The following is a 144,179-nucleotide window of genomic DNA, read 5'->3' as shown; positions in this document are numbered from 1 at the left end:
TTGGTTGAGGCTGGGTCCAGATCACAGGTGGTGGGACGCAAAAGTCGAGCAATTTCAGCAGTGTCCTTTACATCCACTGGGTCAAAGCTGGTCCATGAAGGCAGGTAGCTTATATTGGCAGGCTTTGTAGTTTGGCACTCCTTTGATGGCACTGTGGAGATTCCAGCCCGGATGGTGGATATTTTATCTGCAAAGAAGTTTGCAAACTCGTTGCATCTTGCCTGGGAGAGAGTCTCATCAGTCTGCAGGCATGCTGGCTTGCAAAGCATCTCCACTGTGCGGAAAAGCTGAGCTGGCCTATTGTTTGCTGCTGTGATCTCATTTGACAGGAACTGTGCCTTCTTACGAGTGATTGTCGATTGATATTCTTCGTTATGCTTTATTAGTTTTATTTTGTCATCCACTAGGTTAGTCTTCCTCCATTGTCTTTCCAGTCTACGCCCCCTTTTCTTGAGCTCACTAACACTGTTGTCGAACCATGGAGCTTGACGTTGTGGTTTACGAGGTCTTAAACGCACAGGGGCGATAACATCAATTGCAGCCATAACATCCCTATTATAATAACGGACTAGGGAACAGGGATCTTCACAGGCACCCAGTATAGCAGAGAGATCCAGATTTGCTGCAAGAGCCTGGGGAGTCATACCCCTCCTTGGACGATACCTGGTCAACTCCACGGGCAGAGATCTTATTTGAGGGGTTGCAACTGAGAACCAGAGGGAGTAGTGGTCTGACCAGATGACTGGGTTTATTTTTAGGTCAGTGACTTCTAATCCAATCTGAAAGACAAGGTCGAGAGTGTGACCACTTTTATGTGTGGCAGAGGGAACGACCTGTGTGAAGCCCAGACCATTCATTGTGCACAGGAGGTCTTGGCCAAGGCGTGAGAGCTCATCATCCACCCATGCATTGAAATCCCCGAGGATGAGCCATCTTTGATGTTCCAGAACCAGGCCAGCAACAGTGTCTGCAATTTCTTCTAGAAATATCTTTCCATCTCCAGGTGGCCGGTAAATGAGAAGTACTCTGAAACCTAATCCTGTCGAACTCCGGGCAGCAATGCACTCGAATGAGTGAGTAGTTTCAATAGGGTGGACCCTAAGTTTAAGTTCTTTTTTGAAGCAGATAGCCACCCCGCCACCCCTGCGGTCCAGTCTTGGGTTGTGGATGACAGAGTAGTTTGTTGGTACTGCAGCCTCCAATATAGGTGCTGCATTTTCATCTAGCCAGGTCTCTGTAATACAGGCTAGATCTGCAGATTCAATAAGGTCAGCAATTGTTGCAGTCTTGTTTCTTATAGATCTGGCATTACAAAGGACTGACCTGATTGGGCATACCAGAGGGTCTTCAGTTTTCTTTATGTTAAGTGCAGGAGCTCTGGGTATGGGGGTCACAAAGTGAGAGTAGACAGTTCTGTCCTTCCAAACACAGGGCCGTCTTTTGGGTATCACTTCTATTTGATTGTTCTTTGAGTATGAGGGTGAGCAGGTGGGCAAAGGACTTAGATGGTTACCGGGGGAAGTACATTTCCGGCCTGCTCGCTTCCCACGAATGCGCCAGTGTTTTCTTTTTAAAATACCAAGGGATTGGAGAATAGAAGCCTGTGATGGTGTGATAGGAACTGCAGAACGTGGTGGGCGGAGTGAAAGAATGAAGCTGGAGCAATACGTATACATTTGGTCATCAATGACAGATTACTATAAGATTGAGCTGCATATGATGATGAGAGAGGGAGAGAAAGCAGTGTTTTTTTTTTCCGTTTTTTTTTTTCCTTTTTGTGTTTTGTTTTCCCCCAATTCAGTATGTGATCCAAAATTATAATGGCATATGAACAAAGTTATTGCTATAACCTATTGGGTGTGTTTGAAGCAAGTAATAAATAAAATAACTGCTGATTTAGTCAATTATCCTAGGATAGGCAGTCTTTTGGAAGGTGTTAGAAGCCAATTCCTACTGTGTAGGTGTGAAAAGTCTCAGTGTGAGAGGCCTTTGAAGTAGATTTTTTTTTTTGTGGGGGTAGTAGTGATAACGTGTCCAGGGAATGGATCCTGATTTTAAACAGTGAGCCTTCAGCAATTCAGAGCCTGAATATACTGATATTAGTAGATTAATGCAATAAGTCAGTTATTTGTTGCTCAGAGAACAGAGGTGGATGATGTCTAAGTGAGGGGCTGGATGTAGCCAAAGATAGGTTGTAATCCACAGTACCTTATCTGGGTAATGTCCAATGCAGAGTACAGCAGCTGCTAAACTGAAGGATTTCTCAGTGGAGATATGCAGAGGATTCAGTCCAGGATTCAATCCAGTGTGTATCTCAGCGCAGGAATGCAATCCGTTGGTTTTGATGAAATGTCCGCGTAGAGTAGTACAAGTTAAAGGTAAGTCCATGGATATTTATGATGATTCATAGGTCAGTTGTGGTGAATTTAAGCTGTTTTATGGAGATGATCAGGAGCATACAAAAGGTGAGGCAGCCATCTTGGGCGCCAGTCAAATATGTATGACCTCCCTACAACGCCTGGGCATGCTCCTGATGAGGTGGCGGATGGTCTCCTGAGGGATCTCCTCCCTGACCTGGACTAAAGCATCCGCCAACTCCTGGACAGTCTGTGGTTGCTGGATGGAGCGAGACATGATGTCCCAGATGTGCTCAATTGGATTCAGGTCTGGGGAACGGACGGGCCAGTCCCTAGGATCAATTCCTTCGTCTTGCAGGAACTGCTGACACACTCCAGCCACATGAGGTCTAGCATTGTCTTGCATTAGGAGGAACCCAGGGCCAACCGCACCAGCATATGGTCTCACAAGGGGTCTGAGGATCTCATCTCGGTACCTAATGGCAGTCAGGCTACCTCTGGCGAGCACATGGAGGGCTGTGCGGCCCCCCAAAGAAATGCCACCCCACACCATTACTGACCCACTGCCAAACTGGTCATGCTGGAGGATGTTGCAGGCAGCAGAACGTTCTCCTTGGTGTCTCCAGACTCTGTCACGTCTGTCACATGTGCTCAGTGAGAACCTGCTTTCATCTGTGAAGAGCACAGGGCGCTAGTGGCAAATTTGCCAATCTTGGTGTTCTCTGGCAAATGCCAAACGTCCTGCACGGTGTTGGGCTGTAAGCACAACCCCCACCTGTGGACGTCGGGCCCTCATACCACCCTCATGGAGTCTGTTTCTGATCGTTTGAGTACACACATGCACATTTGTGGCTTGCTGGAGGTCATTTTGCAGGGCTCTGGCAGTGCTCCTCCTGTTCCTCCTTGTACAAAGGCGGAGGTAGCGGTTCTGCTGCTGGGTTGTTGCCCTCCTATGGCCTCCTCCACGTCTCCTGATGTACTGGCCTGTCTCCTGGTAGCGCCTCCATGCTCTGGACACTACGCTGACAGACACAGCAAACCTTGCCACAGCTCGCATTGATGTGCCATCCTGTATGAGCTGCACTACCTGAGCCACTTGTGTGAGTTGTAGGGAGGTCATACAGGCACGTGGAGGCCACACACACTACTTAGCCTCATTTTGACTTGTTTTAAGGACATTACATCAAAGTTGGATCAGCCTGTAGTGTGTTTTTCCACTTTAATTTTGAGTGTGACTCCAAATCCAGACCTCCATGGGTTAATAAATTTGATTTCCATTGATAATTTTTGTGTGATTTTGTTGTCAGCACATTCAACTATATAAAGAACAAAGTATTTAATAAGAATATTTCATTCATTCAGATCTAGGATGTGTTATTTTAGTGTTCCCTTTATTTTTTTGAGCAATATATATATATATATATATATATATATACATATACACACACAGAGAAAAAACCACAGCACTCACCACACCAGAAGCGGGGCACAGCTATGCACTTACCACTCACAGGGTGGGGTGCATGTAACACAGCACTCTCCACAACAAAAGCGGGGTACACAGCTGTACTTACCACTCACAGGGCGGGGTGCATGTAGCCCATGGCCACATCGCTCTAATAAATACAAACAAAGAACCCAGCACTCACCAAAGTAAACTCACTTATCCTCAACAATTCAATAAATAAATGATGGGGGTTTAGTTAGTGGATTGGCCAATGCACGGAAGCCTGCATACCGATTTTCAAGGTACCCCACCTTCATGCAGGTCCTACACTATCACAGAGTCTTAAAACCTGACTACTTCCCTGCTGATACACACATCATCTGCCTGCTAGATTTAATGTGTACCTGCCACACCTTTATGGCTTTTAAAGGTACAGTAGTCACCTTTTGCACTGGCTCAAAGATGATTGCTAAGGAACAGCTGAGACAGGTTCAGGATAATAAAGTCCACACAGGGGTGCATGAGAAAGCTAGTGGCCACGGTTAATAAGAGCTAACCATAGATTAACCCCATCGTATACACACAGAGAAAAAACCACAGCACTCACCACACCAGAAGCGGGGCACAGCTATGCACTTACCACTCACAGGGTGGGGTGCATAACACAGCACTCTCCACCACAAAATCGGGGTACACAGCTGTACTTACCACTCACAGGGCGGGGTGCATGTAGCCCATGACCACATCGCTCTAATAAATACAAACAAAGAACCCAGCACTCACCAAAGTAAACTCACTTATCCTCAACAATTCAATAAATAAATGATGGGGGTTTAGTTAGTGGATTGGCCAATGCACGGAAGCCTGCATACCGATTTTCAAGGTACCCCACCTTCATGCAGGTCCTACACTATCACAGAGTCTTAAAACCTGACTACTTCCCTGCTGATACACACATCATCTGCCTGCTAGATTTAATGTGTACCTGACACACCTTTATGGCTTTTAAAGGTACAGTAGTCACCTTTTGCACTGGCTCAAAGATGATTGCTAAGGAACAGCTGAGACAGGTTCAGGATAATAAAGTCCACACAGGGGTGCATGAGAAAGCTAGTGGCCACGGTTAATAAGAGCTAACCATAGATTAACCCCATCGTATACACACAGAGAAAAAACCACAGCACTCACCACACCAGAAGCGGGGCACAGCTATGCACTTACCACTCACAGGGTGGGGTGCATGTAACACAGCACTCTCCACCACAAAAGCGGGGTACACAGCTGTACTTACCACTCACAGGGCGGGGTGCATGTAGCCCATGACCACATCGCTCTAATAAATACAAACAAAGAACCCAGCACTCACCAAAGTAAACTCACTTATCCTCAACAATTCAATAAATAAATGATGGGGGTTTAGTTAGTGGATTGGCCAATGCACGGAAGCCTGCATACCGATTTTCAAGGTACCCCACCTTCATGCAGGTCCTACACTATCACAGAGTCTTAAAACCTGACACAGCAAACCTTGCCACAGCTCGCATTGATGTGCCATCCTGTATGAGCTGCACTACCTGAGCCACTTGTGTGGGTTGTAGGGAGGTCATACAGGCACGTGGAGGACACACATACTACTGAGCCTCATTTTGACTTGTTTTAAGGACATTACATCAAAGTTGGATCAGCCTGTAGTGTGTTTTTCCACTTTAATTTTGAGAGTGACTCCAAATCCAGACCTCCATGGGTTAATAAATTTGATTTCCATTGATAATTTTTGTGCGATTTTGTTGTCAGCACATTCAACTATGTAAAGAACAAAGTATTTAAGAAGAATATTTCATTTATTCAGATCTAGGATGTGTTATTTTAGTGTTCCCTTTATTTTTTTGAGCAGTGTATATATATATATATATATATATATATATATATATATATATATATACACACACACAGGTTTAGTATCCCATATCTAAATATTCCGAAATACGGACTTTTTTGAGTGAGAGTGAGCTAGTGAAACCTTTGTTTTTTGATGGCTCAATGTACACAAACTTTGTTTAATACAAAAATATTGTATTAAATGACCTTCAGGCTGTGTGTATAAGGTGTATATGAAACATAAATGAATTGTGTGAATGTAGACACACTTTGTTTAATGCACAGTTATAAAAAATATTGGCTAAAATTACCTTCAGGCTGTGTGTATAAGGTGTGTATGAAACATAGATGCATTCTGTGCTCAGATTTAGGTCCCATCACCATGACATCTCATTATGGTATGCAATTATTCCAAAATACGGAAAAATCCCATATCTAAAATACCTCTGGTCCCAAGCATTTTGGATAAGGGATACTCAACCTGTGTGTATATATATATATATATATATATGTACCCCCAAAAGTACACTGGCTGCAATAATTGCAAGTCAGACAAACAGTATGTATCTAAACTGTACGCGCACCCCTTCCTTCATGCTTCGCTTACCACTGAGCTCAGCAGCAGGAGCAGCACAGCGGAAAGCCTAGCACAGTAGTTCACTTCACCGACTGGAGAACAGGAGCCGGCCGGGTGCCTAACTCAATGAAGCCCTGCCCCCTTGCAGTGTGTCCTGCTCTGTAGAAAGGTGCAGAGCCAAATGCCGGGAGGGGTGGGGCTTAAATAGCGGGGCTGAGCTGGCGACTTCATTGCATGAAAAACAATGCTAGCTTGTGGGTAAGGGGATGGGCGGGGGGTGAGGGAGGGTTGATCAGTCCAGCGTCCTGCGGCTGCTGCCGGCATTATCTAAATGGAAGGATGTCTTGATGTTTCCCTGACAAGAGACATCCTTCTGTGTTTTTTGTTAAGTGGATCAGTGCCGCCCTCCAGTGGCTGCCGCTCTAGGCAGCTGCCTAAAGCTGCCTAGTGGTAGCGCCGGCCCTGGCCGCAGCTTGGGGTGAGAAACCGCTGCAACCCTTCCGCTGCTAAACTCTGCAATTAGTCAATTAAGGGGGTAGGCTCCCCTCACCACAGTGCCCCACAGGCCTTGTTAATTAAGGGGGTAGGATCCCCTCACTCTATAATGTGAATTTTGGCTCATACCATGTGCTGTTATGTGAATTTTGGCTCATACCGTGTGCTATAATGTGAATTTCGGCTCATACCATGTGGGGTAATGTGAATTTTCGTCTCATACCGTGTGGTGTAATGTAAATTTTGGCTCATACCATGTGGGGTAATATGAATTTTGGCTCATACCGTGTGCTATAATGTGAATTTCGGCTCATACCGTGTGCTATAATGTGAATTTCGGCTCATACTATGTGGGGTAATGTGAATTTCTGCTCATACTGTGTGCTATAATGTGAATTTCGGCTCATACCGTGTGGGGTAATGTGAATTTCGGCTCATACTGTGTGCTATAATGTGAATTTCGGCTCATACCGTGTGGGGTAATGTGAATTTCGGCTCATACCGTGTGCTATAATGTGAAAGGGGCACCAGTACTAGATAGTATAAGGGGTCCTACTACACTGAAGGATACGCCCCTGTTGAGTGACCATGCCCCTTTTCTGGAGCGCGCGCACCTTTGGCGCGCACGTAATTGCTATCTGCACTCTTTCATTCCCCCTTCAAAAATTAAACTTCAACCACTGCACCTACATCTATACATACACACCCTGACATCTTTATATACAGTGACACCGGTGGCGTCTGCACATACTTTCCTTTTGTATTTTTTTTGTATTTTTTTTTTAATTATTTTCTCTGACGTCCTAGTGGATGCTGGGGACTCCGAAAGGACCATGGGGAATAGCGGCTCCGCAGGAGACTGGGCACAAAAGTAAAAGCTTTAGGACTACCTGGTGTGCACTGGCTCCTCCCCCTATGACCCTCCTCCAAGCCTCAGTTAGATTTTTGTGCCCGAACGAGAAGGGTGCATACTAAGGGGCTCTCCTGAGCTGCTTAGAGTAAAAGTTTAAAGTAGGTTTTTTATTTTCAGTGAGACCTGCTGGCAACAGGCTCACTGCACCGAGGGACTAAGGGGAGAAGAAGCGAACTCACCTGCGTGCAGAGTGGATTGGGCTTCTTAGGCTACTGGACATTAGCTCCAGAGGGACGATCACAGGCCCAGCCATGGATGGGTCCCAGAGCCGCACCGCCGGCCCCCTTGCAGAGCCAGAAGACTGAAGAGGTCCGGAAAATCGGCGGCAGAAGACGTCCTGTCTTCAATAAGGTAGCGCACAGCACCGCAGCTGTGCGCCATTGCTCTCAGCACACTTCACACTCCGGTCACTGAGGGTGCTGGGCGCTGGGGGGGGGGCGCCCTGAGACGCAATAAAAACACCTTATTTGGCAAAAAATACATCACATATAGCTCCTGGGCTATATGGATGCATTTAACCCCTGCCAATTTTTCCTTAAAAAAGCGGGAGAAAGGCCGCCGAGAAGGGGGCGGAGCCTATCTCCTCAGCACACTGGCGCCATTTTTTCCTCACAGCTCCGTTGGAGGAAGGCTCCCTGACTCTCCCCTGCAGTCCTGCACTACAGAAACAGGGTAAAACAAGAGAGGGGGGGCACTAATTTGGCAGATAAATATATACAGCAGCTATATCAGGGAAAAACACTTATATAAGGTTATCCCTATATATATAGCGCTCTGGTGTGTGCTGGCAAACTCTCCCTCTGTCTCCCCAAAGGGCTAGTGGGGTCCTGTCCTCTATCAGAGCATTCCCTGTGTGTGTGCTGTGTGTCGGTACGTTGTGTCGACATGTATGAGGAGGAAAATGGTGTGGAGGCGGAGCAATTGCCTGTGTTAGTGATGTCACCCCCTAGGGAGTCGACACCTGACTGGATGGTCTTATGGAAAGAATTACGTGATAGTGTCAGCACTTTACAAAAGACTGTTGACGACATGAGACAGCCGGCAAATCAGTTAATACCTGTACAGGCGTCTCAAACACCGTCAGGGGCTCTAAAGCGCCCGTTACCTCAGATGGTCGACACAGAGACACGGACACTGACTCCAGTGTCGACGGTGAGGAAACAAACGTATTTTCCAGTAGGGCCACACGTTACATGATCACGGCAATGAAGGAGGTTTTGAACATTTCTGATACTACAAGTACCACAAAAAAGGGTATTATGTGGGGTGTGAAAAAACTACCTGTAGTTTTTCCTGAATCAGATGAATTAAATGAGGTGTGTGATGAAGCGTGGGTTTCCCCCGATAAAAAACTGCTAATTGCTAAAAAATTATTGGCATTATACCCTTTCCCGCCAGAGGTTAGGGCGCGTTGGGAAACACCCCCTAGGGTAGATAAGGCGCTCACACGCTTATCAAAACAAGTGGCGTTACCGTCTCCTGATACGGCCGCCCTCAAGGAACCAGCTGATAGGAAGCTGGAAAATATCCTAAAAAGTATATACACACATACTGGTATTATACTGCGACCAGCAATCGCCTCAGCCTGGATGTGCAGTGCTGGGGTGGCTTGGTCGGATTCCCTGACTGAAAATATTGATACCCTGGACAGGGACAATATATTATTGACTATAGAGCATTTAAAGGATGCATTTCTATATATGCGAGATGCACAGAGGGATATTTGCACTCTGGCATCAAGAGTAAGTGCGATGTCCATTTCTGCCAGAAGAGAGTTATGGACGTGACAGTGGTCAGGTGATGCGGATTCCAAACGGCATATGGAAGTATTGCCATATAAAGGGGAGGAGTTATTTGGGGTCGGTCTATCGGACCTGGTGGCCACGGCAACGGCTGGGAAATCCACCTTTTTACCCCAGGTCACCTCTCAGCAGAAAAAGATACCGTCTTTTCAGGCTCAGTCCTTTCGTCCCCATAAGGGCAAGCGGGCAAAAGGCCACTCATATCTGCCCCGGGGCAGAGGAAGGGGAAAAAGACTGCAGCAGACAGCCTCTTCCCATGAACAGAAGCCCTCCCCCGCTTCTGCCAAGTCCTCAGCATGACGCTGGGGCCTTACAAGCGGACTCAGGCACGGTGGGGGCCCGTCTCAAGAATTTCAGCGCGCAGTGGGCTCACTCGCAAGTGGACCCCTGGATCCTGCAGGTAGTATCTCAGGGGTACAAATTGGAATTCGAGACGTCTCCCCCTCGCCGGTTCCTGAAGTCTGCTTTACCAACGTCTCCCCCCGACAGGGAGGCGGTATTGGAAGCCGTTCACAAGCTGTATTCCCAGCAGGTGATAATCAAGGTACCCCTCCTACAACAGGGAAAGGGGTATTATTCCATGCTGTTTGTGGTACCGAAGCCGGACGGCTCGGTGAGACCTATTTTAAATCTGAAATCCTTGAACACTTACATAAAAAGGTTCAAGTTCAAGATGGAGTCACTCAGAGCAGTGATAGCGAACCTGGAAGAAGGGGACTATATGGTGTCTCTGGACATCAAGGATGCTTACCTCCATGTCCCAATTTGCCCTGCTCACCAAGGGTACCTCAGGTTTGTGGTACAGAACTGTCACTATCAGTTTCAGACGCTGCCGTTTGGATTGTCCACGGCACCCCGGGTCTTTACCAAGGTAATGGCCGAAATGATGATTCTTCTTCGAAGAAAAGGCGTCTTAATTATCCCTTACTTGGACGATCTCCTGATAAGGGCAAGGTCCAGAGAACAGTTAGAGGTCGGAGTAGCACTATCTCAAGTAGTACTACGACAGCACGGATGGATTCTAAATATTCCAAAATCGCAGCTGATTCCGACGACACGTCTGCTGTTCCTAGGGATGATTCTGGACACAGTACAGAAAAAGGTGTTTCTCCCGGAGGAGAAAGCTAGGGAGTTATCCAACCTAGTCAGGAACCTCCTAAGACCAGGCCAAGTGTCAGTGCATCAATGCACAAGGGTCCTGGGAAAGATGGTGGCTTCTTACGAAGCGATTCCATTCGGCAGATTCCACGCAAGAACTTTTCAGTGGGATCTGCTGGACAAATGGTCCGGATCGCATCTTCAAATGCATCAGCGGATAACCCTGTCTCCAAGGACAAGGGTGTCTCTCCTGTGGTGGTTACAGAGTGCTCATCTCCTAGAGGGCCGCAGATTCGGCATTCAGGATTGGGTCCTGGTGACCACGGATGCCAGCCTGAGAGGCTGGGGAGCAGTCACACAGGGAAGAAATTTCCAGGGCTTGTGGTCAAGCATGGAAACGTCACTTCACATAAATATCCTGGAACTAAGGGCCATTTACAATGCCCTAAGTCAGGCAAGGCCTCTACTTCAGGGTCAGCCGGTGTTGATCCAGTCGGACAACATCACGGCAGTCGCCCACGTAAACAGACAGGGCGGCACAAGAAGCAGGAGGGCAATGACGGAAGTTGCAAGGATTCTTCGCTGGGCGGAAAATCATGTGATAGCACTGTCAGCAGTGTTCATTCCGGGAGTGGACAACTGGGAAGCAGACTTCCTCAGCAGACACGATCTCCACCCGGGGGAGTGGGGACTTCACCCAGAAGTCTTCCACATGATTGTGAACCGTTGGGAAAACCAAAGGTGGACATGATGGCGTCCCGCCTCAACAAAAAACTGGACAGATATTGCGCCAGGTCAAGGGACCCTCAGGCAATAGCTGTGGACGCTCTGGTAACACCGTGGGTGTACCAGTCAGTGTATGTGTTCCCTCCTCTGCCTCTCATACCCAAGGTACTGAGAATCATAAGAAGGAGAGGAGTAAAGACTATACTCGTGGCTCCGGATTGGCCAAGAAGGACTTGGTACCCGGAACTTCAAGAGATGCTCACGGAAGACCCGTGGCCTCTACCTCTAAGAAAGGACCTGCTCCAGCAGGGACCATGTCTGTTCCAAGACTTACCGCGGCTGCGTTTGACGGCATGGCGGTTGAACGCCGGATCCTGAAGGAAAAAGGCATTCCGGATGAAGTCATCCCTACCCTGATCAAAGCCAGGAAGGATGTAACTGTGCAACATTATCACCGTATTTGGCGTAAATATGTTGCGTGGTGTGAGGCCAGGAAGGCCCCTACAGAGGAATTTCAACTGGGTCGTTTCCTGCATTTCCTGCAAGCAGGACTGTCTATGGGCCTAAAATTAGGGTCCATTAAGGTTCAAATTTCGGCCCTGTCAATATTCTTCCAAAAAGAACTAGCTTCAGTTCCTGAAGTTCAGACGTTTGTCAAGGGGGTACTGCATATACAGCCTCCTTTTGTGCCTCCAGTGGCACCTTGGGATCTCAATGTAGTTTTGGGATTCCTAAAATCACATTGGTTTGAACCACTCACCACTGTGGACTTAAAATATCTCACATGGAAAGTGGTAATGCTGTTAGCCCTGGCTTCAGCCAGGCGTGTATCAGAATTGGCGGCTTTATCCTATAAAAGCCCTTACCTAATTTTTCATACGGATAGGGCAGAATTGAGGACTCGTCCTTAATTTCTCCCTAAGGTGGTTTCAGCATTTCACTTAAACCAGCCTATTGTGGTGCCTGCGGCTACTAGGGACTTGGAGGATTCCAAGTTGCTGGACGTAGTCAGGGCCCTGAAAATATATGTTTCCAGGACGGCTGGAGTCAGAAAATCTGACTCACTGTTTATCCTGTATGCACCCAACAAGCTGGGTGCTCCTGCTTCTAAGCAGACGATTGCTCGTTGGATTTGTAGTACAATTCAGCTTGCACATTCTGTGGCAGGCCTGCCACAGCCAAAATCTGTAAAAGCCCATTCCACACGGAAAGTGGGCTCATCTTGGGCGGCTGCCCGAGGGGTCTCGGCTTTACAACTTTGCCGAGCAGCTACTTGGTCAGGGGCAAACACGTTTGCTAAATTCTACAAATTTGATACCCTGGCTGAGGAGGACCTGGAGTTCTCTCATTCGGTGCTGCAGAGTCATCCGCACTCTCCCGCCCGTTTGGGAGCTTTGGTATAATCCCCATGGTCCTTTCGGAGTCCCCAGCATCCACTAGGACGTCAGAGAAAATAAGAATTTACTTACCGATAATTCTATTTCTCATAGTCCGTAGTGGATGCTGGGCGCCCATCCCAAGTGCGGATTGTCTGCAATACTTGTACATAGTTATTGTTACAAAAATCGGGTTATTATTGTTGTGAGCCATCTTTTCAGAGGCTCCTCTGTTATCATGCTGTTAACTGGGTTCAAATCACAAGTTGTACGGTGTGATTGGTGTGGCTGGTATGAGTCTTACCCGGGATTCAAAATCCTTCCTTATTGTGTACGCTCGTCCGGGCACAGTATCCTAACTGAGGCTTGGAGGAGGGTCATAGGGGGAGGAGCCAGTGCACACCAGGTAGTCCTAAAGCTTTTACTTTTGTGCCCAGTCTCCTGCGGAGCCGCTATTCCCCATGGTCCTTTCGGAGTCCCCAGCATCCACTACGGACTATGAGAAATAGAATTATCGGTAAGTAAATTCTTATTTTTTTTTTGGGGGGGGGGGGGGGTGCACCATTACTGATCTTTCCCTGGGCTCCAAAAACCCTAGCTACTCCTCTGATCAGCAGCCACAGCATGCATGGGACACAGACACACAGCGCTCAGCCTGTCTATCTACAAAAAGCCTGACCCCATACTCCCATTGGCTGGTTTCACAACAGAATTTTCTATATTTCTGCTGAACTTTGGTCTAAAACTACCTCAGATTTTCACAGAAGTCCTAAAAGTGGATAAAGAGAACCAAATTGAGGAAAATTATCCAGTAGCCCATATCTGTGAGTGTCAAAAGTATGTGAACCCTTAGGCTTAGCAGATAACCTGAAGGAGTCAGGTATTTCAATTGATGGGATGACAATTAAGTATGAGTGGACAACCTGTATTTTTTAAAAGAACAGGGATTTATCAAAGTCTGATGTTCACAACATGTTTGTGGAAGCGTATCAAGCCACAAACAAAAGAAAATTCAGAGGAACTCAGAAGAAGAGTTGCTGATGCTCATCAGGCTGGAAACGGTTACAAAACCATCTCTAAAGATTTTAGACTCCATCAGTCATACATATTGTGTACAAATGGAGGAAATTCCATACCATTTCTACCCTCCCCAGGAGTGGTCGACCTACAAAAGCCAAGAGCAAGGCATCTAATAGTTCACAAGGTCACAAAGGAACCCAAGCAGGGGAGCTTCTAGAGAGGAGGAGGCCCATATGCAGGCTCCGTCTGGGCCCCCTCCTCTCTGCACTGTACAGCTCTGGGCACTAGGGGACCGTATCACTATCCTAGAGCGCATGCACAAATCACTGGAAAAACTGCGCAATAGACATTTTCCCAGAGCTTTTCCTACTGTGCATGTGCGAATCACCGGGAAAATGGCACAGCACTATTTTCCCAGTTATTTCTGCAGCGCTGCTGCTGTGCCGCGGGACTCCAGAGGGTAAGTATTTAAATGTATGGGTGCAAGGTGTGCGGTGTGGGACCCCCTGGACACCCGGGGGCCCGTGTGCACCGCATACACTGCACTCATTATAAATACGCCAGTGAACCCAAGTTAACCTCTAAGTAGCTGAAGACCTTTTTCACATTAGCTTATGTTATTGTTCATGACTCCACCATCAGGAGAACACTGAACAATCTTGTACAAGACAAGATTGCAAGGAGAAAGCCGCTGCTCTCCAAAAAGAACATTGCTGCCCATCTGCAGTTTGATATAGATCACCCGGATAAGCCAGAAGGCTATTGGAACAATGTTTTGTGTACAGATGAGTCCAAAATAGAGCTTTTCATTTTAAATGAGAAGCGTTATGTTAGGAGAAAGGAGAACACTGCAGTCCAGCATAAAAACCTCATACCAGCTGTGAAACACGTGGTGGTGGTATCATTGTTTGGGCCTATTTTGCTGCATTGGGCTCAGGACGACTTACCATCATTGATGGGACAATGAATTCTGAATTATACCAGAATATTCTAAAGGAAAATGTCAAAACATCTGTCCATGAGCTGCATCTCAAGAGAACGTGGCTCATGCAGTAAGACAACAACCCAAAGCTCACAAGTCATTCAACCAAAGAATGGTTAAAGAATAAATTTAAAGTTTTGTAATGGCCAAGTCAAAGTCCTGACCTTAATCACATCAAAATGTTGTGGAATGACCTGAAGCGAGCAGTTCATGGAAGGAACCCCACCAACATAACAGAGTTGAAGCTGTTTTGTGCAAAGAAATGGCGTAAAATTCCTCCAAGCTGATGTTCAGGACTAATCAACAGTTACCAGAAACATTAACATGCAGTTACTGCTGCACAAGGGGGTCATACCAGATACTGGAAGCAAAGGTTCACATACATTTCGAACTCACAGATATTTGTTACTGGATCATTTTCCTCAATAAAAAAATGAGCATGTCTATTTTTTGTATCTACTTTTATGACTTGTGTGACAATCTGAGGTAGTTTTAGGCCAAATTTCAGCAGAAATATAGAAAATTTTGTGAAGCCAGCCAATGGGAGTATGGGGGCAGGCTTATTGTAGATAGACAGGCTGAGTGCTGTGTGTCTGTGTCCCATGCGTGCTGTGGCTGCTGATACCCCGGTAAGCAAGCCAGCATATACGGATTGTTACATATATCCGGTTTAAGGGGGGGTCACAGGAGAAAGGGGGTCACCGAAGGGGTGTGTCTCTGCAAGGTGTCACAGGGTCCGTGAAGGGATGTCAATATATAACCAGGGGTTAAAGTGAGGGGGAACGAGGTGGAACTGAGTTCCACCACCTGTAATGGTAGGGGGAAACACCTGCATTGCCCTGTACAGTAATTCCAACAGAAAAACCTGCCCCATCACCTACATCAATAGATGATGCAGGCAGCGCTAGTGTTATTGATGAGCTGCAGCCACCTCCCCCTTCCTCAGGTCCTGGTGGCTCCACGGTCCTCTTCCATTTACAGCCCACACCTCCTGGTACTCACACATGCTGTGTCTGTTGGACAACATTCAACCCCTCCTCAGGTCCCAGTGGTTTCCTTTTACAACACGGTGTATGTGATATCATGCTGTCACTGCTGCTGAAGTGAAGAAGAGCAGGCTCTGTACACCTTGAAGACAAGATGAGAGGTGGCTGGAGGGACAAGAGAGGTGGGGAAGCTGCTGGAGTAACAGAGGCAGAGATATGTATAAGGGGCACTACTGTGGGCATTATGTGTATAAGCGGCACTATGTGGTCACTGTGTAAGGGGCACTACTGTGGGAATTGTATATAAGGGGCACTACTGTGGGCATTGTATAAAGGGGCACTACTGTGTGGCATAACGTGCATAAAGGGTACCATTGTGTAGTGCAATGTGACTAAAGGGCACTACTGAGTGATGTAACCTGAATAAGGGATATTACTATGTGGTGTAATATAAACCAGGGGCACTACATGTGGTGTGATATGAATAAGATTGTGCTACTGTGTGGTGTAATTTGAACTGGGGTACAATTATATGAACACGCTGCTTCTTTGTGAGATCAATGTCCCTTTATAAAGAATGGGAAGTAGGGCATTAATTTATAGTTTGCAGGGAGGTGCCGAAAACACTAGCAGTGGCCCTGGCACCACGTAATGTGTGTGTGTGGGGGGGCTGGGAAAATGAGTTCCACCACCTCTCCTTATGCCCTGCTGTCCACTATCAGGCCCACCTCCCCTCTGGGATGCTGTTTTGACCCCATAAAGTCAAACCGCAACCCCCCTACCCCTACGCCAGCCCTTCCCGTCACTCTCATGGACAGCAGGGGGACCTTTCAAAAATTTGCTATGGGGCCCATGAAGATCTAGTTACACCCCTGGCCAGGAGTATCCGTGTCTCCAGGGTAGGGTAAAGAAGCTGTGTGTGACTGCCCTAGTGAATCCGAGAGCGGAGCAGCAGTGACAGGCACTAATCCCTGAGCTCTGTCCGCTGCTCACCTAACAAACAGCCCACCCTTTGAGCCCGATTGGTGCATATTGCCTGCCAATCCAAACTGACAGGCCTCCATAACTCGTACCAGCTGCTGGTTACCACAGAAAGAGGCAGATGTAGTAAACCTTGAAGAGTGATAAAGGTGAAAGAGATAAACTACCAACCAGTCAGCTGCTGTCTTTTTTTCAAACACAGGGGCAGATGTATTAACCTGGAGAAGGCATAAGGAAGTGATAAACCAGTGATAAGTACAACCAATCAGCTCCAATATGTAAATTAACAGTCAGGAGCTGAATGGCTGGTGCATTTTTCACCTTGCTGTTAACACTGGTTTATCACTTCCTTATGCCTTCTCCAGGTTAATACATCTGCCCCACAGTCTGTAATATGACAGTTAGAAGCTGATTAGCTTGTACTTTCTCTCTCCACTTTATCACTTTTCAAGGCTTAGTACATCTGCTTCTACACAGTTGGCTGTCGCCCACCATAGCTGTCTGCTTTTCTTACTGTGCCCTTCACTTCCAGCACCTGCAGATAGAACAGGGTGAGCAGGGCTGTATAGTATATACAGGTTGAGTATGCCATATCCAAATATTCCGAAATACGGAATATTCCGAAATACGGAATTTTATGCGTGAGACTGAGATAGTGAAACATTTGTTTTCTTATGGCTTCATGTACACAAACTTTGTTTAATACACAAGGTTATTAAAAATATATTGTATTATATGACCTTCAGGATGTGTGTGTAAGGTGTATATGAAACAAATGCATTCTGTGCTTATACTTGGGTCCCATCGCCATGATATCTCATTATGGTATGCAATTATTCCAAAATACTGACAAATCTGATATCCAAAATACTTCTGGTCCCAAGCATTTTGGATATGGGATACTCAACCTGTATTTCTCCTACGTCCTAGAGGATGCTGGGGTTCCAAAAGGACCATGGGGTATAGACGGGATCCGCCGGAGACATGGGTACACTATAAGACTTTGAATGGGTGTGAACTGGCTCCTCCCTCTATGCCCCTCCTCCAGACTTCAGTTAGACTCTGTGCCCAGAGGAGACTGGACACACACTAGGGGAGCTCTCCTGAGTTTCTCTGAAAAGACTTTATGTTAGGTTTCCAGGCTCCCTGCATTGTGGGAGTGAGGGGAGAGAAGCAGACCTACTTTTTCTGAGTTCAAGGGCTCTGCTTCTTAGGCTACTGGACACCATTAGCTCCAGAGGGTCTGATCACTTGGTTCGCCTAGCTGCTCGTTCCCGGAGCCGCGCCGTCACCCCCCTCACAAAGCCAGAAGAAAGAAGCTGGGTGAGTATTAGAAGAACAGAAGACTTCAGTGACGGCAGAAGACTCCAGAGTCTCGGAGGCAACGCGCAGCGGTCGCACTGTGCGCCATTGCTCCCACATACAGTGGCACTACAAGGGCGCAGGGGTGGCACCCTGGGCAGCAATATACCTCACAGTTTAACCCTGGCAAAGATGTATACAGTGCATAGGCACTGTATACGGACCCCTGCCAGTATAAAACTGTAAAAAGATAGAGGGGCTGAAGCACGCCGAGAAGGGGGCGTGGCTTAGCCCTCACAACTCTGATCCACAACATTGGCATTCAGTACATGTTCATACACATTCAGAACACATAAATGTCACTAAGGACCCTGATGTTCCTGACAGGTGATAAGGTTTTATATATATATATATATATATATATATATGAGATGTGTATATATAGGTATATGTGTATATATGTGTATTTAAATGTGTGCAGTTGTATTACAATTTGTTATGAATGCTGAAGTAAAGTTATTCCTTCTCATGTGCTGGTCGCTCTGTTGATGAAGCTCTAGGTCAGCCATGACAAGATGGTCTCGAATCCTCACGAGGAGTCCGAATGTTTATTCTTCTCCCGCCGTGGATAGAATAAAGTGAATTTCTACCCCTGGTCTACACGGGGCCCCGTCACCAGGGATCGTATACAGGAAGCTAAGTTATAATTTTAATTATATGCTTTGATGATATTTGCATTACATGCGCATGGGGGTGTACTTGTATTCAAAGATGGTCGGTTACCTTGTTATCCGATATAATTACCATGGGGAGAAATGGGATATTCCTTGGGTCTTATCTAGAACATTGCAGAATGCTGCCGTGCGACTGCACGAGGTATGCACTGACTCAGAAAAATACTGGAGCATCTTCCCTATGAAGGGATAATCTATCTCGGCAGATACCACTGGTATGTCTACCGTCCTGAGCTACGTTCCCTCACAACGGTTGGTGACGCATTTTTTGTGGGATGCAGTCATTTTGACCGGTTAGATACCGTTTTGTTTTCCCCTTCTTTGGTAGAGGAAGGTGAAAAGGTAAGAGGTCTGTGGCCTTTTCAAGTTCGCAGAGCAAGATATCGACCTCTGTTTCTACCACGTCCACCGCAGATCGCTGGGTCTGGCTTGCTGGGGCCCACACCGGAGGGAACTCGTCTAATACTCCTCAGTCAGTCCTGGAATGGACTTGACACAGGGAGTTAAGAATACAGTCCATAGGGGGACATACTCGAGTTTCCAGGTGGTTCCCCTTGCTGATTTTTTAAAATAGATCTTACCGACTCTCCTATGGACGGGGAGGTAATAGGCGACGCCATACAAGGCTTGGTTCAGGATCAGGACATTGTCCTGCTGTCGCTGTCATAAAAAAAAAAAAAAGGGAATAAGCTGTTATTCAGGCTTTTTCGTGCTTCTGAGACCGGACAGCTCAGTCAGAACAATCCCAAAAAGATTTCTTCTTAAGAAGTTGAACTACAAGTGGAATCTCTCAGGGCAGGGATTTCCGACCTGTAAAAGAAGAAAGAGATCTTAAGTGCGGTGTCATCCGCATTAAACTTACCTATTTTTGCTATTCAGGATTGTCATTGCCATTTCACCAGAGTGCTGGTGGTATGATGGTTTCCTTCTATAGTAAGAGCCATTATTTTTCTGTACTGGGACGCTCTCCTGACTGCGGCGAGGTCAAGTAACAAATGGTACAATTCATTGTTTCTCTCTGACAGTTCTTCATCACAAAGAATCGCTGTTGATCCCAACGACGCTGAGGTCGGAGTTGGGAATAAGTTTAGATACTGATTGGTTAAGAGTTCGTTTTTTCCTGTGGAAAGAGGTCTGATGATCCAGAGTCGGATCAGGTTTGCAACAGTGTAAACCCGTCGATAACTTTCGTTGATGTGGAAGATGGTTGCGGCCTACAAGGCCATTCGGTGAGCAGGTCATATGCCAGAGTGGTTTTGCGGGACCATTGGACATATGGTCCGGGTCTTACCTGCACATGCACCAGTAAATAATACTATTTTACAGGACCAGGATATCTCTCCTGTGGTGCCTTCACAGTTCTCACCTCCTACAGGGACGATGGTTCGGGATCCAGGATTAGATCCTGGGGTCCATGGATACAAGTCTCCGAGGCTGGGGAGCAGTATTTCCAAGGGAAGAATTTCCAAGGGGAAAGGTCAAGCCGAAAAGCTTGCCTGCAATAAGCATTCTTGGATTAAGAGCTATTTACGACGGAACATCTTCTTCGCGTTCTGCCCGTCTTAATTCTGTCGGACGACTAAACAGCAGTGGCGTACGTAAGCCACTAGGGCGGAATGAGGAGCAGAGTGGAAATGGTGGAAGCCACAAAAGTTTCCGATGAGCGGAAAGGCAGGTAAACGCTCTATTAGAAGTCGTCGTTCCGGGTGAAGACAACGGAGAAATAGACTTCCTCAGCACGATCTTCATCCAGGAGAGTGGGTCTTCATCAAGAAGTTCACAGAAATGACAAGTCTTTAGGGAATTCCTCGATTAGACGTGAGGGCGTTTTCACCTCAACAGGAAACTTCGGGGATGTTGTTCCAGGTCAAGGGACACTCAGGCTATAGCAGTGGACCCCCTCGTGACACCTTGGGGGTTTTCAGTCGGTCTATGTGTTCCCTCCACTTTCACTCTTTCCGAAGGTGATAACCATAAGAAAAACAAAGATTCGGGCGATCCTCATTGTTCCGGTCTAGCCAAAGAGGGCTTGGTATCCAGATCTTCAAGACTTACTCATAGAAGATCCTTGGCCTCTTCCTCTAAGAGTGGTCCTGTTACTGCAAGGACAGGGCGTGTACCAAGATTTACCGGAGCTACGTTTTACGGCTTGGCGGTTAAACTCCATATCCTGGCCCGAAAGGGTATTGCCGGTGAAGTCATTTCCACATTGCTTCAGGCTAGTAAAGGAGCAACGGCGAAGATTTACCACCGTATTTGGAGGTAGTATGTGTCTTGGTGTGAATCCAAGAAGGCTCCTACGGAAGAATTTCGGCTGGGTCGTTTTCTCCATGTTTTGCATGCAGGTGTGGATGCAGGCCTAAGGTTAGGCTCCATTAAAGTGCAGGTTTCGGCCTTATCAATTTAAAAAAAAAAAAAAGAATGGGTCACCTTTCCAGAAGTTCGGACTTTCGTGAAAGGAGTGCTACACTTCCAACCTCCATTTGTGCCCCCAGTGGCACCATGGGACCTTAATGTGGTGTTGCAGTTTCTTATGTCACACTGGTTGGAACCTTTACGTAAGGTAAACATTTCTCTCTTGAAGAGTGGTCATGCTATTGACATTGGCGTCCGCAAGGCGGGTGTCGGAATTGGCGGCTCTGCCTCACAAGAGCCCTTTTTGATCTTCCTTGTGGATAGAGCGGAATTGAGAAATTGGCAACTATTTCTGTCTAAAGTGGTTTCTGCATTTTCACAGGGACCAACCTATTGTGGTGCCTGGGGTTACTTAAGCCTTGGCTGATTCAAAGTCTCTTGTGGTAGTCAGAGCTTTGAATATTTGAGTCGCCAGAGCGGCTCAGATTGGGGAAACAGAGGCTCTGTTTATCCTGTATGCTCCCAACAAAATTGGGGCTCCTGCTTCTAAGCAGACTATTGCACGCTGGATCTGTGATGCAATTCGGCAGGCTCATTCTACGGCTGGATTGCCGTTACCGAAGTCGGTGAAGGCCCATTCTACCAGGAAGGTGGGCTCTTCTTGGGCGGATGCCTGTGGAGTCTCGGCGGTTCAACTTTGCCGAGCAGCTAATTGGTCGGGTTCAAACACTTTTCCTAAATTCTACAAGTTTGATACCCTGGCTGATGAGGACCTCAGGTTTGCTCAATCGGTGCTGCAGAGTTGTCCGCACTCTCCCGCCCGGTCTGGAGCTTTGGTATAAACCCCATGTCCTTTTGGAACCCCAGCATCCTCTAGGACATAGGAGAAAATAGGATTTTAATACCTACCGATAAATCCTTTTCTCTTAGTCCGTAGAGGATGCTGGGCGCCCGTCCCAGTGCGTACTGTATCTGCAGCTATTGGTTGTCGTTACACTCATGTGGTGTTTCTTTGCAGTCAAGTCTGTTGCTGCGGTTATTCGTGCCATGACATGCGATATGTGATTATCGGTCATGATACACACAAGTTGTGTTACGTTTTCGATCAGCATTTTGCTGTATGGTTTTTCCATGCCATCAGCTGGTGTTCTATTGAATGCCACGTTCTGCGTCATGTTCGAGGTGTGAGCTGGTATGACACTCACCGTGTTTAAACAATAAATTCTTTCCTCGAAATGTCCGTCTCTCTGGGCACAGTTTTCTAACTGAAGTCTGGAGGAGGGGCATAGAGGGAGGAGCCAGTTCACACCCATTCAAAGTCCTATAGTGTGCCCATGTCTCCTGCGGATCCCGTCTATACCCCATGGTCCTTTTGGAACCCCAGCATCCTCTACGGACTAAGAGAAAATAATTTACCGGTAGGTATTAAAATCCTATTTATAGTTATATAATATTCACTCTCTTGTTTGGGTGCTGCACATGTGCAACATGAAGAACGCAGGGCAGCCAAAGGGGAAAATTATCACTTTTTTCGAAAAACTGTCTTCTCCAAAAGCACAGTTTTTCGGAAGCGATAATTTTCTCATTGGGGCATAATGAATACTGAAAAAGTTGTGAGAGAATTCAATGGGAATAGAAAACTAAAAATTCTCAGTTCACAATTTTTTCATGATGAATAGACCCCAATATGTTTTCCGCGGGATCGGTATGTAAAGACGGTGGGCAGGTTCCCGGCCGTCACACAGTTAAAATGAGTAAAAAAAAAAAAAAAAAACTCTATTAAAGTAGTGATGAGCGGGTTCGGTTCCTCGGAAACCGAACCCCCCCGAACTTCACCCATTTTACACGGGTCCGAGGCATACTCTGATTCTCCCGTATGGCTCGGTTAACCCGAGCGCGCCCGAACGTCATCATCACGCTGTCAGATTCTCGCGAGATTCGGATTCTATATAAGCAGCCGCGCGTTGCCGCCATTTTCACTCGTGCATTGGAAATGTTAGGGAGAGGACGTGGCTGGCGTCCTCTCCGTTTATTAATAATATTTGTGCTACTGCTTATTGCTTAATTGTGGGGACTGGGGAGCAGCTGTATTATATAGGAGGAGCACAGTGCAGAGTTTTGCTGACCAGTGACCACCAGTATACGTTGTCTGCCTGAAAACACTCCATATCTGTGCTCAGTGTGCTGCATATATCTGTGCTCACACTGCTTAATTGTGGGGACTGGGGAGCAGCTGTATTATTATATAGGAGGAGTACAGTGCAGAGTTTTGCTGACCAGTGACCACCAGTATACGTTGTCTGCCTGAAAAACACTCCATATTTGTGCTCAGTGTGCTGCATATATCTGTGCTCACACTGCTTAATTGTGGGGACTGGGGAGCAGCTGTATTATATAGGAGGAGTACAGTGCAGAGTTTTGCTGACCAGTGACCACCAGTATACGTTGTCTGCCTGAAAAACACTCCATACCTGTGCTCAGTGTGCTGCATATATCTGTGCTCAAACTGCTTAATTGTGGGGACTGGGGAGCAGCTGTATTATATAGGAGGAGTACAGTGCAGAGTTTTGCTGACCAGTGACCACCAGTATACGTTGTCTGCCTGAAAAACACTCCATATCTGTGCTCAGTGTGCTGCATATATCTGTGCTCACACTGCTTAATTGTGGGGACTGGGGAGCAGCTGTATTATATAGGAGGAGTACAGTGCAGAGTTTTGCTGACCAGTGACCACCAGTATATGTTGTCTGCCTGAAAAACACTCCAAATCTGTGCTCAGTGTGCTGCATATATCTGTGCTCACACTGCTTAATTGTGGGGACTGGGGAGCAGCTGTATTATATAGGAGGAGTACAGTGCAGAGTTTTGCTGATCAGTGACCACCAGTATACATTGTCTGCCTGAAAAACACTCAATATCTGTGCTCAGTGTGCTGCATATATCTGTGCTCACACTGCTTAATTGTGGGGACTGGGGAGCAGCTGTATTATTATATAGGAGGAGTACAGTGCAGAGTTTTGCTGACCAGTGACCACCAGTATATGTTGTCTGCCTGAAAAACACTCCATATCTGTGCTCAGTGTGCTGCATATATCTGTGCTCACACTGCTTAATTGTGGGGACTGGGGAGCAGCTGTATTATATAGGAGGAGTACAGTGCAGAGTTTTGCTGACCAGTGACCACCAGTATACGTTGTCTGCCTGAAAAACACTCCATATCTGTGCTCAGTGTGCTGCATATATCTGTGCTCACACTGCTTAATTGTGGGGACTGGGGAGCAGCTGTATTATATAGGAGGAGTACAGTGCAGAGTTTTGCTGACAGTGACCACCAGTATACGTTGTCTGCCTGAAAAACACTCCATATCTGTGCTCAGTGTGCTGCATATATCTGTGCTCACACTGCTTTATTGTGGGCACTGGGGACCACCAGTATATTATATAGGAGGAGTACAGTGCAGAGTTTTGCTGACAGTGACCACCAGTATATATAGCAGTACGGTACGGAAGGCCACTGCTCTACCTACCTCTGTGTCGTCAAGTATACTATCCATCCATACCTGTGGTGCATTTCAGTTTTGCGCAGTATATATAGTAGTAGGCCATTGCTATTGATACTGGCATATAATTCCACACATTAAAAAATGGAGAACAAAAATGTGGAGGTTAAAATAGGGAAAGATCAAGATCCACTTCCACCTCGTGCTGAAGCTGCTGCCACTAGTCATGGCCGAGACAATGAAATGCCATCAACGTCGTCTGCCAAGGCCGATGCCCAATGTCATAGTAGAGAGCATGTAAAATCCAAAAAACAAAAGTTCAGTAAAATGACCCAAAAATCAAAATTGAAAGCGTCTGATGAGAAGCGTAAACTTGCCAATATGCCATTTACGACATGGAGTGGCAAGGAACGGCTGAGGCCCTGGCCTATGTTCATGGCTAGTGGTTCAGATTCACATGAGGATGGAAGCACTTATCCTCTCACTAGAAAAATGAAAAGACTTAAGCTGTCAAAAGCACAGCAAAGAACTGTGCGTTCTTCTAAATCACAAATCCCCAAGGAGAGTCCAATTGTGTCGGTTGCGATGCCTGACCTTCCCAACACTGGACGGGAAGAGCTTGCGCCTTCCACCATTTGCACGCCCCCTGCAAGTGCTAAAAGGAGCACCCGCAGTCCTGTTCCTGATAGTCAAATTGAAGATGTCACTGTTGAAGTACACCAGGATGAGGATATGGGTGTTGCTGGCGCTGGGGAGAAAATTGACAAGGAGGATTCTGATGGTGAGGTGGTTTGTTTAAGTCAGGCACCCGGGGAGACACCTGTTGTAGAGATGAGCGGGTTCGGTTCCTCGGAAACCGAACCCGCCCGAACTTCATGTTTTTTTACACGGGTCCGAGCGACTCGGATCTTCCCGCCTTGCTCGGTTAACCCGAGCGCGCCCGAACGTCATCATCCCGCTGTCGGATTCTCGCGAGGCTCGGATTCTATCGCGAGACTCGGATTCTATATAAGGAGCCGCGCGTCGCCGCCATTTTCACACGTGCATTGAGATTCATAGGGAGAGGACGTGGCTGGCGTCCTCTCCGTTTAGAGAAGAGAGTGAGACAGTAGAGAGAGACACAGTAGTAGTAATTTTGGGGAGCATTATTAGGAGGAGTACTACTATACTACTACTACTTGCTGAAGTGATATAGATTAGATAGTGTGACTGTATTAATTATCTGACTTGTGGGGGAGACACTGACAGTGGGGAGCAGTTAGAGTCTGAGAGCAGGACTCAGGAGTACATATAACGTACAGTGCACACTTTTGCTGCCAGAGTCAGTGCCACACTGCCATTGTGACCACACTGACCACCAGACCAGTATAATATATTTTGTGATTGTCTGCTAGGAGTACTACTTGCAAGTTGCTGATAGTGTGACCAGTGACCTGACCACCAGTTTAATAATCAATCACCACCACCAGTTTATATATATATATATATAATTGTATATAATATATATATATATAATATTGTATACCACCTACCCGTGTTTTTTTTTTTTTTCATTCTTCTTTATACATACTACTATAGTAGCTTACTGTAGCAGTCTGCGGTGCTGCTGAGCTGACAGTGTCCAGCTGGTCCGTCATCAGTCATTACATAATAAATATATATACCTGTCCGGCTGCAGTACTAGTGATATTATATATACATATATATTGATTTCATCTCATTATCATCCAGTCTATATTAGCAGCAGACACAGTACGTTAGTCCACGGCTGTAGCTACCTCTGTGTCGGCACTCGGCAGTCCATCCATAATTGTATACCACCTCCCCGTGGTTTTTTCTTTTTCTTTCTTCTTTGCACATACTACTATAGTATAGTAGCTTACTGTAGCAGTCTGCGGTGCTGCTGAGCTGACAGTGTCCAGCAGGTCCGTCATCAGTCATTACATAATAAATATATATATACCTGTCCGACTGCAGTACTAGTGATACTATATAAACATATATATTGATTTCATCTCATTATCATCCAGTCTATATTAGCAGCAGACACAGTACGTTAGTCCACGGCTGTAGCTACCTCTGTGTCGGCACTCGGCAGTCCATCCATAATTGTATACCACCTCCCCGTGGTTTTTTTTTTTCTTTCTTCTTTGTACATACTACTATAGTATAGTAGCTTACTGTAGCAGTCTGTGGTGTTGCTGAGCTGACAGTGTCCAGCAGGTCCGTCATCAGTCATTACATAATAAATATATATACCTGTCCGGCTGCAGTACTAGTGATATTATATATACATATATATTGATTTCATCTCATTATCATCCAGTCTATATTAGCAGCAGACACAGTATGGTAGTCCACGGCTGTAGCTACCTCTGTGTCGGCACTCGGCAGTCCATCCATAATTGTATACCACCTCCCCGTGGTTTTTTTTTTTTCTTTCTTCTTTGTACATACTACTATAGTATAGTAGCTTACTGTAGCAGTCTGCGGTGCTGCTGAGCTGACAGTGTCCAGCAGGTCCGTCATCAGTCATTACATAATAAATATATATATACCTGTCCGGCTGCAGTACTAGTGATACTATATATACATATATATTGATTTCATCTCATTATCATCCAGTCTATATTAGCAGCAGACACAGTACGTTAGTCCACGGCTGTAGCTACCTCTGTGTTGGCACTCGGCAGTCCATCCATAATTGTATACCACCTCCCCGTGGTTTTTTTTTTTCTTTCTTCTTTGTACATACTACTATAGTATAGTAGCTTACTGTAGCAGTCTGCGGTGCTGCTGAGCTGACAGTGTCCAGCAGGTCCGTCATCAGTCATTACATAATAAATATATATATACCTGTCCGGCTGCAGTACTAGTGATACTATATATACATATATATTGATTTCATCTCATTATCATCCAGTCTATATTAGCAGCAGACACAGTACGTTAGTCCACGGCTGTAGCTACCTCTGTGTCGGCACTCGGCAGTCCATCCATAATTGTATACCACCTCCCCGTGGTTTATTTTTTTCCTTTCTTCTTTGTACATACTACTATAGTATAGTAGCTTACTGTAGCAGTCTGCGGTGCTGCTGAGCTGACAGTGTCCAGCAGGTCCGTCATCAGTCATTACATAATAAATATATATACCTGTCCGGCTGCAGTACTAGTGATATTATATATACATATATATTGATTTCATCTCATTATCATCCAGTCTATATTAGCAGCAGACACAGTACGGTAGTCCACGGCTGTAGCTACCTCTGTGTCGGCACTCGGCAGTCCATCCATAATTGTATACCACCTCCCCGTGGTTTTTTTTTTTTCTTTCTTCTTTGTACATACTACTATAGTATAGTAGCTTACTGTAGCAGTCTGCGGTGCTGCTGAGCTGACAGTGTCCAGCAGGTCCGTCATCAGTCATTACATAATAAATATATATATACCTGTCCGGCTGCAGTACTAGTGATACTATATATACATATATATTGATTTCATCTCATTATCATCCAGTCTATATTAGCAGCAGACACAGTACGTTAGTCCACGGCTGTAGCTACCTCTGTGTCGGCACTCGGCAGTCCATCCATAATTGTATACCACCTCCCCGTGGTTTTTTTTTTTTTTTCTTCTTTGTACATACTACTATAGTATAGTAGCTTACTGTAGCAGTCTGCGGTGCTGCTGAGCTGACAGTGTCCAGCAGGTCCGTCATCAGTCATTACATAATAAATATATATATACCTGTCCGGCTGCAGTACTAGTGATACTATATATACATATATATTGATTTCATCTCATTATCATCCAGTCTATATTAGCAGCAGACACAGTACGTTAGTCCACGGCTGTAGCTACCTCTGTGTCGGCACTCGGCAGTCCATCCATAATTGTATACCACCTCCCCGTGGTTTTTTTTTTTATTTCTTCTTTGTACATACTACTATAGTATAGTAGCTTACTGTAGCAGTCTGCGGTGCTGCTGAGCTGACAGTGTCCAGCAGGTCCGTCATCAGTCATTACATAATAAATATATATACCTGTCCGGCTGCAGTACTAGTGATATTATATATACATATATATTGATTTCATCTCATTATCATCCAGTCTATATTAGCAGCAGACACAGTACGGTAGTCCACGGCAGTAGCTACCTCTGTGTCGGCACTCGGCAGTCCATCCATAAGTATACTAGTATCCATCCATCTCCATTGTTTACCTGAGGTGCCTTTTAGTTGTGCCTATTAAAATATGGAGAACAAAAATGTTGAGGTTCCAAAATTAGGGAAAGATCAAGATCCACTTCCACCTCGTGCTGAAGCTGCTGCCACTAGTCATGGCCGAGACGATGAAATGCCAGCAACGTCGTCTGCCAAGGCCGATGCCCAATGTCATAGTACAGAGCATGTAAAATCCAAAACACCAAATATCAGTAAAAAAAGGACTCCAAAATCTAAAATCAAATTGTCGGAGGAGAAGCGTAAACTTGCCAATATGCCATTTACCACACGGAGTGGCAAGGAACGGCTGAGGCCCTGGCCTATGTTCATGGCTAGTGGTTCAGCTTCACATGAGGATGGAAGCACTCAGCCTCTCGCTGGAAAAATGAAAAGACTCAAGCTGGCAAAAGCACCGCAAAGAACTGTGCGTTCTTCGAAATCCCAAATCCACAAGGAGAGTCCGACTCCAATTGTGTCGGTTGCGATGCCTGACCTTCCCAACACTGGACGTGAAGAGCATGCGCCTTCCACCATTTGCACGCCCCCTGCAAGTGCTGGAAGGAGCACCCGCAGTCCAGTTCCTGATAGTCAGATTGAAGATGTCAGTGTTGAAGTACACCAGGATGAGGAGGATATGGGTGTTGCTGGCGCTGGGGAGGAAATTGACCAGGAGGATTCTGATGGTGAGGTGGTTTGTTTAAGTCAGGCACCCGGGGAGACACCTGTTGTCCGTGGGAGGAATAGGGCCATTGACATGCCTGGTCAAAATACCCAAAAAATCAGCTCTTCGGTGTGGAAGTATTTCACCAGAAATGCGGACAACATTTGTCAAGCCGTGTGTTGCCTTTGTCAAGCTGTAATAAGTAGGGGTAAGGACGTTAACCACCTCGGAACATCCTCCCTTATACGTCACCTGCAGCGCATTCATAATAAGTCAGTGACAAGTTCAAAAACTTTGGGTGACAGCGGAAGCAGTCCACTGACCAGTAAATCCCTTCCTCTTGTAACCAAGCTCAAGCAAACCACCCCACCAACTCCCTCAGTGTCAATTTCCTCCTTCCCCAGGAATGCCAATAGTCCTGCAGGCCATGTCACTGGCAATTCTGACGATTCCTCTCCTGCCTGGGATTCCTCTGATGCATCCTTGCGTGTAACGCCTACTGCTGCTGGCGCTGCTGCTGTTGTTGCTGCTGGGAGTCGATGGTCATCCCAGAGGGGAAGTCGTAAGCCCACTTGTACTACTTCCAGTAAGCAATTGACTGTCCAACAGTCCTTTGCGAGGAAGATGAAATATCACAGCAGTCATCCTGCTGCAAAGCGGATAACTGAGGCCTTGACAACTATGTTGGTGTTAGACGTGCGTCCGGTATCCTCCGTTAGTTCACAGGGAACAAGACAATTTCTTGAGGTAGTGTGCCCCCGTTACCAAATACCATCTAGGTTCCACTTCTCTAGGCAGGCGATACCGATAATGTACACGGACGTCAGAAAAAGACTCACCAGTGTCCTAAAAAATGCAGTTGTACCCAATGTCCACTTAACCACGGACATGTGGACAAGTGGAGCAGGGCAGGGTCAGGACTATATGACTGTGACAGCCCACTGGGTAGATGTATGGACTCCCGCCGCAAGAACAGCAGCGGCGGCACCAGTAGCAGCATCTCGCAAACGCCAACTCTTTCCTAGGCAGGCTACGCTTTGTATCACCGCTTTCCAGAATACGCACACAGCTGAAAACCTCTTACGGCAACTGAGGAAGATCATCGCGGAATGGCTTACCCCAATTGGACTCTCCTGTGGATTTGTGGCATCGGACAACGCCAGCAATATTGTGTGTGCATTAAATATGGGCAAATTCCAGCACGTCCCATGTTTTGCACATACCTTGAATTTGGTGGTGCAGAATTTTTTTAAAAACGACAGGGGCGTGCAAGAGATGCTGTCGGTGGCCAGAAGAATTGCGGGACACTTTCGGCATACAGGCACCACGTACAGAAGACTGGAGCACCACCAAAAACAACTGAACCTGCCCTGCCATCATCTGAAGCAAGAAGTGGTAACGAGGTGGAATTCAACCCTCTATATGCTTCAGAGGTTGGAGGAGCAGCAAAAGGCCATTCAAGCCTATGCAATTGAGCACGATATAGGAGGTGGAATTCACCTGTCTCAAGCGCAGTGGAGAATGATTTCAACATTGTGCAAGGTTCTGATGCCCTTTGAACTTGCCACACGTGAAGTCAGTTCAGACACTGCCAGCCTGAGTCAGGTCATTCCTCTCATCAGGCTTTTGCAGAAGAAGCTGGAGACATTGAAGGAGGAGCTAACACGGAGCGATTCCGCTAGGTATGTGGGACTTGTGGATGGAGCCCTTAATTCGCTTAACAAGGATTCACGGGTGGTCAATCTGTTGAAATCAGAGCACTACATTTTGGCCACCGTGCTCGATCCTAGATTTAAAGCCTACCTTGGATCTCTCTTTCCGGCAGACACAAGTCTGCTTGGGTTCAAAGACCTGCTGGTGACAAAATTGTCAAGTCAAGCGGAACGCGACCTGTCAACATCTCCTCCTTCACATTCTCCCGCAACTGGGGGTGCGAGGAAAAGGCTACGAATTCCGAGCCCACCCGCTGGCGGTGATGCAGGGCAGTCTGGAGCGACTGCTGATGCTGACATCTGGTCCGGACTGAAGGACCTGACAACGATTACGGACATGTCGTCTACTGTCACTGCATATGATTCTCTCACCATTGAAAGAATGGTGGAGGATTATATGAGTGACCGCATCCAAGTAGGCACGTCACACAGTCCGTACTTATACTGGCAGGAAAAAGAGGCAATTTGGAGGCCCTTGCACAAACTGGCTTTATTCTACCTAAGTTGCCCTCCCACAAGTGTGTTCTCCGAAAGAGTGTTTAGTGCCGCCGCTCACCTTGTCAGCAATCGGCGTACGAGGTTACATCCAGAAAATGTGGAGAAGATGATGTTCATTAAAATGAATTATAATCAATTCCTCCGTGGAGACATTGACCAGCAGCAATTGCCTCCACAAAGTACACAGGGAGCTGAGATGGTGGATTCCAGTGGGGACGAATTGATAATCTGTGAGGAGGGGGATGTACACGGTGATATATCGGAGGATGATGATGAGGTGGACATCTTGCCTCTGTAGAGCCAGTTTGTGCAAGGAGAGATTAATTGCTTCTTTTTAGGTGGGGGTCCAAACCAACCCGTCATTTCAGTCACAGTCGTGTGGCAGACCCTGTCACTGAAATGATGGGTTGGTTAAAGTGGGCATGTCCTGTTTATACAACATAAGGGTGGGTGGGAGGGCCCAAGGACAATTCCATCTTGCACCTCTTTTTTCTTTCATTTTTATTTGCGTCATGTGCTGTTTGGGGAGTGTTTTTTGGAAGGGCCATCCTGCGTGACACTGCAGTGCCACTCCTAGATGGGCCCGCTGTTTGTGTCGGCCACTAGGGTCGCTTAGCTTACTCACACAGCTACCTCATTGCGCCTCTTTTTTTCTTTGCTTCATGTGCTGTTTGGGGAGTGTTTTTTGGAAGGGCCATCCTGCGTGACACTGCAGTGCCACTCCTAGATGGGCCCGGTGTTTGTGTCGGCCACTAGGGTCGCTTAGCTTACTCACACAGCTACCTCATTGCGCCTCTTTTTTTCTTTGCGTCATGTGCTGTTTGGGGAGGGTTTTTTGGAAGGGACATCCTGCGTGACACTGCAGTGCCACTCCTAGATGGGCCCGGTGTTTGTGTCGGCCACTAGGGTCGCTTAGCTTACTCACACAGCTACCTCATTGCGCCTCTTTTTTTCTTTGCGTCATGTGCTGTTTGGGGAGGGTTTTTTGGAAGGGACATCCTGCGTGACACTGCAGTGCCACTCCTAGATGGGCCCGGTGTTTGTGTCGGCCACTAGGGTCGCTTATCTTACTCACACAGCTACCTCATTGCGCCTCTTTTTTTCTTTGCGTCATGTGCTGTTTGGGGAGGGTTTTTTGGAAGGGCCATCCTGCGTGCCACTGCAGTGCCACTCCTAGATGGGCCCGGTGTTTGTGTCGGCCACTAGGGTCGCTTATCTTACTCACACAGCTACCTCATTGCGCCTCTTTTTTTCTTTGCGTCATGTGCTGTTTGGGGAGGGTTTTTTGGAAGGGCCATCCTGCGTGACACTGCAGTGCCACTCCTAGATGGGCCCGGTGTTTGTGTCGGCCACTAGGGTCGCTTATCTTACTCACACAGCTACCTCATTGCGCCTCTTTTTTTCTTTGCGTCATGTGCTGTTTGGGGAGGGTTTTTTGGAAGGGACATCCTGCGTGACACTGCAGTGCCACTCCTAGATGGGCCCGGTGTTTGTGTCGGCCACTAGGGTCACTTATCTTACTCACACAGCTACCTCATTGCGCCTCTTTTTTTCTTTGCGTCATGTGCTGTTTGGGGAGGGTTTTTTGGAAGGGACATCCTGCGTGACACTGCAGTGCCACTCCTAGATGGGCCCGGTGTTTGTGTCGGCCACTAGGGTCGCTTATCTTACTCACACAGCTACCTCATTGCGCCTCTTTTTTTCTTTGCGTCATGTGCTGTTTGGGGAGGGTTTTTTGGAAGGGCCATCCTGCGTGCCACTGCAGTGCCACTCCTAGATGGGCCCGGTGTTTGTGTCGGCCACTAGGGTCGCTTATCTTACTCACACAGCTACCTCATTGCGCCTCTTTTTTTCTTTGCGTCATGTGCTGTTTGGGGAGGGTTTTTTGGAAGGGACATCCTGCGTGACACTGCAGTGCCACTCCTAGATGGGCCAGGTGTTTGTGTCGGCCACTAGGGTCGCTTAGCTTACTCACACAGCGACCTTGGTGCGCCTCTTTTTTTCTTTGCATCATGTGCTGTTTGGGGACAATTTTTTTGAAGTGCCATCCTGTCTGACACTGCAGTGCTACTCCTAGATGGGCCAGGTGTTTGTGTCGGCCACTTGTGCCGCTTAGCTTAGCCATCCAGCGACCTCGGTGCAAATTTTAGGACTAAAAATAATATTGTGAGGTGTGAGGCGTTCAGAATAGACTGAAAATGAGTGTAAATTATGGCTATTGAGGTTAATAATACTATGGGATCAAAATGACCCCCAAATTCTATGATTTAAGCTGTTTTTGAGGGTTTTTTGTAAAAAAACACCCGAATCCAAAACACACCCGAATCCGACAAAAAATTTTCAGGGAGGTTTTGTCAAAATGCGTCCGAATCCAAAACACGGCCGCGGACCCGAATCCAAAACCAAAACACAAAACCCGATACATTTCCGGTGCACATCACTATATTAAAGGGATACTATTAACATTTTATTTTTAGTATAGTTTTCTTCCCACCTATCATGACTGAAGCCCCCACCACTGCTGACTTAACAATTCCCAGATTTCACTACTTCTGGAAAATGCTGTAGTACTGTCAGTCTATTTTGTCATATTAAAGACTTTCTATTTAATACAGTAGCTACCGGCGGTGATTTTTCTTTTCTTCCAAATGCGATCTGCTTCCCACCTTCTGGGCAAACCCATAACACAATTACACACAAAGGAAAATCACACTGCCTTGGTCAGAAGAACGGTCTTCGTTAGTAACAATGTAACAGCTTTCTTCTGTGACGGCTTTTACAATGTTGTCTTGATTATGAGTATTGATTTGATGTAAATAAATTCCACCTCTAGCTTTCTGAGGGCCACTGAAGCAGGGAATGCTATAAATATTGTTTCCACCTCCCCTGAATCCTGGGTATTGTGCCTGTGGCAAACAGAAAGTCTGGACGTCTTCCAATTAATAATAATTAAAAATTACTTTTCTGTGGTCCTGTCGTACCGAATAGAATAATGTGACTTGAATGATTTGTGCACCCTGTGGAACATGGGGATGAAACTGCATAAAGGTCACCATAGCGGACATTGCCACCTGGAAAGTCAGCATTTTACCTTAAATAAGAACATTCCCTGCCTATCAGAGGTTAAAGTCACAATATGGCTAGAAGGTAATGCAACATTTCAGGATCATCGTGTCTTGCCACAGATCTAATGATGTTGTTTTACAAGAAACAAACACTAAGTGCTCTTTAACCCCATAAGCACTGGGTGGAGGAGGTGTATGGTTTACACCTGTAAGTCAAACTCATCCCCCCCCCTGAATTCCAACACCCCGTGGCTTTTGATAATGATTCTGCATTAAGGGGTCAGTGAAATGATCAATAGAAGTCAATAATTCTTCCCCTATTACAGCCCTCCCCCATGCACCAAATCTATAAGTCATCTCCACAGATATAGATTAGCTCTTTGGTCAACAAGGGCTGGAAAGCAACCCTTTTAACCTCCTCTCGATATCTACAAGCTGATGCAAGGGAAATGAGCGGTAGATATTTCACAGTAAGTCAATAGAACAACTATGAGATCTAAATATCTTTATCTTCATTCATTCTAATGAATGCAAAGGCTTTATCTTATCTTATTCTATCTCCACACTATATTTCTCTAGAGCTGCTGACCATTTGCATTCATTTTATTATGACGCTAAAGACAGTACTTTATGCATTTTGCCACCAGAGGGGGCACTTTGCCCTGATAACCTATTCCTTGCCTTCTTCACCTAAGATTAATATCCGAGAGTTGACAGGGGAGATCTCTTCTGACAAGATTATACTAATTAGTTTAGGGAAATTCATCAGCTGTATCTATTTTTTTAAGCTTGTAAGAACTATTTACCTTGTGCCAACAGAGAATTTACTCCTGCCACTAGGGACATTATTTAACCTTAAAACAGTAAATTGATATTGAATTAAACCGTTTTCAGAATAAAATTCAGCATATTCTATACAGATTATATACGTGAGATACATTGCAGAAAAACATAAAATAATGTTTTGCAATTCATGGGTAATTTATTCATACATAATAAAACATAACTTTTCACAGGGTCAGATTACCAATAGGGTGGATGGGACTACAATGCCAGGCCTCCACATAAATATAGGCCCAGCCCATCACCATATAAGCACGATGATGACCAGCAATCAAGATGGTCACATGGTCAGCCATAAATCAAAAGTATTAAAATTGCATTTGTATTTTCCTAACAAAATAATGCCATTTTTGTTCTTGGTTTTTATTTTTGTAATTAAGGAGACATTGGGGCTGATACTGTAGGGGAGTAGTCACCCTCAAGGCCCTGGCTACACCCACACAGCACTGGTCACAGCTGCTTACAATAGGCTCTGGATCATTTAAACAAGGCCCATGGGCCTTAATTTGGCCTAGCCTGTACATATTGTGAAATGTTCAAAACACTTAACATATTAGTTAATGTATCCGATTGTGTGTATACATAACATTAATTATACAACTCGGCTAAAGGCCTAATTCATACATGAGGACCCTACTGTGCTGTGAATATGAATAACGGACACTACTGTGCGGCATAATGTGAATAATGGGCACTACTGTGCGGTGTAACGTGTATAACGGACCCTACTGTGCTGTGAATATGAATAACGGACACTACTGTGAGGCATAATGTGAATAATGGACACTACTGTGTGGTGTAATGTGACTAACCTACACTACTGTGCAGTGTAATGTGAATAACGGACACTACTGTGCGGTGTAACGTGTATAACAGACCCTACTGTGCAGTGTAATATGAATAACGGACACTACTGCGCGATGTAATGTGAATAACAGACACTATTGTGCAGTGTAATGTGAATAATGTACACTACTGTGCGGTGTAATGTGTATAACAGACCCTACTGTGCAGTGTAATATGAATAACGGACACTACTGCGCGATGTAATGTGAATAACAGACACTACTGTGCAGTGTAATGTGAATAACGGACACTACTGTGTGGTGTAATGTGAATAACCTACACTACTGTGCAGTGTAATGTGAATAACGGACATGTGAATTGGTACTATTCTGTGGCCTTGACTCTTACCCATGCAGACATGCCCCTATATTTTTGGCACGTGCCATCAGTGTGCACTCTCCCTATTTTGAGTATGTGTGTGCGTGGGGGGGGGAGGGACGGGGGCACCAGTGGGTCACCAATGGCACAGGGCCCCAAAATGTCTAGTTACGGCACTGCCAACTGCGGCTCAGTCCCAATATGTGTATTTCTTCATATGCTGCCTAGTTGCAACTGGTATCATATTCTTTAATTTAGGGGTCTATTTACTGAGCCTTGGACGGAGATAAAGTCGCTGGAGATAAAGTGCCAGCCAATCAGCTCCTGTCATTTTTCAAACACAGTCTGTGACATGGCAGTTAGGAGCTGCTTTATCTCCAGTGACTTTATCTCCATCCAAGGCTTAGTAAATCGACCCCTAATACCCCTTTCAGACTTACGACCTGGAAATTACCCTGCTCAAGTCCCGGGATTTTCTCTCCAGCAAAAACCCGGGTTTTTCTTCAGGCCCCCTTTCACACTACACCACAGACCCGGGCAATGTCATCATTTTAAGGGGACGGTTTGCTGGCACACAATAATGAGGTCATGCAAAGGGGAGGGCAGGCTATAAATGGACTGGGTGTGGTGCCCACAATACATTGCTGGATTCATGGCTGACAAGCATTTGTGTAGCATGGAGAGTTTGTTTGCTGTGGTGGAGCACACACACACACACACACACACACACACACACACACACACACACACACACACACACACACACACACACACACATATATATATATACCAATAAATAGAAGACCAGTTTTTCTTTTCCAAAATTGTTTATTTTAGAAAGAATAAAAGTGTTTTTTTTTCAAGTTGTAAAACATGTGTGCACATCTTTTACATCTTTAATGAGATCCTCCTAATTCTGAGGACATATATGGTATAGTACAAAAACTTTTTAGGAATGGCAGGCGCATTACACCCACTTTAGCCATAACATAAAAGTGCTGCGGTATTGCAGTGCAAAAAAGTAGCTTTGCTGAAGGGCATGGTGTATCACAGGGTCTTCAACCTTTGCCCTGCAGCTGTTATGGAACTGTTAGGGTCTCCTGCCCTGTGCTGCCACGTCGTCATGGCAACCGGGAGACAAGTGCTAGCGGAGTAACCTGAGCGCAGCTGATACTCCGGTTCGGGTCTTTTGCTGTGCAGTGGTTATAGGCTCTGTGCACGGCAGGGGATCCGGTGCTGGTTTTGTGCTCACAGTCTGTGAGGTCTGAGTGGGGCGTGGACAGCACCTGCTTTATAAGGCCTCTTCTCAGGGTAAGCAGATGCTGCTGAATCTTTGTTGGTTAGTCAGTTCCTGAAAGTTAACCAGTACTGTGTAGCTTTGTATTTGTTTGTTGCTTACTGCAAATAGGCCTGGGGATTTGGTATTACACTCTGCCAATCCAGACCTAGCAGTAAGACTGGAGTCAGTCGTTTAGCTTGCTGGGGTTCTGTTACTACTCTGTGAACTTAGCAAGTTTGCGGCTGTATTCTAAGACTTGCCTGTCTAATCCTGTCTCACTGTGCTAGGTGTCAGGGGTCAGTTTAGTGGCAGTAAGCTGAACCTGTGCACTGCAAGTGAGAATTAGGATTGTGGAGACTCTCCTTGTGTCTATCATTCCATCTCTGACCAAGGAGTTTACTGCCACACCCGTTGGTAACCCTTTAGGGTTTTGCTGTTGCCCTTAGCAACAGCATTTCGGGTTCTCTACGTATTAAAACACAACATCTTGCTTTTCCCATCTGAGCAGTTCTAATACTAGGGAGATACCCAGTTCCTTAGCCTCTGGGCTTCTCTGTTCACCTTGTGTGTATTTTGTTACCCTATCACCTTCTGTGTACGTTATGTCATATTCCCCAGTCTGTCTGTGAGTCCATTTGTTTTGCATAACAGTTCAAACACCAGTACATTCCTGCAGGCACTGGAGTGCATAACAGTTCTGACACCAGTACTTTCCTGCAGGCACTGGTGTGCATAACATATTCAGCAGCCTAATACTCCTGTTGAAATTTTGTGGGAATATGGAGCATACCCCTCAAAATACGTTGCAACAGGTGGTCGATCAGGTGCAGGTCCTGACTCGACAATTTAATGATTTGTCCATTAAAATGCACACCTCCCAGGCTGCTGGCGGAGCTCCCGCAGCAGCAGCACCTGCAGGGGTTAAGGAGCCGAAAGTAAATCTCCCGGATCGTTTTTCTGGAGATCGCTCGCAGTTCTTTTGTTTCAAGGAGAGCTGCAAGCTATACTTCCGGCTTAGGCCTCAGTCTTCTGGGTCAGAGATTCAGCGGGTGGGCATAGTGATTTCCTTGCTACAAGGAGACCCACAGGTCTGGGCATATGGGTTGCAGCCTGACTGTCCGTCGCTTAAAAGTGTTGATGCTTTTTTTACGGCACTGGGCATGTTGTATGATGACCCTGACAAGACGGCCTCAGCCGAGGCTCAGATTTCGATCCTTAAGCAAGGGCGAAGGCCAGTTGAGGTTTACTGTACGGAGTTTCGGAGGTTGGCCCATGATACCCAGTGGAATGACCCAGCCCTGAGACACCAGTACCGAAGAGGTCTTTCTAACCAGATAAAGGACCAACTGGTACAATATCCCTTGCCTGATAGCTTGGATCAGCTCATGCAGTTATCCATCCGGGTGGATAGACGGCTGAGAGAGCGTAGGCTTGAAAGGGAGACCGAGGTTTCCTTCTTTCCCAAGGGAACCTCAGACTCTGAGGAATTTTCCGAGGAGCCTATGCAGATTGGGGCTACCCGCCTCTCCTCGCGTGAGAAGACGCGGAGGAGACAGCAGGGGTTGTGTTTGTACTGTGGGAATAAAGGTCATGTGGTAGTATCATGCCCAGAAAAGCCGGAAAACTTCAGGGCCTGAGGGTGATGGGAAATATCCTGTCAGGCCAGAAGTCAGAATTTCCCAAGAAGACTTTTATCATTCCGGTGACCTTGAAGATCCTCGGTCAAACTGTCAAGACTGAGGCCTTTGTGGACAGTGGGGCCGACGGGGTTTTTATGGACCGCCAATTCGCCCTGAAACACTCTGTTCCCTTAGTACCCTTGGCATCGGAAATTGAGATTTGTGGGTTAAACGGGGAACCATTATCCCAAGGTAAAATTACCTCTTGCACTAGCCAGATTTCTTTGTTTATTGGAGCCACACACTCTGAAAAATTGTCCTTTTATGTGACTGTCTGTACTTTTGCCCCATTGGTGTTGGGGTTACCCTGGTTAAGGGCCCACAATCCTCAATTTGACTGGGTCTCTGGGGAGATTCTTAGTTGGGGTACTGATTGTTTCAGGAGTTGCTTGAGCCTTCCAGTCAGGCTCTCGCAGCTAAGTTTGCCAGGATTGCCAGGGTGTTATGCAGATTTTGCGGACGTGTTCTCCAAAAAAGTTGCAGAGGTACTACCTCCCCATCGCCCCTATGACTGTGCCATTGATTTGTTGCCAAATGCTAAGCTTCCCAAGAGCAGGTTGTACTCCCTGTCACGTCCTGAGACTCAGGCTATGGCAGAGTACATTCAGGAGAACTTGGCTAAGGGATTTATCAGACCTTCACAGTCTCCAGTTGGGTCGGGGTTCTTCTTCGTGGGTAAAAAGGACGGTTCGTTGCGACCCTGCATCAACTTCAGGGAATTGAACCGTATCACGATTAAAAACTCATACCCACTGCCTCTCATTTCGGTCCTGTTTGACCAGCTTCGTACTGCCACCATTTTTTCTAAGATTGACCTACGCGGTGCGTACAATCTAATCCGAATAAGAGAGGGGGATGAATGGAAGACTGCCTTTAATACCCACTCAGGGCATTATGAATATTTGGTGATGCCTTTTGGGCTCTGTAATGCCCCGGCAGTCTTCCAGGATTTCATGAATGATGTGCTCAGGGAATATTTGGATAGATTCTTAGTTGTATACTTAGATGACATCCTAATCTTCTCCCATTCCCTGGAGGAACATCGGAAGCATGTACGCTTAGTCCTCCAGAAACTCAGAGACCACCGGCTTGGGGCGAAGCTGGAGAAGTGCGAATTTGAAGTTCAGCAAATCGCATTTCTAGGATATATTATCTCCCCAGAAGGTTTCCAAATGGAGGGTTCCAAGGTACAGGCAGTCCTGGATTGGGTGCAGCCCACTAGTTTGAAGGCGCTTCAGCGTTTCCTGGGCTTTGCGAATTTTTATAGACTATTTATCGCTGGATTTTCGTCTATAGTGGCGCCCTTGGTGGCACTCACTAAGAAAGGGGCGGATGTTGCTCACTGGTCTTGTAAAGCGGCTTTTGCCCGTCTCAAAAGGGCATTTGTTTCGGCCAAGGTGCTGCGACACCCAGATCCAGAGCGTCCTTTTGTGGTGGAGGTGGATGCCTCTGAGATGGGTATTGGGGCAGTGCTTTCTCAGATGGGAGTGTCTGATAATCGCCTTCATCCCTGTGCTTACTTTTCCCGTAAATTTTCGCCTGCCGAGATGAATTATGACGTGGGTAACCGGGAATTGTTGGCTATTAAGGATGCACTCGAGGAGTGGAGACACTGGCTTGAGGGGGCTAAGTTTGTGGTCTCAATTCTCACTGACCATAAGAATCTGGCATATTTAGAGTCAGCAAAGCGTCTCAATGCCAGGCAGGCACGATGGGCTTTGTTTTTTGCTCGCTTTAATTTTTTGATAACATATCGCCCTGGGTCAAAAAACATCAAGGCTGATGCGCTCTCGCGGAGTTTTGCTCCAATCCAGGAGACCACCGAGGAGCCGTTGCCCATTGTTTCCCCATCATGTATTAAAGTGGGCATTACCCAGGACCTCTTATCATTAGTCCTTAGAGCACAGGAGCAGGCTCCTCCAGACCTTCCGGTAGGTCTTTTGTTTGTGCCTCCTAGGTTAAGACAGCGAGTGTTCCTGGAATTCCATGCCAAGAAGTCGACAGGTCACCCGGGTATTGCCAGAACTCGGGAGTTGCTATCTAGGGCGGTGTGGTGGCCCTCGGTGGCTAAGGATGTGGATCAGTGGGTTCGGGCATGTGACATCTGTGCCCGAAATAAGACTCCTAGAGGGGTTCCTGTTGGCCCATTACATCCACTCTCTATCCCATCTAAGCCATGGACCCACATTTCAATGGATTTTGTGGTGGACTTGCCCAAATCCTCGGGGATAACAGCCACCTGGGTTGTCGTTGACAGGTTTTCGAAGATGGCGCACTTCGTTCCACTGGTTGGGCTGCCATCGGCCAGATGCCTGTCTGAATTATTTATGCTGCATGTTGTGCGTCTCCACGGGTTGCCACTTCATGTGGTCTCTGACCGCGGATCCCAGTTTGTGGCCAAATTCTGGAGGGCATTTTGTTCCGATCTCCAGATTTCTGTCAGCTTGTCGTCAGGCTACCATCCGCAGTCTAATGGGCAGACTGAAAGGGTGAACCAGTCCTTGGAGCAGTTCCTCAGGTGTTATGTCTCCAAGTGTCAGACTGACTGGGTTGCTCATCTGTCCATGGCGGAGTTTGCCTATAACAACGCGGCTCACTCTGCTACAGGGATCTCTCCCTTCCTTTGTGTGTATGGGCATCATCCTAAGGCCAATTCTTTTGACCCCCTGGACTCCACGCCTGGTGGTTCCTCTGTGGTTTCGGTCCTTAGAGGTATTTGGCGGAAAGTGAAGAAAGCCCTTGTGTCTGTGTCATTAGTGACCAAAAGGGTTTTTGATAAGCGGAAAAGACCCTGCAGCTTCAAATTAGGAGACTTCGTCTGGTTGTCTACCAAGAATTTGAAGTTGAGACAGCCATCTCATAAGTTAGGCCCCCGGTTCATCGGCCCTTATAAGATCACCAGGGTTATCAATCCGGTGGCATTTCAGTTAGATCTGCCCCGTTCTTTGGGTATCAATAAAACATTTCATTGTTCCCTTTTAAAACGGGCGATTAGTAATCCTTCTTCCAGTGGAAGACCTTCCCCTCTTCTGATACGTGGCCAGAGGGAGTTTGTTGTTGAAAGGATTCTTGACTCCAAGGTGGTTCGGGGTCGGCTGTCATTTTTGGTGCACTGGAAGGGGTAGGGCCCGGAGGAGCGGTCGTGGGTGCGCAGTTGTGATCTTCATGCCCCCAGACTGATACGCTCTTTCTTCTCGCAGTTCCCCGATAAACCCGGTGGTAGGGGTTCTTTGACCCCTCGTCAGAGGGGGGGTACTGTTAGGGTCTCCTGCCCTGTGCTGCCACGTCGTCATGGCAACCGGGAGACAAGTGCTAGCGGAGTAACCTGAGCGCAGCTGATACTCCGGTTCGGGTCTTTTGCTGTGCAGTGGTTATAGGCTCTGTGCACGGCAGGGGATCCGGTGCTGGTTTTGTGCTCACAGTCTGTGAGGTCTGAGTGGGGCGTGGACAGCACCTGCTTTATAAGGCCTCTTCTCAGGGTAAGCAGATGCTGCTGAATCTTTGTTGGTTAGTCAGTTCCTGAAAGTTAACCAGTACTGTGTAGCTTTGTATTTGTTTGTTGCTTACTGCAAATAGGCCTGGGGATTTGGTATTACACTCTGCCAATCCAGACCTAGCAGTAAGACTGGAGTCAGTCGTTTAGCTTGCTGGGGTTCTGTTACTACTCTGTGAACTTAGCAAGTTTGCGGCTGTATTCTAAGACTTGCCTGTCTAATCCTGTCTCACTGTGCTAGGTGTCAGGGGTCAGTTTAGTGGCAGTAAGCTGAACCTGTGCACTGCAAGTGAGAATTAGGATTGTGGAGACTCTCCTTGTGTCTATCATTCCATCTCTGACCAAGGAGTTTACTGCCACACCCGTTGGTAACCCTTTATGGTTTTGCTGTTGCCCTTAGCAACAGCATTTCGGGTTCTCTACGTATTAAAACACAACATCTTGCTTTTCCCATCTGAGCAGTTCTAATACAAGGGAGATACCCAGTTCCTTAGCCTCTGGGCTTCTCTGTTCACCTTGTGTGTATTTTGTTACCCTATCACCTTCTGTGTACGTTATGTCATATTCCCCAGTCTGTCTGTGAGTCCATTTGTTTTGCATAACAGTTCAAACACCAGTACATTCCTGCAGGCACTGGAGTGCATAACAGTTCTGACACCAGTACTTTCCTGCAGGCACTGGTGTGCATAACAGGAACTTCAGTTTCCAGCATGCCCATCCACATTTTAGATTTAAGCCCATGCTAAACGGTGGCAGAAAATGTAGGGAAGTGTAGTTCCATAACAGCTGCAAGGGCAAAGGTTGAAGACCCCTGTTCTACATAAAAAAAAAAAGTGCTGCGGTATTGCAGTGAAAAATGCAAACAAGATAATCATAAGACTAAGGTGTATGATGTACTCATAATTATGTGCGTATGCGCAATACCTGTTTTTTTTAAGACAAACATATGCATTTTAAACATACGCATTTCACTAACAAAACATTAACCAAAAATAAAGTTATGGGCACAGTACCCAACCAATAAACATAGAATAAACATTTACCGTATGTGCACAGTATAAATTAGATAATTTGGTACTGTGGTTTATTGCTGGGAGTAGATTCCTCTGGAGTTGTACTAGATAATGAATCTCCAAATTCTGGACCTCTCGGTCTATTCTTCAGTGTATTCGAGGTCGAATTAAAGGATGTTGGAGAATGGGATTGCTGCGCAAACTGGTGAGTATCCCCAAAAGTGGTGGAGGACTGGGCTTGCTGCGTATACTGGTAAGTATCCCCAAAAGTGGTGGGAGACTGGGCTTGCTGCGTATACTGGGATGTAGCCCAAAAAGAGGTGGGAGACTGGGCTTGCTGCATATACTGGGCTCTAGGCCCAAGCGATGGGGGAGACTGGGCTTGCTGCATATACTGGGATATAGGCCCAAAAGATGGGGGACACTGGGCTTGCTGGGCATACCGTGTTTTTGGACCAATTGTGGTGTGAGAAAGCGATTGTAGGTCAGAATGAGGGTTTGTAAATTATGGTGTAGAGGTCATTTTGGAAACAAGCTGACCTAGGAATTCACGGTTTTCGCTGCTGATCTTATCCTGCACAGCTACAATTTGCGTTAGCAAATTCCTCTGCAGTTCACGTTCATTGTCCATAAATTTTTGCAATCTTGCATTCTCTTGACTCTGCCAATCTGAATCCATCTCGCGTAGTTGCGTGCACAGGATATTTGTCATGGCTTTTGTAGCTACCTCCATTTTGGTCTTCTTTTTCCTACGAGGCGGGACTGTGTAAACTGCAAAACAAAACAGAAATTATTTTGAGCATCTCAAAGGTAACAATGGGATATGGCACAGAAGTGTAAGTTGGACAAATAGATTTATTAAAAATATTAATACATCTGTGCTTGCGGTTACCATGCGCTAGCACAACCTGAAGGCAGCAACAGGTACAGTTTAATAATAACACCCTATTACGTCACATAATATCAAAGTCATTAGTTAGTATACTACATTAAACTATTGTAATATACTATATGTTAAATATGTCTCTGACAAGGATAATACAGGAAACTTACTGTTTGAGCGTAGGGTGGGCTTGTCTACCTGGGTCTGTGGTAGGGAATGCTCTGCGACGATGCTGTCACATCTGTGGCCTTGTTTGGATCGATGATGATGGTGGCATCTGAATCAACGTCTGGATCATCATCAAATAGGCTCTGCGATGATGCCGGGCTCTGCTGGCTGCACTCTGGAGACGATGTAGCCGCAGCTGATGGTATAGCAGACAGTGTGCCAGCATCACTAGATGAGGATAGGGCAACGGGATTGCTAAGTGCTGTATGGCCAAACACGTTGCTGCACAGTTCATATAATGACCACTCCATCCTTCCCATACCACTGCGATTTCGATTGTGGTCATGGACCTTGGTATATTGTTTCTTAAGTGACTTTAGTTTGTTAAGAACTTGCTGTTGTGTCTTGACAATACCTTTGCTGGACAGGATCTTTGCAATGTTGCCATAGATCATGGCATCCTTAACAGTGATTTTATGGCATCCTTAATTTGTGACTTTATTTCCTCCTCACCCCTCACATGTAGTAGCTCCTGGACCTCCTCCACCTTCCAGTGAGTCATTACAAACAAAATGGCAGTCTCTTCACTGGCACCCTCCTCTGCACTCTTCTGCAGACTTCTCTGCCCAGCTCTGTGTTACTCTGGCACTGGCACACATACATGCACAGCTCTGTGTACCTTCTGCACTCCACAATTCACTGCAAAGCTCTCTGCTTCCTCCCATGCTGCTGAGGCGTCTGTTCCCCTCCGTCTGCCGCAGATGAGGTCATCAGCAGGCATCAGATGGTCCTTCCTGACCAATGAAAACCTTTTTCATGCAGCCAGAGAGCAAATTCCCGGGTCGTGCCTTTCAGATTTAACCCGGGAAGCCAACCCGGGAAGAAAGACCCAGTAAAATCCCAGGTCAATTGCAGGGTTGGCGACCCGGATCACATTCCCGGGTCGGAGCCTTTCAGACATACCAAATTCCCGGGTTGATGCGCGTTCATGTGCAAAATCCCGGGTATTTAGAGCATGTCTGAAAGGGGTATTAGTCTGCCAACCACATTCCCCCCCATTCTCATGATTCTCACAAGCAGCAAGGAGTGCAGTTGAAATTGGAGACCATCAAACAGATGGAAACATCACATACATTTTAGAACACCATTTTTATTTTGGAAAAGGAAGCCAAATATCTCCTAGCTGTGTGATCAGCCTATCTGTCATGTACAGAAGCAGCAGTGCAGCTTGTATGAACAGTGAGAAACTTGTATGTTTATGTAGAGTAGTGATGCCTGGAGCTCCGCTGTCATCTTCATACCTGGGTAGAAACGTGTTAGCTACAATGCATATTTTAATGTCAAAGGCATAATAGAGTAATGAAAGAGGAAGTCTTTACATAATGAGGCACAAGTCTGCATATGTAATATTCTATGAAGGCAAATGTGAAGGACCCTGCTATTAAGCAAATACTCCACAAGTGATTTTTAGTCAGGCAATTAGATTAGCATGCAACAATTTGTATCGGAAAACACAGGGAGATTGTGTTCTTGTAAACAGATGTAGCCAGAGAAGCGGGCGACAACTTCTGACCCCAGAACAGTCTAGCAATCCCTTTCATATTTAGTACAATATATTTGGTCAGATTGGTCAGATGTGATTATAAGAAAGCACTAAAGATAACAGATAAATAATGCGATATTGGTCAACAGGTGTGATGTGACTCCAAAATAAATTTGAGATTCCATAGGAATTGGTCATTTGTGTGATGTTCCCAGCACCGTAACACGGCGGCAGTGTGCCCTATGTAGGGGGCCATTTGCATAAAGTCGCAGAAGCAAGACGCACACATGGAAAATGCAGCATCCGACTCAGAAGCAGGCTAGCTTAAAAATCACTCATCTAGCCCATCGATAAGGTGGCAGGGAAATGCTTGCATGGCAGAGCAATAAAGTTAAACCAACATACTGTAGTATCAGATGTGCACAATCAGCTACTGAAACAAACCATGTTGCAATGCAAGGTTGCAAATTTAAATACTGTCTGCTTTGCACATTTTAATTCAGCCCCACCTGCATTCAGAGATGCATACAGTTCATGCACAGCTGCAATTACAGATTCTCGAAATATGCAAATCCCAGTGTAAGCATTCCCCTTCTATACTTCCATGTAACGGACTGAGCAAGCGCCCACTTTTCTGATCTGAGTAATTGCTCACGTGCACTAGTAGATCTGATATTTCCACCATCAACACACCATTGATCACAATATTGACTCCTGGAGCAACACCCTTTTCCCTTGTATCTTTCATAATATACAGTATGGCCACTGTGTCTGTGGTGCTGCGAACAAGATCACAGCTGCATGCTGAAACACGCCCATTGCACCTCTTGTTGCGACAAATTAAGGGACAAAATTTACTAAGCGGCTTCTAAATCCTGGTGGTTTTGCAATGGACAATTTATTAAGCTCATAACAGCCAAGAAGGCACATTTTAGAATAGAATATAATTGAATTTAAAAGTGTCATCAATATTTTAGACCATAGAAAGAATAAAATAAAATACTCAGATTTATCAAGTGGGGGTTTAAAAAACTGCCAGAAAACCGCCTCCAAGCCCACCTAAATGATAGACCTGCTTGTGGCAGGTAAATTTGGGGGTACTGATTTTTCGAGGGATTACAATCTGGAGCTGACCAGTTTGAGGCTGGTTAATGTTATGGCAGGGGGACAGAGGCGCCAAGAGGGGGGTGGAGCCACTATTCTTTACCTGGGCTTGTTCGAAAAGCTCAGCAGGTACCCAGGGCAGTATCTGGCCCCGTCTATCCCCAGCAGTAGTCTCTCGCTATCTCAGGCCTCTCTCCTCCTGCATGATGTTCTAGGGTGGGGGTGAGGGGTAGCGGTCTTACTGATCATGCCTCCTTCCCAGATCTACCCCTGGCTAAGCAGCAACACACCCCCACACCACCCCCGTGCATGGATGTATACATAAAATTGGCAAGCATGTTTTGTGGGAGGTGGTGCATACACGCTTCTCAGTGTGGCCATGCCCCCAGTACCCTGGCCCATCTGAGCTCTTGACAGACCTGCAGGAGGACCCCACGCTGTGTGTCGGCGTGTCTCACTGCTATAACACATCCAATGGCTGGTTCAGTCTGATGCTGAACATTGGAAAATAGAGGGAACCCCACGCCATTTTTCCCCCATATTTTCCAATACCTGACCAGGAGGCTTGCATAATAGCCTGCAAAATACAGGCTGTGCGGGAACTCCGGCAAGTACAGATGTGTACTCTTACATCTTTGTCGCAAAGTCTCCCGGCACAGTGTGGCATTCTCAGGAGCGTGCTTATGCACACTCCCGCTACTGGATACCAAGAACGCTGAGCGATCGCAGGCAGTGGGACTAAGACACTCACGCTGCTCTACATAAGGAGGGAGGATTTGTCCGCAATGTATGGGCATGGGTAGCAGGCAGATGTGCTCCCACTATATGTAGTAATGTGTTGTTTACAATGCTGCATTATGGGGGTCATTCCGACCCGCTCGCACGCAGCGGTTCTTCGCTGCGGTGCGAATGGGTCTGGAATGTGCCGAGCAACTGCGCTGGTTACGAAGAAAGCGGTCGCAGTGGCGACCACAAGAAGATTGACAGAAGGAAGGCGTTCTGGGGCGTCACCTGTCCGTTGGTGCCCATTCTCGGGGAGTGGTAAGGAAAATGCAGGCGTGTCCAGGAGAACGGAGGGCGGATGTCTGATGTCAAAGCCGGCCCCATCATCGCTGAGATCGTTGCACTGGGTAAGTATGTCCAGGGCTACTCTTGTTTTATGTGAAACTTTTTTAGCATAGCAGGGCTGCACAAGCGATCGCAGCCCTGCTATGCTAAAATACACTCCCCCATAGGCGGAGATTAGTTGATTGCACCAGTAGAAAAAAGTTGCTTGGTGCGATCAACTCGGAATGACCCCCCCCCCCCCCCATAGCACAACAAACCAAAGATGTGTGAGGACAAATCTGTACGCCTAAATCTGCATTCATTTAAATGCAACACCAACCCGATTTTGCCTTGTAAATGATTGTGGGTTTAAAACTATTCCCCCACAGCCTGCATCTCACAGGCTATTATATAAGCCCTGAGGGCTGATTCTTAATATAGAGGAGCAGTGGCGTAACTACCGAGGGTGCAGGGGGTGCAGCTGCTATGGGACCCTGGCTGCTTCCAGGACCCGCAGTTCTCCCTTCACCCCCGGTTGCAGGGCAAAACGGCCGAGGGGGATGTAGCAGGGTGTGAAGGGGGCCCACAAAAAGGCAAACATTGTCCCAGCCTTTCCCAACCCCTACCTGGCCGTCAGCAGGGAGTGCATTGCCGTGAGTTGCGGGTATTTAGAGGGCGGGCCTAATGCCATGAAGTGACCACCCCCATCAGAGGCCTGGTCAGTGTGCAGCAATTAAGTAATGTCTCTCCTGCTCACTCCACCCCCTCTTCTGCTCATTCCCATCTCTCTCTCCCTCTGTCCCCTCTCTCCTGCTCACTCCCTGTCCCCCCCCCCTCTCCTCATCCCCCTCTTGCTCACTTCCACTCTCTCTCTCTCTCCTGCCCACTCCCCCTTTTCTCTCCCACTCCCTTACTCCCTCTCTCTCCTGCTTACTCCCCCCCTCCTGCTCACTCCCCCACCATCTTCCTCCCTCTCTCCTGCTTACTTCCACTCTCTCTCCCCCCTCTCTCTCCTGCTCACTCCCCCTCCCTCTCATTTATCTCTCCCCCTCTCTCTCCTGCTCACCCCCTTCCCTCTCTCACCCCTCTCTCTCCTGCTCACTCCGGCTTCTCTCTCCCACTCCCTCACTCACACTCCCTCTCTCTCTCCTGCTTACTCCCCCCCTCCTGCTCACTCCCCCACCATCTTCCTCCCTCTCTCCTGCTTACTTCCACTCTCTCTCCCCCCTCTCTCTCCTGCTCACTCCCCCTCCCTCTCGTTTATCTCTCCCCCTCTCTCTCCTGCTCACCCCCTTCCCTCTCTCACCCCTCTCTCTCCTGCTCACTCCGGCTTCTCTCTCCCACTCCCTCACTCACTCTTACTCCCTCTCTCTCTCCTGCTTACTCTCCCCCTCCTGCTCACTCCCCCACCATCTTCCTCCCTCTCTCCTGCTTACTTCCACTCTCTCTCCCCCTCTCTCTCCAGCTCACTCCCCCTCCCTCTCGTTTATCTCTCCCCCTCTCTATCCTGCTCACGCCCCTTCCCTCTCACCCCCTCTCTCTCCTGCTCACTCCCCCTCCCTCTTCCACCTCTCTCCTGCTCACTTCCACTCTTTCTCCCCCTCTCTTTCTCTCTCCTGCTCACTCCCCCTCCCTCTCTCCTGTTCACTCCCCTTCCCTCTCTCACCCCCTCTCTCTTGCTCACTCCCTCTCCCCTCTCTCTCTCCTGCTCACTCCCCATCCCTCCCTCTCTCTCCCTGGCACTGTCACTCTCTCTTTCTCCCTGACACTGTCTCTCTCTCTCTCTGACACTTTCTCTCTCTCCCTCTCCCTGACACTCTCACTCGCTCTCCCTGACACTCACTCTCTCTCACACTCTCTCTCCATTACACTCTCACTCTCCCTGATGCTGTCTCTCTCTCTAACACTCTCTATCTCTCTCTGACGCTTTCTCTCTCTTCCTGACACTCACTCTCTCTGTCTGACACCCCGCTATCTCCCTCTATCTCTCCCTGACACTCTCTCTCTTGTTCACTTCTTTCCTTGCCTCCCTAACACTCTGTCTCTCTTTCCTGCTCGCTCCTCTTCCCCTCTCTCTCTCTCTGACACTGTCTATCTCTTTCTCCCCTTGACACTTTCTCTCTGTCTGTCTCTCTCTGACACTGTCTCTCTCCCTCATTCTCCCTGACACTGTAATTTCATCTCTCTGTATCTGTAACATTGGCCCTCATTCCGAGTTGTTCACTCGCAAGCTGCTTTTAGCAGCTTTGCACACGCTAAGCCGCCGCCTACTGGGAGTGAATCTTAGCTTATTAAAATTGCGAACGAAAGATTAGCAAAATTGCGAATAGACACTTCTTAGCAGTTTCTGAGTAGCTCCACACTTACTCGGCATCTGCGATCAGTTCAGTGCTTGTCGTTCCTGGTTTGACGTCACAAACACACCCAGCGTTCGCCCAGACACTCCTCCGTTTCTCCAGCCACTCCCGCGTTTTTCCCAGAAACGGTAGCGTTTTTTCGCACACACCCATAAAACGGCCAGTTTCTGCCCAGAAACACCCACTTCCTGTCAATCACATTACGATCACCAGAACGAAGAAAAAACCTCGTAATGCCGTGAGTAAAATACCTAACTGCATAGCAAATTTACTTGGCGCAGTCGCACTGCGGACATTGCGCATGCGCATTAGCGGCTAATCGCTCCGTTGCGAGAAAAAAATAACGAGCGAACAACTCGGAATGACCCCCATTGTCTCTCACTCTCTCTCCCTGACACTGTTTCTGTCTCCCTGACATTCTCTCTGCTTGACACCTCTCTCTCTCTCTCCTTGACACCCTTTATCTCTCCCTCTCTGTCTCTCACTGACAATATCACTCTCTCATCCCCCTCTCTTTTTCTTTCCCGCCCTCCCTGACACACTCTCTTCCTCCCTCCCAATATCTCCCTCTCTCTTACTCCTCCCACCTCTCTCTCTCTCATGCCTTTCTTTCTCTTTCTCCCTGACAACTTCCCTCTTTCTTGCTCCTCTCTCTTTCTCTCATTCTCTTTTTCCATGAAACCCTCTCTCTCTCTCTTTTGTTCCTCTCTCTCTTTCTCTCCCTGACACCCTCTTTGTCTCTCTCACTCCCCTCACACTCTTTCTCATCCTCCCCTAAGCGTCATTATAGTGACAAGGGGAAGGGGTCCTTTCAAGATTTTGCTATGGGGTCCACAAAGTTCTAGTTACTCCCCTGTAGGGGAGAACCCCACACATTTATTTTATTGTATTTTTAACTATTTAATACACATATGACATTGCTAATTGCCAATTCAATATACATGCACTGAATGTTTTGAAATGTTTTTCATTAAATGTGACTAAGGGGCAGATTTTTTTTACTAAATAATGTGAGAAAGGGTGTTTTCACACGCTTCCACATTTTTTTTAGTATAACCTGAATGTATTAAAGGACTTTTGGAGCAGTTTTCTTTTAATTCTCATTTTTTTTTAAGTAACCAGATCACATTTCCCATAGTTATAATGGGAAATGCGATCTGGTCAGATCTGCTAAAACATAATTGTAAAAAAATACTGCAGTGAGCCCTGTGATAATAATGCTGTCCTGAGATAGCATTATCAGAGGGCTCACTGCAATATCCTGCCTCCTGCACAGCTTTTTCTGCTTGCTGACAGAGAAAACGCACAGCAGCAATCAGGTCTGAATTATCCCTTGTATGCGGTAAGTGGTAGGATGTATCTCATCCAAAAGGCGATGCTTGATATATCCCGCCCTAGGTGTAAGAGGAATAATGCAACAGAATACACCCATGGAAAAGAAAGTAAGAAATTTGTGCACATGCACACAAAAAAAAACACTACTATATCCAAGTCTCCATCAGTCCCGACTCCCTATACATTTGGTTAGTTCTATAAATATCAAATCTGTTTTACATAGGCTCTTGGATGGAAAACAAACAAAAAACACTCACTCTTATGGGGTGGTATCAGTGTCGGACTGGAGCATGAAGGGCCCACCAGGGGGTATGTAGTGGTAGGGGCCCATGATAAGAGGTTTGGCCAGACTCCAAAGGGGGTGTGGCCAGCCACCACAGAGGTTTGGCTAACCATTATAGAGTACCTGGTCTGGACTCCTTGATAATTTATATAGTAATTAATGCTAGTGCATGCATGATAATGTGCCAGATTAATGACAGCAACGTACTGTAGAGAATACATCATAATCCTGTGCAGTATAAGGTAACATATGTATAATATATAATTCAAGTGCACAGTCTAGAACCTAATCCCTAGAGGAGGAGGGCCCCCCAGGCAGTGGGGCCTACCGGTGGTTTCCCCTGTACCCCTGTGGGCCAGTCAGAGCCTGGGTGGTATTCAGTATGCCGGCTGTTGGGATCCTAACGCTCAGTATACCAGTGCTGGAATCCCGACACCCGGCATACCGACACCTATTCTCCCTCTTGGGAATCCACGACCTCCCTGAAGGAGGAATAAATAGCGTGGCGCGTGTAGTGCGCCACCATGCCTGCAGCGTGACAAGCGCAGCGAGCCCGCAAGGGGCTCATTTGCGCTCGCCCAGCTGTCGGTATGCCAGCGGTTGGGATTCCAGCACCGGTATGATGGCCGCCGGGATCCCAGCTGCCGGAATACAATACTACACCCCTCTTATTAAACATACATTCAAAGAAAACACAATATAGTGTTGGCAAACCTCTACTCTCTCATAACACATTGCATAAGGGGCTTACTTATCAATCAGTTGTTACAAAAATATTTTTCATTTTATGCAAGTATCTCTTCATTTTATTAAAGGGTTTTTGGAGGATATTTTGTATAAATCTCCCCCATGCCCTAAAATGTGCATCACTTTAGAATGCTGATCGTATTTCCTGTACTTACAATGAAAAATGTGATCAGTTCGGATTTATTTGTAAAAATATTTTGGAGGCAGCCTTACTAATCTAACATCATTTTCAGAGGCTTTCCTCCATTTCTCTACTGAGAGAGAGAGAGAGAGAGAGAGAGAGAGAGAGAAAGAGAGAGGGATTGTATACAGATGTGTATGTACTGATTAAGGTGCATGCATTTTATTATTAGTTAATTCTGAGGAGAGAATACGAATAACAGTTTTATTGTTTTTTTAATAAATTGGTACAAAATGTATTACTGTTCATTCCAATCACTTCATTTGTAGCGCTGCCTATCTTTCCATTTTCTTTTTGCATATCTTCAGGAGTGACTTTCCTGGTTTCTTGGCAGCTGCTTGGTGCAGCAACTATTATTGAGCGCCTGTTCTTCGTGATAAGAAGTTTTTTTGCATATTTTGGAGGCAGCCTTACTAATCTAACATCATTTTCAGAGGCTTTCCTCCATTTCTCTACTGAGAGAGAGAGAGAGAGAGAGAGAGAGGGATCTTTGGAGGTTCCTCATCCATTTTCCCCCGCTGTCCTGTCTCCCAGAACATCTGAGCCAACACTAGAGATGAGCGGGTTCGGTTCCTCGGAATCTGAACCCGCCCGAACTTCAGGTTTTTTTACACGGGGCCGAGCGACTCGGATCTTCCCGCCTTGCTCGGTTAACCCGAGCGCGCCCGAACGTCATCATCCCGCTGTCGGATTCTCGCGAGGCTCGTATTCTATCACGAGACTCGGATTCTATATAAGGAGCCGCGCGTCGCCGCCATTTTCACACGTGCATTGAGATTGATAGGGAGAGGACGTGGCTGGCGTCCTCTCCGTTTAGACTAGAGTACTAGAGAGAGACACAAATTTTGGGGAGCATATTATTAGGAGGAGTACTACTTGCTGCTGATAGTGTGATCAGTGACCACCAGTTTAATTAATCCGTTCTCTGCCTGAAAAAAAACGATACACAGTGTGACACAGTCACATACCATATCTGTGCTCAGCCCAGTGTGCTGCATCATATGTAATACTGTATATCATTATCTGACTGTGCTGAGTGCTCACTGCTCACACAGCTTAATTGTGGGGGAGACTGGGGAGCAGTTATAGCAGGAGTACATATTTTAAGTACAGTGCACACTTTTGCTGCCAGAGTGCCACTGCCAGTGTGACTGACCAGTGACCACTGACCACCAGTATTGTGATTGTCTGCTGACCACCAGTATATTGTGATTGTCTGCCTGAAAAAGTTAAACACTCGTCGTGTGGTGTTTTTATAAATGCATTCTGCAGACAGTGTCCAGCAGGTCCGTCATTACATAATATATACCTGTCCGGCTGCAGTACTAGTGTGAAATATATATATTTTAATTTTATCTCCTTATCATCCAGTCTATATTAGCAGCAGACACAGTACGGTAGTCCACGGCTGTAGCTACCTCTGTGTCGGCAGTCGCTCGTCCATCCATAATTGTATACCACCTACCCGTGGTTTTTTTTTTTCTATCTTCTTGATACTAGTAGCTTACTTTAGGAGTCTGCAGTGCTGAGTCTGACAGACAGTGTCCAGCAGGTCCGTCATTACATAATATATACCTGTCCGGCTGCAGTACTAGTGTGATATATATATATATTTTAATTTTATCTCATTATCATCCAGTCTATATTAGCAGCAGACACAGTACGGTAGTCCACGGCTGTAGCTACCTCTGTGTCGGCAGTCGCTCGTCCATCCATAATTGTATACCACCTACCCGTGTTTTTTTTTTTTCTATCTTCTTGATGCTAGTAGCTTACTTTAGGAGTCTGCAGTGCTGACAGACAGTGTCCAGCAGGTCCGTCATTAAATAATATATACCTGTCCGGCTGCAGTACTAGTGTGATATATATATATATATATTTTAATTTTATCTCATTATCATCCAGTCTATATTAGCAGCAGACACAGTACGGTAGTCAATGGCTGTAGCTACCTCTGTGTCGGCAGTCGCTCGTCCATCCATAATTGTATACCACCTACCCGTGGTTTTTTTTTTTCTATCTTCTTGATACTAGTAGCTTACTTTAGGAGTCTGCAGTGCTGAGTCTGACAGACAGTGTCCAGCAGGTCCGTCATTACATAATATATACCTGTCCGGCTGCAGTACTAGTGTGATATATATATATATATATATTTTAATTTTATCTCATTATCATCCAGTCTATATTAGCAGCAGACACAGTACGGTAGTGCACGGCTGTAGCTACCTCTGTGTCGGCAGTCGCTCGTCCATCCATAATTGTATACCACCTACCCGTTTTTTTTTTCTATCTTCTTGATACTAGTAGCTTACTTTAGGAGTCTGCAGTGCTGACAGACAGTGTCCAGCAGGTCCGTCATTACAGAATATATACCTGTCCAGCAGCAGTACTAGTGTGATATATATATATATTTTAATTTTATCTCATTATCATTCAGTCTATATTAGCAGTAGACACAGTACGGTAGTCCACGGCTGTAGCTACCTCTGTGTCGGCAGTCGCTCGTCCATCCATAATTGTCTACCACCTACCCGTGGTTTTTTTCTTTCTATCTTCTTGATACTAGTAGCTTACTTTAGGAGTCTGCAGTGCTGAGTCTGACAGACAGTGTCCAGCAGGTCCGTCATTACATAATATATACCTGTCCGGCTGCAGTACTAGTGTGATATATATATATATATATATATTTTAATTTTATCTCATTATCATCCAGTCTATATTAGCAGCAGACACAGTACGGTAGTCCACGGCTGTAGCTACCTCTGTGTCGGCAGTCGCTCGTCCATCCATAATTGTATACCACCTACCCGTGTTTTTTTTTTTTTCTATCTTCTTGATACTAGTAGCTTACTTTAGGAGTCTGCAGTGCTGAGTCTGACAGACAGTGTCCAGCAGGTCCGTCATTACATAATATATACCTGTCCGGCTGCAGTACTAGTGTGATATATATATATATATATATATTTTAATTTTATCTCATTATCATCCAGTCTATATTAGCAGCAGACACAGTACGGTAGTCCACGGCTGTAGCTACCTCTGTGTCGGCAGTCGCTCGTCCATCCATAATTGTATACCACCTACCCGTGGTTTTTTTTTTCTATCTTCTTGATACTAGTAGCTTACTTTAGGAGTCTGCAGTGCTGACAGACAGTGTCCAGCAGGTCCGTCATTACATAATATATACCTGTCCGGCTGCAGTACTAGTGTGATATATATATATATATATATATATATATTTTAATTTTATCTCATTATCATCCAGTCTATATTAGCAGCAGACACAGTACGGTAGTCCACGGCTGTAGCTACCTCTGTGTCGGCAGTCGCTCGTCCATCCATAATTGTATACCACCTACCCGTGTTTTTTTTTTTCTATCTTCTTGATACTAGTAGCTTACTTTAGGAGTCTGCAGTGCTGAGTCTGACAGACAGTGTCCAGCAGGTCCGTCATTACATAATATATACCTGTCCGGCTGCAGTACTAGTGTGATATATATATATATTTAAATTTTATCTCATTATCATCCAGTCTATATTAGCAGCAGACACAGTACGGTAGTCCACGGCTGTAGCTACCTCTGTGTCGGCAGTCGCTCGTCATCCATAAGTATACTAGTATCCATCCATCTCCATTGTTTACCTGAGGTGCCTTTTAGTTGTGCCTATTAAAATATGGAGAACAAAAATGTTGAGGTTCCAAAAATAGGGAAAGATCAAGATCGACTTCCACCTCGTGCTGAAGCTGCTGCCACTAGTCATGGCCGAGACGATGAAATGCCATCAACGTCGTCTGCCAAAGTCGATGCCAAATGTCATAGTACAGAGCATGTAAAATCCAAAACACCAAATATCAGTAAAAAAGGACTCAAAAATCTAAAATAAAATTGTCGGAGGAGAAGCGTAAACTTGCCAATATGCCATTTACCACACGGAGTGGCAAGGAACGGCTGAGGCCCTGGCCTATGTTCATGGCTAGTGGTTCAGCTTCACATGAGGATGGAAGCACTCAGCCTCTCGCTAGAAAAATGAAAAGACTCAAGCTGGCAAAAGCACAGCAAAGAACTGTGCGTTCTTCGAAATCCCAAATCCACAAGGAGAGTCCAATTGTGTCAGTTGCGATGCCTGACCTTCCCAACACTGGACGTGAAGAGCATGCGCCTTCCACCATTTGCACGCCCCCTGCAAGTGCTGGAAGGAGCACCCGCAGTCCAGTTCCTGATAGTCAGATTGAAGATGTCAGTGTTGAAGTACACCAGGATGAGGAGGATATGGGTGTTGCTGGCGCTGGGGAGGAAATTGACAAGGAGGATTCTGATGGTGAGGTGGTTTGTTTAAGTCAGGCACCCGGGGAGACACCTGTTGTCCGTGGGAGGAATATGGCCATTGACATGCCTGGTGAAAATACCAAAAAAATCAGCTCTTCGGTGTGGAAGTATTTCACCAGAAATGCGGACAACATTTGTCAAGCCATTTGTTGCCTTTGTCAAGCTGTAATAAGTAGGGGTAAGGACGTTAACCACCTCGGAACATCCTCCCTTATACGTCACCTGCAGCGCATTCATAATAAGTTAGTGACAAGTTCAAAAATTTGGGCGACAGCGGAAGCAGTCCACACGTGAAGTCAGTTCAGACACTGCCAGCCTGAGTCAGGTCATTCCCCTCATCAGGCTTTTGCAGAAGAAGCTGGAGACATTGAAGGAGGAGCTAACACAGAGCGATTCCGCTAGGCATGTGGGACTTGTGGATGGAGCCCTTAATTCGCTTAACAAGGATTCACAGGTGGTCAATCTGTTGAAATCAGAGCACTACATTTTGGCCACCATGCTTGATCCTAGATTTAAAACCTACCTTGGATCTCTCTTTCCGGCACACACAAGTCTGCTGGGGTTCAAAGACCTGCTGGTGAGAAAATTGTCAAGTCAAGCGGAACGCGACCTGTCAACATCTCCTCCTTCACATTCTCCCGCAACTGGGGGTGCGAGGAAAAGGCTCAGAATTCCGAGCCCACCCGCTGGCGGTGATGCAGGGCAGTCTGGAGCGACTGCTGATGCTGACATCTGGTCCGGACTGAAGGACCTGACAACGATTACGGACATGTCGTCTACTGTCACTGCATATGATTCTCTCCCCATTGAAAGAATGGTGGAGGATTATATGAGTGACCACATCCAAGTAGGCACGTCCGACAGTCCGTACTTATACTGGCAGGAAAAAGAGGCAATTTGGAGGCCCTTGCACAAACTGGCTTTATTCTACCTAAGTTGCCCTCCCACAAGTGTGTACTCCGAAAGAGTGTTTAGTGCCGCCGCTCACCTTGTCAGCAATCGGCGTACGAGGTTACTTCCAGAAAATGTGGAGAAGATGATGTTCATTAAAATGAATTATAATCAATTCCTCCGTGGAGACATTGACCAGCAGCAATTGCCTCCACAAAGTACACAGGGAGCTGAGATGGTGGATTCCAGTGGGGACGAATTGATAATCTGTGAGGAGGGGGATGTACACGGTGATATATCGGAGGATGATGATGAGGTGGACATCTTGCCTCTGTAGAGCCAGTTTGTGCAAGGAGAGATTAATTGCTTCTTTTTTGGGGGGGGTCCAAACCAACCCGTCATTTCAGTCACAGTCGTGTGGCAGACCCTGTCACTGAAATGATGGGTTGGTTAAAGTGTGCATGTCCTGTTTATACAACATAAGGGTGGGTGGGAGGGCCCAAGGACAATTCCATCTTGCACCTCTTTTTTCTTTCATTTTTCTTTGCGTCATGTGCTGTTTGGGGAGTATTTTTTTGAAGGGCCATCCTGCGTGACACTGCAGTGCCACTCCTAGATGGGCCAGGTGTTTGTGTCGGCCACTAGGGTCGCTTATCTTACTCACACAGCTACCTCATTGCGCCTCTTTTTTTCTTTGCGTCATGTGCTGTTTGGGGAGTGTTTTTTGGAAGGGCCATCCTGCGTGACACTGCAGTGCCACTCCTAGATGGGCCAGGTGTTTGTGTTGGCCACTAGGGTCGCTTAGCTTACTCACACAGCTACCTCATTGCGCCTCTTTTTTTCTTTGCATCATGTGCTGTTTGGGGAGTGTTTTTTGGAAGGGCCATCCTGCGTGACACTGCACTGCCACTCCTAGATGGGCCAGGTGTTTGTGTCGGCCACGAGGGTCGCTTATCTTACTCACACAGCTACCTCATTGCGCCTCTTTTTTTCTTTGCGTCATGTGCTGTTTGGGGAGTGTTTTTTGGAAGGGCCATCCTGCGTGACACTGCAGTGCCACTCCTAGATGGGCCAGGTGTTTGTGTCGGCCACTAGGGTCGCTTAGCTTACTCACACAGCTACCTCATTGCGCCTCTTTTTTTCTTTGCGTCATGTGCTGTTTGGGGAGTGTTTTTTGGAAGGGCCATCCTGCGTGACACTGCAGTGCCACTCCTAGATGGGCCAGGTGTTTGTGTCGGCCACTAGGGTCGCTTAGCTTACTCACACAGCTACCTCATTGCGCCTCTTTTTTTCTTTGCGTCATGTGCTGTTTGGGGAGTGTTTTTTGGAAGGGCCATCCTGCGTGACACTGCAGTGCCACTCCTAGATGGGCCAGGTGTTTGTGTCGGCCACTAGGGTCGCTTATCTTACTCACACAGCTACCTCATTGCGCCTCTTTTTTTCTTTGCGTCATGTGCTGTTTGGGGAGTGTTTTTTGGAAGGGCCATCCTGCGTGACACTGCAGTGCCACTCCTAGATGGGCCAGGTGTTTGTGTTGGCCACTAGGGTCGCTTAGCTTACTCACACAGCTACCTCATTGCGCCTCTTTTTTTCTTTGCATCATGTGCTGTTTGGGGAGTGTTTTTTGGAAGGGCGATCCTGCGTGACACTGCAGTGCCACTCCTAGATGGGCCAGGTGTTTGTGTCGGCCACTAGGGTCGCTTATCTTACTCACACAGCTACCTCATTGCGCCTCTTTTTTTCTTTGCGTCATGTGCTGTTTGGGGAGTGTTTTTTGGAAGGGCCATCCTGCGTGACACTGCAGTGCCACTCCTAGATGGGCCAGGTGTTTGTGTCGGCCACTAGGGTCGCTTAGCTTACTCACACAGCTACCTCATTGCGCCTCTTTTTTTCTTTGCGTCATGTGCTGTTTGGGGAGTGTTTTTTGGAAGGGCCATCCTGCGTGACACTGCAGTGCCACTCCTAGATGGGCCAGGTGTTTGTGTCGGCCACTAGGGTCGCTTAGCTTACTCACACAGCTACCTCATTGCGCCTCTTTTTTTCTTTGCGTCATGTGCTGTTTGGGGAGTGTTTTTTGGAAGGGCCATCCTGCGTGACACTGCAGTGACACTCCTAGATGGGCCAGGTGTTTGTGTCGGCCACTAGGGTCGCTTAGCTTACTCACACAGCTACCTCATTGCGCCTCTTTTTTTCTTTGCGTCATGTGCTGTTTGGGGAGTGTTTTTTGGAAGGGCCATCCTGCGTGACACTGCAGTGCCACTCCTAGATGGGCCAGGTGTTTGTGTCGGCCACTAGGGTCGCTTATCTTACTCACACAGCTACCTCATTGCGCCTCTTTTTTTCTTTGCGTCATGTGCTGTTTGGGGAGTGTTTTTTGGAAGGGCCATCCTGCGTGACACTGCAGTGCCACTCCTAGATGGGCCAGGTGTTTGTGTTGGCCACTAGGGTCGCTTAGCTTACTCACACAGCTACCTCATTGCGCCTCTTTTTTTCTTTGCATCATGTGCTGTTTGGGGAGTGTTTTTTGGAAGGGCCATCCTGCGTGACACTGCACTGCCACTCCTAGATGGGCCAGGTGTTTGTGTCGGCCACTAGGGTCGCTTATCTTACTCACACAGCTACCTCATTGCGCCTCTTTTTTTCTTTGCGTCATGTGCTGTTTGGGGAGTGTTTTTTGGAAGGGCCATCCTGCGTGACACTGCAGTGCCACTCCTAGATGGGCCAGGTGTTTGTGTCGGCCACTAGGGTCGCTTAGCTTACTCACACAGCTACCTCATTGCGCCTCTTTTTTTCTTTGCGTCATGTGCTGTTTGGGGAGTGTTTTTTGGAAGGGCCATCCTGCGTGACACTGCAGTGCCACTCCTAGATGGGCCAGGTGTTTGTGTCGGCCACTAGGGTCGCTTAGCTTACTCACACAGCTACCTCATTGCGCCTCTTTTTTTCTTTGCGTCATGTGCTGTTTGGGGAGTGTTTTTTGGAAGGGCCATCCTGCGTGACACTGCAGTGCCACTCCTAGATGGGCCAGGTGTTTGTGTCGGCCACTAGGGTCGCTTATCTTACTCACACAGCTACCTCATTGCGCCTCTTTTTTTCTTTGCGTCATGTGCTGTTTGGGGAGTGTTTTTTGGAAGGGCCATCCTGCGTGACACTGCAGTGCCACTCCTAGATGGGCCAGGTGTTTGTGTTGGCCACTAGGGTCGCTTAGCTTACTCACACAGCTACCTCATTGCGCCTCTTTTTTTCTTTGCGTCATGTGCTGTTTATCACTGACCTGGTTTGGGAGTGTTGTGGACTCGGGGCTTCTTCCGATGACCGGGAAGAGGAACCGCCACTGGGTCGTAGTAGAGATGGCCGGATGTAGGTCTTCCTCATGCAGAACTAAGACGGCAGGCGGGAGGCCCAGAGGAATTCTTGTAGGTCTCCTGTAAGACAAGACTTGTAGAAATAATGAAGGCTGGGGTACTGAGATATTGGAGACACTGTGGTATTGAAGGCACTGAGGTACTGGGAGTACAGGGAGTGCTGGGAGACCCTTGGAGGCACGGAGGTGTTTGGAGGCACGGAGGTGCTTGGAGGCACGGAGGTGTTTGGAGACACCGAGGTGTTTGGAGGGACGAGGTGCTTGGAGGCACGAGGTGCTTGGAGACACGGAGGTAACTGGAGGCACGGAGGTGCTTTGAGGCGCGGAGGTGCTTGGAGGCACGGGGTGCTTGGAGGCACGAGGTGCTTGGAGGCACGGAGGTGCTTGGAGGCACGGAGGTAACTGGAGGCACGGAGGTAACTGGAGGCACGGAGGTAACTGGAGGCACGGAGGTGCTTGAGGCGCGGAGGTGCTTGGAGGCACGAGGTGCTTGGAGGCACGAGGTGCTTGGAGGCACGGAGGTGCTTGGAGGCACGGAGGTAACTGGAGGCACGGAGGTAACTGGAGGCACGGAGGTAACTGGAGGCACGGAGGTGCTTGAGGCGCGGAGGTGCTTGGAGGCACGAGGTGCTTGGAGGCACGAGGTGCTTGGAGGCACGGAGGTGCTTGGAGGCACGGAGGTGCTTGGAGGCACGAGGTGCTTGGAGACACGGAGGTAACTGGAGGCACGGAGGTGCTTGTAGGCACAGGATGCTTGGAAGCACAGGTTGCTTGTAGGCACAGGATGCTTGCAGGGACAGGATGCTTGGAAGCACAGGATGCTTGCAGGGACAGGATGCTTGGAAGCACAGGATGCTTGCAGGGACGAGGGAGCTCTGGATCATAGCTTCCACAGGAGAAACGAAGATACTCAGGCATCGGATCTCTGCCTGGTATCTGATTTTAAATTCCCCGCCCTAGCCTGATTGGCGGAGCAGGCAGGTGACGTCAGACCTGCTCCGCCTCCTTGCCCTTGCTTGTGATGGCGGCGCCCTTGCTTCCGGGAAGCCGCCGGAGAGCAGCGCCGACCCGCCGCTGAAGCCGGAGACTGACAGGGGAAGAGAGGCGCCGGGCAGACCAGGCCACCCGCAGGGACAAGCGCGGTCGCCGCTGCCCGAGGTTCGTGACAGTACCCCCTCCTCCAGGAGTGGCCCCTGGACACTTCCCGGGCTTAGTCGGATGTCTGGAGTGGAAGATCCGAATCAGACGAGGAGCCGTTACTTCAGTAGCCCCAATCCAACTTCTCTCCTCAGGTCCATAACCCTTCCAGTCCACCAAGTACTGTAATTTTTTATGAAGATAACGAGAGTCCAGAATAGCTTTGATTTCAAACTCCGCTCCAGCTTCTGCCACTACGGACGTTGGCCTTGGGAGTGCTGAGTGGAATCGATTCAGTATGAGGGGACGGAGTAGAGAAACATGGAAGGCGTTAGGTATGCGAAGATGGGCAGGCAAACCCAGTTTACAGACCACAGGATTTAAGACTTGTAGCACAGGGTAAGGACCGATGAACCTTGGAGCGAATTTCATGGTGGGCACCTTCAACCGGAGATTCCGTGTGGACAGCCATACCCTGTCCCCAACTTTATATTGAGGTGCGGCTTGCCGTTTCTTATCTGCAAAGAACTTGTACCGAACAGAAACCTGCTTAAGATTAGCATGAACCTTTCTCCAAATTTGTCCAAAGTGTCGTAGAGTGGACGCTACAGCAGGAACCTCTATTATCGGAAGGCTTGGAAATTCCGGAACACGGGGATGGAACCCGTAGTTGACGAAAAATGGTGATTCCCCAGTGGAAGAATGAAACAAATGGTTATGGGCAAACTCCGCCCAAGGCAACAACTCCACCCAGTTGTCCTGTGAAGGAGAGAGATACAACCGAAGAAAAGTCTCTAGATCTTGATTGACTCGTTCCGTTTGTCCATTTGTTTGGGGATGATAAGCCGACGAAAACTTAAGTTTAATGTGTAGAGTTGAACAAAGGGCTTTCCAAAACCTGGCGGTGAACTGTACTCCACGGTCAGAAACAATCTCTTGTGGCAACCCATGCAAACGAAAATGTTCTCGGATAAACAATAGAGCCAGTTTCGGTGCTGTCGGAAGACCAGTCAAGGGCACAAAGTGTGCCATCTTCGAAAAACGGTCAACGATAACCCAAACGGTGTTGCAACCCTTGGAACAGGGCAAGTCAGTGATGAAGTCCATGGAAATGTGAGTCCAGGGTCTCACAGGGATAGGCAGAGGACGAAGTAACCCTGCAGGAGGCAGACGAGGAGATTTATGTTGTGTACATTGGGGACATGAATTAACGCAATCTTGTACATCCTTCCTCATGGTGTTCCACCAGTAAGACCTTTGCAGAAACTTGTACATCTTCTGAGCGCCGGGATGACCGGAAAACTTGGAGTTATGGACCCACCGTAGTATTCCTGGGCGGAATCTAGCTGGTACGGACATTCTTCCAGGAGGAGGAGCTGGAGTAGTTAAAGCAGCAGAGACAGAAACTGGATTCAGAATTAAACCCCGCTCCGGAGGTTCATCCTCGTCTGTGGGAACCTGTGAACGGGAAAGCGCATCTGCTTTAATATTGAGAGTCCCGGCACGGTACTTGATAATGAACGAGAATCGGGAAAAGAAAAGTGCCCATCTCGCCTGGCGAGGATTCAAACATTGTGCGGATTTGATGTACAGTAAATTCTTGTGATCCGTGTAGATGGTAAACACATGTTTAGCCCCTTCTAGAAGATATCTCCATTCTTCCAAGGCAGATTTGATTGCCAAGAGTTCCTGGTCTCCAATAGAGTAATTTCGTTCGGCTGGAGAGAATTTACGAGAGTGGAAGCCACACGGATGTAATTTCTTATCAGAGGAATGCTGGGAGAGGACAGCCCCCACCCCGACTGAAGATGCATCAACTTCTAAGAAGAAGGGTTCCTCGAAATTTGGTTGTTGGAGAACTGGAGCCGTCGTGAAAGCTAACTTTAAGCGAGAAAAAGCTACAATGGCTTCCGGAGGCCACAAACTAGGATTAGAACCCTTTCTCGTCAGGGCAGTAATGGGTGCAACAATGGTGGAGAAACCTTTAATGAATTTCCTGTAGTAGTTCGCAAAGCCCAGGAACCTTTGTATTGCTTTCAGGGAAAGAGGCTGAGTCCAATCACGAATGGCCGACAACTTTTCCGGATCCATGCGAAGCTCCGTCCCCGAGATGACATAACCGAGGAACGGAATAGATGTTACTTCAAAGGTACATTTGGAAAGCTTGGCGTAGAGATGATTCTCTTGTAAACGGTGTAGCACCTCTTTGACTTGAGTCCTGTGTTCGACAAGATTCTTGGAAAAAATCAGTATGTCGTCCAGATATACCACAACGCTCTGATACAGCATATCACGAAAGATTTCGTTGACGAATCCCTGGAAAACCGCGGGAGCATTACTAAGACCAAACGGCATCACCAAGTATTCGTAATGCCCATCTCGGGTATTAAAGGCAGTCTTCCATTCATCCCCCTCTCGGATGCGTATAAGATTATAAGCTCCTCTCAAGTCGAGTTTTGAAAAAATGCGGGCACCACGAACCCTATCAAATAACTCTGTGATTAGTGGCAAGGGGTATTTATTCTTAATAGTAATGTCGTTTAGGCCGCGGTAGTCGATGCATGGTCTCAACCCCCCGTCCTTTTTCTTCACGAAAAAGAAGCCTGCACCAGCAGGGGAGGAAGAGGGGCGAATGAATCCCTTGAGCATATTGGACTTAATATACTCCGACATGGCTTGAGTCTCGGGAAGAGACAGAGGATATGTGCGACCACGAGGTGGCGTCTTCCCTGGGACAAGGTCAATAGGGCAGTCCCAAGGCCTGTGAGGTGGTAACAGGTCAGCAGCTTGTTCCGAAAATACGTCCTTGTACCCTTGATATGCCTCCGGAATGTGCTCTTCATCCGTTTTGGAGGTAACACGGAGCGGACAAACAGGAGTAAGACAATTAGTGTGACAAAAGGAACTCCAGGACAGAATTTGTGACGACTTCCAATCGATGTGGGGGTTATGACTTTTCAGCCAAGGCATTCCAAGAACCAGATCATGGGGCATTTCTGGGATTACCAAGAGTTCCAAATCTTCCTGATGTAGAGCCCCGACCCGCAGCTTAACTGGCCCCGTGCGCCACATTATGAGACCTTTGGAAATTCTAGTCCCGTTGATAGCCGTCAGTGAAATTGGCCGCTCGATAGGCCGTAACTTTAAACCCAAACTTTGGGCACAGAAGGAAGAAACGAAGTTCCCTGCAGCTCCGGAATCCAATAGGGCTTCACAAGACCTGGAGACTGAATTGGAGACTAGAGTTACTGGAAGCAAGCAGTCCGAAGTTGGAGAAGCTTTTGTCGTAACTCCCAGCTTGACTCCTCCGGAACAAGCTAGGTCTGCCCGTTTCCCGGACGGACTTTACAAGATTTAAGAAAATGATCTGCGGCTCCACAGTAAAGGCAGAGTTTACCCTCACGACGACGCTGTCGTTCTTCCGGAGACAGTCGGGAGCGGTTAATTTGCATGGGCTCATCTGAGCTAGGTGAGGCCACCGGCCTAGGAGTAGGATTCCGGAACCTGGAACGATCCGAACGGTTACGTTCTCTTCCACGCTCCTGCATCCGAAGATCCACCTTGACGCAAAGGGAAATCAAATCTTCTAATGGATCCGGCAGATCTCTAGTAACCAGCTCGTCTTTCAGCCGGTCGGAAAGACCGTTCCAGAAGGCAGCTCTCAGGGCATCATTATTCCAGCGTAGTTCGGAAGCAATGGTCTGGAAATGAACCACGTACTGGCCCACGGAACGGGCGCCCTGCCGAACACGGAGCAAATCGGAAGAAGCAGTGGTCATTCTGCCGGGCTCGTCGAAAATCCTTCGAAAGGACGAGATGAAGTTGGTGTAGTTGGAAACCATGGGATCAGATCGTTCCCATAATGGAGACACCCAATCCAAAGCAGAACCTTCCAACAGAGAAATAATATATGCTACCTTGGACCGGTCTGTAGGAAAGTTGTGTGCAAGTAGCTCGAAATGTACCTCGCACTGGTTCAAGAAACCACGACAATTTTTGGGATTCCCATTATAGCGGGACGGAGTAGGCAACTGAAGGCGTGGAGTGACACCGGCCGATGGTTGAACATTGCTGGCAACGGCAACTGGTGCGACTGCTGGAACAGGAGCCGGAATTACTGAGGCCAGAGACGCCTGAATCTGATCCAGACGCCCGGACAACTGCTGGAGGTACTGCATCACCTGACCTTGTGCTGCTTCCTGACTTTGCACTCGAGAAGCCAGGTTCTGGATGGCACTAGAGTCCGTGTTCCGATCCCCCGAGTCCATGTGGCCTGAGTATACTATCACTGACCTGGTTTGGGAGTGTTGTGGACTCGGGGCTTCTTCCGATGACCGGGAAGAGGAACCGCCACTGGGTCGTAGTAGAGATGGCCGGATGTAGGTCTTCCTCATGCAGAACTAAGACGGCAGGCGGGAGGCCCAGAGGAATTCTTGTAGGTCTCCTGTAAGACAAGACTTGTAGAAATAATGAAGGCTGGGGTACTGAGATATTGGAGACACTGTGGTATTGAAGGCACTGAGGTACTGGGAGTACAGGGAGTGCTGGGAGACCCTTGGAGGCACGGAGGTGTTTGGAGGCACGGAGGTGCTTGGAGGCACGGAGGTGTTTGGAGACACCGAGGTGTTTGGAGGGACGAGGTGCTTGGAGGCACGAGGTGCTTGGAGACACGGAGGTAACTGGAGGCACGGAGGTGCTTTGAGGCGCGGAGGTGCTTGGAGGCACGGGGTGCTTGGAGGCACGAGGTGCTTGGAGGCACGGAGGTGCTTGGAGGCACGGAGGTAACTGGAGGCACGGAGGTAACTGGAGGCACGGAGGTAACTGGAGGCACGGAGGTGCTTGAGGCGCGGAGGTGCTTGGAGGCACGAGGTGCTTGGAGGCACGAGGTGCTTGGAGGCACGGAGGTGCTTGGAGGCACGGAGGTAACTGGAGGCACGGAGGTAACTGGAGGCACGGAGGTAACTGGAGGCACGGAGGTGCTTGAGGCGCGGAGGTGCTTGGAGGCACGAGGTGCTTGGAGGCACGAGGTGCTTGGAGGCACGGAGGTGCTTGGAGGCACGGAGGTGCTTGGAGGCACGAGGTGCTTGGAGACACGGAGGTAACTGGAGGCACGGAGGTGCTTGTAGGCACAGGATGCTTGGAAGCACAGGTTGCTTGTAGGCACAGGATGCTTGCAGGGACAGGATGCTTGGAAGCACAGGATGCTTGCAGGGACAGGATGCTTGGAAGCACAGGATGCTTGCAGGGACGAGGGAGCTCTGGATCATAGCTTCCACAGGAGAAACGAAGATACTCAGGCATCGGATCTCTGCCTGGTATCTGATTTTAAATTCCCCGCCCTAGCCTGATTGGCGGAGCAGGCAGGTGACGTCAGACCTGCTCCGCCTCCTTGCCCTTGCTTGTGATGGCGGCGCCCTTGCTTCCGGGAAGCCGCCGGAGAGCAGCGCCGACCCGCCGCTGAAGCCGGAGACTGACAGGGGAAGAGAGGCGCCGGGCAGACCAGGCCACCCGCAGGGACAAGCGCGGTCGCCGCTGCCCGAGGTTCGTGACACTGTTTGGGGAGTGTTTTTTGGAAGGGCCATCCTGCGTGACACTGCAGTGCCACTCCTAGATGGGCCAGGTGTTTGTGTCGGCCACTAGGGTCGCTTATCTTACTCACACAGCTACCTCATTGCGCCTCTTTTTTTCTTTGCGTCATGTGCTGTTTGGGGAGTGTTTTTTGGAAGGGCCATCCTGCGTGACACTGCAGTGCCACTCCTAGATGGGCCAGGTGTTTGTGTCGGCCACTAGGGTCGCTTAGCTTACTCACACAGCTACCTCATTGCGCCTCTTTTTTTCTTTGCGTCATGTGCTGTTTGGGGAGTGTTTTTTGGAAGGGCCATCCTGCGTGACACTGCAGTGCCACTCCTAGATGGGCCAGGTGTTTGTGTCGGCCACTAGGGTCGCTTAGCTTACTCACACAGCTACCTCATTGCGCCTCTTTTTTTCTTTGCGTCATGTGCTGTTTGGGGAGTGTTTTTTGGAAGGGCCATCCTGCGTGACACTGCAGTGACACTCCTAGATGGGCCAGGTGTTTGTGTCGGCCACTAGGGTCGCTTAGCTTACTCACACAGCTACCTCATTGCGCCTCTTTTTTTCTTTGCGTCATGTGCTGTTTGGGGAGTGTTTTTTGGAAGGGCCATCCTGCGTGACACTGCAGTGCCACTCCTAGATGGGCCAGGTGTTTGTGTCGGCCACTAGGGTCGCTTATCTTACTCACACAGCTACCTCATTGCGCCTCTTTTTTTCTTTGCGTCATGTGCTGTTTGGGGAGTGTTTTTTGGAAGCGCCATCCTGCGTGACACTGCAGTGCCACTTCTAGATGGGCCAGGTGTTTGTGTCGGCCACTAGGGTCGCTTAGCTTACTCACACAGCTACCTCATTGCGCCTCTTTTTTTCTTTGCGTCATGTGCTGTTTGGGGAGTGTTTTTTGGAAGGGCCATCCTGCGTGACACTGCAGTGCCACTCCTAGATGGGCCAGGTGTTTGTGTCGGCCACTAGGGTCGCTTAGCTTACTCACACAGCTACCTCATTGCGCCTCTTTTCTTCTTTGCGTCATGTGCTGTTTGGGGAGTGTTTTTTGGAAGGGCCATCCTGCGTGACACTGCAGTGCCACTCCTAGATGGGCCAGGTGTTTGTGTCGGCCACTAGGGTCGCTTATCTTACTCACACAGCTACCTCATTGCGCCTCTTTTTTTCTTTGCGTCATGTGCTGTTTGGGGAGTGTTTTTTGGAAGGGCCATCCTGCGTGACACTGCAGTGCCACTCCTAGAAGGGCCAGGTGTTTGTGTCGGCCACTAGGGTCGCTTAGCTTACTCACACAGCTACCTCATTGCGCCTCTTTTTTTCTTTGCGTCATGTGCTGTTTGGGGAGTGTTTTTTGGAAGGGCCATCCTGCGTGACACTGCAGTGCCACTCCTAGATGGGCCAGGTGTTTGTGTCGGCCACTAGGGTCGCTTAGCTTACTCACACAGCTACCTCATTGCGCCTCTTTTTTTCTTTGCGTCATGTGCTGTTTGGGGAGTGTTTTTTGGAAGGGCCATCCTGCGTGACACTGCAGTGCCACTCCTAGATGGGCCAGGTGTTTGTGTCGGCCACTTGGGTCGCTGAGCTTAGTCATCCAGCGACCTCGGTGCACATTTTAGGACTAAAAATAATATTGTGAGGTGTGAGGTGTTCAGAATAGACTGAAAATGAGTGGAAATTATGGTTTTTGAGGTTAATAATACTTTGGGATCAAAATGACCCCCAAATTCTATGATTTAAGCTGTTTTTTAGTGTTTTTTGAAAAAAACACCCGAATCCAAAACACACCCGAATCCGACAAAAAAAATTCGGTGAGGTTTTGCCAAAACGCGGTCGAACCCAAAACACGGCCGCGGAACCGAACCCAAAACCAAAACACAAAACCCGAAAAATTTCAAGTGCACATCTCTAGCCAACACCCGTGTTGAGTGGGCTCATGGATCACCAGCAATGGTGATCAGCAGTAGTCGGAGTCTCCACTTCTGATGCCTGCATCTTTGGATGTAGCAGTCATGAGATATTATTATAATGCTGCAGGAGGTATTGGAGGACAAAAGTCGCCCCTTGACAGCATCACAGCCCCAAAAGATGCAGCATCGGATCACGGGTCGCAGCCTAAAGCCATCTGACTATGTCTCAGCTTATTCAGAATGGCCGTTGGAACTGCTCAGCCAGGAAGGTTGCATCCGAATAAACAGACCCTGGGCTCGACATGCCTGCAAAATGCCTTATAAAATGGCCCCAGTCGCTGCCACCACTCTACCCCCCAGATGCCGCATCATGACAATCATACTACGGCTAAGGGTGGACTGCACATGTACCAATCTCTAACAATCAGAAATGTATGCAAACCATTAGGTTACATATCTGAATGAGCCCCCAAGCGTGTAAGGTTCCAACGGTGGTTACCAGTATTGCTTTCCTATCATATAGCCCTGTGGATAATACTAACAGTAATAATTTAATAATAATGCCTTTGTTCTGTGAAAGAATTATTGATTTGAGCAGTTTTAGTCCTGACAAAGTTGGAAACCTGTGTGTTTACTCCCTTAAGCCCACTCAACACGTTGAGGTTTTTCTTCTAAGTACCGCTGTGCGCCAACCCACATTCAGTTTTCCTCTCCACATACCGCATGCTAGGAAAAGGGGGAAAATAGAACAAGAAAACACATACACACAAAAAAAAATCAATAATAAACAAAAAACTATTTGAATAACAATGAAAACAAACTTCTAGAACATTGTGAATGCATCAGAGTATAAATCTGTGGCGGAGAATATTACATAAAATGTGCCACCCCTCCTTGTTTGGGGTCTGAAGGGCAGAGTTGGAGAAGATTTGATGGCTTCTGGGAAGCGTAGAGACACTGGCAGTACAGCAACGTGCCGCTGATTTATACTGTCCTTTTAAATTCAATTTGAGAGTCTCGAATTGTTATTTAACCAGTTTCTCTCCAATCGATTGAGGCTTGTCCTGAACACATTCAGCCAGGAGTGAAAGCTAGAAGCGTTCCAGAGAATCAGCAGCGTTATCTCCCTGGTCCCTGCTTGGCCTCCGGGTGTAGTCGGGCTACATACTGTGAAAGGATGCCACCGTGAGATGCTGCCAGGAAGGGAAGGCACTACTAAGCTAAATCCTTCTGGGCACACATTATCACATATAACACAGATGAGTTTGCAAAGGTGCCACCAATAATACTTAATTTAAAAGGAAATTTTTTCTTTCTTTTATGTTTTGTCTTATGTTTTATTTCAGGTCTTAGGCAGCAGTTCAACAAATTATTTCCCCAGTCTGGAAATAAACATATATTTATATGGAAGGATATACAGTACCGCAATCTTTTAAGCAGCATTTTTAAACTAGGATTATATTCATTCAAATAGATCTAAGTATAAAATAAGAGATTTATATTGTATAAATAAAGATTTTTGATATGGCGTATTAAGTACTAAATTACACTACTTTGCCTCGGTTGCCAGAACAGCTCTTTTTACTCAGGAAATGAATGTGTTGCCCACTATCTTCAGCCATATTTCTTCCATAGTCTGTCTCATTTCCAAAGCACTGCCACAGGTTGAGTAATCTGTCCAGCAATATATTCTACAGTCACCTCTGTCACTTATTTTTATTTACCTCTCCTGCAATGCATATTACAACCATGCTATTCTGTAAGTATTTTTGTTTTGTTTTCAAATTTTATTCAATGAATACAAATAAAAATAGATATCAGAGCAAAATATCAAAATATGATTTTCTTTGTTCCCAATGAAACACAGTAAGGCCACCACAGATGCTAACTATTTTGAGGGCCAATTTTTGCTGAAATCTGGTTTATTTGTGCCAGAAAATCAATAATCATATTTGGTACTCTATCACCACATGCCTCCTAATGATACCTCTCAGTCCCTGATGTATAGTCAGTCACGTGTATATAATATCCTGAGGTGTAGTTCTAGGAGTATAATATTTATTCTCATCTCATGCACTTTGCAGCTGTGTAGCAGAATTGCAGTTTCTGATTGTGTATCTTGAAGGGAGGGCTTGATGCGTGTCTGTAAGTATAAGAAAGTTTTATAACAAATGACCCCTAATGCAGAGCTTGACATAAGCAGAAGTACAACGATGGTACAGACCATTATTGAATTTTAATGCAGACATTTCATGAAACAGACATCTAGCTGATATTTTTTTGCTGAAAAATTAAACACAAATTGAGGTAATAAATGGATAGTTAATGCTGACTTAAATCATAGCTACAATCTCAGAGTTTTCCTGACAGAGCTGCAATCACTACTATACATAGTAGGCCAGGCCTGGCCAACCTGTGGCTCTCCAGCTGTTGTAAAACAACAGGTCCCATCATGTCTTGCAACAGTTTTGCTATTATGAAATGCTAAAACTGTGGCAGGGCATGCTGGGATGTGTTGTTTCACAACATCTGGAGAGCCACAGGTTGGCCAGGCCTGCAGTAGGCACTAGGGTAGGTAGCTGCAAACATTTTCTCTTTCTTACTACTTAGGGCCAGATGTACTAAGTCTTGAAAAGGTGATAAAGTGGAGAGTGATAAACTACCAGCCGACCAGCTACTGTCATCTTTCAAACAGGGCCTGTGGCATGAAAGTTAGGATCTGTTTGGCTGGTACTTTATCACTGTCTACTTTATCACTTTTTAAGGCTTAGAACATCTACTCTTATAAGGGTTATATTCAATTATGTCAGATTGCTATTCAATCCCGGACGTTTTCAGCCACTTTTTCAACAACGCGGATTCGACTTGTAACAACTCGAATCTGCATCCGCAGAAAATAGTTGAAAACAGCCGCATTTTCTACAAAAAACACGTGGATCGGTGAGTAATTTGTGTTTACCGACAGTGCCAGATCTTTCGACAGTCAAAAAGTTGGCACTTTGATTGTATAAATTCGACCTAAAAACAGGGGGGGGGGGGGGGAATTATCTTTTTCCAACTGTCGGTAAATTCGTCACGAACTGAATACCCCATTAGTCTTTATCAAAACCTATTTTTCATAGTAAAACAGTATAGGTGGGTGTTCGGTATTATGGAGGTCATTCCGAGTTGTTCGCTCGCAAGCGGATTTTAGCAGATTTGCTCATGCTAAGCCGCCGCCTACTGGGAGTGAATCTTAGCATCTTAAAATTGCGACCGATGTATTCGCAATATTGCGATTACACACCTCGTAGCAGTTTCTGAGTAGCTCCAGACTTACTCGGCATCTGCGATCAGTTCAGTGCTTGTCGTTCCTGGTTTGACGTCACAAACACACCCAGCGTTCGCCCAGACACTCCTCCGTTCCTCCAGCCACTCCTGCGTTTTTTCCGGAAACGGTAGCGTTTTTTCCCATACGCCCATAAAACGGCCTGTTTCCGCCCAGTAACACCCAATTTCTGTCAATCACATTACGATCGCCAGACCGATGAAAAAGCCGTGAGTAAAATTACTAAGTGCATAGCAAATTTACTTTGCGCAGTCGCAGTGCGGACATTGCGCATGCGCATTATGCGGAAAATCGCTGCGATGCGAAGATTTTTACCGAGCGAACAACTCGGAATGAGGGCCTATATACAAGGTTATAAGAATAAGAAGTGCTAATTTAGGGCTTTTTCATTCACAATGTCAATAGTAAATAGCCATGGGGACTGTACCCTATGAATCCATTTATAAAATATCTAGACAATTAGGACATTAGATAATGGACAGCAAACAGATAAAATGCAATGCAGATTAACTATAGCTCAGAATTTATGATTTTTCATGAAGTCTTTTACAAAAATATGGTAGCTGCAGTCAACAACTTCCGAATGCTTTTATCAGTAAATATAACGTTTCTGACATTCCTTTCATGCATTTTATTAACATATTTCTTTCATTAAGTTCCATATTAACAACTATAGACTTCTTTAGCCAGTCAAAAGGGATGCAATGTTATTTGACAAAAATGAAAACTTATAGGAAAAACAGAAGTGTGTGAAATATGGGGGAATAGGGATTTGTATTCTACTAACTCTGACTCTACATTACCCTAGTGGGTAGGGAAGGGGTTAAGCAACTGGCACACTGAAAAGAGCTGGCGGGTGGAGGCTGCTTTTGCTGTTACGGCTACACAGTAATTGAATGCATGTTCTACGGCTCCCGTGTATCATCTTTATGGAAATCTGACATTTCAGAAATTCAGTACAAAAGACTGGTCGTGTTCTGTTTGGGAGGGGTTAAGGAATTAACGCCTTTCACTCGCTCATGCAGATTTATATCCTGACTGGTGCGCAAACACATTATCAATCCCACATCGTGTATCTACGCATAGACCCCAAAGACCCTCCAGCATTTAAAATGACACAATTTCAGTAATACAGAGAGAAACAAGATCTGAGACTTCACTTTAAAGTGAATAAGGAAGGCGGCGACGGAGGAGACAAAAAGCTTCATGTAAAGCATTAGGGGATTAGATAAGGGATTGGGGAAAAAACAAAATGGTCCAGACTCTGGCGCGCCCGACCAGCGACCTCTGCCACTTTGGTGCTTGTAGTGCGCATCCCCATATGGGGGGTGTCCCATCTGGGAGGACTGTGTCTGTGACAGCTTTAACCGGGGAGATGGGGAGGGAGAGATTACAGCCTTCCTGTATGTTCCTGGGCTGCTGTAAAAACCTGAATGGTCCGGACCATATGGGGAGGCTGTAATCTCTCCCTTACTCTCTCCCCAGTGACTACTGTCACAGACACCCCTGGACGGGACACATCCCAGATGGGGATGGACAGGGATGCGTACTACAAGCTCCACAGTGGCAGAGGTCGCTGCAGGAAACCAGTCCAGGGCCTGGACCATTCCAGGTTTTCCTCAATTCCATTAGATAAATACATAAATGATATGATTCAGGGGCGTAGCCAGAACTTTCTGGGCCCCATAGCAACATTTTGAAGGGGCCCTCATCCCAATGCTTCTAGAGAGACAATTCTCTGCAGCAGTTGTTAATTTTACGCCCTATAATAGTGCCCTAGTTAATTTTCTGTACCATAGTAGAGCCTTATTTAATGTTATGCCCCATAGTAGTGCCCTAGTTTCTTTTATGAATCGCAGTAGTGCTTAAGTTCACCCTATGTCACATTTCAGAGATGCCAGTACACATTATGCCGTACAGTACCCCCAATTCACATGATGATATATAGTGCTTGTCACGTCTAGCAAAGTTTGAAGATCCGGCAGCTGAGATTTGCCCGAGGAGGTAGCAGGCTGTGAATGAACAAGATGAGGGGGCTGGATATAGTTCCTTCGCATGGGACACGGCGCAATGAAGAACGTAGGCGGGGTTTGAGAGTCAATGGAAAGTATTTATTATGTACAGGGTTGAGGTAGAGAACCGAGGCTGGAGCACGATGGTTAAGGAACGTAATTGCGGATAAGGAAACTGTAGATTGTGGCTTGAAAGACGAGGTTGTGATTAATGAACTGCAGAGCTGTGGATAGTGGTTAAAGACGTGGCTAAAGGCGAAGAACTGTGGACTGTGATTTGAAAGACGAGACTGTAGATGGTGAACTGTGGAACTGTGGAGGGTGGTTGAAGACATGGCTGGAGACAAGGACTGTGGACTGTGGTTTGGAAAACGAGGCTGAAGATAATAATCTGCAGGCTGTGGTCGGTGGTACAAAGGCGTGGCTGGTGAAGGAGATCTGTGGAGTGTGGCTCGAAAGACGAGGCAGAAGACCCGGGGCCGACTGTGCCCAAAGAGTCTTACTGGACCGGGTTTTCCAGGAGCGCTTCCACAGGCAGTAGCAGGCTAGAAACGGCAGGGCTGCAGCAGCAACAGAGAACCGACCAAGCAGGATCAGGAGGAACCAGAATACAGCAGGAATCCTGGAAGCACAGGCTAAATCACCTACAACAGGGTTGTAACTTGAAGCACTGGCATCCCTGTCCTAAACCAGCCCCCTTTTATAGGGAGAGCTTCCCCTGGATTGGCTGGAAGAAACAGGAAACAGGAACTATGCTTAAAACTTGGTCTCCAACATGGCGGCGCCCAGTAATGCAGACCTTTTTGCAAAGCCACAGTGCTCACTGCCCCTGGTCTACTAGCAAAGGCTCAGCAAGAGCGATCCGCTGTAGCGGCGTCCCGCCGCCACGAACGGACCCCTTCACCGCCGCTACTGCTGCCCACGGGTCCGGCGCAGCAGCCCACCTCTGCCGCTGCCTGCACATCGCCAAGGAAGCCAGCCCCGCGGCCCCAGCGTACCGGTAAGACTACGGACGCTGACAGTGCTCCCTGTTCATACTGTGCCTCATTACAGTACCCCTTATATTATATAACATTAAAATGCCATCCAGTTCATTTTATACCAAACTACAATGAGCAGTTCTAGGGGCATACCTAGATATATTGCAGGCCCCAAGGAAAAGTTTGAAAGGATCCCTACGCACCACCAAATGGCGAAAAATGTATATAACACATGTAACTTTGACAGGGAAGGTGGGCCCCTCTCAGCTCTGGGCCCCATAGCAGCTGCACTCCCTGCACCTATGGTAGCTACGCCCTTGGTATGATACTGTATATTTAGTTTATAAACAGCTCCCCTCCCATGTAAACATCTGGCTGGCTCTCAGTTCATTTACATATGAGGTACAGGTGATGGCATTGCACTGTAACCAGACATCTCTCACCTGTGACCTTAAGTTGGGTACACAGTAGACATTACGCCGCCCAAACCCATGGATCAGAGCAACATGTTGGGTACATCGTCTAGCGACATATTGGGTACATCTGCAGCAGGGCCAATGGGGGATGTCACTAGCGATGACATGCTGCAGAAAGCAGCGTGTCATGTGGCTCCCCCCGTTGGACCTGGCATTGGCAAGTCTGTATGCACACAGTCACTCTAATTCTGCCACAAAACAAACGGTTACATATACTGTACCATCATTCTAAAAATTCAAACTCTTGAGAGAAAGCTTAATGGATCCCACATTATTTACATACCTTGAATGCACAAATCCTGTCACGTTAACCAGGAGCGCAGGAATGGTTTGTGGTTGGGGGTGTCATAGTAAAATATCCACTTTGCCTGCCCGCCCGCCCGCCCCCCCCGATACACACACATACACACCTCCAGGGCGAGCTTACCTCCGGCTCCTCAGAGACTCCTACTGTAAAAAGGGGCTGCCGCCGGCGCTGCATCCTGCTGCCACCTGTCCCGGACAGCTCTTCACTCTTCAGGGATGCATTACTGGGAGGAGACGTGGCCATGCTGGGCCTGCTGGGACATCCTCGTCCCCTCCCAGTAATGCATCAGTGGTAAAGGACCGGCTGGGACAGTACAGGGGGAAGCACGCTACGGCGCCGGCGGCAGACTTTTATCTCAGCGGGGATCCGGAGGTAAGCGTCGCTCCCCCTCACCAGCACCTGCATCTCTTTCATGTTTGGGAGGGGCATGCTGCCCCCTTGCCCGAACCCCCCGTTCCAACGCCACTGACGTCAACACAGCCTTACCAGGCAACCATAACTTATTTCATTGTAAAGCACTGAACTCAATGTCATAAACAGACCGTATACATTCAGTTCACCGTTCTTGTTGTCTTTAGTCTATGTTAAATGTTTATATCAGAAATCTACTATTCTGCTGTACACAACAGAAAACCTACAGTGCATTCGGAAAGTATTCACAGCCCTTCACTTTTTCCACATTTTGTTATGTTACAGCCTTATTCCAAAATGGAATAAATTCATTTTTTCCCTTAAAATTCAACACACAATAACCCATAATGACAACGTGAAAAAACTTTTTTTGAGATTTTTGCAAATTTAAAAATTAAAAAACTAAGAAATGTATATAGGTACTCACAGCCTTTGCCATGAAGCTCAAAATTTAGCTCAGGTGCATCCTGTTTCCACTGATCATACTTGAAATGTTCCTACAGCTTAATTTGAGTCCACCTGTGGTAAATTCAGTTGATTGGACATGATTTGGAAAGGCACACACTTGTCTATATAAGGTCCCACACTTGACAGTGCATGTCTGAGCACAAACCAAGCATGAAGTCAAAAGAATTGTCTGTAGACCTCCGAGATAGGATTGTCTTGACGCACAAATCTGGGGAAGGGTACAGAAAAATATCTGCTGCTTTTAAGGTCCCAATGAGCACAGTGGCCTCCATCATCCCTAAATGGAAGAAGTTTGGAACCACCAGGACTCTTCCTAGAGCTGGCCGGCCGTCTAAACTGAGCGGTCGGGGGAGAAGGGCCCTAGTCAGGGAGGTGACCAAGAACCCGATGGCCACTCTATCAGAGCTACAGCATTCCTCTGTGGAGAGAGGAGAACCTTCCAGAAGGACAGCCGTCTCTGCAGCAATCCACCAATCAGACTTTGTATGGTAGAGTGGCCAGACGGAAGCCACTCCTTAGTAAAAAGCACATGGCAGCCTGTCTGGAGTTTGCCAAAATGCACCTGAATGACTCTCAGACCATGAGAGACAAAATTCTCTGGTCTGATGAGACAAAGATTTAATTCTTTGGCGTGAATGCCAGGCATCATGTTTGGAGGAAACCAGGCACAGCTTATCACCAGGTCAATACCATCCCTACAGTGAAGCATAGTGGTGGCAGCATCATGCTGTGGGGATGTTTTTCAGTGGCAGGAACTGGGAGACTAGTCAGGATCAGGGCCGTCTTAACAGCAGTGTAGGCCCATGGGCACAGCAATGCACTGGGGCCCCTACTCATCCTATCAGTGGCTGCTTAGATGTCCCGCAGGCGGTAGGGGTTGTTCTATCTTCTGCTCAGCATGTAGGACCTGGAGCATTAATTTCTGCTTATTACCCCTTTACTGCACAGATGGGGCAGGAGGGAGAACACTAAACTGTAGAAGGGGGCATTGGGTTGAATGAAGGGGCCCTGTTACATAACTACCAGGGTGGTAGGGGGTGTTTAATATGTAGGGGAGGGGTGGATAGTGGAGTGGGCTTAATATTCATAATTTTCCAGTGGAAGGGCAGCTTGCGTGGCTGCTGATATCTCCATTTCCTAGAAATAGATTTCTTAGCTTTGACTGCCATAAAAAACTAGAGAGTCCCACCTTTCAGGAGGTATAGAGTTCTTGGGGATCAGAGTTCAGAAGCCAGAGCAATCTACCAATGAAAATATAAAACTGCATATTAGGTGTGTGGAGCTGTAGCAGGGAACAGCTACTTGAAGACTGATATCTCTGGTTCTGGGCATAGTAGAGACAAGCTGCCAGTGCCCACCAAAAGGGGAGAGTCCCAGATTTTGGAGTATATCCTTAGAAAAACTCTAAGTCAGACAGAACCCGAGATATCTGTCTGGGAAGAGCAATTAACAGGCTTGGATGGGGACCACTGCTTTGAAGTCGGATTTCTCCGGTTCCCCAGGGCCGATTTTCAAAAATCTGGTACCCCTGGAAAGAGGAGAACCTCAGCTATCAGCCTATTGCCCTTATACTCCTGGGGCCCTTGGGCAAGTGCCCATTCAGCCCATACAAAAAGACAGCCCCGGTCAGGATAGAGGGAAAGATGAATGCAGCAATGTACAGAGACATCCTGGATGAAAACCTGCTCCATCTTCAGCAGGACAACGACCCTAAGCACACAGCCAAGATATCAAAGCAGTGGCTTCAGGACAACTCTGTGAATGTCCTTGAGTGGCCTAGCCAGAGCCCAGACTTGAATCCGATTGAACATCTCTGGAGAGAACTGAAAATGGCTGTGTACGCCCAATCGAATTGTCAAAGAACCTGCCCAAGTCAGGTAGAGTAATAAATAAAATACACAAGATGTGACAATAGATCAAAGGCAACACATGTGAGATCTCAAACCAATGAGTCAACTGTTTCACCGATGGTACTCTTTTAAAACAGGTTTTCCCTTCGCTGGTAATACATGTAAATTAAATAAAAATTGACACAATGTGTAGTACTGTTTTATATAGTTATTGTTTTCAGTTCTAATAATAGAGGGTCCAAATCAATAGCATCCGGCATACCAAAACTCACTTGTTGAGTGGGTAGGCCAGGTGTATAAAGGTTTCTTTTAAACAGGGAGAGGTGACTGTCAATATAGAGGATAAAGAAGTAAAAATTAATGCGTACACAACAATCACTGTCAATGCGGTTGGGATCCTCATATAATGGTTTCTTTCACTTGTCTTGTGGGGTCATCTGAGGATGATTCTTTCCCCCAGTTTGGGTATTAGGAGAAAAAGAGGAGGAGTTGCTTGTAGCTGGTATTGTCTCTTCTGAAGATGTTGTTCAGTGGAGTGGAGTTTATTGAACATACATAAGCTGTGAATACTTATGTACATGTGATTTCTTAGTTTTTTATTTGTAATAAATTTGCAAAAATCTAAAAAAAACTTTTTTCACGTCATTATGGTGTATGGGTGGTCATTCCGAGTTGATCACTCGCTAGCAGTTTTTAGCAGCCGTGCAAACGCTCTGGCGCCGCCCACTTTAGCTTAGCAGAAGTGCGAACGAAAGGGTTGCAGAGCGGCTACAAAATAATTTTGTGCAGTTTCAGAGTAGCTTCAAACCTACTCAGCGCTTGTGATCACTTCAGACCATTCAGTTCCTGTTTTGATGTCACAAACACGCCCTGCGTTCGCCCAGCCACGCCTGCGTTTTTTCTGGCACGCCTGCATTTTTCCGAACACTCTGCGGCTACCTGTGCGACTGAAAAGCATCGCTAGACCCTGTGTAAAACGACATCGTTCGTTGTAATAGTACGCCGTGCGTGCGCATTGCACTGCATACGCATGCGCAGAAGTGCCGTTTTTTGGCCTCATCGCTGCACAGCGAACGAATGCAGCTTGCGAACAACTCGGAATGACCACCATTGTGTGTAGAATTTTGAGGGAAAAAATTAATTTATTCCATTTTGGAATAAGGTTGTAACATAACAAAATGTGGAAAAAGTAAAGTGCTGTGAATACTTTTCGGATGCACTGTGAAAACCTAATTTGCAATGGACATATAACGCATAATAATAAAATCTTAGTGGTGAATCCAGCTCTGGCAGGCAAGCCAGTTCTGCTCCTGAATTTGCTGCATCCCTAATGAAAAGCCCTTTAGTACTGTAGGTTGTTTTTTGCAATGAAAATCTCAATTTAAACGTAGCCGTAAATACTGTACATAATATAATACACACTTTGTAAAACCATGCACCATAAATACATGTAAGCGTAATGCACATTGGGGGTAATTCCAAGTTGATCGCAGCAGGAATTTTGTTAGCAGTTGGGCAAAACCATGTGCACTGCAGGGGAGGCAGATTTGACATGTGCAGAGAGAGTTAGATTTGGGTGTGGTGTGTTCAATCTGCAATCTAATTTGCAGTGTAAAAATAAAGCAGCCAGTATTTACTCTGCACAGAAATAAAATAACCCACCCAAATCTAACTCTTTCTGCACATGTTATATCTGCCTCCCCTGCAGTGCACATGGCTTTGCCCAACTGCTAAAAAAATTCCTGCTGCGATCAACTTGGAATTACCCCCATTGTCCCTAAATTGTATCAATCTCTTTTCAGTATCCATATAGTTTTAATCTTAGACTATAAATATTACATTACATTTTCTTCTGACCACTAATTTTTTTCATAGAATGAATTATGTTCCTTTTTGGGCACACACAATTACATCTGTAAACTATGAAATTACATTATAAAACCAAATCATCAAAAACACGTAGACAAACAGTGGCCATATTGTCATTATCAGCTTGCTGCATGTCTCGACTGTTGTGGAGTTACAATTCCTACCATGTCCCTGAATACAGGCCCTGCTGGAAATTGTAGTTCCACTGCGAAACTTCTTGTGCTTGGTATAAATTCCCATGCCTGGGCTAGGTAGTGTGGTATCCTGTTTGACAAGAGGGAAATACCTAAATACCTACAGTAGGTGCTTAACAAATACACTTGAGGTGGCTGCACATGGATGTTGACATATGGAGCCTAATTCAGATCTGATCGCTGGGCTGCGTTTTTTGCTGCCCTGCGATCATATAGTTGCTGCCTACAGGGGGAGGGTTAAATCGCTGTGCAAGTGTGCGATCACATGTGTAGCAGAACTGCACAAACTGATTTTGTGCAGTCTCTGCGCCACCCAGGACTTACTCTTCCCGTGCGATTGAGTCCTGCTGATCGGGGCCGGAGCGGACGTCAGACACCCTCCCTGAAAACGCCTGAGCCCACCTGCGTTTTCCCGGACACTACTGGAAAACGGCCTTTTCCTGTCAATCACCTTGCGAACGCCCGTGCATTCGGATTTTTCGCACCATCGCTAGACGCCGATGCCTGTTGCTGTTGTGCGATGCGCCTGCGCATTGCGGTGCATATGCATGCGCAGTTTGGATCTGATCACCCGCATGCGAAAACGCACAGCAGCAATCAGATCTGAATTAGGCCCAAGGTACAGTGCAAATGTGCAAAAGGTTGCTCTCCTGACCATCTCTTGTTAAAAAATAATTACATTTATTAACACAAACCTTCCTCCAGCACATGGATCTTGACAGTTGACTTAAATGGTACATTTACAAACTCAACACCAATCTCCCTCTATACAAATTGTAACAGTATCAAATCAAATACACTTTGCTCTCCAGCACGGTTTACAATCAGAGAGAGATGATAAAGGCGGGTACACAGTACACATGTTTAAATGTCGGGGGCGGACGACTATATCATTGAACAATATAGCGTTCAACAATATAGTGTGTAAACGCTGAACGTTATCGTTCAGCGATAACGTTCAGTGATGTCACCGCCGGCATTCCCGAACATGCAGCTCAACCCAACATTGACGGGTTGAGCTACATGTCAGCTCAATATTGGTGATTGCTGAACGACGTGCGGGAACAAGCATCGTTCATCGGTCACCAATATCACCCCCATACACACTGGACGATTTGAGGTTAAAAATAAATGTCGTTATCGTGTATTTTTAAGCCAGAGATCGCCAAGTGTGTACCCCTCTTAAGTTATGTATCAGATATTGATGGGAGCAGCAGTGCCACAGTCAGAAAGACAGGAGCATAACATTCACATACAGTCCCCTACAGCAGTGATCATCTCTTGTTGCAGCTCGCAACCGTACCCTGCCTAACACAGCACCCCCTACCCCACACTGTATCAGAGTACTTTACAAAGGGGAGTTTCCAGTGTGATTCCCCCCTCTCATATAAATTAATACTCCCTTTTTTCATATATAGCTTTACAATTCTCCTGAGCAGCCACAGTGGCAGACACAGGGGGTCATTCTGACCCGTTCGCTCGCTGCTTTTTATCGCAGCCGAGCTAACGGTTACCCACTGCGCATGCGCCGACACTGCAGTGCACCGGCGCATGCCAGACGGCCGAAGGCCGTAGCTGGGCTGCGATTGCCAGAGGCGGTCACTGGCAGGAGGGTCGGAACAGCAGCATTTGGCCGCCATTTCGTGGGCATGGTCCAGCACGTTGGCAGGCGTACGATGCCTTTGCACTTCTGCGGGGGGGGGGGCAGCATTGACATGCGGGGCAGACTAGCCCTGTGCTGGGCGTCCCCCACATGTCAGTGTGAATGATCGTAGCTGTGCTAAATTTAGCACAGCTACGATCATCTCGGAATGAGGGCCACAGTGTCATCCTCCTACTCATAGAGTGGGGGGAGCATTACAAGAGTACTCCCATTAATACCACTTTACCTCGCAGTATGGTAGTCTTTTCAAGGGATCTCTGCCCTGCTACATGGATCTAGAGGTGCTCACCCTCAGCCTTTCACTTTGCTCCCCCTCTTCACGCAGCTGGGGGCACACCATATCGGGATTCTCACTGTTTAGCTCTTCTACAGTGAACAGAACTCCATCTCTTTTTCACAGTGTGGCCTGTTGTTTACAGTGGTTTTGCCCATTCATGTAATAAATGTGGTTTGACACTTACAGCCCCCCACCACCATCACATACAGACACACACAACCCTGAGTGCAAGAGGAGCTGCCACCAACTTGTCCTGCAGTCACTGCAGTATGGCCTCTGTCTCTCATTATATGTCTTAATAGTAGTGATGTGCACCGGACATTTTTCGTATTTTGTGATTTGGTTCTGGATTCGGTTCCGCGGCCGTGTTTTGGATTCGGACGCGTTTTGGCATAACCTCCCTGAAATTTTTTTGCCGGATTCGGGTGTTTTTTTTTACAAAAACCCCTCAAAAACAGCTTAAATCATAGAATTTGGGGGTCATTTTGATCCCATAGTATTATTAACCTCAATAACCATAATTTCCACTCATTTTCAGTCTATTCTGAACACCTCACAATATTATTTTTAATCCTAAAATTTGCACCGAGGTCGCTGGATGACTAAGCTAAGCGACACAAGTGGCCGACACAAACACCTGGTCCATCTAGGAGTGGCACTGCAGTGTCAGGCAGGATGGCACTTCAAAAAATAGTCCCCAAACAGCACATGATGCAAAGAAAAATGAAAGAAAAAAAGAGGTGCAAGATGGAATTGCCCTCCCACCCACCCTTATGTTGTATAAACAGGACATGCACACTTTAACAAACCCATCATTTCAGCGACAGGGTCTGCCACACGACTGTGACTGAAATGACTGGTTGGTTTGGGCCCCCACCAAAAAAGAAGCAATCAATCTCTCCTTGCACAAACTGGCTCTACAGAGGCAAGATGTCCACCTCCTCCTCATACTCCGATTCCTCACCCCTTTCACTGTGTACATCCCCCTCCTCACAGATTATTAATTCGTCCCCACTGGAATCCACCATCTCAGGTCCCTGTGTACTTTCTGGAGGCAATTGCTGATGAATGTCTCCACGGAGGAATTGATTATAATTACTTTTGATGAACATCATCTTCTCCACATTTTCTGGAAGTAACCTCGTACGCCGATTGCTGACAAGGTGAGCGGCTGCACTAAACACTCTTTCGGAGTACACACTGGAGGGTGGGCAACTTAGGTAAAATAAAGCCAGTTTCTGCAAGGGCCTCCAAATTGCCTCTTTTTCCTGCCAGTATACGTACGGACTGTCTGACGTGCCTACTTGGATGCGGTCACTCATATAATCCTCCACCATTCTTTCAATGGTGAGAGAATCATATGCAGTGACAGTAGACGACATGTCAGTAATCGTTGGCAGGTCCTTCAGTCCGGACCAGATGTCAGCACTCGCTCCAGACTGCCCTGCATCACCGCCAGCGGGTGGGCTCAGAATTCTTAGCCTTTTCCTCGCACCCCCAGTTGCGGGAGAATGTGAAGGAGGAGCTGTTGACGGGTCACGTTCCACTTGACTTGACAATTTTCTCACCAGCAGGTCTTTGAACCTCTGCAGACTTGTGTCTGCCGGAAAGAGAGATACAACATAGGTTTTAAATCTAGGATCGAGCACGGTGGCCAAAATGTAGTGCTCTGATTTCAACAGATTGACCACCCATGAATCCTGGTTAAGCGAATTAAGGGCTCCATCCACAAGTCCCACATGCCTAGCGGAATCGCTCTGTTTTAGCTCCTCCTTCAATGTCTCCAGCTTCTTCTGCAAAAGCCTGATGAGGGGAATGACCTGACTCAGGCTGGCAGTTTCTGAACTGACTTCACGTGTGGCAAGTTCAAAGGGTTGCAGAACCTTGCACAACGTTGAAATCATTCTCCACTGCGCTTGAGTCAGGTGCATTCCCCCTCCTTTGCCTATATCGTAGGCAGATGTATAGGCTTGAATGGCCTTTTGCTGCTCCTCCATCCTCTGAAGCATATAGAGGGTTGAATTCCACCTCGTTACCACCTCTTGTTTCAGATGATGGCAGGGTAGGTTCAGGATTGTTTGCTGGTGCTCCAGTCTTCGGCACGCGGTGGCTGAATGCCGAAAGTGGCCCGCAATTCTTCGGGCCACCGACAGCATCTCTTGCACGCCCCTGTCGTTTTTTAAATAATTCTGCACCACCAAATTCAATGTATGTGCAAAACATGGGACGTGCTGGAATTTGCCCAGATGTAATGCACGCACAATATTGCTGGCGTTTTTCCGATGTCACAAATCCCCAGGAGAGTCCATTTGCGGTAAGCCATTCTGCGATGATGTTCCTCAGTTTCCGTAAGAGGTTGTCAGCTGTGTGCCTCTTCTGGAAAGCAGTGATACAAAGCGTAGCCTGCCTAGGAACGAGTTGGCGTTTGCGAGATGCTGCTACTGGTGCCGCCACTGCTGTTCTTGCTGCGGGAGGCAATACATCTACCCAGTGGGCTGTCACAGTCATATAGTCCAGAGTCTGCCCTGCTCCACTTGTCCACATGTCCGTGGTTAAGTGGACATTGGGTACAACTGCATTTTTTAGGACACTGGTGACTCTTTTTCTGAGGTCTGTGTACATTTTCGGTATCGCCTGCCTAGAGAAATGGGACCTAGATGGTATTTGGTACCGGGGACACAGTATCTCAATCAAGTCGGTAGTTGCCTGTGAATTAACGGTGGATACCGGAAACACGTTTCTCACTGCCCAGGCTGCCAAGGCCTGAGTTATCCGCTTTGCAGCAGAATGACTGCTGTGATATTTCATCTTCCTCGCAAAGGACTGTTGGACAGTCAATTGCTTACTGGAAGTAGTACAAGTGGTCTTCTGACTTCCCCTCTGGGATGACGATCGACTCCCAGCAGCAACAACAGCAGCGCCAGCAGCAGGAGGTGTTACACTCAAGGATGCATCAGAGGAATCCCAGGCAGGAGAGGACTCGTCAGACTTGCCAGTGACATGGCCTGCAGGACTATTGGCTTTCCTGTGTAAGGAGGAAATTGACACTGAGGGAGTTGGTGGTGTGGTTTGCAGGAGCTTGGTTACAAGAGGAAGGAATTTAGTGGTCAGTGGACTGCTTCCGCTGTCATCCAAAGTTTTTGAACTTGTCACTGACTTATGATGAATGCGCTGCAGGTGACGTATAAGGGAGGATGTTCCGAGGTGGTTAACGTCCTTACCCCTACTTATTACAGCTTGACAAATGCAACACAAGGCTTGACACCTGTTGTCCATATTTGTGCTAAAATAATTCCACACCGAAGAGGTGATTTTTTTTGTAATTTGACCAGGCATGTCAATGGCCATATTCGTCCCACGGACAACAGGTGTCTCCCCGGGTGCCTGACTTAAACAAACCACCTCACCATCAGAATCCTCCTTGTCAATTTCCTCCTCAGCGCCAGGAACACCCATATCCTCATCCTGGTATACTTCAACAGTGACATCTTCAATTTGACTATCAGGAACTGGACTGCGGGTGCTCCTTCCAGCACTTGCAGGGGGCGTGCAAATGGTGGAAGGCGCCACCTCTTCCCGTCCAGTGTTGGGAAGGTCAGGCATCGCAGCCGACACAATTGGACTCTCCTTGGGGATTTGTGATTTTGAAGAACGCACAGTTCTTTGCTGTGCTTTTGCCAGCTTAAGGTCTTTTCATTTTTCTAGCGAGAGGATGAGTGCTTCCATCCTCATGTGAAGCTGAACCACTAGCCATGAACATAGGCCAGGGCCTCAGCCGTTCCTTGCCACTCCGTGTCGTAAATGGCATATTGGCAAGTTTACGCTTCTCCTCAGACGCTTTTAATTTTGATTTTTGGGTCATTTTACTGAACTTTTGTGTTTTGGATTTTACATGCTCTCTACTATGACCTTGGGCATCGGCCTTGGCAGACTACGTTGATGGCATTTCATCGTCTCGGCCATGACTAGTGGCAGCAGCTTCAGCACGAGGTGGAAGTGGATCTTGATCTTTCCCTATTTTACCCTCCACATTTTTGTTCTCCATTTTTTAATGTGTGGAATTATATGCCAGTATCAATAGCAATGGCCTACTACTATATATACTGCGCACAACTGAAATGCACCACAGGTATTGATGGATAGTATACTTGACGACACAGAGATAGGTAGAGCAGTGGCCTACTGTACCGTACTGCTATATATTATATACTGGTGGTCAGCAAACTGTGCAAAACTGAAATGCACCACAGGTATGGATGGATAGTATACTTGACGACACAGAGGTAGGTAGAGCAGTGGCCTTCTGTACCGTACTCCTATATATTATATACTGGTGGTCAGCAAAATTATGCACTGTACTCATACTATATATACTACAATGCAGCACAGATATGGAGCGTTTTTCAGGCAGAGAACGTATAATACTGGTGGTCACTGGTCAGCAAAACTCTGCACTGTACTCCTCCTATATAATACTGCTGGTCCCCAGTCCCCACAATAAAGCAGTGTGAGCACAGATATATGCAGCACACTGAGCACAGATATGGAGCGTTTTTCAGGCAGACAACGTATACTGGTTGTCACTGGTCAGCAAAACTCTGCACTGTACTCCTCCTATATAATACTGCTGGTCCCCAGTCCCCACAATAAAGCAGTGTGAGCACAGATATATGCAGCACACTGAGCACAGATATGGAGCATTTTTCAGGCAGACAACGTATACTGGTGGTCACTGGTCAGCAAAACTCTGCACTGTACTCCTCCGATATAATACTGCTGGTCCCCAGTCCCCACAATAAAGCATTGTGAGCACAGATATATGCAGCACACTGAGCACAGATATGGAGCGTTTTTCAGGCAGACAACGTATACTGGTGGTCACTGGTCAGCAAAACTCTGCACTGTACTCCTCCTATAATACTGCTGGTCCCCAGAATAAAGATATGCAGCCCCCTGAAACAAAGTCAGAGGACGCCAGCCACGTCCTCTCACTATCATTTCCAATGCACGAGTGAAAAATGGCGGCGACGCGCGGCTCCTTATATAGAATCCGAATCTCACGAGAATCCGACAGCGGGATGATGACGTTCGGGCGCGCTCGGGTTAACCGAGCCATACGGGAGAATCTGAGTATGCCTCGGACCCGTGTAAAATTGGTGAAGTTCAGGGGGGTTCGGTTTCCGAGGAACAGAAACCGGTCATCGCTACTTAATAGACTCAGAATCAGAATCACTTTATTGCCAAGTTTATCAGTGCACAATACACAAGGAATTTGTTTCCGATAGCCACCGCACTCAGACAGTATACATACATAACAAGACCAAAACACACATGGGGAATAGCAGCATGATAGGTACGTAGATTCATGTGCCAGGTTGAATTGCAAATGGAATGGGCTAGGTGCCATAGAATTTATTAGGGTAGTTGCTTGGGGAAAAAAAGTGTCCCTGTGTCTGGCGGTTCTCACCAGTTGCGAGCCGTACCGCCTTCCTGATGGCAGGCTTCTGAACATGTCGTGAGCGGGGTGGGAATGATCACTGATGCTCCTTTCCGCCTGCTTAGTAACCCTTGTCCAATATAAATCCTCAATCACCAGGAGATTTGTCCCTATGATTTTTTCCGCTGCCCCCACTATTTGCTGTAGTCTGTTCCTGTCATGAGTTGAGGCTGAGCCAAACCACACTATTATCGAGGTGCAGATAACGGATTGAATAATAGCTGAGTAGAAGAGCACCAGGAGTTCCTGCGGCAATTTGAACCTCCTAAGTTGGCGTAAGAAGTACAGCCTCTGCTGGGCTTTCGCCACAATGCCATCGATGTTGGCCTTCCACTTCAGATCCCTAGCAATCGTGGAGCCTAGAAATCTAAAGGATTCGACTACCGCTACCGCGCTGCCCACAACTGTTAGTGGGGGGTGTGTAGGGGGATGCTTTCTGAAGTCTATGATCATCTCAACCGTCTTTGATGCATTTAACTGTAGATTGTTAGCGTTGCACCAGGAGACCAGACGATCTACCTCATTCCTGTAAGCAGTCTCCTCTCCCTCCGTGATCAGGCCAATTAGCGTGGTTTCGTCTGCAAATTTAAGGAGTTTCACTGACATGTCCCTGGAGATGCAATCATTGGTGTAAAGAGAGAAGAGGAAAGGGGAAAGAACACACCCCTGGGGGCGCCCATGCTGGTTGACGTTATTCCCAAGGAGAATTACCCCATCCTGACTCTCTGCTCCCGCTCCGTTAGGAAGTTCAACACCCAGGAGCATAGCCTATCTGAGATACCTAGTCTGTGCACTTTTGATTGCAGCAGACCAGGAATGATAGTATTGAATGGAGAGCTGAAGTCTACGAACAGTACACTCGTATATACCCCCCCAGCGAGTCCATGTGCTGCAAGATGTGATGCAGACCCAAATTCACTGCGTCCTCTGCTGATCTATTAGCCCTGTAGGCAAACTGAAGATTGTCAAGGAGGGGACCTACTGTGGACTTTAGATGGCTCAGTACCAGTCGTTCCAACGTCTTCATCATCACCGATGTTAGTGCTACCAGCCTGTAGTTGTTCAGGTTCACAGGAGCAGCAGGTTTCTTTGGCACTGGGATGATGGTTGAGCGCTTGAAGCAGGCTGGCACCACTCCAGTACCAAGCGACTTGTTGAAGATAGACATGAAGACTGGAGCCAGCTGTGCGGCACAAGTTTTTAGGGTGGATGGAGATACGCCCTCTGGCCCCGATGCATTCCTGGTCTTCAGTCTGCTGAAAAGCTTAGTGACTTCCGCAACATCCACGTAAGGGATGGGCACGGCACTTAGTGAGCACGAGGGAGCTTCCGTCCCAGTAGAATGAGGCGGGGCGTCGTAGGGCTTCTTGGATCTGCAGCAGAAGTGGTTCAGGTCCTCCACCAGCTTTTGGCGAGAGCCAGTGCAGGGGGTGGAGCCCTCGTAGTTAGTGGCAGCCTTCAGGCCCTTCCATACCGACTGAGGGTCATTTGCCGAGAAATTGGGCACGAGCTTGTCGGCATAGCGTTTCTTTGCTACCTTGATCTCCTTGGATAGGGTATTCCTGGCCTGTCTGTAACTGAGTTTGTACCCACTCCAGGCGTAGGTGCCTTAGGTTATCGGTAAACCAAGGCTTGTTGTTTGCATAGATGTGGACAGATTTTGATGGCACACATAGTTCCTCACAGAATTTGACGTATGACGTAACAGTGTCGGCAAGGTCGTTGAGGTCATTTGCATCAGACTCAAACACGGTCCAGTCGGTGCATTCAAAGCATGCCTGCAGATTTTGTTCGGCTTCGCTGGTCCATCTCCTCACAGACTTGACACCTGGCTTAGCAGATTTCACTAATTGCTTATAGGTGGGGAGCAGGTGGACCAGGCAGTGATCAGAGAGCCCAAGAGCCGCCCGGGAGACAGAGTGATAGGCGTCCTTTATGTTAGTATAGCAGTGGTCCAAGATATTGTCTCCTCGCATGGGGCATTTAACATGCTGGCAATATTTCGGTAGCTCCTTTGACAAGTTGGCCTTGTTGAAGTCACCCAGGATGATGAGCAGAGAGTTTGGGTATTTGCGCTCCGTGTCATTAATGCACAATGAAAGATGTTTCAGCGCTGTCCTCACGCAAGCCTGTGGGGGTATGTAAACCCCAACTAAGATAAAAAATGCAAACTCGCGAGGGGAGTAGAAGGGTTTACAGTCCATACACAAGGTCTCCAAGTGCGGACTACAAGATTGTTGCAGGACGGCAGTGTCGGTGCACCAGCTGTTGTTGATGTAGACACAAATACCCCCTCCTTTTGACTTCCCCGACAGTTCCACTGACTGATCCACCCTATACATGCAAAAGCCCGGCAGGGCCAGGGACTCGTCGGGCACGTGCTCACTGAGCCATATTTCTGTGAAGCACAGGGCAGCCGAACCAGCAATGCCAGCGCTGGCGCTACGCAGAAGCATCTGCAGTTCATCCATTTTATTGGCTAGGGAGCATACATTGGCCAGTACCACTGTCGGGAGGGCTGATCTGAATCCCCTGCATCTCTACTTGACTAGGGTTCCCCCTCGCGTGCCTCTGCGGCGCTTCCCCCTAGGGGCTACCATAGCAGCCATTAAAGCGTCACCGGCCTGGTCCCTGGGTGACCTATCTGAGTCTCTCTGGGGTGGCCGCCGCCACCTCCAGGACCCCCAGCCGTGGCCTCCATGTGCCCATGACGAACCCTCTTGGGCCCACTTATCCTGCCGCTGACATCCCTTCCGGCCGGGAGCACCCTAGACTGGGACAACGTTGTTACCTGGTGTCTCCTCCTCTTCCCTCAGGGACAGCCATTTGAGCTCACACTGGTCAGCTTTAGGTGCTATGTTGACAAGATCTGCCCACCTCCAATAATGCAGCTGTCTTTTTCACTGGTCCCCTCTTCTGTCTCTCTGGGACTGACTGCATTGCCAACGTCACTTAGGGCATGGTTTAAGTTTAACCCAGCATGGCTTCTGAGCTCTGCCTCACATCAGCTGAAAAGTATCAAATTGTTAAACTGAAAGCAGATGCATCCTTGATTTTGTCACAGTTCTGGGGTTTCCCTCAAATGGCACCATTGATACTTTACATCAATGGCAGGAGACAATTAACAGTAAACTACTATTAGCTCAAACCAATGATGTTTGTGACAGTGGCGAAGCCAACTGGAGGTGGGTGGTGATTTAGAACATGTGACATACAGTAGGTGGCAATGAAACATCAGAGATCAACCATCAGTAGTAAACCATCGATATTTGCTACCCTCCTCCGATGGTTGAAAATCCAATGCTCAGTGTGCATGCCACCAAAAGACAGACATCACCATCTAAAACTAAGCAATCCCATAAAAACATCTGTTCTGGAACTGTGCATCATAAGTAATATTTATACAATAGCTTATCTCAAGTGCTACAGTACTAACAACTCATATTTCCTGAAAATGCAGGTTCTCCATACTAACATAAAATTTTACCATGTACATTTTATAGCCCCCATTTTGTTCCGCAATGAAAATAAATGTGAAAAAACTGCAAGTGGACATTACAAGTTTATTGAAAAAAATGCAAAACATGAAATGTTGCAGGGAAGAGGTAACGGCTGTAAACCGTGATGTAAAATATCTTATGTTTATGGCTTATTTATAGACCCATTCAATCTTTTCTTGGGTTCTGCAGAGAAATGCAGCAAGTTATAATTTCCCAGTGTAGGTAAGAATGAAACTGCAGCTTATATTAGTGGGGACTGGGATAGGTGCGGTAAGTATACCACTTGCCTTGGGGTCAATTTATTATAGGGCAAAATGCCCTGTTGTAGATGTGAATGGGTGTTTTTCCAAAGGGTTGGTATGGGTGACCGGCGCTTGGGATCCCGCTGGTCATCATACCAACACCGGGATCCCGGAGACTAGAATGCCTGCGGGGGGAGCATAATGAAGCCACAGGTTCTATTCCCACTCTATGGGTGTCGTGGACACCCACGAGTGGGTATAGTCCCTGTTAGTCGGCATGCCTACTGTCGGGATTTTGAGGGGGCGCGGATGCAGGTGTCGGTATTGTGACCGACGGTCTCCTGACTGGCGGTCACATAACTACATACAGCAAAGAGTGACTGAAACATTATGGATCCCATTGCCACCATAGTTGACCTCTCGTATTGGGTTCCTTCAGGCATATGTAACAACAATAGACACATATGCCAAAGCATGTGGTTCCATATGCAATGCTCTTTACCATCTATCTTTAAATTCGCAGAGCTCTGGGTTCACACTCAAAAAAAGTTATTTAACAAAAATGCAAAGTGTCTGCCATTTGCAGCATTTATACAATTGCACCGATTTTTTAAAGATGCCCATGTTTTATGGGGAAAAACATGAATCACCAAACAACTATGGGGGTCATTCCTAGTTGATTGTAGCTGTGCTAAATTTAGCACAGCTACGATCATCTTCCCAGACATGCGTGGGTACGCCCAGCACAGGGATAGTCCGCCCCGCATGTCAGTCCGCCCCCCCTTCCCCCCCGCATCGCACAGCGGCACATTCCGAGTCGCACTACAATCACACAAAGGTGACACATGTAATAAAGACAGTCACAATATTCTCTCAATCTTATGGTTCGTTGACAACAAATATTTTAGGAGCAAATCAGAAAAACTAAACTGAAGGAATATGGACAATAAAGGTGATAGTAGGGTGCCCAAAGAGTAATGTATTCACCATGGGTAATTCCTGTCAAAGTCACAATCCCTCAACAGCAGGGGAGATGGATTTTCGGGGCACAGTTACCAAAACCAGGATGTGGGTGTGCACCTATAATGCTCCAGCTGGACAAATAGGCACATTTATGCAAATAGTTATGTTCTGTCCACTTAGAAATTACATTTATTCATTTAATTGCAAAAAGTAATTATGTGCCTGATTCAGAGGTGGACGGAAATCCCATCCCGACCATAGGCAGCGGATCTGTGAAAATATGCTATTAATACTTCCGCAGTGATTCATACAGAAATGCCCACTTATGATGTCTCTGATTCGCAGCTTGCATACAAAGTAAGTCACTGGAGCCTTTACCAATCCATAGTCACCGCTCAGACACGCCCCCAAAATGGTTGCGACACAGCTGGATTTTTTAAACCACCCCCTCCGTTACCTCCCAAAAATGCTCACCTCTTGTCACTCACTTTGCGAATAAACCCCCACTGCATCCACCATCGCTAATCAATCACCATGCAAGTGCAGCGCAACTCGGACGTGTACGCAGTACAAAAAAAATGCTCAACTGCACAATCATTGGCAATGTTTCCACTTCAGAGTCAGTACCTGAGTCCTCAAAGTTCAGCTGTTCTTGTTCATGCCGACAGAGAATGCTGTGTTCTACTTATAGGGGGTCATTCCGAGTTGATCGCTAGCTGACATTGTTCGCAGCTCAGCGATCAGGCTAAAAATCTACATTTCTGCGCATGCGTATGCACCGCAATGCGCACGCGCAACGTACGGGCACAAAGGCATTTGTTGTTTAGCACAGGTTCTAGCGAAGTTTTCAGTCGCACTGACGGCCGCAAGAAGATTGACAGGAAGGGGGCGTTTTTGGGTGTCAACTGACAGTTTTAAGGGAGTGTTTGCAAAAAGGCAGGAGTGTCTGAAAAAACGCAGGCGTGGCTGGGTGGGTGTATGACGTCAAATCCGGACACGAATAGGCTGAAGTGATCGCAAGCGCTGAGTAGGTTCAGAGCTACTCAGAAACTGCACAAACTGTTTTTGCAGAGCTCGGCTGCACATGCGTTCGCACTTCTGCTAAGCTAAAATACACTCCCCAGTGGGCGGCGGCATAGCTATAAAACTAGCCAGCGAGCGATCAACTCGGAATGACCCCCATTATTAATACATGTGATTAGCATTCCTGTCCGGCAGCCTTCGGGCCATGGGTTTGAGTGCTGCAATCTGCATGGAATTTAATTTAATACTAAATTAGACTTGAGTTTGTCTCCAATTGATTGTGGACAAGGCATAGTCTGAAGATAGGTAAGACACAGGTTTCTAAGATTATGGGAATCTTTCAATAGCAATATGTTACTACAGGGTGATTCAAAATTTGCTATCCTTACTGAATTAGCCCCTAAATCGTGGCAGTTGATTGGTTTTCTTTTCTTTCATAGCGGCATATTTATAAATAAATGGCCAGCACCCAATAATAAGGATTCCTTAAAAGACGCAATTTGCAGCAATAAGAAATCCTTATTTGCCTAATGTATTATTACTGAGTTGCTGCAATCACTTTACTTTCTATTTCGGCCAGCTGCTGCTCTACTAAGCACGCACCGATGTTGGTCAGTGCATGTGTGAGCGAGCAGCATCTGGGAGGGATACTATGGATCCCACGCCCAATAAATTCTGCAAATGTAGTCTATAGGGTGCAACCAGCTAACACCATTAGTTGTTGGGCCAAGCTCCAGAATGCTTCATATTCAAGAGCTTGGTAGTTCTGACAGTCTAGCAGCCCCTCTCTATGGGCACTGCTTCTGCTTTCAGTAATGGGGCACAACAGATATTGGAGTGTCCCTCCTTAGTACATCCAGGGGTTCGTTAAGATTTGCGAGGACCCACAAAAAAAATAAATGTTTTTTGGGGAATATCCTACTAATATAATTTGATACATAGCCCCAAAATGATAGGGTAAATAGAATATATGCAGTTCTCCTTACCTTCCTCCCAGGGCACCCTGTGGCTCTGATTTGCAGTTTTGAAAGGTGATAAATGTGCAACGAATGTGTTAGGGTCTCCTGCCCTGTGCTGCCACGTCGTCATGGCAACCGGGAGACAAGTGCTAGTGGAGTAACCTGAGCGCAGCTGATACTCCGGTTCGGGTCTTTTGCTGTGCAGTGGTTATAGGCTCTGTGCACGGCAGGGGATCCGGTGCTGGTTTTTGTGCTCACAGTCTGTGAGGTCTGAGTGGGGCGTGGACAGCACCTGCTTTATAAGGCCTCTTTTCAGGGTAAGCAGATGCTGCTGAATCTTTGTTGGTTAGTCAGTTCATGAACGTTAGCCAGTACTGTGTAGCTTTGTATTTGTTTGTTGCTTACTGCAAATAGGCCTGGGAATTTGGTATTACACTCTGCCAATCCAGACCTAGCAGTAAGACTGGAGTCAGTCGTTTAGCTTGCTGGGGTTCTGTTACTACTCTGTGAACTTAGCAAGTTTGCGGCTGTATTCTAAGACTTGCCTGTCTAATCCTGTCTCACTGTGCTAGGTGTCAGGGGTCAGTTTAGTGGCAGTAAGCTAAAACCTGTGCACTGCAAGTGAGAATTAGGATTGTGGAGATTCTCCTTGTGTCTATCATTCCATCTCTGACCAAGGAGTTTACTGCCACACCCGTTGGTAACCCTTTAGGGTTTTGCTGTTGCCCTTAGCAACAGCATTTCGGGTACTCTACGTATTAAAACACAATATCTTGCTTTTTCCATCTTAGCAGTTCTAATACAAGGGAGATACCCAGTTCCTTAGCCTCTGGGCTTCTCTGTTCACTTTGTGTGTATTTTGTTACCCTATCACCTTCTGTGTACGTTATGTCATATCCCCCAGTTTGTCTGTGAGTCCATCTGTTTTGCATAACAGTTCAAACACCAGTACATTCCTGCAGACACTGGAGTGCATAACAGTTCTGACACCAGTACTTTCCTGCTGGCACTGGTGTGCATAACATATTCAGCAGCCTAATACTCCTGTTGAAATTTTGTGGGAATATGGAGCATACCCCTCAAAATACGTTGCAACAGGTGGTCGATCAGGTGCAGGTCCTGACTCGACAATTTAATGATTTGTCCATTAAAATGCACACCTCCCAGGCTGCTGGCGGAGCTCCCGCAGCAGCAGCACCTGCAGGGGTTAAGGAGCCGAAAGTAAATCTCCCGGATCGTTTTTCTGGAGATCGCTCGCAGTTCTTTTGTTTTAAGGAGAGCTGCAAGCTATACTTCCGGCTTAGGCCTCAGTCTTCTGGGTCGGAGATTCAGCGGGTGGGCATAGTGATTTCCTTGCTACAAGGAGACCCACAGGTCTGGGCATATGGGTTGCAGCCTGACTGTCCGTCGCTTAAAAGTGTTGATGTTTTTTTTACGGCACTGGGCATGTTGTATGATGACCCTGACAAGACGGCCTCAGCCGAGGCTCAGATTTCGATCCTTAAGCAAGGGCGAAGGCCAGTTGAGGTTTACTGTACGGAGTTTCGGAGGTTAACCCATGATACCCAGTGGAATGACCCAGCCCTGAGACACCAGTACCGAAGAGGTCTTTCTAACCAGATAAAGGACCAACTGGTACAATATCCCTTGCCTGATAGCTTGGATCAGCTCATGCAGTTATCCATCCGGGTGGATAGACGGCTGAGAGAGCGTAGGCTTGAAAGGGAGACTGAGATTTCCTTCCTTCCCAAGGGAACCTCAGACTCTGAGGAATTTTCTGAGGAGCCTATGCAGATTGGGGCTACCCGCCTCTCCTCGCGTGAGAAGACGCGGAGGAGACAGCAGGGGTTGTGTTTGTACTGTGGGAATAAAGGTCATGTGGTAGTATCATGCCCAGAAAAGACGGAAAACTTCAGGGCCTGAGGGTGATGGGAAATATCCTGTCAGGCCAGAAGTCAGAATTTCCCAAGAAGACTTTTATCATTCCGGTGACCTTGAAGATCCTCGGTCAAACTGTCAAGACTGAGGCCTTTGTGGACAGTGGGGCCGACGGGGTTTTTATGGACCGCCAATTCGCCCTGAAACACTCTGTTCCCTTAGTACCCTTGGCATCGGAAATTGAGATTTGTGGGTTAAACGGGGAACCATTATCCCAAGGTAAAATTACCTCTTGCACTAGCCAGATTTCTTTGTTTATTGGAGCCACACACTCTGAAAAATTGTCCTTTTATGTGACTGTCTGTACTTTTGCCCCATTGGTGTTGGGGTTACCCTGGTTAAGGGCCCACAATCCTCAATTTGACTGGGTCTCTGGGGAGATTCTTAGTTGGGGTACTGATTGTTTCAGGAGTTGCTTGAGCCTTCCAGTCAGGCTCTCGCAGCTAAGTTTGCCAGGATTGCCAGGGTGTTATGCAGATTTTGCGGACGTGTTCTCCAAAAAAGTTGCAGAGGTACTACCTCCCCATCGCCCCTATGACTGTGCCATTGATTTGTTGCCAAATGCTAAGCTTCCCAAGACCAGGTTGTACTCCCTGTCACGTCCTGAGACTCAGGCTATGGCAGAGTACATTCAGGAGAACTTGGCTAAGGGATTTATCAGACCTTCACAGTCTCCAGTTGGGTCGGGGTTCTTCTTCGTGGGTAAAAAGGACGGTTCGTTGCGACCCTGCATCGACTTCAGGGAATTGAACCATATCACGATTAAAAACTCATACCCACTGCCTCTCATTTCGGTCTTGTTTGACCAGCTTCGTACTGCCACCATTTTTTCTAAGATTGACCTACGCGGTGCGTACAATCTAATCCGAATAAGAGAGGGGGATGAATGGAAGACTGCCTTTAATACCCACTCAGGGCATTATGAATATTTGGTGATGCCTTTTGGGCTCTGTAATGCCCCGGCAGTCTTCCAGGATTTCATGAATGATGTGCTCAGGGAATATTTGGATAGATTCTTAGTTGTATACTTAGATGACATCCTAATCTTCTCCCATTCCCTGGAGGAACATCGGAAGCATGTACGCTTAGTCCTCCAGAAACTCAGAGACCACCGGCTTGGGGCGAAGCTGGAGAAGTGCGAATTTGAAGTTCAGCAAATCGCATTTCTAGGATATATTATCTCCCCAGAAGGTTTCCAAATGGAGGGTTCCAAGGTACAGGCAGTCCTGGATTGGGTGCAGCCCACTAGTTTGAAGGCGCTTCAGCGTTTCCTGGGCTTTGCGAATTTTTATAGACGATTTATCGCTGGATTTTCGTCTATAGTGGCGCCCTTGGTGGCACTCACTAAGAAAGGGGCGGATGTTGCTCACTGGTCTTGTGAGGCTAAAGCGGCTTTTGCCCGTCTCAAAAGGGCATTTGTTTCGGCCAAGGTGCTGCGACACCCAGATCCAGAGCGTCCTTTTGTGGTGGAGGTGGATGCCTCTGAGATGGGTATTGGGGCAGTGCTTTCTCAGATGGGAGTGTCTGATAATCGCCTTCATCCCTGTGCTTACTTTTCCCGTAAATTTTCGCCTGCCGAGATGAATTATGACGTGGGTAACCGGGAATTGTTGGCTATTAAGGATGCACTCGAGGAGTGGAGACACTGGCTTGAGGGGGCTAAGTTTGTGGTCTCAATTCTCACTGACCATAAGAATCTGGCATATTTAGAGTCAGCGAAGCGTCTCAATGCCAGGCAGGCACGATGGGCTTTGTTTTTTGCTCGCTTTAATTTTTTGATAACATATCGCCCTGGGTCAAAAAACATCAAGGCTGATGCGCTCTCGCGGAGTTTTGCTCCAATCCAGGAGACCACCGAGGAGCTGTTGCCCATTGTTTCCCCATCATGTATTAAAGTGGGCATTACCCAGGACCTCTTATCATTAGTCCTTAGAGCACAGGAGCAGGCTCCTCCAGACCTTCCGGTAGGTCTTTTGTTTGTGCCTCCTAGGTTAAGACAGCGAGTGTTCCTGGAATTCCATGCCAAGAAGTCGGCAGGTCACCCGGGTATTGCCAGAACTCGGGAGTTGCTATCTAGGGCGGTGTGGTGGCCCTCGGTGGCTAAGGATGTGGATCAGTGGGTTCGGGCATGTGACATCTGTGCCCGAAATAAGACTCCTAGAGGGGTTCCTGTTGGCCCATTACATCCACTCTCTATCCCATCTAAGCCATGGACCCACATTTCAATGGATTTTGTGGTGGACTTGCCCAAATCCTCGGGGATGACAGCCATCTGGGTTGTCGTTGACAGGTTTTCGAAGATGGCGCACTTTGTTCCACTGGTTGGGCTGCCATCAGCCAGACGCCTGTCTGAATTATTTATGCTGCATGTTGTGCGTCTCCACGGGTTGCCACTTGATGTGGTCTCTGACCGCGGATCCCAGTTTGTGGCCAAATTCTGGAGGGCATTTTGTTCCGATCTCCAGATTTCTGTCAGCTTGTCGTCAGGCTACCATCCGCAGTCTAATGGGCAGACTGAAAGGGTGAACCAGTCCTTGGAGCAGTTCCTCAGGTGTTATGTCTCCAAGTGTCAGACTGACTGGGTTGCTCATCTGTCCATGGCGGAGTTTGCCTATAACAACGCGGCTCACTCTGCTACAGGGATCTCTCCCTTCCTTTGTGTGTATGGGCATCATCCTAAGGCCAATTCTTTTGACCCCGTGGACTCCACGCCTGGTGGTTCCTCTGTGGTTTCGGTCCTTAGAGGTATTTGGCGGAAAGTGAAGAAAGCCCTTGTGTCTGTGTCATTAGTGACCAAAAGGGTTTTTGATAAGCGGAAAAGACCCTGCAGCTTCAAATTAGGAGACTTCGTCTGGTTGTCTACCAAGAATTTGAAGTTGAGACAGCCATCTCATAAGTTAGGGCCCCGGTTCATCGGCCCTTATAAGATCACCAGGGTTATCAATCCGGTGGCATTTCAGTTAGATCTGCCCCGTTCTTTGGGTATCAATAAAACATTTCATTGTTCCCTTTTAAAACGGGCGATTAGTAATCCTTCTACCAGTGGAAGACCTTCCCCTCTTCTGATACGTGGCCAGAGGGAGTTTGTTGTTGAAAGGATTCTTGACTCCAAGGTGGTTCGGGGTCGGCTGTCATTTTTGGTGCACTGGAAGGGGTATGGCCCGGAGGAGCGGTCGTGGGTGCGCAGTTGTGATCTTCATGCCCCCAGACTGATACGCTCTTTCTTCTCGCAGTTCCCCGATAAACCCGGTGGTAGGGGTTCTTTGACCCCTCGTCAGAGGGGGGGTACTGTTAGGGTCTCCTGCCCTGTGCTGCCACGTCGTCATGGCAACCGGGAGACAAGTGCTAGTGGAGTAACCTGAGCGCAGCTGATACTCCGGTTCGGGTCTTTTGCTGTGCAGTGGTTATAGGCTCTGTGCACGGCAGGGGATCCGGTGCTGGTTTTTGTGCTCACAGTCTGTGAGGTCTGAGTGGGGCGTGGACAGCACCTGCTTTATAAGGCCTCTTTTCAGGGTAAGCAGATGCTGCTGAATCTTTGTTGGTTAGTCAGTTCATGAACGTTAGCCAGTACTGTGTAGCTTTGTATTTGTTTGTTGCTTACTGCAAATAGGCCTGGGAATTTGGTATTACACTCTGCCAATCCAGACCTAGCAGTAAGACTGGAGTCAGTCGTTTAGCTTGCTGGGGTTCTGTTACTACTCTGTGAACTTAGCAAGTTTGCGGCTGTATTCTAAGACTTGCCTGTCTAATCCTGTCTCACTGTGCTAGGTGTCAGGGGTCAGTTTAGTGGCAGTAAGCTAAAACCTGTGCACTGCAAGTGAGAATTAGGATTGTGGAGATTCTCCTTGTGTCTATCATTCCATCTCTGACCAAGGAGTTTACTGCCACACCCGTTGGTAACCCTTTAGGGTTTTGCTGTTGCCCTTAACAAACAGCATTTCGGGTACTCTACGTATTAAAACACAACATCTTGCTTTTTCCATCTTAGCAGTTCTAATACAAGGGAGATACCCAGTTCCTTAGCCTCTGGGCTTCTCTGTTCACTTTGTGTGTATTTTGTTACCCTATCACCTTCTGTGTACGTTATGTCATATCCCCCAGTTTGTCTGTGAGTCCATCTGTTTTGCATAACAGTTCAAACACCAGTACATTCCTGCAGACACTGGAGTGCATAACAGTTCTGACACCAGTACTTTCCTGCTGGCACTGGTGTGCATAACAGAATGAGACAATTATATTTTTAAAACTGTCACTAAAACAATTTCTAATTAAGACAGAGTATGAGATAGGATATAATTAACACCAGTCTGCAGATGGTAAAAGGTTTTCACAGTTCTTGGAATATTTTCCAGTGCTTGAGGAAGAAATGGACAGACTGAGGCTAATTCAGACCTGATCGCTGCTGTGCGTTTTCGCACAGCGGTTGATCAGGTCTGAACTGCGCATGCGTATGTACAGGCGCAAGGGGCGGTCAGCGATGGGATGGTGCAAAAAAAAAGTGATCACGTGGGCGATCGCAAGGTGACTGACAGGAAGAGGCCGTTTGTGGGTGGTAACTAACCGTTTTAGAGAAGTGTCCAGAAAAACGCAGGAGGGACCAGGCGTTTGGAGGGAGGGTTTCTGACAGCTCCGGCCCCGATCATCGCACTGGAAGAGTAAGTCCTGGGCTGTGCAGAGACTGCACAAACTCCTGTTTGTGCAGCTCTCCTGCACATGCGATCGCACCCCTGTACAGCGATTTCCACCTACCCCTGTAGGCGGTGACTACCTGATCGCAGAGATGCAAAAAACTCACCCTAGCAATCAGGTCTGAATTAGCCCCTGTATCCAAAGGTGTAGTGAGGGTGGCTCCGGGCACGAAAAAGTTAGAGGGCGCGTTGCCACCTGTCACCCCCCATTCCCGTGGGCCACTGTACTGGCAGCCAAAGAGCAGGAGGATGAGAAGCAAAGGGGGCGCACACTGACTCGAGACTAGATAGGGAACAGGGCAGGCCAGAGGTGACACTGATAGCATACACACCCTCTTTATACAGTACTGTGAGACAGTAATGCTAACTATTACACCATTCATATTGCCAAATTGTTGTTGCAAAGCTTTGGTACACACCGACCCTATTTTAAACATGGGGGACAATCAAAGGAAACTTTTGCCCTGAGCTCCACATGGTCTTGAACCAGTCCTGTCACCATTTAGGATTTTTAAATATTGTTTCTTTTCAAATGTAAAATGCCACCACATGTTGGCTAGGCCCCCAATTCAGTACAGGGGAGGGGGTCGCCAAAACATACCCTTTCTCCGGGCATCATGGTGACTAGCTACACCTATGACTTTATCTACCCTTACTGCCAACAGTTCAGTCAGATCCATTTATGCCGCAAGGAAGGGGGCAAGGGGGGGTCATTCAGAGTTGTTTGCTCGTTGCCGATTTTCACAACGGAGCGATTAAGGCGAAAATGCGCATGGTACACAGTATTTTAGCTCAAAACTTAGATTTACTCACGTCCGACCGAAGAATTTCCATCGTTGAAGTGATCAGAGTGTGACTGACAGTAAGTGGGTGTTTCTGGGCGGAAACTGGCCGTTTTCTGGGAGTGTGTGGAAAAACGCAGACGTGCCTGGATAAAACGCGGGAGTGTCTGGAGAAATGGGGGAGTGGCTGGCCGAACGCAGGGCGTGTTTGGGACGTCAAACCAGGAACGAAACAGTCTGAGCTGATCGCAGTGTAGGAGTAAGTGTTGAGCTACTCAGAAACTGCTAAGAATTTTCTATTCGCAATTCTGCTAATCTTTCGTTCACAATTCTGCTAAGCTAAGATACACTCCCAGAGGGCGGCGGCCTAGCGTGTGCAATGCTGCTAAAATCTGCTAGCGAGCGAACAACTAGGAATGACCCCCAATAATTACCAAGAAGAGGTAGCGTTTACTACGTAGGTAACAGACATACTTCGTCTGCCTCAGATCAGGTACAGTCCAATATCTGTGTCTGTGCCTTATAACTAGTAGTTATCTACATACAGTGGAGGCAGTCATCTTGGGGGGTTCAAAACCAATGTTCATGAGAATGCTGGCTATCAGTTTACATAGAATGGGAATGATTTAGGCACATAATGGGCAGGATGTACTATAGGAAAAATGTACTGCATTTTCATATGTACTAACCTTGGGGCCCCCGGGTTTCCGATGCGGAGACCAGCTTTACCCTATAGAAGCCTATGGGCTTCTTTTATCGATATTCCTGAGAGGGATCTGATAGTAACCACCGCAGCCACAGCAACTCTCTGCGCATGAGCAGAGGGCCACCCAGGGCCGAATCACGGAAGTCCCGGCTCCACAACGAGCAGCTCTTTTTGGAAGAGCTGTCCATTGCAATACTAAATCGCATATGTTAATACATATGCGATCAGTATCATTGTGATGTGTGGCGGAATATATTCCGCAGCTTTAGTACATATCATCCAATGGGAGATACTTATCATGTCACAATTTTTCTTTGTAATGTGTTGGGAAATATGCTTCTGGAGGAAGTGGCGCTGAGAGAGAGGGAAAGGGTACTAATTAACTGGTTCAAGGTCTGATGGAGGGGCCCAGGTCCTCCCTCCCCTTACCTGGCAGCAGCAGCTGCAGCTCTTCTCCTCAGCCCAGCACATGTTGCTGTTTGCTGGGCTGCAGTGTGGCCAGAGAGGCACTTAAAATTATTTTTTTCTGTTTTATTTTTCCTAAGGGTGCATGGCCACACCTCCTGTGATTAGGCCACACACCCTGAAAAGTACCTAGACCCAGCCAGGCTCTCTACTGCAGGGGTGGGGAACCTTTGTCTCTCCAGCTGTTGTTGAACTACACATACCAGCATGCCCTGCTACAGTTTTGATATTTGGCCATGCTAGAACAGTTGAGGGGCATGCTGGGATGTGTAGTTCAGCAACAGCTGGAGGGCCGCAGGTTCCCCACCCCTGCTCTACTGCCATGTCTGGAGGTTTCTGTGACTGGTCAGGAAATTACAGATAGAATGAAGAAACAATGCACACAACAAGAAGAGACTACATCTTAATAGCATACAGTATATTTTTAATGAGACAAAATAGTACAGTGCGCTTTGTAAACACATACATTTTTTCTTTTTAAAATAGCGGCATACAGACCCACACATACCAAGTTCAATACTATAATCATCCCCATAGCCGGATTATAGGAGGGGCAACGGGGGCGGTCATACAGGGGCCGCCACACATTATGGGCCCCCACATTCTGACTCCCGGTTGCACCGCTGCAGTTAAACATAAAATAATTATTCCTCTGCGGCGGCTCAGCTATCCTCTAACAGCAGCCGTCACCGAGGTTCTTCTGTACTGTACAAGAGATTTCCAGTGCCGGCGTGGTGGGGTCCAGAGCCACTGCGACCAGCTCTTTCCTGCCTGTGTTGCTGCGGCTCTGGACAGTCAGTGCCTCGCGGGATTTCACGTCATTATCCCGTGAGGCACTGACTGTCCAGACCCACTGCAACACAGGAAGAGATCCATTGTGACCTGCTGCACGGACTCCCTTGTGATCTGATAGGCAGGTATCCCACACTATCACCAATGTTTTAATTATATATATATATATATATATATATACACACACACACACACACACACACATACATACACACACACACAGGGTTACACTGCACTGCTTCAACACACACACACACACTCAGGGTTACACTGCACTGCTCACACACATTAGGTTAAAGTACACTGCACAAACACATATTGTACATAGCTGCCCGCCTCTCCCTACCTACTTTTACTGCTGATCTGCTGTGTCAGTCAGGGCCCCCTCCTCTCCATTTCCGAAGCGCGCTGTCACAGTCCCACACACAGCGCTGGCAGAAGCGACGGCTGTGTTACTTTCCGGGTCGATAGCGGGAAGCAGCTCTGACTATCCTTTACGGAAGCGTCCAGGCGCAGCGGAGTGGGACGGCGCGTCTTCAACCCTGCGCCGTCCTGCACTGTTCGTTCCTGCTTACTACCTCGCGCCGGCGCCCTCTCCTTTTCCGCGCCCAGGTCGCGTGCCCCCCTAGCCCCCCCCTAGTTGCGGCTCTGCATACATACATACATACATACATACATACATATAGATATAACTATATATAGTATATCACTTTGATAGTTTGTTGCCGGGGCCCCCACAGACCTTAATCCTGCCCTGCCCGTAGCCAAAAAGTGTGGGCTGATTTCTACTACAACACTGAGAGAAAAAGGAAGGAAATTGAATAAAACGTCCTAATCCCCACACTGAGGGGCAGATGTATTAACCTGGAGAAGGCATAAGGAAGTGATAAACCAGTGATATGTGCAAGGTGATAAACACACAAGCCAATCAGATCCTAACTGTTAATTTACATATTAGAGCTGATTGGCTGGTGCATTCATCACCTTGCACATATCACTGGTTTATCACTTCCTTATGCCTTCTCCAGGTTAATACATCTGCCCCAATGTGATTTTCCTTGTGCCCAGCGATGTTCACGGGTTGGGGGGGTGAGCACTTTCCACAGTAGGAGACTGTGGAAAGCTCTTCACTCGGCTGCTCAAACAACCCGGCAGATGGCGGCGGCCAGTGATGTGCGGGAGCGCGCATTAGCGCTTACCGCTCATCGCCTGGCCATACAAACTGGCCAAGTTGAGCTCAAAGTAGCTTAAAACGCCAAAAGTGAGCTACTTTGAGCTCAAAATCAGCCAGTGTGTATGGACCTTTAATCTATACAGTATGTTCTATAAGCTATTTCCAAGTATGTTTTATCATAAAACACATATACATATGGAATTATCATTTTTAGAAAAATAATCATGCTTATACAGTATATAGCAAAAGTGTGTATGTTTTTTTTAACTACAGTAAAGAAAACAAACATTACCCCAGTACAAGTGACCCACTACCTCCGTTGTGGAGACAGCCAGACTCTGTAATGAACATAGCCAATCTGAAATGACTCCGTGTTCCCTGCCAGTGGACGCTGAATGTTATCTTGCAGGGAGTGTAATAACGTTTGGATTTCCTTCTCATTCAATCAATGGGTCATTTAAGAACAGGTTTTAGTTCCATTCTTTAAATAGAAATTATTGCAGTAAATCTTTGGCTGAGCAGGGATCTCCTTACCAATTGTGCCTGAATGTGACAAATTGCTATCATGTATTTAAGCTAATTGTGTGTCACTGGCTCCCATCAGCCTTGTGCTGCGCAGGAGAATATTTGGAGCCTTAATAGGAGATAATAATAACAATGCAGAAAGAGCAAGCTGGCAGAATTCTGTTAACACATGAGTATATCCTGGTCAGGCTTGGGATCTAACCAGAGGGGCAGTTTGTACAGTATGTGGCTGTGGCTTACAGAACTAAAAGACGCCTAAATTATAGTTTTCAGAAATTAAAATGAATACATAATATTAATCAGTTTTTCCATTGCAGTTCTTTTAAAAAATATTAAAATATTGCATCGTCCACTATATGACAGACAGCTGATGACCCTTTTGCATCTTCAGGGAATTTGCTAATGACATCTTAGGCAGTTCAAACAGCTGAGACTGCAGTCATTTCAGTGGCTGTGATGCTATTGGTCCCATCCCTGTATATAAATCCACACATTTCGTTTTACCAAAGAAAGTCTGCAAAGCTGTCAATCAATGTTTGCCTGTTTATTTAGAGATGAACCTCTCTGACAGCGTGCTCCAGGGCAGTGAAATAGATGGGTGTGATACGCGTTCCCGGCACTGAGAATACCAGCAGTCATAAGGCCGAAGAGCGGCCTCCTGCTGGTCATTATCCTGATAGGTAGTATGGAAGTTCCTACCCTCTCTACTACCCCCCTAACCCTTCCTACCTGATGCCTAACCTCAGTGATGCAAGTAAAAAAAATGTCTTAGTGGTACTGTGTGCACGCGCCAAAGGCACACGTGCCACAAAATGTGTGTGGCCACATGCCACACGGGGGGTGGCCAATGAAAATGGGGGCGAAATACACATGTGTATACACGTGATACACATGGGTGGCCAGATATACATTTGACCACAATAGTGCCAGATACACATATGCCACCACAGTGCCAGATATGCTCCCGCAGTGCCAGATACGCCCCCAGCAGTGCCAGATACACAAATGCCCCCACAATGCCAAATATACAAATGCCCCCACAGTGCCAGATATACAAATGCCCCCACAGTGCCAGATACATAAATGACCCACAGTGCCAGATAACAAATGCCCCCACAGTGCCAGATAACAAATGCCCCCACAGTGCTAGATAACAAATACACAAATGCCCCAACAGTGCCAGATACACAAATGCCCCAACAGTGCCAGATACACAAATGCCCCCACAGTGCCAGATACACAAATGCCCCCACAGTGCGAGATACACAAATGCCCCCACAGTGGCAGATACACAAATGCCCCAACAGTGCCAGATACACAAATGCCCCAACAGTGCCAGATACACAAATGCCCCCACAGTGCCAGATACACAAATGCCCCAACAGTGCCAGATACACAAATGCCACCGCAGCGCATAATTCCCCCCCCTCCCCCCATGCTGCTCACCGCTGCTGCTGCTGTTGTTGCTGCTGTGTGAGCGGAGGAGAGCACAGCGTGCGCCTCTCCTGCCCCTCAGTGCTCAGTCCGACTCCGGCGGCATGTATCTCAAATGAGGCGCGGTTTCGTTAACCAATCAGAGCTTACAGACCGGCAGCTAATCAGGCACTGCGGCAGCTGGTCCGCTAGCTCTGATTGGCTAACGAACAAGCGCCTCAATTGAGATTCACACCACCACCGCTGGAGAGCAGACTGAGGAGCAGAAGAGGCGCGCGCTGCGCTCTCCTCTCCTACCCTCACACAGCAGCGGCTGCAAGCATGGCGGTCAGGCTGGCAGTACTGCATACCAGCTGGCAATTTCTTACCGGTACACAGTACCGCCCCGCACTGCTCGCACCCCCCCCCCCCCCTGCTCTTCCGGGGGGCCGGGAGGGTCACCCGTTATTCGGGAGCCTCCCGGCCATTCCGGGAGGGTAGGCAAGTATGACTTATAGTGATTTACAAGGCAGCTAGCACTGAGTAAGTCCAGTGCTGTGTGATATCTATAGACAGCAGACATCCTAAGCATTCAGTGCTTATGCTTACTCCAGCCCACCACACCTATATAACACTACTCATTCATAATATGTGAAACCTTCTAGAAGTAAAAGTCAGAAAAGGGGCAAGGTCAAAGACAAGGTTTTTTATGTTTGCAAAAACATATATTAATCTGTCACAGGTCCTAATTTCTCATGACCAGAATACACATGGTCGATCAGAAAATTGTATTGAATCTATGAACTATCTCTAGGTGCGCATTTATCTATCTTTCTTGCTAAGTGCACCATGTTAGTGACACCCATGGTAGTGATGTCTCCAGTGAAACGTGCATATTATGGATATTTAGTATGATAGTTACCTGCACACTACTACACTATTTTCCCCACTGCTGAAAATACAGGGTCACTGTATAACGGACTTCATATAACTGTTGGAATCTCTGGCCCCTGTTACTCATCCAGGAATTAAGCAAATTGGGAAATTCCCAGGGAAGAATGGGGCATTACCTCATTTATTATTGACAGTAGTGGGAGAACAAAAAGTGTCATTGCTTATAGTCACATTCCAGCCACATTAAGGAACACATTTCTAGGCAATTGACAAAAGCCTTCTGCATGTGACAGTGGCTCCAACAAAAGTATGTCCAGTTGAAGAGTAAATAGTACAGTGAGAGCTTTTACCCAGGGCTAGATTAAGCCCTGGGGGAGCCTGGAGCACTGCCTCCAGTCCCACCACCTCTTGTCAGCACTGCCCCAGGGGGAAACCATCAGTGCCACTCACTGACAGGAAGGAATCCGGAAATTCTATTCTGCATAAACTACCCCATAGAGAACTATGGGTAACGTCATGGATAACTGGTGGTCAAGATCCAAAGCTGTCTTTCCAGAGCTTGATAAATTGTAGATAGATGGATTGATCTGTAAGATCAACTTTTGGACTAGAATCTTGAAACTGTATAGTAATCACCAACTGACACCTTCAATGAAGTAAAATAAACAAATGTGTTCTCTGTGGTCAGTAAATTAACCTGCCTCACCCCACCGCACGTCACTGGTTACTGAGTTGTTACTGAATAAAATGAAAGGCACTCCTGTTACTCCTTCCTATTACACAGCTCTCAACACATACTGAAAATTAACTTCAGTTCTTCCTACAGTATCATGCAGTTTTCAAAACTCTAATATTAATAGCACAGCCTGAGTAACAGTCTAATTGCAGTGTACAGTTATTAGCACCGCCGTTCACGCTTGCATTAATGCTCATGAATATTCACCTGTGCCCAGAATATGACTAGTTTCCTATTGGCATTTAAAATGAATACAGAACACATACAGCTGTAAAACAGTAAATGTGCTAGGTATGACTGGTTGACATGTCAATAATGAGCTGGTCGAACTGTCGACATGTTCAGAAAGTCAACAATAACCATTTTGACATTCATCATGATATACTGTTGATATACTGTTGATGCACCACCCCTGGTCGTCTATCGGTGTTTTACCTGCTCCCAGTCACTGTAGCGGCTCCAGCATCTTCCTCCGGGTCCCGGCGGCATTCCTGGGAGTATTAAATAATTTATTTCTAATCCATACCCTTCAGCCCCCCTGAAGCGTAACCCTAACCTCCTCCCGCAGCCTAACTCTTTTAGTGGTGCCCAATCCTAACCTTTGGCATCCGCACCTTTGGCATCAGGTGTTGACATTGTGAACATGTTGACATTTTGAGAATATTGACAGTTTGAACCATGTTGACATTTTGGGCGGTATTCAAATGAAATATCATGCCCCACCTCCTTTCCAAAGTGATCCCCGTTAACGCTCATATAACACCCATAGTAAATAGGATTTTAATTACCTACCGGTAAATCCTTTTCTCGTAGTCCGTAGAGGATGCTGGGGTCCACATTAGTACCATGGGGTATAGACAGGTCCACTAGGAGCCACTGGCACTTTAAGAGTTTGAGAGTGTGGGCTGGCTCCTCCCTCTATTCCCCTCCTACCAGACTCAGTCTAGAAACTGTGCCCGAGGAGACGGACATCTTCAAGAGAAGGATTACACAGATAGTGGCGAGATTCACACCAGCTCACACACACAAGGCAAACCAAGCTAACTAGCTTGAAACATCAGCAACGGCTGAACCAAGTAATAAAACAGTACTTAACCTAAAACTAAGCAGTACTGAACTAAATAACCACTGCAGGATCACGAAGCGCTGGGCGGGTGCCCTGCATGCTCTACGGACTACGATAAAGGGATTTACCGTAGGTAATTAAAATCCTATTTTCTCTTACATCCTAGAGGCTGCTGGGGTCCACATTAGTACCATGGGGATGTACCAAAGCTCCCAGAATGGGAGGGAGAGCGCGGAGGCTCCTGCAGAACCAATTGACCAAACTTAAGGTCCTCAGAGGCCAAAGTATCAAACTTGTAGAACTTTGCGAACGTATTCGACCCGACCAAGCTCGGCAGAGTTGTAATGCCGAGACAGCCGCCCAGGAAGAGCCCACCTTACGAGTAGAGTGGGCCTTAACAGTCGTAGGACACGGCAAGCCTGCCGTAGAATACGCATGCTGGATAGTGAACCTGATCCAGCGAGAGATCGTCTGCTTAGAAGCAGGACACCCAATTTTCTTGGGATCATACAGGACAAACAGAGAGTCCAATTTCCTGTGACGAGCAGTCCTCCTCACATAGATCTTTAGAGCCCTTACAAAATCAATGAAATTGAGGAGTCAGTCGCAACTGGCACCACAATAGGTTGGTTGATATGAAATGCCGACACGACCTTCGGAAGAAACTGCTGACGTGTCCAAAGCTCAGCTCTATTTTCATGGAAGATCAAGTATGGGCTTATACATGACAAAGCCCCCAACTCCGACACACGTCTAGCAGAAGCTAAGTGTCAGGTCCGGGTGTTTTTGTGAATCCGTTAACCCGGAACCAACCACAGGTGTAGGTGCTGGGCTATGAAGAAAGCAGGGAGGACGAAGAAAGTTCCGATTCATATATTTATTCAAAATAATAATTCAGTAAAGGGTTAACTGACAAGTTGTTAATCATCATATTATACTGAAGTATTGCAGGAATAATATGCAAGAGAAAACTCAAAAATAAATAAAAGAAATGTTCATGGAAACATATGCAAAACAAGCTGATGAATAAATGTTGGATTGTCCAAATATAAACAAGCTTTGATGCTGAACTGCAGAATGTGATTAACTGGATAATGCAGACATGAAGAGATAACTGTAAGGATTTGCAATGGAGTTTTGAGAGTTAACTGAGAGACTGTGAAGAATTATCCTTGTTATGACAACATAGCAAATATAAACAAGCTTTGATGCTGAACTGCAGAATGTGATTAACTGGATAATGCAGACATGAAGAGATAACTGTAAGGATTTGCAATGGAGTTTTGAGAGTTAACTGAGAGACTGTGAAGAATTATCCTTGTTATGACAACATAGCAAATATAAACAAGCTTTGATGCTGAACTGCAGATTGTGTTTAACTGGTTAATGCAGACATGGAGAATTAACTGTAAGAATTGGCAATGGAGTTTTGAGAGTTAACTGAGAGACTGTGATGAATTATCCTTGTAATGACAACATAGCAAATAAAAGTACTGAATTGGGTTACTTGCGGGTTCCGGAGATCACTGTGAAACTGTAGTAGAAGACAAGGTGATGAATGGGTTAAATGCAGAGTTGAACAAACGAACAGCTGAGAGAAACGGAATCCTCCAGACTTTGAATGATAGGCAGACTGACAAGGTAACCTCATGCAGGACACTGGGAATCCAACTATTTCCAATAGGAGTGCAATTAACTGACAGCACAGCAGAGAGCCGGTGGATCTTTCAGCAGTGAAGGCTGCAGACGGACCTCTGGGAACGGAGGCGATATCTGGACCACGGGAATCACACAGGAATGCACGGAGAGAGCTCAGAGCTAGAGCACAGCTTTGATACAACAAAGCACTGGCCCAGAGTAACATAATCCCAGCCTACTTAAAGGCAGCACAAGCACGGGATTGGCTTACACCTGCCCACAGGTGTTTTCACAAGTGCTCTGTATTAGCTATTTGGTCTCCAACATGGCCACCTCCTATACAGCAGACACACCGCAGTGCCTTAGGCCATTTGGTCCCCGCACTCACAGTTCCCAGACTCTGCATTACCTGTGCCATTGATCACGCCGTGTCCCCACACGGGCGCACAGCACCGCGAGCAACCGCACTGGCAACGGATGAACCCCAGAACCCGCAAAGGTGAGAGACCGGTTCGTGACAGTACCCCCTCTTCTACGGGTGGTCTCCGAACACCTTTGAACCTTGTCAGGATTTTTGGAGAAGTATTTCTGTACCAGACTTGGAGCTTGAACATCTTCAGAGAAAACCCAGGATTTCTCCTCCGGACCGTAACCCTTCCAGTCGACCAGAAACTGTAAACGTCCATATCGGAAACGTAAGTCCACAATCTCTTTAACTTCAAATTCCTCATTCTGCAAAGAGTGAACTTTAGGAGATTTGGACTGGGTAGTACGGAACTTATTGAGAATCAAAGGCTTCAGTAAAGATGTATGAAAGGCGTTAGGAATTCTCAAAGACGGTGGCAACTTGACTTTGTATGACACAGGGTTGAGTACCTTTACAATGGGAAATGGACCAATGAACTTGGGAGCAAATTTCTTAGAAGGAACTTTGAACTTGAGATTGCGCGTAGAAATCCAAACTTGGTCTCCCACTTTGTAATTCGGTACAGTTTTACGTTTTCTATCTACAAAAGATTTATAACGAGCGAAAGTTTTGACCAAGGACTTACGTACACAACTTCAGATGCTAGATAGATGTTGAAGCTCTTGATCTGCTGCTGGAACCTCTAGGGCTGGCAATGGATGAAACCCTGGTGGAGAACTTCTTGGACTCTTATGTTGGGCACATTTAGGACATGCTGCTATAAACTCTTGGACATCGGCTTTGAGACGTGGCCACCAATAAGACTGTTGAATAAATTTGAGAGTCTTTAGAACCCCAGGATGACCCATGAAGGAAGAGGAGTGAGCCCAGGTAAGCAGCCGTTTTCGGAGACTTGTGGCGACAAAGGTCTTGCCAGGCGGAGGAACTGGAGAGGTTCGAGTCATTAAAAAGGACGTAGGATTCACAATGGCTTGATTTGTGGTAGCATCATTTAATTCAGAAGAAGCAAAGGACCGGGAAAGGGCATCTGCCTTTTTGTTCTGAGACCCTGGACGATAGGTGAGTTTGAAATCAAATCGTGAGAAGAAAAGCGCCCATCGAGCTTGTCGTGGATTCAAACACTGAGCTGACTGCAGATACAGAAGATTCTTATGATCAGTATAAACTGTAATGCGATGTTGTGCTCCTTCTAGAAGGTATCTCCACTCCTCAAATGCCAACTTGATGGCAAGTAACTCTTGCTCACCGATTGCATAATTACGTTCGGCCGGGAGGAACTTACGGGAGAAATATCCGCAGGGATGGACCTTTTTATCTTCAAAGACTTGTGACAACACAGCTCCTACTGCTTCTGTAGATGCATGCACCTCTAGTAGAAAGGGACGATTCAAATCAGGCTGTCGAAGAATGGGGGCTGAACCAAAGGCTTGCTTTAAATCAGAGAAGGCTTTGATTGCTTCAGAAGACCAGTTCGTAGGATTTGCTCCCTTGCGAGTTAGGGCTGTGATAGGAGCAGCTAACGTAGAATAATTCTTAATGAATCTCCTATAGAAATTAGCAAAGCCAAGAAATCGCTGAATCCCCTTGAGAGTTGTAGGAGTGGACCAATCCCGGAAAGCTCGCGTCTCTGGGATGGATAGCGGATGAATTTGTCCCCTAGGAGGGGTCTTGCCCGGAACCAGGACGACTGGGCAGTCCCATTCACGATGAGGAGGTAGAGAGTCTGCTGCTTGCTTACTGGAAACATCCGCAAGGGATTGATACACCGGAGGTAGATCGGAAAGGCTAATTGACCGAAGAGGTACAATTGTAGCTACACAGTCCTTGGTACAAGATTTACCCCATGAAAGGACTTCCATGGTTTGCCAATTAAGTTGAGGATTATGTTTCTGCAGCCAAGGTAAACCAAGTATCACATCTTGAGAGGCTTTGGGAATCACGTAGAAGGAGAGGTATTCGGAATGGAGCTCACCAACTTTCATCTTGAGACATACGGTTCGATGAGTAATTATACCATCTGGAATTCGACTTCCATCCACTGCTGTAACGGCAACTGCTGCTTCCAGAGGCATGGTTTGAACTTTAGACCATATGACAAAGGCTGAGGAGATGAAGTTCTCGGCTGCCCCGGAATCTAGGAGAGCTGAAACTTTCACTGTAGAACTTGGAACTTCTAATTGAATAGACAAGGTCGGCTCTTTCCCAGAACGTGATTCTAAAGTAACTCCTAGCTTAACCTCTCTTGAATAAGCTAGGAGGCGAGAGTTTCCCGGTCGGAGTTTGCAGAATTTAACTAAATGTTCGGAGGACCCACAGTACATGCAGAGGTTACCCTGTCGACGACGAAGTCGTTCTTCCTCTGTGAGGCGAGAGCGCCCAATCTGCATAGGTTCTTCAGTCATTACTAGAGACTGTGATGAAGAATCTTGTCGAGGTCTAGGATGATCACGTGGACTGGATCGCTCTGCCCTGGATTTCTCTAAACATCGCTCCCTGTAGCATAGGTCAAGTTTGTTACAGAGAGAAATCAATTCATCCAGTTTAATTGGCACATCCCGGATAGTTAAATCATCCTTGATTCTTTCTGAAAGTCCATTCCAAAACGCGGCGATCAGGGCCTCCTCATTCCAGTTTAACTCTGAAGACAACGTGCGAAACTGAATAATATATTGACTGACAGGACGTAAACCTTGACGTAGACGGAGAATCTCCAAGGATGCTGAGGTGGTCCTGCCTGGTTCGTCAAAGATTCTCCGGAAGGAAGATACGAACTCTTTGTAATTCGAGAGGATAGGATCACCTCTCTCCCATAATGGTGATGCCCACTCCAGAGCCTGACCGGAGAGGAGGGCAATAATATATGCGACCTTAGAACGAGCTGATGGGAAACTGGCGGACATCAGTTCGAACTGGATCTCGCATTGATTCAGGAATCCTCTGCAAAGTTTTGGAGTTCCGTCAAACTTACTCGGAGAGGGTAACTGCAAGCGGGACGTAGGCAGCGTCACAGGAGAAGCTGTAGTGGTAACTGGGACATCCGGGGTTGGAATCTGGACTTGGGACGTTTTAATAGCCGTATGGAGAGTCTCTAAACGGTCTGCCATAGTTTGCATAAACTGCACTATTTGTGTCTGTATAGACTCCTGGTTTTCCAGACGGGAAAGGATATCTGACGTAGCACCGCCTCCTGCGAATTGGTCACTTGACGGATCCATGTGGCCAGTGCTTACTGTTACTGTCAGGTCCAGGTGTTTTTGTGAATCCGTTAACCCGGAACCAACCACAGGTGTAGGTGCTGGGCTATGAAGAAAGCAGGGAGGACGAAGAAAGTTCCGATTCATATATTTATTCAAAATAACAATTCAGTAAAGGGTTAACTGACAAGTTGTTAATCATCATATTATACTGAAGTATTGCAGGAATAATATGCAAGAGAAAACTCAAAAATAAATAAAAGAAATGTTCATGGAAACATATGCAAAACAAGCTGATGAATAAATGTTGGATTGTCCAAATATAAACAAGCTTTGATGCTGAACTGCAGAATGTGATTAACTGGATAATGCAGACATGAAGAGATAACTGTAAGGATTTGCAATGGAGTTTTGAGAGTTAACTGAGAGACTGTGAAGAATTATCCTTGTTATGACAACATAGCAAATATAAACAAGCTTTGATGCTGAACTGCAGATTGTGTTTAACTGGTTAATGCAGACATAGAGAATTAACTGTAAGAATTGGCAATGGAGTTTTGAGAGTTAACTGAGAGACTGTGATGAATTATCCTTGTAATGACAACATAGCAAATAAAAGTACTGAATTGGGTTACTTGCGGGTTCCGGAGATCACTGTGAAACTGTAGTAGAAGACAAGGTGATGAATGGGTTAAATGCAGAGTTGAACAAACGAACAGCTGAGAGAAACGGAATCCTCCAGACTTTGAATGATAGGCAGACTGACAAGGTAACCTCATGCAGGACACTGGGAATCCAACTATTTCCAATAGGAGTGCAATTAACTGACAGCACAGCAGAGAGCCGGTGGATCTTTCAGCAGTGAAGGCTGCAGACGGACCTCTGGGAACGGAGGCGATATCTGGACCACGGGAATCACACAGGAATGCACGGAGAGAGCTCAGAGCTAGAGCACAGCTTTGATACAACAAAGCACTGGCCCAGAGTAACATAATCCCAGCCTACTTAAAGGCAGCACAAGCACGGGATTGGCTTACACCTGCCCACAGGTGTTTTCACAAGTGCTCTGTATTAGCTATTTGGTCTCCAACATGGCCACCTCCTATACAGCAGACACACCGCAATGCCTTAGGCCATTTGGTCCCCGCACTCACAGTTCCCAGACTCTGCATTACCTGTGCCATTGATCACGCCGTGTCCCCACACGGGCGCACAGCACCGCGAGCAACCGCACTGGCAACGGATGAACCCCAGAACCCGCAAAGGTGAGAGACCGGTTCGTGACACTAAGGCCAACAAAGTGACAGCCTTCCACATGAGAAACTTGACCTCAACCTCCTGTAGAGGTTCAAACCAGTCTGACTGGAGGAACTGCAACACCACGTTAAGATCCCAAGGCGCCGTCGGTGGTACAAAGGGAGGCTGGATGTACAGAACTCCCTTCAAAAAAGTCTGAACCTCAGGGAGGGCAACCAACTGTTTCTGTAAGAAAATGGATAGGGCCGAAATTTGGACCTTTATGGATCCTAACCTCAGGCCATATCCACACCTGCTTGCAGGAAGAGGAGAAAACATCTCAGTAGAAACTCCACCATAGGAAACTTCTTGGACTCACACCAAGATACATATTTTTCCCCAAATACGATGGTAATGTTTTAGCGTTACTCCTTTCCTAGTCTGCATCAGGGTAGGAATAACCTTGTTCGGAATGCCCTTCCGAGCTAGTATCTGGCGTTCAAACTCCATGCTGTCAAACGTAGCCATGGTAAGTCTTGATAGGCGAACGGCCCCTGCTGCAGCAGGTCCTCCCGAAGAGGAAGAGGCCTCGGCTCTTCTAGCAGTAGGTCCAGAAGATCCGCGTACCAAGCCCTTCTTGGCCAGTCTGGAGCAATGAGGATTGCCTGAACTCTTGTTCTCCTTATGAGTTTGAGAACTCTTGGGATGAGTGGAAGTGGAGGAAACACGTACACCGACTGGAACACCCACGGAGTCACTAGGGCGTCCACTGCTTGCGGGTCCCTCGACCTGGAACAATACCACCAAAGCTTCTTGTTGAGCCGAGAGGCCATCATGTCGATCTGGGGTACGCCCCAACGATCTCATACCTGCTTGAACACCTCCGGATGGAGACCCCACTCCCGGGGTGGAGATCGTGTCTGCTGAGGAAGTCCGCTTCCCAGTTGTCTACTCTCGGAATGAAGATTGCTGACATCGCCAACGCGTGTTTTTCCGCCCAGAGGATGATTCTTGTTACCTCTGACATTGCAGCTCTGCTCTTCATTCTGTTACGAGGGGTTAATAGGGGCGCTCATGAAAAAACCCACACACCAGAATCTTACAGGTTCAAATGACAGCCAAGGAATCAATTGTATTAATAAAAAACATATATGTTTATTAATAACAATACTCTACTAAGATAAAATTACTGCTTGAATACAGAAACTGATAAAATACATAAATTATAATAAGCTTCGATTAAAGTGCTCACAATAGGTTAATTGACACTGAACTAAATCTGTATAAAGGATCAAGGAATATGTATCCAATTGTTGCTGTCCTTTATAAACAATGTAGCTACAGCTACTAAATGGAATGCCTTTATGAGTCACAGTGGCTGGCTACACGCATATTGAATTGCCAGCTTAATAGGTTTTACAGATGTAAAAAAATTACCTCACCGGGAGGGCTGGTGTGCCCGAGCGTCCTCGGGTTAGTCCAGAAATGTGCCCGTTAGGTGGAAAGCTGGAGAGTTCAAATAGATAAGCCGGCTGCAGGCTTTTATCTTTCAATAGACCTGCTGATGTCACCTTAAAGTGCTGTGCAAATAGATGATGGAAAGCAGGTGTGCGGCCACTAATTCGGGCGCCGTCTGGGAGATCCAGCCGTATGGAGACTACCTTCCAAACTACCTGGACGTGCACCGTCCGCCGGTAGTAAACGGGATGGAGAGTGCTGGAGACAGTTGTCGGGGCCGCACTGCGTCTGCGGCTAGATGTGAAGCCAAGTTTGAGTCGCCCGCAGCTGCTGTGGATAAATAACGGGTGAAGTAGCTGTGACCCGAAGGCGTCCGGAATGTAGATGTTCAGTGAACGAGCATTGGGGGAGGAGTCCTGACGCGTTTCGTCACGTGACCCGTGACTTTCTCAAAGATGACTCCTTTTCCAAAGCGTGTCTCTATTTAAAGGGCTCTTAATTTAGCCTACACAGATGCTACTAATCAATATATTACCACATACATTTATTGGTAAATTCCTTGGCTGTTTAGATGGTAATGTGACTAATTATATACCAAATTAAATGGAAGGTAAAATATATATTATATATATTAAATAACAAAATGTATATAATAAAAAGCAATGGCGGAGCTAACACATATATACATAAAATAAGAATAAAATGAAATTTAATAAACACAGAAAACAATACTAATGAAATATATTGTGATACTGATTCCAGTTATAATTATCAATGTACAATATAATGGCTAAGGTCTTATATATATATTTTGTATACTGAAAATTTTCCGAACCTTATACCATGACCAAAAACAAGTTATAAATTAATTCTTATTGGAAAAAAAAAAAAAAGTACATAATAAAAATTATATATAATATAATGTAAATATATGAGGAAAATATTTTATCTTGAAAGGATCATTGGTGGTAAAAAAGAAATATTTAAGTAAGAAAAAATAAACAACTAATAAAGTGATATTATTGATGTATCTAGAACCTATATAAACAATTAACAATTATCATAGGTCTGATAAATCAATATTAAGGTTGCGATTGTATCAAAGATGTGCATAAACGTATAAACCATTCAAATTAACCTAATAATTTTTAATAGTTTTTCTGCTAGTCACAAAATTGGGAAATATCAAACAAAGCTGAAGAAAACCACTGCCCATATTTAAAACATGGGTACTTGAAGTGATGGAATAAAAAACCTCTCGTTGTTTACACAGCTATCAGTTGTTTGTCATAGAGCAAGAGAAACAGAGGAATATGGCAATGTTCAGCAAAGAACATCGCTAATCAATCTTGATACACTCATTGAGGCCACCAGGAACAAGTGACCTCAATTTGTGTATCCAGAAGTAGAGATGAGCGGGTTCGGTTTCTCTGAATCCGAACCCGCCAGAACTTCATGGTTTTTTTCACGGGTCCGAGCAGACTCGGATCTTCCCGCCTTGCTCGGTTAACCCGAGCGCGCCCGAACGTCATCATGACGCTGTCGGATTCTCGCGAGGCTCGGATTCTATCGCGAGACTCGGATTCTATATAAGGAGCCGCGCGTCGCCGCCATTTTCACACGTGCATTGAGATTGATAGGGAGAGGACGTGGCTGGCGTCCTCTCCATTTAGATTATAAGAGACTGAGAGAGATTTACTGGAGCTGACTAGGAGGAGTACTGTTACTGTAGAAGTGTAGAGACTGAGTGGAGAGAGTTTACTAGTGAGGACAGTGCAGTTTACTTTATAATCCGTTCTCTGCCTGAAAAAAGCGATACACAGCACACAGTGACTCAGTCACATACCATATCTGTGTGCACTGCTCAGGCTCAGGCCAGTGTGCTGCATCATCTATTATCTATATATAATATTATATATATCTGTCTGACTGCTCAGCTCACACAGCTTATAATTGTGGGGGAGACTGGGGAGCACTACTGCAGTGCCAGTTATAGGTTATAGCAGGAGCCAGGAGTACATAATATATTATATAGTGAGTGACCACCAGACACACAATGCAGTTTATTTAATATATCCGTTCTCTGCCTGAAAAAAGCGATACACACAGTGACTCAGTCAGTCACATACCATATCTGTGTGCACTGCTCAGGCTCAGGCCAGTGTGCTGCATCATCTATTATCTATATATAATATTATATATATCTGTCTGACTGCTCAGCTCACACAGCTTATAATTGTGGGGGAGACTGGGGAGCACTACTGCAGTGCCAGTTATAGGTTATAGCAGGAGCCAGGAGTACATAATATATTATATAGTGAGTGACCACCAGACACACAGTGCAGTTTATTTAATATATCCGTTCTCTGCCTGAAAAAAGCGATACACACAGTGACTCAGTCAGTCACATACCATATCTGTGTGCACTGCTCAGGCTCAGGCCAGTGTGCTGCATCATCTATATATATTATATATCTGTCTGACTGCTCAGCTCACACAGCTTATAATTGTGGGGGAGACTGGGGAGCACTACTGCAGTGCCAGTTATAGGTTATAGCAGGAGCCAGGAGTACATATTATATTAAAATTAAACAGTGCACACTTTTGCTGCAGGAGTGCCACTGCCAGTGTGACTGACCAGTGACCTGACCACACTGACCACCAGTATAGTTAGTAGTATACTTATATTGTGATTGCCTGAAAAAGTTAAACACTCGTCGTGTGACTTCACTTGTGTGTTTTTTTTTTTTTTTATTCTATAAAAATAAAACTCATTCTGCTGACAGACAGTGTCCAGCAGGTCCGTCATTATGTAATATATAATATATACCTGTCCGGCTGCAGTAGTGATATATATATATTTTTTATATCATTTATCATCCAGTCGCAGCAGACACAGTACGGTAGTTCACGGCTGTGGCTACCTCTGTGTCTCTGCACTCGGCAGGCAGTCCGTCCATAATTGTAATACCACCTAACCGTGGATTTTTTTCATTCTTCTTTATACATACATAGTTACATAGACATCTTCTCTTTATCAACCAGTCTATATTAGCTGCAGACACAGTACAGTACGGTAGTTCACGGCTGTGGCTACCTCTGTGTCTGCACTCGGCAGGCAGTCCGTCCATAATTGTATACCACCTAACCGTGGTTTTTTTTCATTCTTCTTTATACATACATAGTTACATAGACATCTTCTCTTTATCAACCAGTCTATATTAGCTGCAGACACAGTACAGTACGGTAGTTCACGGCTGTGGCTACCTCTGTGTCTGCACTCGGCAGGCAGTCCGTCCATAATTGTATACCACCTAACCGTGGATTTTTTTCAGTCTTCTTTATACATACATAGTTACATAGACATCTTCTCTTTATCAACCAGTCTATATTAGCTGCAGACACAGTACAGTACGGTAGTTCACGGCTGTGGCTACCTCTGTGTCTGCAGTCGGCAGGCAGTCCATAATTGTATACTAGTATCCATCTCCATTGTTTACCTGAGGTGCCTTTTAGTTGTGCCTATTAAAATATGGAGAACAAAAATGTTGAGGTTCCAAAATTAGGGAAAGATCAAGATCCACTTCCACCTCGTGCTGAAGCTGCTGCCACTAGTCATGGCCGAGACGATGAAATGCCAGCAACGTCGTCTGCCAAGGCCGATGCCCAATGTCATAGTACAGAGCATGTCAAATCCAAAACACCAAATATCAGAAAAAAAAGGACTCCAAAACCTAAAATAAAATTGTCGGAGGAGAAGCGTAAACTTGCCAATATGCCATTTACCACACGGAGTGGCAAGGAACGGCTGAGGCCCTGGCCTATGTTCATGGCTAGTGGTTCAGCTTCACATGAGGATGGAAGCACTCAGCCTCTCGCTAGAAAAATGAAAAGACTCAAGCTGGCAAAAGCAGCACAGCAAAGAACTGTGCATTCTTCGAAATCCCAAATCCACAAGGAGAGTCCAATTGTGTCGGTTGCGATGCCTGACCTTCCCAACACTGGACGTGAAGAGCATGCGCCTTCCACCATTTGCACGCCCCCTGCAAGTGCTGGAAGGAGCACCCGCAGTCCAGTTCCTGATAGTCAGATTGAAGATGTCAGTGTTGAAGTACACCAGGATGAGGAGGATATGGGTGTTGCTGGCGCTGGGGAGGAAATTGACCAGGAGGATTCTGATGGTGAGGTGGTTTGTTTAAGTCAGGCACCCGGGGAGACACCTGTTGTCCGTGGGAGGAATATGGCCGTTGACATGCCAGGTGAAAATACCAAAAAAATCAGCTCTTCGGTGTGGAGGTATTTCACCAGAAATGCGGACAACAGGTGTCAAGCCGTGTGTTCCCTTTGTCAAGCTGTAATAAGTAGGGGTAAGGACGTTAACCACCTCGGAACATCCTCCCTTATACGTCACCTGCAGCGCATTCATAATAAGTCAGTGACAAGTTCAAAAACTTTGGGTGACAGCGGAAGCAGTCCACTGACCAGTAAATCCCTTCCTCTTGTAACCAAGCTCACGCAAACCACCCCACCAACTCCCTCAGTGTCAATTTCCTCCTTCCCCAGGAATGCCAATAGTCCTGCAGGCCATGTCACTGGCAATTCTGACGAGTCCTCTCCTGCCTGGGATTCCTCCGATGCATCCTTGCGTGTAACGCCTACTGCTGCTGGCGCTGCTGTTGTTGCCGCTGGGAGTCGATGGTCATCCCAGAGGGGAAGTCGTAAGCCCACTTGTACTACTTCCAGTAAGCAATTGACTGTTCAACAGTCCTTTGCGAGGAAGATGAAATATCACAGCAGTCATCCTACTGCAAAGCGGATAACTGAGGCCTTGACAACTATGTTGGTGTTAGACGTGCGTCCGGTATCCGCCGTTAGTTCACAGGGAACTAGACAATTTATTGAGGCAGTGTGCCCCCGTTACCAAATACCATCTAGGTTCCACTTCTCTAGGCAGGCGATACCGAGAATGTACACGGACGTCAGAAAAAGACTCACCAGTGTCCTAAAAAATGCAGTTGTACCCAATGTCCACTTAACCACGGACATGTGGACAAGTGGAGCAGGGCAGGGTCAGGACTATATGACTGTGACAGCCCACTGGGTAGATGTATGGACTCCCGCCGCAAGAACAGCAGCGGCGGCACCAGTAGCAGCATCTCGCAAACGCCAACTCTTTCCTAGGCAGGCTACGCTTTGTATCACCGCTTTCCAGAATACGCACACAGCTGAAAACCTCTTACGGCAACTGAGGAAGATCATCGCGGAATGGCTTACCCCAATTGGACTCTCCTGTGGATTTGTGGCATCGGACAACGCCAGCAATATTGTGTGTGCATTAAATATGGGCAAATTCCAGCACGTCCCATGTTTTGCACATACCTTGAATTTGGTGGTGCAGAATTTTTTAAAAAACGACAGGGGCGTGCAAGAGATGCTGTCGGTGGCCAGAAGAATTGCGGGACACTTTCGGCGTACAGGCACCACGTACAGAAGACTGGAGCACCACCAAAAACTACTGAACCTGCCCTGCCATCATCTGAAGCAAGAAGTGGTAACGAGGTGGAATTCAACCCTCTATATGCTTCAGAGGTTGGAGGAGCAGCAAAAGGCCATTCAAGCCTATACAATTGAGCACGATATAGTAGGTGGAATGCACCTGTCTCAAGCGCAGTGGAGAATGATTTCAACGTTGTGCAAGGTTCTGATGCCCTTTGAACTTGCCACACGTGAAGTCAGTTCAGACACTGCCAGCCTGAGTCAGGTCATTCCCCTCATCAGGCTTTTGCAGAAGAAGCTGGAGACATTGAAGGAGGAGCTAACACGGAGCGATTCCGCTAGGCATGTGGGACTTGTGGATGGAGCCCTTAATTCGCTTAACAAGGATTCACGGGTGGTCAATCTGTTGAAATCAGAGCACTACATTTTGGCCACCGTGCTCGATCCTAGATTTAAAGCCTACCTTGGATCTCTCTTTCCGGCAGACACAAGTCTGCTGGGGTTGAAAGACCTGCTGGTGACAAAATTGTCAAGTCAAGCGGAACGCGACCTGTCAACATCTCCTCCTTCACATTCTCCCGCAACTGGGGGTGCGAGGAAAAGGCTCAGAATTCCGAGCCCACCCGCTGGCGGTGATGCAGGGCAGTCTGGAGCGACTGCTGATGCTGACATCTGGTCCGGACTGAAGGACCTGACAACGATTACGGACATGTCGTCTACTGTCACTGCATATGATTCTCTCAACATTGATAGAATGGTGGAGGATTATATGAGTGACCGCATCCAAGTAGGCACGTCACACAGTCCGTACTTATACTGGCAGGAAAAAGAGGCAATTTGGAGGCCCTTGCACAAACTGGCTTTATTCTACCTAAGTTGCCCTCCCACAAGTGTGTACTCCGAAAGAGTGTTTAGTGCCGCCGCTCACCTTGTCAGCAATCGGCGTACGAGGTTACATCCAGAAAATGTGGAGAAGATGATGTTCATTAAAATGAATTATAATCAATTCCTCCGCGGAGACATTGACCAGCAGCAATTGCCTCCACAAAGTACACAGGGAGCTGAGATGGTGGATTCCAGTGGGGACGAATTGATAATCTGTGAGGAGGGGGATGTACACGGTGATATATCGGAGGGTGAAGATGAGGTGGACATCTTGCCTCTGTAGAGCCAGTTTGTGCAAGGAGAGATTAATTGCTTCTTTTTTGGGGGGGGTCCAAACCAACCCGTCATATCAGTCACAGTCGTGTGGCAGACCCTGTCACTGAAATGATGGGTTGGTTAAAGTGTGCATGTCCTGTTTTGTTTATACAACATAAGGGTGGGTGGGAGGGCCCAAGGACAATTCCATCTTGCACCTCTTTTTTCTTTTCTTTTTCTTTGCATCATGTGCTGATTGGGGAGGGTTTTTTGGAAGGGACATCCTGCGTGACACTGCAGTGCCACTCCTAGATGGGCCCGGTGTTTGTGTCGGCCACTAGGGTCGCTAATCTTACTCACACAGTCAGCTACCTCATTGCGCCTCTTTTTTTCTTTGCGTCATGTGCTGTTTGGGGAGGGTTTTTTGGAAGGGACATCCTGCGTGACACTGCAGTGCCACTCCTAGATGGGCCCGGTGTTTGTGTCGGCCACTAGGGTCGCTAATCTTACTCACACAGCTACCTCATTGCGCCTCTTTTTTTCTTTGCGTCATGTGCTGTTTGGGGAGGGTTTTTTGGAAGGGACATCCTGCGTGACACTGCAGTGCCACTCCTAGATGGGCCCGGTGTTTGTGTCGGCCACTAGGGTCGCTAATCTTACTCACACAGCTACCTCATTGCGCCTCTTTTTTTCTTTGCGTCATGTGCTGTTTGGGGAGGGTTTTTTGGAAGGGCCATCCTGCGTGACACTGCAGTGCCACTCCTAGATGGGCCCGGTGTTTGTGTCGGCCACTAGGGTCGCTAATCTTACTCACACAGCTACCTCATTGCGCCTCTTTTTTTCTTTGCGTCATGTGCTGTTTGGGGAGGGTTTTTTGGAAGGGACATCCTGCGTGACACTGCAGTGCCACTCCTAGATGGGCCCGGTGTTTGTGTCGGCCACTAGGGTCGCTTATCTTACTCACACAGCGACCTCGGTGCAAATTTTAGGACTAAAAATAATATTGTGAGGTGTGAGGTATTCAGAATAGACTGAAAATGAGTGTAAATTATGGTTTTTGAGGTTAATAATACTTTGGGATCAAAATGACCCCCAAATTCTATGATTTAAGCTGTTTTTTAGTGTTTTTTGAAAAAAACACCCGAATCTAAAACACACCCGAATCCGACAAAAAAAATTCGGTGAGGTTTTGCCAAAACGCGTTCGAACCCAAAACACGGCCGCGGAACCGAACCCAAAACCAAAACACAAAACCCGAAAAATTTCAGGCGCTCATCTCTATCCAGAAGTTCTCCCTCCGACACAACCTACCAAATCTATCGCCTCCCCTGCATGTGGAGCTAATGATCTCTATACCTATTAATTTGAGATCTTTTGGATCTCTATTGTGGAAATATAAAAAATGTTTTGAGACCCCGTGATTCAGAAAACCCTTTATTATGTTACGTCTGTGTTCTAAGAAACGAACTCTTAGCTTGCGCGTCGTTCTACCCACATACTGGAGCCCACAGGGGCAAACCAGCATATATATAACGTATTCACTATTGCAATTAATGAATGATTTTATGGGGAATTCTTCTCTCCGAGGAGATTCAAAGAAATGCAAATTATTCTGAATGTGGGAACATGTGGTACAGTTTCCTGCACCACATCTATAGCTACCATTGGGTTTGCTCTTGAGCCAGGAGTCTGATGGATTTTGCATCTTATTATTCACCATTCTTTTATCCACAAAAAGGCTAGGGGCAAGATGTTGTGTTAAGTTTTCAGATTTTTTAAAAATAACAGAAGGAGATTGACCTATAAATGGTTTAAGTATCTTATCCGTCAATAAAATCGGGAAGTTGTTGATCAGAACCTTTTTAATTTTCCCAGAAGCACTATTATATTTAGAGAAGAAGTGCGGTAGATCTTCTTTAAAGGCCGTATTTTCAGTTTTGTAGCCGAGAAGCTGGGCCCGATCAAGTTTATTAGTTTTTTCCAAAGCAGAATTGATAAGATCTAAAGGATAGCCTCTGTCTCTAAGGGCACTGGTGAGTTCCAGGGCTTGTGTATTAAAGTCTCCCTGGTTACTGCAATTGCGACGCAATCGTCGCAGTTGTCCCGATGGGATGTTTCTCATCCAGGGTTTAAAATGCATACTATCAAAGTGGAAGAAATTATAATTGTCAACTTCTTTCCTAAAAGTCTTAGTTACTATATTGTCCTCCAATATTGAAATGGTAATGTCAAGAAAGGAAACAGACCTCTTATCTACTATACCAGTGAACTGTAAATTAAATTCATTATTATTAAGGAGTGAGATGAGATTAAAACAGTGTGAACAATCCCCATCAAAAATAAAAAACAAATCATCTATATACCGGCCATAGAAGACGAGGTCCGCGCCCAAGTCCCTCCCCCACACATGGGCGTCTTCAAAGGCGCCCATATATAGGTTGGCGAAACTGGGTGCGAACCTCGTCCCCATGGCCGTCCCAAGTGTCTGTAAATAATAAACGTGATTAAAGAAAAAATAATTGTGAGATAAAATAAACGATATTGAGTCTACAATAAATTTTTGAAGTCTTTCTGACAGAGTATCTGATTTTTTTAAATATTGCTCGATGATAGATACTCCCTTAGCGTGGGGAATATTCGAATAAAGAGCACTTACATCACATGTGACAAAAAAATAGGTGTCTTTCCACTTGATCTCCGAAATCGAGTTCAAGAAGGAAGTGGTATCTTTAATGTGGGAACGTAGGGAAGTGGCATGTGGCTGTAAAAAAAAATCAACAAAATGTGATAAATTAGCTGTGAGGGAACCAACACCAGAAATAATAGGCCGACCAGGGGGTTTAATAAGTGACTTATGTATTTTGGGAAGGTGATAATAAGTGGGTGTAACAGGGTGTGAAGGAATCAAGTAGTTCGTTTCCTCTCTCGTTATCACTCCATCATTGAAGGCGTCCTGTACCAGTGTAGTAAGAGAGGCCAAAAAGGACTTAGTTGGATTACTCATCAATTTGGTGTAAACCTCAACGTCACCTAGCTGTCTATTGGCCTCCAAGAGGTAATCAGCTGTATCCTGAATGACAATACCCCCTCCCTTGTCTGCTGGCTTAATGACAAGGGAGGGGTCTCTCATTAACTTATGTAATGATTTCTTCTCCCTTGAATGTAGATTCTGTTTATATTTAACAATTTTTGCTTCTTTAGAGCAGATGGCATCAAAATCTTCCAGAGTCTTTCTATAAAATATGTCAATCTGTGGGCTTTTATATTGAAGGGGAAAAAATTGAGACCTATTTCGGAGTTTATTGAGTCTCTCTCCAGACCTGGCTATATCAAATATTGGTGTCTGGCCTGAGGAGATATTAGTCTCCAATTGTAATGACTCAAGTAAGCCAATGGCAACCAAATCTTGATCATCCAATATAATGGATGAGCCTGCTATTTGCATCTTATCTAATTGTTTAGAGGCAAAATATCTTTTTCTCGTGAGTGAACGGACATATCTATTCAGATCGACAAATAGATTAAACTGATCTGGCGGTTTGGTAGGAGCAAATTTAAGGCCTCGACTTATAACTCCTCCCCCAATGCTCGTTCACTGAACATCTACATTCCGGACGCCTTCGGGTCACAGCTACTTCACCCGTTATTTATCCACAGCAACTGCGGGCGACTCAAACTTGGCTTCACATCTAGCCGCAGACGCAGTGCGGCCCCGACAACTGTCTCAAGCACTCTCCATCCCGTTTACTACCGGCGGACGGTGCACGTCCAGGTAGTTTGGAAGGTAGTCTCCATACGGCTGGATCTCCCAGACGGCGCCCGAATTAGTGGCCGCACACCTGCTTTCCATCATCTATCTGCACAGCACTTTAAGGTGACATCAGCAGGTCTATTGAAAGATAAAAGCCTGCAGCCGGCTTATCTATTTGAACTCTCCAGCTTTCCACCTAACGGGCACATTTCTGGACTAACCCGAGGACGCTCGGGCACACCAGCCCTCCCGGTGAGGTAATTTTTTACATCTGTAAAACCTATTAAGCTGGCAATTCAATATGCGTGTAGCCAGCCACTGTGACTCATAAAGGCATTCCATTTAGTAGCTGTAGCTACATTGTTTATAAAGGACAGCAACAATTGGATACATATTCCTTGATCCTTTATACAGATTTAGTTCAGTGTCAATTTACCTATTGTGAGCACTTTAATCGAAGCTTATTATAATTTATGTATTTTATCAGTTTCTGTATTCAAGCAGTAATTTTATCTTAGTAGAGTATTGTTATTAATAAACATATATGTTTTTTATTAATACAATTGATTCCTTGGCTGTCATTTGAACCTGTAAGATTCTGGTGTGTGGGTTTTTTCATGAGCGCCCCTATTAACCCCTCGTATCTGATTAACCATATAGGAGCGTTACACATCTCCTTATAGTGGCGAACGTGTCCCTTGCACCATAATTTTCAGGCTCATTATATTTATATTCCTATATATTAATTTATATATTTTTTATTGCTAGTTTAGGGTTAAACACAGGCGCAGCAAAGTTTTTCTTTCTCCTGCTCTTCATTCTGCCTTGTCAGTTTATGGAAGCCACTTTCTTTACGTTGTCTGACTGTACCTGAATGGCTCGTTTTCTCAGAAGATGGGCGCTTGGAGAAGACCATTGTATAAGGCTATTAGTTCCAGAATGTTTATCGGCAGGCCGGCTTCCAGACTTGACTACCTTCCTTGGAAGGTTTCCCCTTGAGCGACTGCGCCCCAGCCCCGGAGACTTGCATCCGTGGTTAGAAGGATCCAGTCCTGAATCCCGAACCTGCAGCCCTCCAGAAGGTGAGGTAATTGCAGCCACCAGAGGAGTGAAATCCTGGCCTTTGGCGACAGACGTATCCTTTGGTGCATGTGTAGATGGGATCCCGACCACTTGTCCAGGAGATCCAGTTGGAAGGACTGAGCGTGAAACCTCCCATACTGTAGAGCCTTGTAAGAGGATACCATCTTTCCCAGAAGGCGAATGCACTGATGAACCGACACCCGGGGTGGCTTCAGGACCTCCCGGACCATTGTTTGTATCACCAACGCTTTTTACTCTGGAAGAAACACCCTCTGCACTTCCGTGTCGAGGATCATTCCCAGAAAGGACAACCTCCTGGTTGGTTCCAAATGTGATTTTGGAAGATTCAGGATCCAACCATGTTCCCTGAGAAGCTGTGTCGTGAGAGCTATGGACCGTAACAGCTTCTCCTTGGACAATGCCTTTATCAGCAGATCATCCCGATATGGAATTATGTTCACCCCCTATCTGCGGAGGAGAACCATCCTTTCCGCCATCACCTTGGTGAATACCCTCGGAGCTGTGGAAAGGCTGAATGGCAGGGCCTGAAACTGAAAATGACAGTCCAATAGTGCGAATCGGAGATAAGCTTGATGCGGCAGCCAAATCGGAATGTGGAGGTACGCATCCTTGATATCCAGTGATACCAGTAATTCCCCCTCCTCCAGACTTGATATCACTGCCCTTAGAGACTCCATTTTGAACTTCAACTCCCTCAGAAAGGGGTTTAGCGATTTTCAGTTCAGAATGGGCCTGACCGAACCATCCGGCTTTGGTACCACGAAAAGGTTCGAATAGTAACCATTGTTTTGCATCTGGGAAGGAACTGGTATGATAATCTGTGCCTCCACCAGCTTCTGGATGGCTCCCTTTAGGGAAGCCCTGTCTGCCGGCAAAGCTGGCAAGCCTGATTTGAAGAACCGGCGAGGAGGGAGATCTTGAAATTCCAGCCGGTACCCCTGGGACACAATATCTAGTACCCAGGGATCCAGGCCGGACGACACCCAGACGTGACTAAAATCTCTGAGTCTCGCCCCCACAGGCCCTACCTCCAGGCCGCACGGTCCACCGTCATGCTGAGGATATTGGCGTACATGAAGCAGGTTTCTGTTCCTGGGAACCTGCAGCAGCAGGTTTCTTGGATTTTGGATCAAAAATGCAGACAAGGGAGGGGGAACAGTTGTGCAGGATAAAGTTGATTATGAAAAAGAGGCATATAGGCAGCTTGAAAATACAAAATTTTATACAAAGCTATCATTTAATCCAACCTCCAGGTTCAGTTGTGAATACAGGAGATTGCTAGATGAGGCAGTTGATAATGGGGCGGTGTCCAGACAGGAATTTCACTATTTATTTGAAGCACATCCTATAAACACCCACGTATTATCATTTGCCCAAAATACACAAGTCCCTCACTTCACCTCCTGGGCGTCCCATAATTTCAGGTATAGGGTCCCTAACCACTAATTTATCATCATTTATAGATTCTTTTTTACAGCCACATGTGGTCTCACTCAGATCATATGTTAGAGATTCCATGCATTTTTTGGAACTATTGTCCACTGTGACATGGCAGGATAATTATATTTTTATCACATGCGACGTAGAGTCGTTATACACAAATATTCCCCATAAAGAGGGAGTAGAAGCCGTAAAAAGCTTCCTTCATTCTGATGATCTGGGTGAGGCCAGATGTAGGTCTGTTTTGGATGCTATCACTTTCACTTTGACTCACAATTATTTTATTTTTAATACACAATTTTATTTACAGACACATGGTACTGCCATGGGCACCAAGTTCGCCCCCAGCTTTGCCAATTTATACATGGGCCTTTGCGAGAACACACTTATTTGGCCCATTGGAGCTGGGGCGGGCTTGGTGCTCTATGGCAGATACATAGACGATATGTTTTTCATTTGGGAAGGGGATTTGAGTTCAGCTGAGAAGTTTGGAGAATACTTGAATCAAAACAAATTTGGATTAAAACTCACTAGCACTATTCATAACTCTAGAGTTTCCTTTCTGGACATCGCCCTTGAAGTAAAAAATGGGAATATAATCACATCCACATTTAAAAAGGATGTAGATTGTAATAAGATTCTACACTATTCAAGCTGACATCATTTGCCATGGCTTAGAAACATACCTAGGAGTCAGTATATGAGACATAGACGGAATTGCACAGATATTATGGAATATGATCAACAGGCATGGGATCTTACCCTTGCACTCTTAGAACAAGATTATCCTGAGTAAATTTTGGAGGAAGCAAGGGAGGAAGTGAGAAAAAAAAGATAGAAAAACACTGCTTACTAAGAACACTAATTCCATCCTCCCTAAACGGAACACCCAACTCAGGTTTATAACTAAATACAACTCTTGTTCAAGAGAAATTAAGAACTTGTTAAAGAAAAATATGTCAGTCCTGAAGGCAGATAAACTTTTGGCACCTCTATTAGATGTAGATCCCCAGATTGTCTTTAAAAAGGCTAGAAGTCTACAAAGCCATCTAACTCCAAGCCATTATGTTAATTCTTCTTTGACTGTAAAAACTGATAAGACATGGCTAGATGTGGTACCCCTTAAAAGGGGTTGCTTTAGGTGCGGCCGTCCAAAATGCATGACATGTAAACACGTCATTCATAATAGTACACATTTTCGTTCTACAACGTATAACACTGAGTTTGAGATAAAGGGTCATATTGATTGTAATTCAACATATATGAACCTAAATATATGGTGGGAGGTGGGATTCGAACCCGGGACATGATGCTGCTGGAGACCGTTAGGCGGCAGCTCTGACCACTAGGCTATAGTAGCCTTTAATAATAGATAGTGTGCCACTTTTGCTTGTTCTCTATACTACTTTTTAATATCCTTCTGTTCTTCCTTACCTACGTGTTGCCTGTTATAATTTATTTTTTATCAATTTATTATTTTTAATTTTGAGGATTGTAGTTTTGATATGTTTAATAATATAGAGATCGTGAATCTCTTTTTTAAGCATAATATGTATTATATTATGTAGCTATAAAGGACATAGTTCCCAGAATGTGCTGTTATACTAAAGATTGCCTTAGATTGAATACTGGTTATTTAAACAACACCTGTAGTACACCTGCAGGTTATAATGAGTGCTAGCCTATGATTGGTGGAAATAGTGCTTAAATATCAGGATATGAATAGCAGTGTATACCTTCTGATGAAACCGTTCAATTGATATAACGGAGAAACGCGTTAAGGATACTTCTATATTTATTTGGGAACACCTATATTTGGGACCACGGAACTGATACCTTGGTAAAGTACCTCCAACATACATCTTTGTGAGGATCTCCTTTAAAAGCACTAACGAGGAGAAGCTCAGCGGCGAGCAGCCACAGCTGGGAGTTGCTTTCTCACTCCCCAACTGGAAGAACTTAGGTCAGCACGCGAGGCTGCAATCACTCCGGGAATACGCGACTCCGGCAGAGACACATCGAGCGGCGCGCTGCCGCAGCCGGGCACTGCGTTTTCCGGAGCACAATATCTGGACTTCTGCTGCTGGGGAGGTGAGCACCACCATTTCACGACATTCCTCCACTAAAACTCTGATACATTGAAAGATTGCATGAGCCTACACTGACTTACTCTACCAAATTAAAAGTTCAGCACTTGAATCAGAGTTTGGAAATAATAACGATACAAAATTACCAATCATGGTCGTTTGACACAAAGTATAGTTCGTTATTAGAAGTGGCAACACATGTATCTCACTGGAGTTGGAGACCAAGGACTGTCCCAATAGCTATTTTAGTAACCATTCGCTTTCTGAGTGTTTCCATTTATGTGAATCAGTGATTAACATAAAGTTGTGAAAGATCTAGCTTTTTCTGTGCAATAAATTGTTTATAATATATAAAGAATATTTTAAGCACTTTTTTATATATACTATGTTGGTATAATTGTTACCTTAAATTGCACTATAAGTTTATAGACACTGCAGGTGTGTAGCGCTCTCTCTATAATATATCTGTGATTAACGTATAGTATACTTCTAGCTAAAAGTGGGAGCAGCTTGTTTTTAATAAGAGGCAATCGGTATAAAGTTATCGGTCCCTTTTCTTGATAGAATTGGGGCAATATTTATTAAAACTCTTTTATTGGTGCGCCTGAAATATTGTTTACCCACAGACATCTGGGGAGGGACATTAAATTGACCACCCAGGACATCTGTGTGTATATAAGGATTGTTTATATTTTCTTGGATTTTGGTCGACCTCCTCTAAAGGAGGTGTTGGACGGTTTGGCCTTTCTTGCTTTAGCAACCCGAAAGGACTGTGATGCAGCTGAAGAAAAGAGTTTCTTCGTAGCAGGTGCAGCTGAGGGAAGAAAAGGTAACTTACCCGCTGTAGCCGTGGAGATCCATGCATCCAACGCTTCCCCAAAGAGAGCCTGACCTGTGTAGGGTAGGGTCTCCACACCTCTCCTGGATTCCGCGTCAGCAGACCACTGGTGCAGCCACAGTCCTCGACGAGCTGAGATAAACATGGAAGAAATTCCTGCAGCCATTGAACCCAGGTCCTTCATGGATTCCACCATAAATCCTGCAGAATCCTGAATGTTACGTAAAAACAATTCTACGTCACTTTTATCCATAGTATCCAAATCCTCAAGTAACGTGCCTGACCGCTTAACTATAGCTTTGGAAATCCATGCACAGGCAATAGTAGGCCGTAATATCGCCCCTGAAGCCATGTATATGGATTTGAGCGTAGTATAAAATTTGCGATCTGCCGGCTCCTTGAAGGCAGTAGATCCTGGAACAGGTAAAACCATCTTTTTAGAGAGTCTGGATACAGATGCATCCACTGTGGGTAGATTTTCCCATTTTTTTCCTATCCTCAGGGAAGGGAAAAGCAACCAGAACCCTCCTAGGGATCTGGAATTTTTTCTCCGGGTTTTCCCATGTTTTCTCAAAAATAGCATTTAATTCTTTGGATGCAGGGAAGGTTAGCGAGGCTTTCTTATTGTCAGTGAAGTAAGCCTCCTCAACCTGCTCAGGTGATGTATCTGCAATATTCAACACATCCCTTATAGCCTCTATCATCAACTGCACCACTTTAGCAAGAGATGCGGCACCCCTGAGCACATCCCCATCACCATCTGCAGTGTCAGAGTCGGTATCCGTGTCATCCTGCATAATCTGTGCAAGAGCATGTTTATGGGAACCTCCAGAGGGGGGCCCTGAGGTAACAGAGCAGGACCAAACTGCCATAGAGTTCTGTAAAACCTAAGTTGCAGATTCATTTTGTGCAACCCTAGTAGAAATCTGAGAAATAATGGATTTGATAGAGGATAACCATTCAGGCTCCCTTGCTGGTATCTGTGCTAAAACAGTGGAATCTTGATTACATGGAATGGGATTATCCTGAGAGGACATATCCTCTGCAGCATATGACACAGAGTCCCTGGACATAGCTTAATGGAGACCACAGACACTCCACACACACACCGGGGAGGACAGAGAGTTTCACCCCAAAAGAATGGCAAGGGAGACACAGAGATTGGAGCCAACCCACACCCAGCGCTTTTCATATATAGGGAGACCCTAAACCAACGATGTCTGTGCACCTTAATAGATTACACAGTTTTTATACAGCCTCTCATCCCTTCTACAACCCCCTGGTACCGTGAGAGATAGCTGGACTTGCTTTGGAGGGACTACACATCACTGACAGCGTTTCTGCAGGCAAGAAAATGGCGCTGAACGCTGCTGGTCCGCTCTGAGGAGAAGCACCGTCCCCTTAATGGCGCTGTCTTCCCACTCTTCATAGGATTATACTGGCCTGGGGATTGATGCTGGCAAAGATCCTGGGACCATGACAGGCTTCTTAGGGCGCCCCTCACAGGGCCGCACTATGTACCGCTGAGCCCCAGAGCGCAGTTAGTACTGCGCTCCATAATGTTGCCGCCATCTTCACACCGGCTCCCCGCTTCCAAGGGGGGCCGGTGACTAACTCGCCACTGATCTTCTGGCTCTGTAAGGGGGTGGCGGCATGCTGCCGGGGTGAGCGATCCCCTGTGGCGGGGAACGTTCTATCCCCTTAGAGCTCAGTGCCCTGTCAGCGGAGATAGTAGCTCAGACCCAACAGGGCGGACACTACTCCCCCCCTTAGTCCCACGAAGCAGGGAGGCTGATGCCCGCAGCCTCCCTATAAAATAAAAAAACTCTAAAAATAGGATTTTGGTACTCACCGTTAAATCCTTTTCTCCTAGTCCGTAGAGGATGCTGGGGACTCCAAAAGGACCATGGGGTATAGACGGGATCCGCAGGAGCTTGGGCACACTAAAAAGACTTAAGACTGGGTGTGAACTGGCTCCTCCCTCTATGCCCCTCCTCCAGACCTCAGTTATAGGAACTGTGCCCAGGAGAGACGGACATTACAAGGAAAGATTTTTGTCTTAACTAAGGGCTACCAAATTACCAGCCCACACCATAAACATACCGTACAACCGGAATAACGCCAAACCAGATAACAGTATGCATAAAACTGCAGCAACCAGCTGCAACAAACCAATACACAAGTCGTGTATAACCGAACTTAACCAGTAAGAAAATATATAATGCAAGTAATAGTCCGTACTGGGACGGGCGCCCAGCATCCTCTACGGACTAGGAGAAAAGGATTTAACGGTGAGTACCAAAATCCTATTTTCTCTTACGTCCTAGAGGATGCTGGGGACTCCAAAAGGACCATGGGGATTATACCAAAGCTCCAGAACGGGCGGGAGAGTGCGGACGACTCTGCAGCACCGACTGAGCAAACGCCAGGTCCTCATCGGCCAGGGTATCGAACTTATAGAATTTAGCAAAAGTGTTCGAACCCGACCAAGTAGCCGCTCTGCAAAGCTGTAGTGCCGAAACACCTCGGGCAGCCGCCCAAGATGAGCCCACCTTTCTGGTAGAATGGGCTTTAACCGACTTCGGCACCGGTAAACCCCACCGAAGAATGAGCTTGCTGGATCGTACTACAAATCCAGTGTACAATAGTCTGTTTTGACGCGGGATGACCAACCTTGTTGGCCGCATACAAAACAAACAACGCTTCAGTTTTCCTAGTAACAGCTGTCCTAGAAACTTAAACTTTTAACGCTCTTACAACATCCAGAGATTTTGGAATCGCCACTTCTTCCGTAGCTACCGGAACCACAATAGGTTGGTTAATGTGAAATGACGAAACCACCTTCGGTAGAAATTTTTGACGAGTCCTCAATTCCGCCCTATCCGCATGAAAAATCAAGTACGGACTCTTATGAGATAAAGCTGCCAATTCCGATACTCGCCTGGCAGATGCCAGCGCCAAAAGCATAACAACATTCCAAGTGAGAAATTTTAATTCCACCGTCCGCAAAGGTTCAAACCAGGAAGACATGAGGAACCGTAAGACGACATCAAGGTCCCATGGCGCTACAGGCGGTACAAACGGTGGATCGATATGCATTACACCCTTCACAAAAGTCTGAATCTCTGGGAGGGCAGCTAACTCTTCTTGAAAGAAAATAGATAAAGCCGAAATTTGCACTTTGATGGAACCCAATTTCAGGCCTGCATCTACACCCGCCTGTAAAAAGTGGAGAAAATGACCCAAGTGTAACTCCTCCGCAGGAGCCTTATTAACCTCACACCAGGAAACATATTTGCTCCACATACGGTGATAGTGTTTCGCCGTAACCTCTTTCCTAGCCTTAATGAGAGTTGGAATGACCTCCCTGGGAATACCCTTACGAGCTAAGATCTGGCGCTCAACCTCCATGCCGTGAAACGCAGCCGCGGTAAGTCCGGAAACACGCATGGACCCTGTAACAACAGATCATCTCTTAGAGGAAGCGGCCAAGGATCTTCCACCAGTAAGTCCTGAAGATCCGGGTACCAGAACACCTACACCGACTGCAAGACCCACGGAGACACCAGGGCGTCCACCTCCGTGGCTTGTGGGTCCCTTGACCTGGAACAATACCTCGGGAGCTTCTTGTTGAGCCGAGACGCCATCATGTCTATCAACGGAATTCCCCAGCGTCTTGTCACTTCTGCAAATACCTCTTGGTGCAGAGCCCACTCTCCCGGATGGAGGTCGTGTCTGCTGAGGAAATCCGCTTCCCAGTTGTCCACCCCCGGTAGGAAAACTGCTGACAGTGCGCTGACGTGTTGTTCCGCCCAGCAAAGTATCTTTGTGGCCTCCGCCATTGCTGCTCTGCTCCTCGTTCCGCCTTGCCGGTTTATATGGGCCACCGCTGTGATGTTGTCTGAGACTGTACCAGGACCGGTCGACCCTGAAGAAGACTTCTTGCTTGGAGCAGGCCGTTGTAAATGGCTCTTAACTCTAGAACATTTATGTGGAGACAGGCTTCCTGGAGCGACCATTTTCCCTGGAAATTTCTTCCTTGGGTGACTGCGCCCCAGCCTCGGAGACTTGCATCTGTTGTCAGAAGTACCCAATCCTGGATACCGAATCGGCGTCCCCCCAGGAGGTAATGAGCTTGTAGCCACCCAGGAGAGAAATTCTGGCTCTGGGAGATAGACTTATCTTCCGGTGAATGTGTAGATGAGACCCAGACCATTTGCTCAGCAAGTCCCACTGAAACACGCGGGCATGAAATCTGCCGCATGGAATGGCTTCGTACGCCGCAACCATCTTCCCCAGAACCCGAGTACAATGATGGATCGACACACTCATCGGCTTCAGAAGTTCTCTGACCATCGTCTGCAATTCCAGAGCCTTTTCTTCTGGAAGGAATACCTTCTGTAACTCCGTGTCCAGAATCATGCCCAGAAAAGGAAGCCGAGTGGTCGGAAACAACTGGGATTTCGGCAATTTGAGGACCCATCCGTGTTGTCGCAGAACCGATAGAGACAACTCTACACTTGTCAGCAATCGTTCCTTGGACCTCGCCTTTATCAGGAGATCGTCCAAGTACGGGATAAGTGAAACCCCTTGTTTGCGAAGAACCATCATTTCAGCCATGACCTTGGTGAAAATCCTCGGAGCCGTGGAAAGCCCAAACGGCAACGTCTGAAATTGGTAATGAGAATCCTGTATCGCAAACCTGAGGAAAGCCTGATGCGGAGGATATATCGGCACATGTAAGTGGGCATCCTTTATGTCGACTGACGCCATAAAATCCCCCCCCCCCCCAGGCTGGCAATCACAGCTCGAAGGGATTCCATCTTGAACTTGAAGACTTTCAAGTATGGATTGAGGGATTTTAGATTTAGAATTGGTCTGACCGAACCGTCCGGTTTCGGTACCACAAAGAGGTTCGAGTACAACCCCTCCCCCCGCTGGGACGGAGGGACGGGAACAATGACCCTCTGTAGACACAATTTTAGAATGGCCGCCCGGACCACCTCCCTGTCCGGAAGAACCACTGGTAATGCCGAAATGAAGAACCGGTGAGGGGGCATCTCCTGAAACTCCAGTTTGTATCCTTGAGACACTATTTCTAACACCCAAGGATCCAGGTCTGATTGAATCCAGACCTGGCTGAATACCTGAAGACGGACCCCACCGGACCGGACTACCCCAGGGAAGCCCTAGCGTCATGCGGTGGACTTGGTAGCAGCCGGGGAGGACTTCTGGTCCTGTGCACCTGAGGTTGTAGGAATTTTTCTTCCCCGGCCTCTACCCTTTGAGGCGAGGAAAGACGAACCCTTTCCACGCCTGTATTTATTGTGACGAAAGGACTGCATTTGCTGATGTGGTGCCTTCTTCTGTTGTGTGGGAACATAAGGAAGAAAAGAGGACTTACCCGCAGTCGCGGTCGAGACTAGGTCCGCCAGGCCGTCCCCAAACAAGACCGTACCTTTAAAGGGTAGAGCTTCCATAGACCTCTTGGAGTCGGCATCAGCATTCCATTGATGGATCCACAAGGCCCTCCTGGCAGATATCGACATGGCATTGGTCCTTGATCCCAAGAGACAGACGTCCCTTGCCGCGTCCTTCAGGTAATCTGCAGCGTCCTTTATATAACCGAGAGTTAGAAGGACATTACCTTTATCAAGAGTATCCATGTCACTAGCTAAATTCTGCGCCCATTTAGCAATAGCACTACTCACCCATACCGATGCCACAGCAGGTCTGAGCAATGCACCTGTATTAGCGAAAATGGACTTCAGACACGTCTCCAACTTGCGATCCTTGAGAGCTGCCGTGTCAGGAGACGGAAGCGCCACCTTCTTAGACAAACGGGATAGAGCTTTATCAACGGTTGGAGATGTCTCCCATTTTTCCCTGTCATCAGAGGGAAAAGGATACACCATAAAAATCCTCTTGGGAATCTGCCATTTCTTATCCGGCGATTCCCAAGCCTTTTCACAAAGAGTATTCATCCTCATGAGAGGGGGGAAACTTTACCTCAGGTTTCTTCCCCTTGAATAAGCAAATCCTTGTTTCCTGCACCGCAGGTTCATCAGAATCTGCAACACATCCTTTACAGCCACAATCATGTACTGAATACTCTTAACCAAACGTGGATGTAACGCCGCCTCAGTGAAATCGACCTCGGAATCAGAGTCCGTGTCGGTATCCGTATCCCCCACCTGAGTAAAAGGCCTCTTATGGGACCCGGATGGGGTCTGTACCTGAGATAAAGCCTCCTCCATGGATTTCTTCCACACCTGGGTCTGTGACTCAGACTTATCTAACCTCTTAGATAAAGAAGCTACATTGGAATTTATTGTAGTAAGGAGTGCTGGTAAATCAGGAGTCGGCTGCGTCGACAGTGCTAGCTCTAGCCCCGCATCCCCACCTCCTCTGGTGAATAACATTCAGGTTCCAACATAACATTCAGGTTCCAACATGTCGACACGCAGTACCGACACCCACAACACCCAGAACCGTCCCAGAAAAGTGACAGGCCCACAATTCAGTCCAGAAGAGGAGACAGAGGGAGTATGCCAGCTCACACCCCAGCGCCTGTATTGGGACACAGAAGAAGCCTTACAGTTCACAACTGGTACCCCACAGCGGCTCCCCACTGGAGATGCCCCTTATACTTGCAGAAAACGTGGAGGTCCCGGCAGCGTCTCTCCCTCGGTGCTGTGTAGGGAGAAAATGGCGCGCGAGTGAGCCGCGGACCGAAGCTCCGCCCCCTTCCCGGCGGCTTCGGCCCGCCAAATTTTAACATACAAAAAATGCCCGGCGGGGGTCTGTAATAAAGTGTCTCGGCACCTACGATCTTTTGCCGGCTCAGTAACCTCAGTAACATGCCCCCCAGGGTGCCCCCGCCCTGCACCCAGTGACAAGCGTTGGTGATGTGTGTGTGGTAGCATGGAGCACAGCGTTACCGCTGTGCTTTACCTTCCGTCACTGAAGTCTTCTGCCGTCCTGAAGTCTTCTGTTCTTCTCATACTCACCCGACTTCTGGCTTCTGTGAGGGGGTGACGGCGTGGCTCCGGGAACAAGCAGCTAGGCACACCAAGTGATCGAACCCTCTGGAGCTAATGGTGTCCAGTAGCTGAGAAGCAGAGCCTTGAAACTCACAGAAGTAGGTCTGCTTCTCTCCCCTCACTCCCACGCTGCAGGGAGCCTGTAGCCAGCAGGGCTCCCTGAAAATAAAAAACCTAACAAAAAGTATTTTCCTAGAGAAACTCAGGAGAGCTCCCCTAGTGTGCATCCAGTCACTCCTGGGCACAAAGTCTAACTGAGGTCTGGAGGAGGGGCATAGAGGGAGGAGCCAGTTCACACCCAGTCTTAAGTCTTTTTAGTGTGCCCAAGCTCCTGCGGATCCCGTCTATACCCCATGGTCCTTTTGGAGTCCCCAGCATCCTCTAGGACGTAAGAGAAATAAACTTTTACTAAAGAAGCTCTGTAGAGCTCCCCTAGCTGTGACCGGTTCCTCAGGGCACATTTTCTAAACTGAGTCTGGTAGGAGGGGCATAGGAGGAACCAGCCCACACTCTCAAACTCTTAAAGTGCCAGTGGCTCTTAGTGGACCAGTCTATACCCCATGGTACTAATGTGGACCCCAGGATCCTCTAGGACGTAAGAGAAATCAAGTATATACAGTGTAAAGGTTTAGGGCACCTCACTACCCCAGTGGTAGCGAACTGAAGTGATGATACCGCGCCCGTCTGCAGAAACAGAACAGGTGTGGAAGGGGGCAGAAATAATTGAATACCGTCCTTTGAGTATTATATACCATGTGACAAAAGTTATGTTGTGTCTATTTCGCTCATGTATTTTAATAAAGCAGTTATGACTATTTAGCGGGTACTCTAAGTGGACTATTTCTAATAATAGGCACTAAAGCATTTATAATTACCATTATTCCCGTGTAACTAGCACTTCACTTTTGGGTTGGGTGCCAGATGATCTTCTGCCTATGCATGGCCATTAAGCTATGCAAGTGCAAGCAGTACTTAATGGAGATGAGCCTTCGAGTACCTTTCTGAAAACAAATTAAATATGACGTCAACTAACAGGGCAAGGATCAGAGCTTTCTAAATGGGGGCATAATCTCAGTCCCCACAGAAAGCAATGGGCTTTTCTACAGCAATCATTAAGAGGGAGGCTG

Source organism: Pseudophryne corroboree, chromosome 7 (genome assembly GCF_028390025.1).
Source record: "Pseudophryne corroboree isolate aPseCor3 chromosome 7, aPseCor3.hap2, whole genome shotgun sequence".
NCBI classification, from domain to species: Eukaryota; Metazoa; Chordata; class Amphibia; order Anura; family Myobatrachidae; genus Pseudophryne; species Pseudophryne corroboree.
This window is presented reverse-complemented; position numbering follows the sequence as displayed.